Below are 144,179 nucleotides of genomic sequence, written 5' to 3' on the forward strand. Positions count from 1 at the left end.
TAGGGAAAGACTATACTATGCAGTATAGAAAAAGGTACCCCAGGGAATCTTATAATGAATAATGATAATAAATAAATACCGGTAAATCAATGACAATGCAGGCAGATAAACATGATATAACTCACAATGTAGCATCTGAAATTAATATCGCATAGATTATTCAGTGATTAGTTGTGAAAAGCATACAGATTTTTGAAGTGTCACTTGTGTTGTGGATTAGTTGAGAACAGGAAAAATTTGCTGAATTTGTCAGGCACTCTCAACACAACTAATAATTCAGTCACCTCCAGCTGTAAGATGTCCTAGAAGCTGTAATAGAAATCAAAAGCTTCAGTTTTATTTAAGGAGTCACAAAATGGAGTGTTTGGGAAAGCAACTGTGAGTTTGCAAAGGATCAGGCAGTGCCAGTTTATAGATCCATCATTTGGGATGAATATATGTAATATGGCTGTTAAGTATCCTTGTCTCATTGAGAGGTTTGGTCAGAAGTGATTCCACACTGCAGAGGCTGAAGTTCAGATTAACACCAATTTCAAGCAATATTAAACATATATACCCCAAGACATGGTAAGGGAAAAGGGTAAGAGAAAGCTTTATGTGGTATAATGGGAATACACAGCCATGCTTAACACACTTTGCTTATAATGTTGACAGCCTTGGTGAAAGTGAGGAATCTTAATAAATGGGGATTTGCATAGACCTTAAGGGCCAAATTCTGCAGCCATTTAGGTTATTTCATATTCATCAAATTCAATGCAGGGTTTTTAGGGTAATTGAAAGAAGACTTGGCCGTAGGTATTTAAACTGTGATACAAAGGATATTAAGTGAGAACTATGGATAATTTTTTCTCCTTAATTCCCAAAGCAATGAAGTTTTGTATTATAAAAAGCCAGCCTCAGTTCTCGGGATGTGCTACTGAACAGTAACATATTGGATAGTATATGTTAAATATTTCAAGTATTTTAAAATCCATGTATTTTATAGAATCATAGAATCATAGAATGGTTTGGGTTGGAAGGGACCCTAAAGGCCATCTAGTTCCAACACCCCTGCCATGGGCAGGGACGCCACCCACTAGATCAGGTTGCCCAGGGCCTTGTCCAACCTGGTCTTGAGCACCTCCAGGGATGGGGCATCCACAGCCTGTTTCTAATCTTGTCCAACCAAAACCAGAGAACACTTAAATACAAAAGAACTTAAATATGAAACTTTTTTTCTCCATAAGGTCCTGAAATAAGTGACTAAATTGTTTTACAAGGATTTTTTTTTTTTTTAATTTTTGATGGGGTGGGGGTGGGGGTTCAGAGAACCACTGTCCTTTCCTTTGGGAACCATATCGTAGATACATGACAAACTCAAATCATATCTGATCTGTTTTGTGAAAAATGGCTTTTGGAGTTATGGGAGGAGGGATAAATAGTGGCATAAACTTGAAAATGGCATGTCTTCATAAATACTTCGAAATATTAATTGGGTTTGTATGATTAGTTTTTTTACAGCTCATTTGAGCAGGGTATCTGTTGAAGTGCGCATCAGCAATAAAATCTTCAATACTATATGAACGTCCTGCCACCTGATACAAAATCATTACAAATTAATAAAGGAGTTGGATACAAACTCTGAAGGGAATAAAATCAGTTATATTATTTTGCAGTTCTACAAATTTATGTAAGGAGCTTGAAGGACTTACCAACAATAACTAGCTTTCACTGTATTGTTAGTACACCTATGTCCTGGGTCTGTCCCCTCCCAGCTCCTGCTGCACCCCCAGCCTGCTCGCTGGCAGGACAGAGCAAGAAGCCGAAAGGTCCTTGGCCTGGTGTAAACACTGCTCTGCAACAATTAAAACATCAGCATGTTATCAGCGCTCTTCTCATCCTAATCCAAAACATAGCACCCTACCAGCTACTATGAGCTACTTAACTCTGTCCTAACTGGAACCAGGACAACCTACTAGTCCTATTTACAGGTGTAAACACAGACAAAGGGAATAAATAACCAGTTCTTCTCTTTTTCTATCATTTTCATAGGCTGGGAAGAAAGCAAAGAAGGCAATTTGGTTTCCAGCACTCATTGGTTTGATTTTTATCTGGGCCAAAGACAAAGATGAACCAATTCCCCTAAGGGCAGCACCATCCAGCTCTGCAGCTGAAGATGGCACGGCCAAACTGAACATATACAGTTATGGTCTGTTTTACAATTTCAGTCCTCCTCTTAACGGCACCATTCCCTCTGATGTTATGCTGTACACTTGTTATGATTCCCTAATATAGCTTATACACACAGCAGCCCTTAACAATTTGCCTGAGGTCAGTCAACAAGTCAATTGAAGAGGTGGAAAAATCAGTGGTTTGATTTCCTCTCCCCTTCTTCCACCAACTATCAAACTATCATAAAACAGACTGTTTCAGGCATTTTGCGGGGGAAGGGGAACATGACAGCTTCCTTTTCAGACATCAGAAAATACTTTAAAGAATTGGTTTCTCTAGCAACAGGAACAGGAGAAAAAAGCAGCTCATAAGTTTTTTCCCACCTACTCATTTTTTTTTAATGTGGTAAAGCAGATGGCTTGGATAAAGCAGGTACTACAGATTCTGATTTATTGACTGTAGACAGAAATATAAATACAGAAGTGTGTGCACTCTGCTATGCTCTGTGTCATAGTAAGACTTAATGACTTCAGAGTTCATACTTCTTTTAAGTTCTATGCATCTATATCGACAAACACCATTATTTATTGCTGGGAAACAGTGATGGCAGAGCTTGTGTGGGGAAACCAAAATCTGGGCAGCAAATACTTCTCATATCCTCTGCTTTTTCTGATGGCAATGCTGGCTCTGGGAAGCCCCAATTTACAACTTTGACCGTCATGCAGTTTATTGACCTGGCCAAATACTTTCTATTAAGGTGTTGTAAATTGGTCAGTACTGCAGATATATAATGTCAGAGGAAGCAACCTTTGCCTTTGCCATCAAAATTAAAAATGTCTGAGTGATCTCTACTCAGGGATGATAGGTAGGAGATTATTCTTTTTATGACTGTACTTGGCCCATGGCTAAAACAGGGAAGTAATCCCTATATTTCTTTCTGTCACAACTTTGAATGTCACATGAACAGAAAACAAAAAGGTTCTCTTTAATAAAATGCTGAGGACAAAAAGACCCTTTTCTGCTGAGGTTACTGATAGTGGTACAGAATAGAGAATAGTCTTGTTTGTGCTACAGTAACTCAGCTAGTGCTTCCAGGTTGCAAGAATAACTGTAGCCTTATATGCTTTAATTTGATTCCTTTTTTGCGGCTCGAGTCACTTGGTATGTTGGAGAGCACATACAGAAAATCAATTGGGAGAAGTGTTGATATTGGGATCTGTTGGTTTTCAAGATTCAGTTTCCATCACTTATGGTTTGTATATTGCAAGCCAAATAATGCCAACACCTTTATCAGGCAATTTTTGATAACAGCAGTGTCACCAGCCTCTTTGCAGCAGACCTACTGGGAGAACAGTAAGGGTGAGGAGGAGGACATACAGGAATATAAAGTTATTTTTCTGGCTCAGTTTCAGTTGGTGCAGTACCACTTTCGGGTTTTCCAGACTTCAACTTGCTTGTTATGAGACGACTATGCTGCAGATGCTGGACATGGTCATGGCTGGTGAACTTCAGATCGACAACAGACACTTTCTCAGGAAGCTACATAAAACTCCAGCAGATCTACTGGGTCAGCATTTCAGCCTATCCCACACCAGTCACAAGTGTGTGGGCACTTGCCAGTGTCCAAATCACAAGAACAAAAGTGATCACTTAGCAACTACTTCAGCGTGAATAGACGGGTTATTTGGCCTGTTGAGGTAGACGCAAATTTTCAACATTTTGCTGTGTTCAAAAGGCTATTGAGGAGTCAGCATGCATGGAGTTTTTGCTCTTGCCCTTGGCCAGACAGTGCAGCCCATGCCCACAGGCCCTTTCCAGAAAAAACATTTTTCTGGAAGAAAAGACATAAAACTATTAGAGAGTGTCCAAAGGAAGACTATGAAGGTGGTGAAGGGTCTAGAGGACAAGACATATGAGCAGCAGCTGAGGTCCCTTGGTTTGCTCAGCCCAGAGCAGAGCAGGCTGAGGGGAGGCCTCATGGCGGCCTGCAGCTCCCTCACGAGGGGAGCGGAGGGGCAGGCGCTGAGCTCTGCTCTCTGGGGACAGCGACAGGACCCGAGGGAACGGCATGGGGCTGGGACAGGGGAGGGTCAGGCTGGGGGTTAGGGAAAGGTTCTGCACCCAGAGGGTGGTCGGGCACTGGGACAGGCTCCCTGAGGAAGTGGGCATGGCACCGAGCCTGACAGAGTTCAAGGAGAGTTTGGACAGTGCTCTCAGACACATGGTCTCATTTTTGGGTGGTCCTGTCTGGAGCAGGGAATTGGACTCAATGATCCTTGTGGACTCCTTCCAACTCAGGATATTCTATGATTCTATGATCAAAGATAATTTAATGAAATATTTTCATGCAATCATTTAAGCATATGATCCGTCTATTCATGGAGCATATTTTACTTTTCAGTCTCAATACAATTTCCCTGATGAATTTTAAGGGCAGAGGCAATATCTCACATGGTATTATTTCTTATTGAAAAATACTGAAGCTTAAGAAACATGGAAGACTTTTTTTGAAGTTCTGAAGTCCCGAAGTCTTTCACCATGTCAGGCTTGTCTTGGAAAACTTCTGTAAATTATATTCCCACTGGGTAAAGCCATACCTTTTGTAGAAGTTCAAGCTCACTGAAGACAGGAGCAGCAAATATGAGTTAGAAGTAAAACTAAGGCTAAAGGAAAGCTGAGACAACAATGAAATAATCTAAAATGATAATTTCAAGCTCTTGTGCTATTTTTCATGCCCTGTAGAGTATTTTATTAAAAATGCATATAATGTTCTCACTTAAAACTTTCAATTATATATTTTTTAAAAATTAAGTCTAATTATCTTTTAGAAAGCTTGAAATCTGTAATATCAGGACAGCAACTTAGTTGGAGCAAGAATGTGTGAAGAGGGGGTCTCAGAAACCATTTCTGATTTCTGGTGGAAGGAGCTGTGCCTGAGACACTGGAGACAGACTGGCACAAGTGAAGTTGTTTCTCCAAACTAGTGAGGATGGGACTAGTGCTGTCCCAGAAGGGACAGAGATTTTGACGGTGTTTGTGTTTCAGAAATTATCTTTTCTAAAACCTTTTATACTCATGATTCCCCCAGATGTTTATCTTTCTGCTCTCTCTCCAGTAATTGTTGGTATCCACCAAGCTTGATATCTGGACAAAAAAAAAATAAAAGAAAAAAACAAGGGGGCTACGCTGCTAAAAAGCAAAAACCAAAAAAAGAGGATGCTGGATCAAGCCCTGTCCCCCACTGGGGACAGAACACCCCTGTGCCAGACTAGTTCCTTTAACACACATTTGCATTGCAAAGAGCACCAAGTGGTCTCCAAACCTGAACTCAAGAGAAAGCTGAATGGTTCAGGAAGTTTTTACACACAGCCTCCTCAGCCTTCCTACTACCCTTTTCCATCTTTATTTTTTGTTCCCTTCTTCCCTGTCCCCTGCTCTCTCCACTGCAATTTCCAGCTGCTATTCTTAAATGTACGGAGAACCCATAAAGATGATAAATATATATATATTTTTATGTTGCTTCATGTGCATCCTGACACAATGATCCACTGTCCCTTGATGAACTGCAACAGTGCATTGCCAAGGGTTGTTGCTTTAAGTGGTGCAACAATTTTCTGGAAGGCATGCCAGGCTAGTGCTACCCTGGCTCTTCATAGCTGGAAGAACAGGGAGAGTGGGTGGCATGGTGCCTCTGTGAAATGCTAGGACACCCATGGGGCACTTGTACGCCAAATCCCATTTTCTTTTATCCCTGTAGACATGCACAAAGTTCACAACTTTAAAGTCTGAGAGTATCTTGTACTTCTGATTCACTGGTATGATGTAACCTATTTATTTATTTCCTAATGGCACTCAGCCAACTTTTGTGTCCACAGAAGTGAATTGAAATAGCACGGCATGGCTGAAATCCTGTGCTTAGTACTTGCAAAAACACAACTGCAAAATATGCCATACATGTTAAGGTGGAATGCTTTGAAAGGCAGTTAGTAAAATGACACGAAAGCTGTAGTGTCCAAAGAAGGTAAAGCTATGAGGTAGATAGTAACCATTCAAGCTGTATCTGGCATTCATCTTATTCCACATTCTTCCCTGTGGCCCAACACTTACACTTCAGTATGACTGATATGAAACCTTCCGTATGAAGGTTTTCTAGTGTGAATGTCTGTGCAAAGACCTGGATTCAAAGGGAATGCTTGCACGGTGGGCTGGGAGGCTGCGACGGTCCCTGGCTGGGGCTGGAGGACTTCAGACTCATGCATGGGCACTGTGATGGGGGCACAGCCCTGTACCACAGTCAACGTTTTCACTATGGGGCATGAAGCTCAGAAATGGCAGCTCCTTAGATACGATGATTTCTAGTGTGCACTAAAAAAATAAATAAAACTGGATAAATTTACAATTTATGGATAAACTTACAAAAATGGATAAACTTACAATTTTTTTAAGCAAACGGTGAAACTCCAACGTTCACACAAACAGCTCACCATTTCATACGCTCCTCTGCAAACTTCTCGGGTGAAGTTGAACAGAATGAGCAGAACCAGGTGTCCACTCTGCTCAGGCTGTTTCTGGCCTTCCTGTCTGCTCTGCATCTGCCTGGGTTTTTGTGATCCTTTCAGGTTCTTCGCCTCTCTTGATAGCAGACCTGATTTCCTGGATTCCCACCAACCTTGGGGGCTGAAGTGGTGTCTGGTTCTTCTTACTGCTGTGGGACTAAATTCTGGTCAATGCCTTGTAACACTGACATATGGTATAACCATTTCTTGTTATTCTGGGCTTTATTCTCATAAAAAGGACATCTGAGCCTTTTTTTTTTTTTTTTTTCCTGCCTTGGTGTTATAAGCTGCATTTGTTGTTTCAATGTGAAGCAGCTATTCCAGTGTGATGACTTTCAAAAATGCCTTTGAGATAACAGTAAATCCCCAGGAATCCCCAAACCTTAATTTCTTCTCCCTGCACAAAAAGATCGTTACTCTGCAGAAGGGATTCAGAACACAACTGCACAATTCCAACACATGCATCACGAAGAAATTATGCCTTCCCACCTTTCATGGGGGAATTTTATAAAGCCACACTAGAAATGGTGCAAACATGACATCCTGAGACTCAGGAAAACATTTGTTTAGCCTCTGAGTTTCACCGCTTGTGCGCACAGCTTATCTCAGGACAAGAAATAATCAGATTGTGATTTTTAATACGTAAAAAAAATAATAAAATGTTGGGGAGTATGCATATATATGCAGTCATTATGATACATACTGAATGCAACAATAATTTATTTTCTGAGAGGGAAATTCAAATAGACTTAATCTTTCAAAAGTAAAACCAGAAATCAAGTATATGCTAAATGATTAAAAAAAGGACAAAAGCCATCTACTGCAGTTCTACAGCGTATTATTTTCCCACTAGTCATTTCTCCTGCAAAGAAATCTATTGAAATGTATGTGAAAATGTTATGTCAGACACTCAAGAAAACAAACATAGAAGTCCTTGAATATAAATCATTTCCCAAGAGAGACAAATCAACTTATCTTGCAAGTAACATGTGGAAATCCAATACATCTGTATGAATTAAAAGGGTTTGTTAAGATGTTGGTAGTTTACAGTTACAAGAATAATGCTGGCTAATTGTGTTTTGAAGAGCTTTTTAAAAGTCAGAAAAAGAAGGAAACCACTTTAAAACATCCTCTACTTGAAAACTAATTGTTTTTATAAAATGTAACTTACATTAGCTGCAGCTACATCTGTTGTTGGCATTTTTGTGGTTTTATTAACTTTTGAAAAGTATATATTTAATCTTTTCTTATTCGTGCTGCAGCATCAAATACCCACAAACATAGCTGGGGGAACTGACTGACTAATTACTTAGTGAAAACAATAAAACAGTGTACAGATAGAATACAATCAAATGAACAGAGTGAGCAGCTTTAAAAATGGGACTGTTTTTATTTAAGTTATATTGCATTTGGCTTTCTTTATGAAGTGCACCAAGTACAGTATGTTCAGACAATGTCATTCTAAAGCAGACAATGGCTTTTTAATAATTCATGCTCTAGAAGAACTCAGGATCAAATCTGACCCTATTTTTCAGATTAGAGATATAGTTCATGGACTCTACATACCTGCTAGCCAATCACCCTTTTCTGCTTTCTGAAAAGGAGGCTTTATAGAAAAAGGATGGTAGGAGAGTACTTAACAGGAAATATTAGAAATACATTGTGTACTTCACTTGAAATGTGTTTTTAACTTGATCTCTCAATGAAATAATGCACATACAATTGTACTTGTAACTTTGATACTCATCAGACAACTTCAGTTGCAGATGAAGTAGGAACAGGTGGTTCCTGTCAATTTATATATTAAAAAAATCTGCAGTCGTGTCATGGAAAAGGGATTAATTACCTACATCAGTGAGGAAAGGCATCAGTTTGCATTCAAGAACAGTTCTTTCCTTTTGGTTTGCCAGCTACCTAACAACATGCTGGTCGTGGCTGGCTGGCCAGTGCATATGTGCCATGGTCCAAGATGTGATGCAGTGTGCTTTCTGTTCAAATAGGGAAAAAGAGACAGAGAAGAGGATGGGTGGAGAAGTTAAGAGGGCACTTAGAGGAACACTTGGGTGCACAGAACAGCACACACCTGTATTAGAGCTGCTACTTATAATACAGCTTGCTTTTGCTGCAAATTATGCTTTCAGATGGTGTCATATTTCCAGTGGTATTTCTTCTGTTGTGAGCGTATAAGGAGAGATTCACTGCACCGCCCATCTAAGGTTTAGTCTTCTAACCTAATCAAGTTATCTGGATCCTTCTGTTTCAATGAAGATGGATAAGGATTGTACTTCTGTGAGGTCATTCTTGATGGTTATCCAAGGGTGAAATGAATTATGTTCTGAAGAAACCACTCTCCACCCTAATGATAGAGGACATCTATATGATTGTTTTAGATTTGAGACTTCTGTACAGCTGAATTTAGCTGGCATAATTGTGATATCAAATATTCTAGCTACTGATGAGCGTCTTCTGTTCTCACTCAATATGGTTGGAAACAGAAGCTCCCCACACTTGCAAGAAGGCAACCAAAGGACCTTCACCTTTTGCCGTCTTTCCTTAAAAAAAGCAAAATGCCTCCTAGACATCTAGTGAATATTTACAAGGAAACATAATGATGACAGATCATCATATTTTATTTCTATGCTGCTTACACTGCCAGAAATGACAATGTGGGAGAGATTTAGTAGTTAAATTAGGAGCTCATACGGTTGGCTGAAAATTAAACAGCCAGTCTTGTAAATGGAGAGAGGATTCTCGTGGGGTCCTGCTCCACATATTTTTCTATTTTCCATAAAAGAGGCTGAGCACTGAGATGATAAAGTTTGCTGATAATAGAAAAGAATTAGCAGTCATAAAATACTAGGACAGTGAAATACAAAGGTTATTCAGAGAGTAACGAAAGTATAATACCATGCAATGAAGAGCATGTATAGCATAAAGATCAATGAAGGGACAGATGAAATTAAAAGTCTATAAGTCTGAAAGAAAAGTGTGTAGATAATCATTGAACAAACTCAGAAATGGGCCCAGTCTGTACTTGTATGGGGACAGTCCTAGAAGGACTTTTAGGCTTGGGAAAAGGCAACTGCAAGGGGAATATGACAGGGCAGGAAGAGGGTAAGTAAGCAATAGCAATTCACTTTGTCTTATAGAAGAAAAATTATGATGTCTCTGGAGACAGAGCTGAAGAAAATGCCTATTTTGCTGAGCAAGTCTAATGAAGCTGTGCAAGTCTCCCACAGGGTCCATGGAGGCCAAAGTCACAAATTGGTTACAGCAGCTATTGAACATAACATGCCCAACACAGGCTTAGCTCCCAAAGTCACTCAGACATTGACTGCTGAAAGCTGAAGGGCTACATCCTGAACATCCTGGCCTTCTTGTTTGATGCACACTAATTACTCACTGCTGTTTGCCACCAGAGACAAGCCACCAGATGAGGCAAGGCTTTGGTCTGATCTGCTCAGCCATCCTTATGCTCTGCACATTAATATAGTTGGAAGCATCATGCAGCAAAGACATCAGCTACCAAGAACCGTTTGCAACAACTGTACTGTGACTCACCAGAAACATGCCACCACCCTTCAACATTTATTATTATAACCTCTGTCAGTTTTCCCAGATTGAGTACCCAAGTTACTGAAGGCGAAGGCAGTACCGCCTGGGGAAGCAAACAAACAAACCTGAACATCTGAAAATCCACAGGATAAATAGATTCAGGAATGCTTTAGCTTTCACCTCTGCAAGCTAAGTAACAGATTTTTATGGATAATAAACTTAGTAGCAGAGTGGGTGTTTATGTAAGCCCCAGGAACCTCTGTGAATGGGAACATATCCTTGCAAACGTTAGAAATGACAAATAATGTAAAAATCTATTCTGCCTTTTAAATTTTCAGCTATTTAATCAATAGCTATTTTCCTCTTTCTGCATTTGGCACTGAATTGCTAGATTCACTTTCCAGTACAAAATTATAATGGAAAGCCTTGTGATCGATACCATATTGTCTAAATTGTGAGATTGTTTTGCTACACCTAGTGATCACATCATGTGCCTATGTTCCTGTTATTAGACACCATACTGCTATAGCTGCATCTTAAGTTTTCTAAGTTTGAATTTCTTTCCAATTTTATATATTTCAGGTGGAATGGAATAACATGAAAAGGATGAAAAGATTGATCAAGCACATAAATGTGATTGGCAGTGTGCTACAGTCTTTCACCTCCATGGATTTTTCAAAAAAGTACATAATTCCCTCGAAGTCTAAGTACTCGCTGTTTTTAGTAGCCCTGGGGTAGATAAGAGTAATGAGGCAGTCAGAGGTCTGAAGATACCTAGAGTGCATGCCGGAGATTCTGGAGAATTCCTAGTAAGAAATAGGGGTAAATGCTCCTTTTTATCTATCTATCTATCTATCTATCTATCTATCTATCTATCTATCTATCTATCTATCTATCTATCTATCTATCTAATCTATGTATGAATCATTTATTTATTTTTAAGAATAAGAATGATGACACCTTGCAGAAGGCCCTGTTGTTTCTTTCCTTACTAGGTATTGTATAGTTAGTTAACCTGTGTGTGGCATGTCTGATGGGGCTCCTAACAGCTGGGGCCGGTCTGATTCATACACTTTCAAAAGTTCTTTACATTCTTGCAGTGGGGTGTTTTTGTAGGTATATTAAATTGCAGGAAGGAGGATATAAATATGACTTGATGCGTTGCATATGTATTCACAGTGACAAGATGATATGCATTTGCAGAGTGGCTGTAAAATTTCAAGTTCAGTTCTGATAATTATACCTGCACCTATGAAGAAGTTCTAATAACAGGGTAGAATTTTCCATCCTGTTTTCAAAGAAAAATAGAGAGCAGGATGACATGTAGCTTGTAAAGTCCTGGAAAATATTTTTAAAAAGATTGTCCAAGCAACAGTGACAGTGTAGCAGTAACCATACTCCTGCAGTGTAATCTGAATTTCTGTCTGGGATCACTGTATGCATTTTCACAAATGGCACATAATAAGCTGTTTGGCTTGGTATTGCTGAAACATGTAAGTTGTTTTACTGAAGACAGTATTACTTGACTCATTTCTACTCATGAGGTTTAAAATATGTCTGTATTGTTTAGTTCTTTACATCTCCATTAGCAGCATCTGTAAGACAATGTAGCAATCTTTCATCTCTGTTGTGTGCACTAATATATCTTTTCCTAATTGACATGCTCAAAATTCAATAATTGAAGCATCTCTGCCTTTTGTTATGAAATTTTAAAATGTGCTGAGTAAGGCAACTTTAATTGGGACTATGAGCACATAATATATCTAAAACTCCTTAGGCTCTGGAAGGTGAGCTGTCCACATTCAGATGCCAGCCTCTATCTTTCCTGCGTGACTGCGTGGGTCAGATGGCTGAGGAGGAGACAGAAAATTGAGTCCTGCTCTGTATTCTGCTATGGACCTGCTTTGCCCCCAGGACTGCTCACTTTCTTCCTACCCACTATGCCATTTACATCAAATACAAATCCCACTACCTGCTTCTGTTTTTTTTCTTTTTTTTTTTTTTTCTTTCTCATCCATGAAAGGATGAGCTATATAATCTGGAAAAATTTAAAGTTAAATTCAAATAATTTTCACACAAGTTAGAAGATCAAATCAAATGCTAGACTTCATTACTTCATTATTTTTTCTGAATTGGCAGCTTATGAAAATAAATGCACTGTCATCATAAGAGTTTTCTTTTTTTTTTTTTTTTTTTTTTTAGGAGGAGGAGGAGGAGGAGACAGTCTGCTACCTTTGGGAGAACCATTTTCTCCTAGGCATTTGGACAATGTCTGAGATGTTGAGGCTATATTCTCAGATGGAGTTTCTTAGCAATAATGCAGATATTGGCAGATAAACGTTGTGAAAGATGGCACAGCATAGCTGGATTCTGTTCCCAGCCTTTTACCTCTTCTCCTGTCACTTAGCATCAAGACAACTGCATAGGGGGGATCAGCGTTTTCTCACCAGATACTTAAATCAGGCTGCTAAAGCTGTATTTCAGCCTGGAAGCCTACGTTGTGTTTCTAAGACACTTAGCTGTTTTTGAAAATTCTCAGTGCCTACTCTGTGATGAGCTGTAACTTGACCAACGTATCTCATAAAAGTGTAATATTATTCTTTAATGATACTCACAAACTTCAATGCTTCTCTTCCTAGCACTTTAAATTCCTACCATTTTTATTTGATTTCAAAGTTTCTAATAAAAAAGCCCATTACTAATAATGGTCCCTTGAAGCATTCAGCTTCAGATTTCACCCAGCTACAGTCTGGCATTGTTAGGGATTTGGAGTGCTGCTGAGTAACAGTGCAAAGTGCATTTCTCAGCATCAAATGTCTGAGAGCATCTGATAGGGCTCACAAAAGAGGGAATGGGAACAAGTGAGATTGTTTTAATTCAATTACTCTTAAGGGCAGAATCAATGCAAGCATCCTTTTTGCCGAGACGAGAGAGAGTGACCCCCCCCCCCCCCGCTCCAAATCTTTGCTGCAATTTAGACTCTTTCATTTTTTCTGTTTGTGCAGCCGTAAGAATGAGATGTGTCACTTCTTGACCGGGAGCATTAAGCCATGAAAGTGTCTGACTTGAGAAAAGAGGCACCCAAGCTCCTGCAGGCTAAGAATAGAGATCTGGCTAGCCTGATTTCAAAGTTTGCAACCCAGTCTAAAATACCTGTAGGGACTTGCAAAGTTTGGAAATTTACTGCTGGCAAGAAAGAGAAAAAGGATGAAAAACAAGCTAACTTTGATCGCACAGACTGTGGAGCAAATCTTCCCTCATCAAGCCAGTGGGAGTCCTGCCCTGACTCCCGTGGGGTCAGGCTCTCAGCCTGTCGCGCTGCTCATGGGAGGCATGCTCAGGGCAGGGCACTGGGGCTTTTCCCAGGCAGCTCGAAACAACCATGAATGCTCTGTTGAAGGAAACTACTTAATATTTTTATACATAAACTCAGAATGCTGTGAACGTTTTCTTATTTTTTTTCCCCTGCATTTTTATAAATGAAAGGAAAATGCTCTCAGACTCCCCTCTCAAAGGATGCAAATCTTCAGATCAACTGTCGCCGCTCAGCTGTATGTGCCATGTCACGCTTCTGACAAGAGTCACATCAACATTGCAAGATATTGGTGTGACACATGGTAGAGCAATGTGTCAACAGGGGAGCCTCAGCAAATGTCTGTGGAAATATTTCAGAGTTCAAAGAGGCAAAAAAATGAGGAGGTAAAGTTAGCTTATTTATGTCCACATAGCGCGGTGTTTAAATGAAGGGCTTCATCTAGGCAGGTGAATTCAGGTTAGGTGAGTATTTATGCCTTTGAGGTAAGAAGTAAGCCACCTGGTTAGAATAAAAGCCCATTTGGATTGGGACTCAATGGATGAGCCAGGCACTGGGGAGGCAGTGTGCAGGGTCCTCCTACCCCATCACTGACATTTAATTAAAACCCTAAAGGCAGGGCTGCAATTAGTGCTGGAATGGGGAATGGGGCAGCCCGAGCTCTCATGGCTGATCTAACCCTGTCCATTTGTGAATCAATCATGTGAACCCACAGCATTTTTAGTTCAACAGAGCAGCTCCAAATCTGACCCCTCATATTGATCTTGGTTTACTTATTCGAATATCATTACTAACAATATATCTAACTTTGGGTGGATGTGGCTAGGAGGAGACAAATTATTTAGATTCATAGACAAATGAAATGGACGGATGCTCATTCAGGTCTGCATTGCTTGATAGTAGTCCCCGCCACTCCTTGTTTTTTTCTGATTTTCACTCAAATTGTATGACATTAATTTTGCAATTTAAACCACTTCTCTCTAGCATCCACTGTATCTAAGGCAGGCCATCCATCGTGGGATATATTGTTTTTTGGTTTGTTGTGTTTCTTTCACTATTTTTCCTTCCTTCCCTCCCTCCCTCCCTCCCTCCCTTCCTTCTTTCCTTCCTTTCCTTCCTTCCTTCCTTCCTTCTTTCTTTCTTTCTTTCTCTTTCTTTCTTTCTTTCTTTCTTTCTTTCTTTCTTTCTTTCTTTCTTTCTTTCTTTCTTTCTTTCTTTCTTTCTTTTTTTGTTTCTTTCTGTTTTGTTAAGGGTTTGGTGTTAATTCTATTTTAATCACATCACAGTTTCAGTGTACTTTTCATGTTTGTAGTAATTGTCTTTTTAGCTCCCTGCTCGGATTGCTTTCCATGCATCAGTGTCAAACTCGCTTAAAGAGCAGTACATGCAGCATGACAGCAGATTACTGATTGCAGTGTCCTTTGTGAAAGCAGCAAATCCTCGTGACCTCAGTGACCTCCCTCTGCAACCCCGTGATTTAGTCTTTGACCTTTCTGTATTTCCCTCCCTGCCCCCCAAAAGCAAAACTAACACTGATATTGCTGGTGGTGTGTGATATAGCTGTCTTCACTTAGTATTTCTCACAGGGTTAACTTGTAATTGCTAGGTATTATAAACTATCCCTTATTTATGTTTATAAAGTCAATGGGTAGATTTATAATCTGGATGATACTGAAATAAAACGTACAGCATTACTGACCGCAGAACTTGTGCTCTCTACCCAAAAATCTCTTTAAATATTGTCTATATAGAGGGGGAAAAGATACCGGTTCTTTGGAAAATTGAATATCTGCATTGATGCTACCACTTCTGTCAATATTCTCATTCTTGTAGGTAAAAGCACCAGGGGTATATCCAACACAAATGGACGTAGCTCTTGAGTCTAAGGGAGAGGCACAGATCTACAGGCAGGGTAGTATCAGAGTCAAAACGTTTGAAGTCATAATTCACCCAATGGATATATTTAAATGTATTTTTGAAAAGATTACACAAGATCTTAAAGAATTTTGTAAAATTATCCCCTTTGGTAACAGCATTGCTAAAAAAAAAATAAAAAAGAGAGTGATTTTCTAAGATTTGGCCTTAAAAGTGGTGATAGCAGCATTACAGCTATACAAGAGACATTTTCTATAGCACAAAAAGCTAATTTAGACTTCAAAATTAATATCTGATGAAATTTTAAGGACTGCAGCCTGAACTTCCAGGCTTCTTTATCAAGGACCATAACAGTATGAGAATGATTAAAAATTGAAAAGATAGAAAGTTAGAAAGTTTGCTGAGGAGTTGTGTATTGCCTGGCAGAACTAGAAGGATAGAACTAAAGATGTTGAAGAATATAATAGGAAAATATATATTGACTTCCTGCTAATATCTATTCTAAGAACAGTGATGGATAAATTAAATTAAATGAACTCATGTTGATGTGTCAGGTTATGTGACAACATGAGATGAAATAAAATCTAATTCTGTGATGTGCTTTGTGGTCTGCTGTCAGTGTTGAAGATAATGATAATCTAAAAGTCTCTGACGGGTCTGTGCCGGAATGGGAAGAATTGCTTGAGACATTAAAATTGAGTGCAAAAGGACTGACAGAACTGTGGAAGGAGACCTCACTGGAGTTTGCAAGCTGAAAGGCCATTTATTCTCTAAAATTTGAAGAGGTATTTGTAAGATAGATTCTTCATCAGAAGACACTTTGGTTTTGAAATATCACCTTTTTCATGATTATCTGTCATGGACTTACAAACTCAATAAAACACCATATGCACTTATCTGGATTCTGATTTGTTTGTTGAGGAGCACTGAAAATACCCAATCTTGATGTAAGAAAAGCTTTCCTTTATTGTCTCTAGGAGATAGACTGCAGTGCATTTACATTTCTTCTAAATCAGTTAAAAATACATATTTTTCACCCAAATAATTAGATGAAAAATTATTGCAAACACAAATGTTATTTTATTCTCAAATTCATTTCTTAAATTTATGTTGAGATTTTTTTATTTCATAAATTGGCATGAAAGGCTTTCGAAACAGAACACAGAGTACTCACAGTCATATTCGTATGAACCTGGCTCTGCTCCTAAACTAGTAAATTATGCCTGGATTTTGCCCTTTGGATGCTCGAAACTTCTTTATTTATTTCTTTTTAAAAGATGAAACCTACACATGGTTTTGTTTTATCTCCATTAGCCAGTTCCAGGAGGTAAATATTCAGGATGGCACAGATGGATTTAGATTATTGATTCCTTTTAGTTGAATTGTGAGGTTAAATTCCCTGGACAGTAAACTGAAAATTTAACTGGAGTGAAACACCTAATACCGATGGCATCTTTCAAACAATTCATAAACACAACCAAAGCCAGTTACTAAGTACTTTCTTGTTTTCTGTTGTTTTAGCAGTCCTTGCTCAAAAACAGAGATGGTGATCTGTAACATTTAGCCAAGTTTTGTGCTTCAGACTGCAGAATTTTAAAGCACAATGTTTCACATAATCATAGAATCATAGAATATCCTGAGTTGGAAGGGACCCACAAGGAACGTCAAGTCCAACTCCTGGCACCGCATAGGTCTACCCAAAATTTCAGACCATATGACTAAAAGCACAGTCCAAATGCTCCTTAAACTCTGACAGGCTTGGTGCCATGACTACGCCCCTGGGGACCCTGTTCCAGTGCGCGACAACCCTCTCGGTGAAGAACGTCTTCCTGATGTCCAGACTGAACCTCCCCTTGTTGCAGCTTGACACCATTCCCGTGGGTCCTCTCATTGGTCACTAAAGAGAATAGGTTGGCACCTGCCCCTCCACTCCCCCTCGTGAGGAAGCTGTAGACTGCGATGAGGTCTCCCCTCAGCCTCCTCTCTTCCAGGCTGAACAGGCCCAGTGACCTCAGCTGCTCCTCATACATCTTCCCCTCTAGGCCCTTCACCTTCTTAGTAGCCCTTTTCTGGACACTCTCCAATAGTTTCACACCCTTTTTGTCCTGTGGTGCCCAAAACTGCACTCAGTACTGGAGATGAGGCTGCTGTCTCTGACAGAAAGGAAAAAAAACACCTAGAAAAGAGGTGATATTTCAAAAAAACCTTTTTTTTTTAAGTTGATGTATAGAAACTATTAAGGCAAGTTTTTATTATGAAATATGTAAGATAAAACTTAATCATAGTGGGTGGCAGTACAGTTTGCATACCCAATATCTCCAATACCCCCCATAGCCATCCATTATTCTTGCTGACCGACAAACCAGACAGTTACTATCAGCTAATATTAGAAACATGTTTGTCTATTAATAAGTTTTTCTCAATTGTATTTAACAGCAGAACAGACTACGCAGGATGACAGTGTGCAAACTCACAGGGCTTATAGTAAAACAAACAGCATTAAAAAGCAACAATTAATGTAGAAAGTTGGTTTCAAGCACATGCCTGTCTTTATTTCTTTAAGGAGTTTGAAAAAAATAGTGAGCTCTGTGTTACTAGTTATAAATAGTTTATATATGCCACAGTTAATGCTAAACAAAAATTTCAGCTGAACTAGTGATCACACCCAGGAATCCTGTAAACTTCAAGGTAAAGACGGCCCCTGTTGCATGGGCTAGATCTGTGCTTCTCAAGCTATCTGTAACACACCTCCTCTCCCAAAGCGTGTGGGAGTCTGCACCCCTTCTCCGTGTACTTGTCTTCCCAGTGAAGGAGAATGTGGGGATGGGGTGTGGAATGCGTGGAGGAGGTGGGTGCAAAGGCCTGCCTCGAGCGACCGATGTCATCTACTGACTGACCAATGTCATCTACTTGGAATTTTGTAAGGATTTTGACATGGTCCCACACAACATCCTCATCTCTAAATTGGAAAGAGTTGGATTTGAAGGGTAGACCACCTTGTGGATAAGGAATTGGCTTGGTGGCCGCACCCAGAGAGTAGTGATCAATGGTTCTATGTCCAGGTAGAGGCCAGTGATGAGCGGTGTCCCGCAAGGGTCTGTCTTGGGACCAGAGCTTTTCAATATCTCCATCAATGACATAGATGATAGGATTGAGTGCACCCTCAATAAATTTGCAGATGACACGAAGCTGAGTGGTGCAGTTGATACCAAAGGAGGAAGAGATGCCATTCAAAGGGACCTGGACAGGCTGGAGAAGTGGGCCCATGTGAACCTAATGAGGTTCAACAAGTCCAAATGCAAGGTGCTGCACCTGGGTTGGGGCAATCCCAGACAGGAGTACAGACTGGGAGAGGAACTCATTGAGAGCAGCCCTGCAGAGAGAGACTTGGGGATTGTGGTGGACGAAAGGCTCAACATGAGCCAGCAGTGCGTGCTTGCAGCCCAGAAGGCTGATTGTCCCCCTCTGCTCTGCCCTTGTGAGGCCCCACCTGGAGTGCTGCATCCAGGTCTGGGGCCCCCAGCACAAGAACAATGTGGAGCTGTTAGAGTCCAGAGGAGGGCCACAAAAATGGTCAAAGGGCTGGAGCACCTCTGCTATGTAGAAAGGCTGAGAGAGCTGGGGATGTTCAGTCTGAAGAAGAGAAGGTTCCAGGGAAACCTCATTGCAGCCTTTCAATACATAAAGGGGTCTTATAAAAAGGATGGAGAAAGACTCTTTACTCAGGTAGATAATGATAGGACTAGGGGGAATGGTCTTAAACTAAAAGAGGGGAGATTTAGAATAGACATTCTAAAGAAATTCTTCAATTTAAGTGTAGAGAGGCACTGACGTAGGTTGCCCAGAGAAGCTGCGGATGCTCCATCCCTGGAGGTGTTCAAGGCCAGGCTGGATGGGGCCTTGGCCAACCTGATCTAGTGGGTGGCATACCTGCCTATGGCAGGGGGGTTGGAACTAGATGATCTTTAAGGTCCCTTTCAACCCAGGCCGTTTTATGATTCTGTGATTTTATGATTCTATGACTCTATGAAAGGCAGTGAGGGTGGAAGTGGTTGGACAGGGAAGGGGATGGGGGCAGTGTACAGAACTAGCACAGAAGGAATCTGCTGGGTCCTGGGAGCCTTCCAGAGGTCTCTGGGCCCTTTTGCACTGGAGTGGTCAGTGTTCTTGGGCAACCTGCTAGGAGATAGCTGTAGGACTGGTGGGAAGTCTTAGAAGCACCGGGACAAAGTGCTATATTTGCTCATGGCACATTTACATGGGAATTGGCTTTCTACCAATCCTAGTGAAAATTTTATCATCCCCTAGACAATAAAAATGTAAATGTAAGAGGAATTTGTATATGCAGAATATAATTACTCTGTCTGAGAGCAAAATCCTGGCCTCATGGAAGACAGTGGCAACTTTACCATCAATCTCAGTGGAGAAAGGACTGTACATGCAGTTTTGTCAAGAATCTATCATTAATGTTATTGTTTTTAAGATGACATTGGGTATTTAATTACAGCAAGTATGAAAGCTTTTATCTTATAATTAAAAACAGAGAAAAATGTCATTAGGCTTAGAGTTCTGTTAAGGCCAAATAGTTATATTCCACATGTGGCCAAGAGGTAAATCCTTCAGGAGAGTGATATTTAATAATGTTTAGAAGATATTATCTTTTGGAAAATCTAGCTGCTACAGAATCCTCCAGCAAATCCTTTCAGCACTGTATCCACAGTATCCTTGTTTTTTCTCAGCCTGAAAGCCTTAGATGTAAAGAGCCAAGTCAAAAATGAATATCTCAAATGCATTGACATAAGCTCATATTTAAGGTCTGATCTGGCAAATCACTTAAGCACATTTTCAACCTCAGGCATGTTAATTGTCTTAGCAACTTCATGCCTGGCTGAATGGAAGATTTAGGCAGTTTAAAAAGCCTGATTTGCAAAAATAATGGCCTCTTAGCATGCCATGTTTCATTAGAATGAAAGATATAAAGAAAAGAAATGGAAGTGGGAAAAGAAAATTGGAGGACTTCTGCTCATAAAGCAAAAATGTAATAAAAGCATTTGAACTATACTGTTCAAAGGATGAAACACAATTAAAAAGTGACATTTAAACAAAGATATACATTTGCCCACTGTAAATATTTATACATGTTTTATAACCAAAACCACAAGAGGAAATACAATTAGTGAGGACCATCTGGATGGTATGTCAGGAACACCAAATAATTCTTTTTTTTCCAGCTTCTGCCAGATAAAGTTCCAGTCACCTGCTTCAGACCAGTAGATCCAGCTCATATCACTTCATCCTTCGAGGCTTTGGTCCTGTTCTTCTATTAAGAAAACAGGGAAGTTTTGCTCCGGAGCCTGACAGTACAATTCTTTATGTGGCCTTAACGCTTGGTGTTCAATCATGTACAAAATCTCCCTCCTGACAGAGGACTTTGAGGACTTGCCAGCTTTGGGAGGAAGCCACAAGGATTAGGCATCAAACCCAGATCTCAAAATCTGTCATTTTATCTTTCCTTCTTTTATAGGAAAATGTGCACTTTATACAAGTTATTGTCCATCATAATACAGCTAGATACAGAAAAGAATTGCCTTCAGTGGAGGTATTCAGGAGCAGCCTTTTGGAAATCCTGTACAAAGAATTTGGATTTCTCTGCAGTTGGTGATGAGGAGGATAAGGCACAATATACATTTTCTTTCTGCAAAAATCTTTAAATGTCATTATTAGCTATCACCTTTTTGAACCCCTCTTATTTCTACATGTCAAGGTATTCTTTCTGACAGCATGTTTAACTCTAAGAAGCTGTGCATGCAATCTCTTTATGTTGCATTGAAAGTAATTACTGGGCATATAATGAATTCTCTATGTCTCTAAGCAGATGGGTTCCCATTATCAGGGTTTCAGAAAAAACTGATTGTGTTAAGGTGTTGTGTCATATCTAATTCCAAGAGTCAGGGGGGAAAATAACCTCATTTATTAATGATCAGCCAAAGTAAGAGAAATTCATTATCTCATGCTTATGTTTTGTACCTGCTTTTTACCCCCCCTAGAATGAGGGTGAGATGACACTGCTCTGAAAGCTGGTAGGGAGAGGACATGCAATTTAAAATGGATTTATGTTTGGTTTTCACTCTTCTTTGGAGCTCATAGAAGCAGCAGTTCAGGAACAGAAAGAAATTCAAATATTTGAAAGTTGTCACTGATATGTTACCTAAATCCCAACTATAACATCATATGTTGACAATTATTTATGTCTGCTATGGTCCAAATTTATGCCTGGTAAAATTTAACTGATCTCAGCAGAATTACAACAGTAATGTGTATAGCTCAATGGCTTTTCTTCTGGGAATGTTCAGGAAATTCTAGCACAGTTTTATGAGAATCAGTTGATAAGTAGCTATACCAATACCTACATATTTATCAACTGAGTGGGGTAGTACTCTGAAGAGCTGACAGGCAGGAGAAAGGTAAGTAGCTTTGGCAGCCCTCTGCTCCAAACACACTCCTCGGCTCCCCTAGAAATGGCACAACTTTAGACAAAGCAATTTAAAGATCAATCTGGTTGAACTGATGCAATCTGCTAATGCATGTACATTTAAATTAGCTAAATTGACACAGGCAACATTACAATCGATTTGAGTGCGTCTACATTAGGCTTAGCCTTAGTTCAAGATAGATCTCAGTTAAAATAAGATCAATTCTACCTAAAATGTTGCAGCTTTCCAGTATGGACAAAGCCTGCCCGAGCCTTGTAGTTGGCAGGACTGTAACGAACTTGAGGAAGATTTTTTAGCTTATTTTACATTTTTCTCCTCACTGAGTTTATGTAGTCTATTAGAGCACAATATTGGGGACACTTGTGTAATCTAAGAGATCCTTTAAAAAATAGAAGCCTAAAGATATGGTTCAAAAATCTGCATTCAGACCTTTAAATTAATGGTCTGATTTTCGAAAGTGGTGATTGCTCCCTGGGTGACCTCAAGGTCATTGTTGGTGCTCAGCACTTATGAAAGACTCAAATAAGCTCTCAAACCAGATCACTTCTTTAGGGGCTTAGCTGTGCATTTAAGAGACTATTCTTTGTTCTGTTTTTAGAAGTTTTGGATGCAGGTTTTGTTCCCTTTTCTGTTTTCTGCATTGTAATTCCTTTACATATGACCACTATTCCATTTTAAAGCAATAATTTTAACAGTTCTTAAAAAAAGAATTCTAAATATATTCTCCAAATTTTATTTCTTTTGGCATTTCATACACATGGAAGCTAAACAATACACAGTTTTGCAAGCTGTATATTTTTGTACACCCATTCTCAGCTGCAGTCATCACTTTGCTGACAACCATCTGTGTCAACCTGCTTTTTCCTTCCCGTTTTGCTCAGCTGAAATGAAAATAAATTGACAGAAACAACTTCTGTAGAGAAAGTGCAAAAAAAGTTAATAGAGTCTCGGCATCTGCAGGCACTTCTTTTTTTTTTTTTAACTTTTATTTGTATACAAAATTAAAAAGCTATTTATTTTCAAATCAAAGAGGGAAAAGCAATCACAACTTGTTTACTTACAAATCAAAAAGCTATTGCCAGCCCACACGGTCCAGCAGAATACAATGCCTTGACTGTTGAGCGGCACAAGGTGAGGACTGTTGAGAGGAGAGGATGATGCCTTGGCCTTTCTCTGAGGGCTGGCACTAGGAAGGGGATTGGCGAACCAGACCAGCTTAAGAAATACCTCATTTCCTTTATGCACAACCCTCCTCCTCAGACCATGCTCTTCTCTGTTCTCCCCAGGCTTCTTTTTGCCAATTCACTTTCTTCTTGGAGTTCCCTTGTAAAATTATTTGTCTGTGAAGTCAGGAATTGGAGAAAAAGGACACAAAAGAGGAGGTAGAAAGGTAGTCTTGAGGCTTGAAATGAAGCCAGGCTTGTTGGCACATGGGCTTGGTTTCAGAGGTGTTTTCTGAATAACCCTGAAAAATGTTTTTGTGACCTGAGAGTCATAAGTTATCCAGCAATCCTAATAATTAGTTTTTAAGCTCACTAACGGTTCCTATTAAAAGTATTTTTCAAACTTAGTTCTTATTATTATTGGTAGTACTGGTGAGTCCTTCAGACTGAATCAGCCAGGCAAAGGAACTCAGTGGTAGTGATACCATAGAAATAATCTTGTGCATCAGTGTTAGTGAAGAATGCATCAGAGTTGTTTACATAAAAGTATGAAAATAAGGTTGTATGGAATAATTTCTTTTGATTTATTTTCCTGAATTCTGTAGATCAGATTGTTAAATTAATACAAATTTTCAACAAGCATACACATAATAATATCTAGGATGATGTTCTGGCCCTATTTAATTCAGTGGGAATTTTGCCAGTGATTTCAGAGAACCAGAATTTGACATATTCCCATGCCTGTTTTCCTTTAACACCCATCCTGCAAGACTACACCCCTGCATTGTCTGTCTGAAATAATCTTTGCAGTCTAACAGAGCCTTGTCAAACCTCTGAGCAGTGTATAGCGACTGTTTCACAGTCCGCAGAATTGATTTTTCTCTTTCCGTTACAGGCAAGCATTACACACAGGAATTACATTAGTCCACATCAGAGATGTTCAGTACCAATTCAGAAATATGTTTAGGATCTATTATTGTCATTTAACTACAACTGCAGTTAGAAATCTGTACATTAAAAATCCTTAAGATTTTGACAAGAGATTTGTAAAACGGGCTAGTTTTTCTTTCTGCCACAGAGAGTTTCATCCTCTTGAAGGTACAAAGTACTGTGATCTGAGAAGTAGGACACTACTACAGTCCTACTTGTCTGTCTCAGAGTGGCTTAGCCAATTTTGTTTGAACTTCAGACTTGGTGCTAAGAGGAACTCAGAAGTTTCAAGAGGTTCTGAGTCATGAACAATCAAAGAAAGCTGTGCATTAGAGTGTGACTTTCTCTAACTCAGCTACCATTACGCTAATAAGACATGGCATACCTTAATCCAGCTATAATTCACATAGGTCAAATGGCAGATGTGTGTGAGATCAAGGCTAACTCCAGCATTTGGTCAAAAGATAGAATAACCATCTAAGTCTGTGGCAGGCTTTACGAAGCAAGGCTTAGGATCAGTATAAACATAATTAAAAAGCAAAAGCAACAAAACAAAACAACAGAAAAAACAAAAACAATCAAAAGAACACCACAGAAACCTCTAAGCAGAATCTCTCTGCAAAGAGCTATACAATATTGCTTATAATTTATACCTTGAGGAGTCTGATGCACTGAGTCAAGCTAGAACTTTTGCTTGTTAGCCTGTACAAATTTTTAACCTTTTTGTCCTCTTTGTGTCCACAGCACTCATACCATTTATATATTAATAAAAAAATAAATAAATCTGTAGGATAAAAATGAGAAATTTTTTTTTACAAATGAAGAGTGCCTGGGAAGATGTAGTTAGAAGCGTAGATGCCACCATCACTGCCTCACCTTGTAATACACTGGGTCAAATCACGGGAGATATTCCACATAGCATAACTTTAGTAGAAAATGCAGTAACTTAGCAGCTGCCACTGATATTGTTACAGGTTTTATGGCTAGACGTGTTTAACGGAGGACAAGAAATAGGGGCAGTTCATTTGCCTTTAGTGTTAGTTGGAATGGAAGGAGTCAGTGCTATTCTCACTTTTGAATGGGAAATGATGCTATGTAGGAATGAATCCAACACATAAACAAATTGTCACAAGCAACAGACCCTCTGACTGAAAGGCTTGGTTGTGCTTTCACCAGGAGGTCTAAAATAAAGGTCTTGACAATCAAACATAGAACCTGCATTTAGTCACTTGGCACAATTTCAAGAGTTAACTGGCTAATGAATGTCAATACACAAATATATAGGAAGCCAACAGTCTGCAGCTCAACTTTTTTCATAGAACTTTTTGACATACTCACATTACAGAGGAATGCAGAAAATGAGCTATCTATAAATATTAAAAAGCACATAGTACTAGCGAAAAAATTTAAAATATCAAGGCAATTCTGGTTTGAGTTTTCTTTTATCATTGAAGTGTTTGCTTGTGGACCATTTTTTTTTTTACCACCCCCCCCCAGCACGGTAAATATGCATGTTGAATATATACCTAGTATACTTCAAACTCTATTACCTATGTTATATTCCTGTTACTAAAAATAGCCCTGCTACTTCGTGGTGAGCCTCCGAGAACTTCCATATCATGATTGCTGTGAGGGAAATCCCTGCTGTGGTATTTTGTGCTCAGCACATCTGGTTCACATTTTTCTGGCATTCTGAAAAGATAACATCATAAGGAGGCTGAAAATGCTCATGGCAGAGAAAATGCATTAAGATGACATTTACATAATTATTTCAAGAACATTCTAGGAAGCAAAACTGCAGGAAGGAAAGCAGGTCAAATGTTTAAAATATTGAAAGGGTAAAAAGGACAGCACAGTTCTATGCAGGTGGACTACAGTCCAGCAAAACATTTAAAACACGTGCTGGAGAGGAAGCCACTTGCTGCTGAAAGCTTCAAAGAGTAGCTCCAAAGCACATCACTTCACCAGACTCCTATACTAGCCATAAAATAATCAAGAAAAAATCTCTGAGGTAAATATTTCATGTTTTTCTTCTACTTTTCTTTTCTTTTCTTTCTTATTTTTTTTCCACGTATTTTTCTTGTAAAATGATATTACAGTCTATCAACATAAATTACTTTGGAGGAAGATGGATATTTTTCACTGAAAAGATAGGTCTGAAAAAAAACCAAGTTTATGCATCAAAACCTGCTTATTACCTTTCTTGGTAATAATTACCTTTCTTCACTGAAACTTGGTTTCATAAATGTTTGCTGCTTACTAATTTTTTATTTAGGTAGCTAGGGTACTGGAAGAACTGCACAGGGAACCCTGTCAATCATTAATGTTCATTTTAAAATACCTTACGAAAAAAACAACAGTTAATGTTATACCTGAATTTCAGTGAATAAATGCAATGCGGAGGCAATTGTAAGCCTGTTAGTTATCTCAGACAATAGTGGAGGGGCCAGTATAAATGTCCCTTAATAAATAATAAAAGAGTGCAATTTGGTAATGCCAGTCAGCTTAGCATTAACAAATTTGTTATGTTTTTGAGCATGCTACTTGTTTGTCTCGCTAATATCAGAGTAATATATTGATCCCCCCAAAACATTTCACGAGATAACACTTAAATGAAGGAATCAGGGTGGAGCAGAATCGGTAGTCACAATAACTACTTTAAAAATGCTCATTTGTTCAGCCTCAGAATACGATTATAAGTGGGCACTGCTTGACCAGTTGTATTTTGCAAACTGGGAGGGATGGACTCTTGACCTGTTATGTAAATTTTTTTTTTTTTTTAAAGTAGATGTCATGGATTCAAACTAAATCTTGGGTAAAACTTGCTGTTCAGGGAAAACAAGCAATTAAGCTGATCCATGGTTGCATGGGGAATTACATTTTGTTACTAAGGCCCTCAACAGTGTATAATAAAATACAGGTGCTGACTGTGGGAAGTGGACAAATTCATGTGTAAATAGGGGATGTGAGCCCCTGTAGGCAGCTGGATGTTGGCCCTGCGATGCTGTTGCAAACCTGTAGGAGAGAGGGGGCCTTCAAGGCTGGATCTTGTGCTAGCCCACGCCAGTCAAGCTGGGATTTTCCAAGGATAACTAAAGGGTTGCCCCAGAGCCGTCCCAAAGGCTATCAGTGAGACAAATAAGGATGGGTAGCTTTCATTTGAGCCTCAGAGGTACTTTTACAAAGAAGAATCATCAGCTGAAGGTTTTTATCTTGGAAGCCTTAGCAGCCTTAGAAGCTGTTTATCTATATTGTGAATGTGTTTTTATAGAGATGAAAGCTGTGGATACAGAAGATCTAAATTTGTAATATTACAAACCACACAATAAGGAAAATGTTTTTTGTTTCTTGGAGGCAGTGGTTCTAAATCTATAACTTAAGTAAGATGTGTTAAGTTCAGCAAAGCTGACATGGTTTAAAAATGCACTCAGTAAAGCAATTGGAAGAATTTTTACAACTTCATTTTATTTCAGAATCAGTAAAAACAGCAAAATCCAATATTAATGCAAACATATTTTCTCTCTACATACTGGCTGATGCAATTGTTATCCGTCTATTCAAATCATTTCAGGAACTTCTTTCAAATACTCTTCCACTAATTAATTTTGTTCCTTTTTCTTTTAGATGGAAATGGAAATACACAATCCTGTGCTAGCTATATAACAGCATTATTTGTTTGCTTATTTAGCGATCTCTAGTAACTGCTGCTTCAGTATTCAGTACGGTGGATAATGCACACTGATTTCCCTGGGTTTCCACTTAGAAGCTGCTATTGCATGCAGTGGTGACTCACCAAATGAATACAGTAGATATATGTGCTGGTGCAAGAATCCAGGGCATTTCTCTAGCTTTTACAGAATTGTTCTTTAGTTAAATCTTATTATTGGCTTTTAAACTACACTATAGATGCTACGTAATTCCAAACATATTTCATGCATGCCATCCCTCCTAGACATTACGTAATATAAATAGTTCTGTTTTGGAATACTAAGTTTACAATCTACTTTCTTTTCCTTTTTCTCTCTTTTTCTTTTTCTTTTCCAAAAGGTTACCATACATTTAAACTTCTATTTTAATTAATCCAAGGAGCTAATTAGGAGCATTATCTGCCATATTTTTGCACTTTCTTTGTTGCACAAAAAGCTATTTACAAATGTTTTATGCTGCAGTCACTTATTTTTTATCTGATTCAGCAATCCCTTTTTGACTGTCATTTCTCCAGCAAGGTGCACAAATAATCAAAACGTGACAATAAACATTGTACGGGTCATTTGGAGGTCGTTATCTGCTGCTCCATAACAGATAGATTTTCAGGTATTTTAACTGTATTTGAAAAGGGAAATAGTGAAGGATCTCTAACAAGGAAACACCTCCTATCAGTGGGTGGTAGAAATGCAAGGAACGCTATGCAAGTAAACTGTGCATACAAGGCAATGTTTGAAAGGCAGAGTAAAGGGGTAAGAAAGAGTTGATGTGGTACATCATGATGTACATGAGGAGACGTGAAGGATTATGGCAGGCAGAGGGTGGCTGAGGATGGGGCTGGTGGGAGCTTCTGGCAGGCTCTGGGCTGCTGCACTGACAGCATGACTGGCTGGCATTCACCTTTCAGACACCTCTCCAGGCAGCTTTCTGAAAATATCGAGAACAAAATCTGAATGCTTTCTGGGAAAATGTTATTAGGCCTTGCTTAATAATAGGAGTTCTGAATTATGTCAAAGTATAATTCTAAATCTGCGGTAATGAGACTGGTCTCTAGGCTCACATCCCCAGGAACTTCCATACAATTATTTTTGGTACGTGCATCTCTTTATTGTTCATGGTACATTGCCCAACTCAGAGGTGCAGCAAAAACAAGGCATCTGATTCAGCATAAATGCTTAATATCTAACAGCATCCCGTATACTTCAAAGGTCTAGACTGAACATGAAGTCAATACCATTTAGTTTAATGTACCATGCAAATCCACTTAGGAGAAAAATACTAGAGAACGATGGAAGAAGTTCCATCTTTTTTCACCTCCTTTTTTCCTCAAGAAAAAAGATGTGCTCTTTAAGGAATCTGTGTTCTTTAAGGAACTTCTGAATCTTGGATTTTTGCAAACAAAATCATCGCAGAAATGTTTTTTATAGAGACCATAGAATTATTAATAAACCATTTCAGGAAATTTTTGAGCACAAGAATATATTTAGCTGCAGTAATTAAGACCTGTCAGATTAGCAAGTGACTGAGAAACATAAGGAGAAGAATTATGCAAATAAATATAGGTGTTGTTACCAGTGACATGGATCATAATTCTTAGCTTCCAGTGTCAGACTTGAGTGGGTCCTAAACGTTTGGTTTGTACCTTATGGTGCGACTGCAAATCCCTGAAGTCACTGGGGCCTTTTACAGCATCAGGTAACTCTGAAAGAGGAGGGGTATTTGGTCACAATACCTTCAGCTGTGTGTGCAGGACGGTCCTGCTCACATCCACGGTCATGACTTCTTCAGTAGTTGCTCTGAAGCACCCTTTACCTGCAAGAGTGAGACACATGACAGTTGAACTATTTTGCTCAGGATAAAGAAGGAATGAGATACTGACACTATCAATAGCAGATAGTATAAAAAGATTACTCACAGTACTTCCTGTCGACTTGCCCTTTATTTATTTACAATGCTCCCTACCAAAGACTGTACCTCTTTGGAGATATTAAGATAGCCAGGCTTATGACAGCAGGTTGCTAAGGTAACACTTTGCTACTTCATTGAACAGCTGTCTTCCCAGTCTCATCTCAGTATTCAGATCAGTATCTGTATGATAACTTTCTGCAGATTTTTTTTTTTATGTAAAAGGGTATGAAATTAGTACATACGAAAAGACAAAGAAGAGGAGTATTATTATTCTAGACACCTTCAGAACACGTACAGACATTTTGGGGAAACCACTGGACCCAGAAACAGAATAAAGGGACCATTTAATATAATATCATCTCTATAATTCTTTAGATTGTCAGCACGATATATTTTTTCAAATGGAAATGGAAAAGGTACGCACGCCTACTTCTTACATGCTGAAATGAAAACAATGTTCTTAGCAATTCACCTATAATCAACAATTGCTGTACTTCTAACGTGAATGGGAGCAACTTGTACTGGATTTGTTGTTGTTGTTTGTTTTGTTTTATTTACTGCAATTTATTTCAGATCCTAGCAAAGTAGAAAAATATTCCCTTCCTTCCACCTCTAACCAGCTTTCAGAATAATTTGCACTAGCAAATTCGGATGGTGGACCATCTTGCTTATTACAAAGGTCTGAAATATGTACTTGAAAGAAAAATAATCCTGATAGAAATATTGTTCCCCAGTGCCTTCAGCATAATCCTTGCCCCACACTGTAAGGATCATTTTCAGCACCCTCAGAAATGATTGCTGTTTGAAGTATATTTCCACTGAGCTGTTTCGAGGATCTGTAGGAAATGGGAAGAGGAGGTTCAGAAGTCAAAGAGATCTGATTACATCCAGTCCCAAGGAAGATGGCATGAGAGAAAGTCTGTGTTCTTCTTAAAAACATCAGAATTGTAATTAGTTTAATTTCCCCAGCTCAGCAGCTAGCATTTGATCTCTGATAAAACATCTAGTTATTATTTACTACGCTGGGCTAAAGCAAATTGCTTGGATTTAATTCTATATGATCTTGGTATCTTCCTATAATTGAGTGAAAAGTCTATAAGGGAATATAATCTGTAAACAGCACCAAATTAACAACAAAAGTTCCTGTCAAGATAATCACCAGGGGGTTATCAAACCGTTATGATACTCTTAAGAAATACAAATAAATTAGAGAAAATGGCAACAACAAACAAAAGCAACTATATTGTGCTTTGTCAATATAATTTGGGCTCCAAACATAATCGTGTTTACTTTCAAAAGAAAGACTGGGGAGAAAACCAAAACCAAACAGAAGCATGATAAAAGGCACTCTGAGTATGTTACAGCAAGTCATTGCTCTGTTTAGTCTAACATCTTGACCCCAACAGAAGAGATAGTGGAAATGCCTATATGAATAATTTAAGGAATCTATTATTCATGACAGAGATTTTCTGGAACTAAATTTCTATGAAACACTGCCCTGCTGAAGACAGGAATGGTAAATTTAGAGATACAGCTGGGGAAGTTTGGGTGAAAACTTGTTACGATGGTAGAGAGGAAGTTACGCACTGGAATTGGGATTTTCCGGTCTCCCTGATGAATTCAGGGTGCCTGATGGGGATACAATGCATCGATGAGTATGACTGGTCAAAACCAATGGAGAGGTTGACTACAGAAGAAAAAATAAACCTGAGGAACAGTCTGCTTCCTGAGGAAGCAAGGAGGAAGAAAGGGGTGATGAGGGAGAACCAAAGGAAGGCTGCTCCCATCCATGGCAGGTGCCGATGGAGGGGGTCAGGAGGGGGAGTCCCGCGAGGGTGGTGAGGCGGAGCTGGAGACAGATGCTTGTACTCATGCATGTACACATGCTCTACTGACAGCAACAGGTTCATATCCTTCCTGATTATTTAGCCGGAAACATCCTACAAAATGATGTCTGTCAGCCTAGGGTTACGAAATAGAAGGGAAAGTCATTCCCTGGCAGCAGGGACAGAAGAAACAAGCGTGGCACTTCTCACAGTCACGGCTGACTGCAGCCAGAGCGGCTGCCCACAGAAATGCCTCACTTTCCCTGCACAAACTCCTCTTGGTCTGAAACATGCACCCACAGTGCCAAAGGAGCCAGCATCCCTCCTCCCCTCTTAGAAGGGGGTGCCAGATAAGGATAAGAAAAATCTGGGCACTTTCTTGCCCTTGAGGATATTTACGCTCCTCCCTTCATCAGCATGGTCAGGGAATTACCTCAGTATCTTGGGAGCAGGGATGGCTCGTGCACGCTGGGAGGGCTGGCAGCAGACAGTGGTGCTGACCCAGGCCTCCAAAGAGATGGTGAAATCTGGGGAAAAGCTAGGGAAAAAAACAGATGTGCGGTCAGACTTTGAAGGCTGGAGTGATTGATGGCATTATTCAGGCTGGCTATATATCAGGATGTTTCCTTCTCATTACTCTTGTTGCATGAAGAGCAAAAAGCACAAAAGGGATAGAAAGGTAAGAAGAGGGGTATTTTGCAAAGCAAAAACAGTTTATGAAAGATGGTTCAAGCCTCTACTTATCACATACAGCAAAAAATCCCCCATTACTAGCTCTTCCCTCAAGTCCTAATAACACGGCAACAAAACAAGAAACAAATGCTTCATTATTTGCTCTCAACAGAGTGGTAACTGGGCTGTAAAACATCGCTGTGATGTATTCAATATTAAAAGTACTGTGAAGTACACACGCTATTATTTTTAACCAGGAAAACAGTCAAGCGGACACATAAAGGAAGAGCTGCAGTTCTTAATACACTCCTTACATCCATTGCAATGCATCCTGCTCTAGGGTGTGGGCAAGGTGCAGCACAACCATGGCATTTCCTAAGAACTGTCATGCGAAGTCTTAATTATTTGCATCAGCTGAAAGGCTCTTTTGAGGCTTCATTTAAAACTGTCTCTCCTGTCTACTCTGAGCAGCTGAAGCTATTTTCCTAATCAGTATGGGTTTCATCAAAACCAAGCTTCTATTCTTGCCTTTGTGCAGATGAGCATACACGGCTGGTAGCTGTAAACACTTTTCTGACATCCTTAATATCTCACTTTGTACTTTACTGCCTCTCCAGCCTGACAGGTGGCAGCTCTACCAATATGATCGGCAGTAGGAGCACAGGATTTGCGTGAGCTAATAAAAAGTTTTTTTTTTTTTCCCTTCAGTTATACTATTCCCTCTTTTTTATTCCTTTTGTTTTTCTTTTCATTCTTGTTTTCTTCCTTTTTTTTTTTTTTTTTCCTTTTAGCTTTTAGAGATAGTCATTATTTAGGAGAAACTGACATCCATTAGATCCGTGCTTCCTTTTTAACTATATCTTTAGAAAGAAAACAAAATTATGGTGCCTGATCTATATGGACACAAAACATCATCAAGGTCACTGCACTGAAGAGCTCGTAATCCACATCTAAGACGCCAGACAGTGGCAACGGCAGTCTTTCTGTCTGTAGCAATCAGCTTGCAATCCAGCCTTAAGTGCCTTATGTCACCGTAAAAATGCTAAAGGGCATTTGAGAAATATCTTAAGCACACTTAAAACATAATCCTCCTTCAAAAGAGGTTAATATACAGAAACATGTTATTTATGTTTTTCCTTCTTTATTTATTGACATACATCAAAAAGAAATGACCTCATTAGTGGCATAGCTTTTCCCCCCCCATAGGGTGTTTTTTTTTTTTTTTTAACAGTCTACAGTTAGCTGGATGTGCTGCAGTAATGGGAAACATGTAGCAGGTATTAGGGCTAGCTATTCCTACCGGCTCATGTCTCTTTATATGAGACTCTCATGTCCTAATAAGGCAAGAAACTTCTTTTAGTATGATTCAGCCTCTCCCTCTGGTGTAATAGGAAAAGATGTGAGATACCTTGGGTACAATCCTTGGCATGTTATAGAGGAAAAATTCTAGTGAGATTACTGAACTATTCAAAAAAAAAAAAAAGGCAATAACATTGGGATTAAAAAGTAAAAATCCTGCCCAACAACAAGAACCAAACTACTTTATTTTTTTTCTCCCTTACATCTTTGTATTATAGCTTACGTTGGGGATTTTTTATTTTTTGTCTCTATTGTTTTATTTTAATATCCTTCTTCTTTTCTTCCTTTTATAGGCTAAAAAATAATTTTCTAAGTAGAAAAGTATAAAGAAATTCTTTTTCTGGTTTAAGGCACTGGGCTTATCAGAAATGAAGTGGTAACAGAGAAGATGCTCATTAGCATGTACACAGTCTCTGCAAATTCCTAATTGCAATGGGACATCCCTGGGTTAGATTATCTCTCTCTGGCTTCCCTTGGGCCCTTTCTGTGCCTAATTATTTCTCATAAAGAACCTATATTGTAACAGAAAGTTCTCTTCATATATACCCACAGGAAAAACAAAGCAAAACACTTTGCAGCTCTCCAGCAATATGTTCGTACGCAACGTAGCTCATGCATCTTGTCGCCCTGCAAGGAGACCTCCCTCCAGTGGCACTGCCCTGCCTTTGGAGCCCATTCTCCCACCCGGCACCAAGTGCTGCTTTCCTGACAGAGCTGGCAAAAAATCTGAAGATAGAAAAGTTGTCTTTTCTATATCATAACTTGTCCTGGAGTTACTTTCTCTCATCTTCTAGCCTACTGAAAGTATATAAATTTTTCACATGTAATGCTTCTTTGACACTATTTCCAGTAGTTCGACCTGTCCCGCTGCTGGTGAATCCTGCTGCTCTGTCGGGGACAGCAGCACCGTTCAGCTCACGGTCGCATTAGCAATCTGCTTTCCAGTACAAACGTCCACCTGCATGGTGGCTGATACCCAGCCCAGGGACTGCAGCTTCAGGAAATCCTACCGCGTGCCTTGCTGTACTGTTCCTCACAGGAGGTACGAATTTCTGGCGGCAGGCTGGCCGACAGTTGGGTGCTCACTCACTGCTTTCCACATCACTGTTTTAGTTCAGATGCTCTGTGCACTTTTGAGCCATTTGCCAGGCTTTTGTTCAAACTGCAGACTGGTTCAGGGTTGTATGAACTGGACTTCTTTCAGATGAAACTGAGCTGGAAGTTGTCCTCCAGAAAATGGCATCCAAAAAATGCTCCAGCTTACAGTGTTCATTACCATGGGGTTACTGGAGCAAGACAAGAGCTACTCGCAACTCTCTCCCCCTGCTAGGGCTGGGATGGAGCTAACAGCAGCCCATATGGTGCTGTGTTTTGGATTTGTGCCTAAAATACTTTTGATAATACACTGATATTTTGGCTATTGCTCAATAGTTGCTGAACACCACGTCACAGCTTTATTTTTCCACTCTGTTCCCTCAGCTCGTAGGCTGTGGGTGGGCATGATAGGGAGAGAACACAGCTGGGACAACTGACCCAGACTGGCCCAAGGGATATTCAGTACCACGTAACATCATACTCCAGTGCAATAAACTGGGCTAGGGGAAGAAGGAGGGGACAGATTGGCTACCGAGGTGGCCTTTTCTCAGAGACTAGGTGAGCTTGAGTCTGCCTGTGGGAGGTGGTGAGTGACTGCTTTTGCATCACTTTTTTTTTTTCTTTCCCCTACCTCTTTTAGATTGTTTTTGTCTTTACCTACAAGTTTAATTGCTTTTGGTCTTCCTGTTCTCTCTGCTGTCTCGCTGGGTGAGCTCCTGACAGTTGTTACTTAAGATTTTTAAGGCACTGTTTGAGGGGACTTAAGGAATAATGTGATGACCATGCCACAAGAAAGCGTGTAAGAGAATAAGGTACATAAAGAATGCAAAATTCATGCAAAAGAATTTTTCTTGTCCTCAAGTGAGACACAATCAGAGCACACTTTAAATGCAAAAAAAAGCAAACAAATAAAAAAAACCAACACAACCAAACAACCAAACAACAAACAGAAAACTCCCAAACAAAACAACCCCAAAGCACCTACATAAGCTAAGAATACTATAGAAAAATATGTTTTTATATCCATAAAATATGTTTTTATATCCTGACTGTGCTCAGGCTCACCCAATAATTTCATGCAGCAAAGGATTTTCATGTCTGAAAGCAAAGCCAGGATAAAACCACCCACTCCTGTAAAGAGCTTCTACAGATTCAGTTTTTAATTTCAGATCTGATATGCTATTTTCTGTCACAGTGGATTCTGCTGTTTGTGTTTCTTCTGATGCAGTCACCCTAGAGGCCCAGCTGATACTCAGTAATGCAACATTCAGTCTGCGGCCTAAGGGTCAGCGCAGATTCCACGTCTTCTCCAGCTCTCATCCTTGTGTCACAGTGTATCATGTGCACTAAGAGGGTAAAATTGCCCCCCATTCCTCCTTATTTGGTAAATCAAGCAAGACTCAAATTCTAGGCGAGAACACAGGCACTCGATGGCTGGGAGGGAGGCAGCAAGAGGGAGAGAAGGATACAGGGTAGAAATTAAGTTCTCCGATTTTTTGGCCATGATATAAACATTGCTGCTCCTATAGGAATGGTGCCTTCTATCTGAGTGATTCAATTAATTTGATAACATCAACGAAGAATTTTTTGGTACCTTTTTCAGTTAAAATATCTCAGGCAAAAGTAGTCAGTGTATGATGTGAGAATGTGCCTTAATACATATTTCCCAGCTCTGCACTCTAAAGTGTTGGAGGTGGAAGCTGATACTCCATACTATTTTCTTATTCTTTCAGGGTCAAATTGAACTGTTAATATTTAACTATTAACACTGAAAATATATGAATGAGTTATTAGATTTGATGAAGCATACTGAAATAATTTAATACAGTGAATTATTAGAGTAATAATGTAAGTGCATACCTCTGTTGTTACCCAGTCGTCCATTCCTCTTTGGCCTGCTTATTCCACCCTGCACATCACCTAAATCTTGGGTGGTGAGCTCTCAGGAAAGGACCTGCTTTTCTGCTGTCTGTAGAGCATCTAGTGATTGAAAAGGGAATTAATACTTGCTTGATATCCATAAGTACTACCACAGCTGAAGTAAAAGTCTTTTCTTACGACAGAAAGATGTACACTGTATTATATAGTTAAAAACTTCAGTACTAAAAGAATTATAATGTACAAAATAAAGCTGGATGAAGACACAAAAAAAGATGGTAACTGACAATTTAAAAAATCTAGATATTTAGTGAAAGAATAAAAATTTCCATGAGGTATAATCTTAATTTTTATTACTCTCCTACAGCAGTGCAAAGCCTAACTATTATACCATTGTTATGACATAATCAGAATGTATAAATATTTCTTATAAAGATATTGCCAAGTATTTTATCATGTGATCCCATTTGCTATTTTTGAAAAATTCCATTGTATCAAAGTCCTTAGAGAGAAAGACTTGTAACTAGTGAGACTTCTTTTCTATATTTAGAAATATTGGGATAGGAGCAGTTCCTTAAGATGGTTATGGGCTGATATTTTCTGGGAAGTTGCTGTGAAAAGCTGCTGAGAGCATGAACTATTAATTTCCCACAAGTAAGAACTATTATACTTTACTTCTTTTTACCGTAATAAATGAATTTTAACAAGGCAGTAGAAGGCCACACCAAATCTTAAAAGTTGGAGTATGTCAGGTCTACTCGGCTCTGGTGAGGCCACACCTCGAGTACTGTGTTCAGTTTTGGGCCCCTTGACACAAGAAGGACATGGAGGTGCTCGAGAGAGTCCAGAGAAGGGCGACGAAGCTGGTGAGGGGTCTGGAGAACAAGTCTTACGAGGAGCGGCTGAGGGAACTGGGGTTGTTTAGCCTGGAGAAGAGGAGGCTCAGGGGAGACCTCATCGCTCTCTACAGGTACCTTAAAGGAGGCTGTAGCGAGGTGGGGGTTGGTCTATTCTCCCACGTGCCTGGTGACAGGACGAGGGGGAATGGGCTAAAGTTGTGCCAGGGGAGGTTTAGGTTGGATGTTAGGAAGAACTTCTTTACTGAAAGGGTTGTTAGGCATTGGAATAGGCTGCCCAGGGAAGTGGTTCAGTCACCATCCCTGGAGGTCTTTAAGAGATGTTTAGATGTAGAGCTTAGTGATATGGTTTAGTGGAGGACTTGTTAGTGTTAGGTCAGAGGTTGGACTCGGTGATCTTGGAGGTCTCTTCCAACCTAGATGATTCTGTGATTCTGTCTTCTGTAATGCAGTTCCTATCCATTGGTATTGCAGAAAACCATTGTAGAGTCCAGCCACGAAAACACACTCAATCTTCTCACAGTGCTTTACCTGGCTGCCACTGTGCCTGGAGTCTGAGAGCTCTGTGTGTTAAATGAAAACAAACTTAATGAATATACGTGCACATACTGTTCTTGCACTCATGTTGTCCTTTAACTTAAATCAGCATCCCCTTTGCGGTACTACAATTTTTTTTTTCCCTTTTAGGCTATGTCCACATTGTACTGACTGTAGCACAATGCAGAGACATTGGAACTAAATTAGGTTTCAGAAATAACCTAGCCATGGTAGCTTAAATCTGTGCTGCATCCTAATTTATCAGTAGTAGTCTGTGAAACAATCAGTCTGTTTCTAGGGCAGACTGTTCGTTCTCCTGATCAGCCTAGTAGTTCCTCCCTACATTTGTTTCTGTCTTAGTTAATCTTTCCTCAGCAATGGTAACCAGAATGTCACATGGTTTCCTAGATGACATTTCACTGTGACCTATACAGTACTATCCATCATTCCCTGTCTGTGCTGGAAATGCTCTCCTTCTGTACCTGAGGACTCCATTTATCCTCTTCATTGCCACATCCCACTAATGGTCATACCCATCCTGTGATCAACAGACGTATACAGTTCTTTTTCCTTCACCATTGCTCTTAATTGACGAATACGTTATTCATGATAGTTAATCCTGAGGTTCAAATCCTATATTTTTATTATTCGTTATTTTATTATTGAGCCATTCTAACTCCAAATATTCTAGTCCACCTCTCCCCTAATTGCATCACAATCATCTTCTGTATCAACAACAAAACATTTTCCAATTGCATGTTATCCACTCTTTTCACTAGATTTTTTTGCTAATGTCATTAAGGAAGAAGCTGAGTCTTTTCCAGGATACGTCCTTGAGGAACTCCACTAATAAACTTGCTCTAGCTCAACAGTTCCCCTGTTAGCATGACATATTGTTGCCTCCATAGTAAGTTCCAGGGCTGTTTCAGACTTGTTGAAATAAACTCCCTCTTTTCCAGTAAAATTTACAATATCCTTTTGGTTATCATATCAAATATTTCACCTAAGACCAATTATAGAATAGCCTAAAACAGTGTTTATTTTATTAAACGTTAATCTGGCATAAATGAATGTTGTGAAATCCATCATGCGTTCTTTTTCATTTTCCATTCACATTACAGATTCAATGTTTCTTCCAAATCCTTGCTCACTGTTGAGATAAGACTCATGGACTGTAGTTTTAAGGATGGTTTTGTTACAGAGCCATAGGTATAATTTTTGTGATTTTCTATTCATTTGACTCTGCCTGCTTTGGTTTTATTTGCGACTTTTGCTCATGAATCGTCATTCCATATTCTGGAAATTATTTCAGAGTTCTGGAAGGGAGATCAGCTAATCTAAGTGGATGCACATTGAGTACTGGCCATTATTTCCATTATTTATCCATTTTCCTGTGATATGTTCTTGGCTGTCTCCTCACTGAAGCACTTAATGTGTGTGAGTGTGCTTTTGGCACTCTCTGCTATGTTAGGGAACAGATTTTATTTTAAATGGCCAGAATGATACTGAAGCTGGACTTAGCCAATGTATGAGGATGTGCAACACTACAGTGTTGTAAAACTCTTCTCAATTCACTATTCATGCTTTGAGCATGTTATCTGGATGTCATGTATATCTCCCAACATCCAGGAGTAGGCTTCAGCTCTGATCAAGGTGAAAAATGAATCAAGGTGATCTTTCTCTACCTCTAATACCAAAGTTACCTTTCACCTGTGCCTCATTCTGAATAGCTACTCACTTTCTTCTAACTTTATCCTATTTCTGATTGCCTGTCTAAAATCCTCATTGCTTAATTTTGTTTGCAAGAACTAATTCAGATGGATTTTTTGGCAATTACTCACTTTCTCCTTACACTTGCTGGCTTTTAAGATAGAGCTTTCATTGTTGACTTGTCATTTTAGAACCAGAACTCCCTCATTAAACACTGCACAAGCTGAAAGGCCTCTATAGTACTCATGTAACAGCATGAAAACAAGTGGGAGAACCCTCATAATGAGAAATAGAGGTCTCTATGGAAATGAGGTCATGGAAACAGGATGAAAAATAATTCACTGGAGTCCGTAGACTGCTAATGCTCCTCAGATGTATCTCATGACAAATGACAAATGCTAGAAATGTTGTGAGAGCGGAGCTGCATGATTAGATCATCTGTGGGAATACCCTCTTTTCAAAAAACAAACAAAACAAAGAGGCAGCCTCTTGCCAAGACAGTCTAGAGTTATGTGAATCACCTTCACAGCTGATTTCACAGCAAGAACCAGAAGAAGACATAAACTGTTATGCAGAGAATACCAATAAATTGAATCTAGATAACTATAACTCATTTACTTTACAACACCATTCATATGAGGAAGTGTTTTTTTTTTCTTTCTTTCTAGAAAAGATACTGATAACAAATGCTTACAGAATTCATTAAATTCCACATTTTTTATCAGCTTAAATGAACTACGCCATTATAAACATGGCAATTAGTTGTGAACCACATGCAAGTTTAAGGACATGACTGCTGTCTAAATTCCAGGGCAGATATTGTATATTTAAATATTAGTCTAGGCTATGCTGCCTTGATCTCATGAGTCTCTGGGGTTATTGCAAATTCTGCTAAACAGGAAGTATACTGGAATGGAGCTGAAGCTAGCAAAGAATTGTGTGTAGCCACAGCAAACTGCACTGGGTTATTCACCAAGGACTACTTCAAAAGGGATTCAGGATACTATGTATTACATAGGTCTTTTGGGAGACTGTTCAGATTTTAGAAGTTTGGTTCTTTATGGCATTTATCACCACAGGGGAAAAAAAAAAAAAGTAATAATGAGAAAGAAAGAATATGGCAGAACTGGAAAGTTAGAGCTGTATCCAAATTTGGGGATCCTCCAAGAATAACGTACCACATTTTAGCATATTATCCTGCTATTGAGTATTCAGCCCTTTGAAGTGCAGCTAATTCAATTGTAGATGAACACATACTAAGTGGATGAACATTTCTTACGAACACTCTGTTCTGTGGTATACATACGAATGAACGTGTTTTAAGGAGAAGCCAGAAAAATGCTCCTTATGACAGCACTGCAAATGAGGCTTTGTCTGTGTGTCTGCAGTTAAATAGTGGGAAAGGCTGTACCTTGACAGTTTTACGGAATTTGAAAATATCTGGCTGATACATATACGAGTAAAATTCTCCTTAAGTTTGTCTCTGCTTCTGCTGAGAGTGCATTTAGAGTGCAAGGGCTGTGGTAGTTTCACATTGTTGGGCAGCTAAGCTCCACCACAACCACCCTCTCACATCCTCTCCTCAAAGGAATAAAGGGAGAAAATATGATGAAAAAAAAAAGCTTGTGGGTTGAGATAAGGACAGGGAGACCACTCACCAGTTACTATCACAGGCAAAGCAGACTCAGCACAGGGAAGATTAATTTAATTTATTGCCAACCACTAACAGACTAGAGCAGTGAGAACTAAATGCAAACTAAAACCATCCTCTCCCCATCCACCCTCTTACCACCTCCTCCCCCTGAGCAGTGCAGGGGAATGGGGAATGGGGGCTGCGGTCAGTCCCTAACGCTGCCTCCGCCGCTCCCTCACGGTCCCTCCCTGCCCCTGCTCCCCGTGGGGTCCCTCCCACGGGATGCCGTCCTGCCCGAACTGAGCCTGCGGGGGCTGCCCACAGGCAGCAGCTCTTCAGGAACTGCTCCCACACGGCTCCGTACCACGGGGTCCATCCATCCCCCAGGAGCAAGCTGCTCCAGCACGGGTCCCCCACGGGCGGCAGCTCCCCCCAGACCCCCTGCTCCTGCGTGGGCTCCTCTCCACGGGCTGCAGCTCCGGCCCGGGGCCTGCTCCTGCGGGGGCTCTCCATGGGCCGCAGCCTCCTCCAGGCCACATCCACCTGCTCCACCGGGGGCTCCTCCACGGGCTGCAGCGTGGAGATCTGCTCCGTGTGGGACCCATGGGCTGCAGGGGGACAGCCTGCTCCACCAGGGGCCTCTCCACAGCCCGCAGGGGAACTGCTGCTGCCTGCCTGGAGCACCTCCTGCTCTCCTTCTGCACTGACCTGGGGGGCTGCAGGGCTGCTTCTCACTCCTCACTCTCCCAGCTGCTGTTGCACAGCAGGTTTTTTTCCTTTCTTCTATCTGCTCTCCCAGAGGCCCACACAACGTCACTCCCTGGCTCGGCTCTGGCCAGCGGCGGGTCCCTTTTGGAGCCGGCTGGAGCTGGCTCTGGTCTGACATGGGGCAGCTGCTGGGCTCTGCTCACAGAGGCCGCCCCTGCAGCACCCCCTCTACCAAGCCCTTGCCATGGAAGCCTAATAGAATAGCTTAAATTACATTCTGGCAATGATCCTTTCAGTTAGGTATGATGGGTCACCCTTCACTAACAAGAAGCTGGTAAATGCACTCTTGAGGAATTCCTTTTTACTGGCTTGAATCTGCTTGCTTACAGCTCTCGAACTGGTATTTAGTCCACACATTTTCACTCTCAGCCTTTTGGGATTGTGTTTGTAACTTGTTTTCGCTATGTCCCCACTTCTGCTTGCTGAGCTCTCCCTCCTACTTCTATTGTACCAATAATTTCCACTAGGCAATGCCTTACAATGGATTTGATATGTCAGACTCTGGCATTCATGATCTAGCATCTGTTCAGTGTTGCCTTACTAAACAGACTGACATTTAACTGCTTCCTTGAGTAACTGGAGTTGTTATCAGTGCAATTGCTAGGCCCACCGACTGCAGTGGGGTTTGCCCCCAGTGATAGCTGGAGGGATCACTGAGAGCAAAGAACGGCATAAAACCAGTCAATTTTGCATGGTAAGGCATGGTGCCAGACCTAGGAAACTCCCTTTAGTCCTGGACTACACAATACCATTTTTGCCAGCTTTGCAAATGACAGCTGTTAAGAAGGAGGGATGAGACCTGATCAGCCGTGCATTTTCTTCTTAACTCTTCCAGTTCTGGCTCTTCTGCTTCCCAAGCCCATGAGATATAAAGCACAGGCTGAGCTACAGTCGAAAGAACAAATCATCCAAAGCCACAACCTGTGCTTTCTTGGAGAAGGAAGTTTTTCAGGTCAGTGTTGAAAAAACACACTCCTCTAGAACAGCTAGGGTCTATGTGCTTGAAATATTAATATGGGTACAAGTTTCCTTTTTGCTGGGTTTATGGATTTAAATAGTTTTCATGAATTCAGAAAACGGATTCCTATTTACTATAACCTTCATTTTCTTCTACAGAAATGCAGGGAAAATGGCTCTCTGCCACATCTTGCCTGAAGACCATACATATATCACTGGAGATCAGAGGAAGAGATGACACACGCTGGCATCAGGCAGGATTTATGGAAAGCTGCTCCTGTGACAGTCGTCTCCTACATGACCTCTTGCAGTTCCTTCTAAGACTTCTTTCTTTTACTCCTTGTAAATATTCCTGGTGCAGAGGCATTGAAATATTACAAAAAAATATTTGTATACTCATAAGGCAGATGGATGTGCTAATTTCTCCATGAGGAGGTAATTAAAAGTGCTATCTCCTCTCCCAAAGCTGATGGCATGAAGCAAAATCTATTGTTTTTTATCTAAAATCATATTTTTATAACAACCTATTTTTATTTCAATAAAATACATATTTCCTTTAAGTATGCTGTATACAGTCTTCAAAATAACTTTGCATTAAATACATAGACATAAATGAAGTATTGCTAATACTTTGTTTTTAGAAGGTACCTATGTTCATTTTACAGGCAGGGCCAGTAATGCTAGGCTCTGTGGGTTACAAAATACTGCTGGTTGGGCTCTTTTACCTCTGGCTCTGCCCGTGCATTAACCACATGTGTAATGGCTTCCCCTCCAGCTGAAAAGCTGCCCTCATATCAGACAGAGAGGAAAATCACTGCCGTGGGAGGGAGATGCTCCCTGGTACATGTGTCAATTTGCCCATGAAAATGTGTCAGAGCCAGCTTGGTCTTTGAGAGACCAAGACAAGGGGGAGTTTAAGCCAGCGATGCCTGCCGAGGAGGAGTGGGAACCTCAGTGTCCTGGTTTCTGCCAGGAGGGGTTTCTCCTGGAGATCCATGTGACTAATCTCTGCAGGGCTTTTCCTGCAGCAAAGACCTCTCTTTTTGTGCTGTAAAAATAGCTGCGATAAATCTCCCTGAGGAGCCATACGACAAAACTGCCCACTGTATCTGCCACTACAACTGTCATGAAACATCTCTGCTGCCACTGTTCAAGGAAGCTCCGCTGGGGTGCGGGTCAGAGGGATCAGTAGGTGCTGTAATACTTTAATCTAACACTTTTCCAGAGCTGTCCAGGGCTGTAATTGTGCAGATTTGTGTGATTTAACAGAAAATGAATGGCCAAATTACTTCATGATTCTGAGCACATCTGAGCTACAGGGATCTCCAGCTTGTTTTTATAGTGGATTTATTAAAATCAATTAGATACCTATCCATGGGCTAACAATGAGTGTATTTTCTAATGGCCATTAATGTCCTCACCATCCACAATCAATGTTTTCTACTGAGCAATTGCTGAAGAGTATCACTCTTATTACATATGGAAGATAAATGGCCATGTTATAACCCTTTGGGGTCTGCTTCACAAAGCAGATGCGTGAAGAAGTGGGCAGAAAGCTACCTTCACCTACAGGGCTAAATGGCCCATGTATTGTGTTTTCTCTCAGGTGATGTTAAGCTATTGGAACGGCAAAGGAATAAAGGAAAAAAAACAACCAACCAAAACAAACAAACAAAAAACAAACAAACAACAACAACAACAAAAAAAAAGCATGCAGCTAGAGCAGAGATGCTCTCCTGATGCTGCTTATTGGGTGGTACTCCAAGCAGGAAGATTTATTCCAACCCTCATGCTGCTCTGTCTGAATTGGGCAGGTGTCTGGGTTATCTGGGTTTAGTCTTTGACCTAGCAGGTCTCATCATCAGGAGAAGCAGATGTGTCTTCCTCCCAAAATCCTTATTTTACCACTCAGGCCTTCCTCACTTCTTCCTGCTTGGGTGCTAAGACCTCAGACAGGGTACCAGAGGGACACAACAGGCTACGAATGAGGACACAGAGCCAAGCTCTGCTAGCAGTGACTGCAGCCCTTTTCACCTTGGATCCATGCCAGCTTCTCGGATAAGTCCTATTTTGTGTGAATTCCTTAGACCACCATGGGTCACATATTTTTGATAGGAACAGATAGGAGCTAGGAGCTGTTTGAAGCCACTTTTGCAAACTTTCTGTTCCCTGTAAGAACCCCTGGACTGCTACAAAAATCTGCCTGCAGTAGGCTGAAAACATGCCAGTTGATTCTGCACATCCAGCATCTAATAAATAGTTTATACAAATTCATTTTTAAGCCTGACTGAATATGCTGATTTAAAAAATGAGGTTAGATTTAAATTAGTCTTCTGCACAATAAACTGTTTTAAAATGCTTTAAATTATGAATATTTATATTGCTATTAATTTGAGGTGCTACTAGTATTTTTCTTTAATGGTTAATTATCACAACTAATGTGTTTGAATTATTCTAGAAATCTTTCCATTATTTTTTCTGTAAATATTCATTCCCACACTTACACCTTCTTATTTGATGCTGAGATTGAAGTGAAAAATGATCAGAGCCTTTTAAGGAAAAAAAATCTCCAAACTGCCATTCTACCCGAATAAGCACTAGACCATTTTATTTTAACCAGCTTAACTCCAAATGGTACTCAGGTTTTTCACCCCATAAGCAGATTTTGGTATGGGTCATGCATTAAAAGATTTGCTGGCAGATAGCAAAAAGAGCCAGACTGTGTGCTAGAAAGTTCCATAAGGCATAAAAAAAGAAGCAATGTTTTCCACAAGCTGTGTTGTAGCAGCTCTTCCAGCTTCAAGGGCATTGCTGCATAGCTACCAGTATTACCACTAAGGATTTGCTTGTGGTTCATTTAGTTAAAGATAGGGCATGAGTTTAAAATACAACTATTCCTGAAAACAAACAAACAAACAAATCAAAAACCTCTCATGGGAACACTCATATTCCAATACAAATGTTTTCAATCTTCTCTTTCTGATAACATTAAATCTCATTGAAAGTTATGTCTGCAACCACTGTAAGTATGTATAAGAAATTATTGCTTTCTCTTCCCAGGAACTGAACTACCATCTTCAATTTTAGATAACCATTTTAGGTCAAAAGGAGCAAAATACTCAAAAAAAAAACAAAAACAAAAAACACAAACAGCAAGAAAAAAAACCCAAACCGATACAAAGATAACGTCATTGTACTCTAGTCATATCTGAGGTGGTAGAATGTCATAAGAACTGGTTCCAAATTATGTGCAAGAGAATGAACAGAAATGAACAGACGGGTGAGATGGTGGGAAAAAACCCTTCTCTCAAAAACAGAGTCCCCTGGGATGGTTAGCATTGGAAAACACAGACCAGATTTGGTATTTCAAAGATACAAATCTGTCTCATGCTGGAACCATGCGAAACCTCGGTATATAGTGATAACTATTAGTTTCTGAACAGCAAATTTGGGATAATGCCAGCAGTTTATACAGTGTTGAATATTAAAACAATTCAGAAAAAAAAAAAAAAAAAAGAGGAGATGTTATTTATGACCCTTGTATGTTGCTTGTTTCCCTTAGTCTAGATACTCTCTTACCTGCATTTCTGTTTTTACTACTGAGGTCCAGTTGCAGACTGGTATCCCAATACAGGCTGTCACTTTGCTTGTACATTGCTTGCTTGTTGGCAAAGGACCAGAGAGTTTTCCTGTGTGAGAATCAACAAGTAAGCAAGGTTTGCCACTTCTATTTGCCTCTCCTATTGCCAGCTAACTAAACTAAGCTTAATCCTGTGGTATCATATATATTAGTGTGACATGTCCAGAAAACATGACCCATGAGAAAAAAGGCAAGGGAAGGTAAGGCAAAGCAAGGGAAGGGCAAGGGCAAGAGCAAGGGCAAGGGAAAGGCAAGGGCAAGGGCACGGGCAAGGGAAAGGGAAGGAAAGGCAAGGAAAGGCAAGGAGGGATTGTGAGAATTTATTTGGAAAAGACAACCATGCTACTGTGTACAGGAAGGAATAAAGCATTTTGGGACTGGAAAGGAAAGTAAGGGGTTTAAGCTGTGGCAAGGGAGATCCTAATTAGACATTAAGAAAACTTTCCAGTTGTAAAAATAGAGAGGAGCACTAGAACTGGCTGCCTGAGGAAGTCATTATAAAATAATTGATCTTGCTTTTTAGCAGAAGGTTGGGTTAGCTGCCTCATGAGGTGTGTTTAAAATACAGACTTGGGAACGCAGCCCTGGCTGAGGCTGTGGCGATGCTGCCTGAGCCCTGGTGCTACCGTAAGGCTGTGGGGGCAAGGGCAGAGGAGCAGAAGGCTCTGTCAGCATCCCTGCTCCAGACAGGCAGGCGACCAGGACTGTGCACACCAACATTTAAATACCAGTCAAGATCCTTTATTTTCAGTATTGCTTTCTGTAAACCTATACCACAAAAAGGCAAAACCACAAAGAGATGTAATTTGCAAGGCTTTGAGAGGAGAATTGACGAGAAGGAAAGCAATAAAAAATTCATCATTCAAATCAACAATAGTGTGGGATCACTTCTAACAAACCTAATGATCCTTAGCTAAATATTCATCAGAATATTTAAACTTAATTTCAAAGTGGCCTGAAACATATCTGAGTCTTGATCTCCAATTCAGAATTCAGTGTGATCTTAATATCCTGAGGGGAAAATGAAACACTTGCATATAGAACTGGGTGGAAAGGCTTTTCCCCGCTCCAATAAAGTTGTCAAGATTAAAAAAAAAAATCCTATCCCACGCTGGGATGAATGTCTAAAAGCTTTTCGTAAGAAGAGGAAAAAAAAAAAAAAAAAGACAAAGGCAGTAAGAGAGAGACTGATTCTTCTATCATCTCAGAACAGTCAGCTGAGACCAAAGCTCACCGCAGGGTCTCGCACATCACAGAGGAGTGCATTGGCATAAGGGTTTGACTGATTTGGCCTGACCTTCCCAGGCTCTCCTTTGCACAGAGGAAGGCTGACTGAGTACAGCCAACTAACATGGGAAATCCAAGTTCAAACCTATTTGAACCAAAAGACCAAAGACTTGAACCTTGGTCTGCCATACCTCAGATAAGTGTCTCTGCCATTAAGCTCTTGTGGATTCTAGGTTAAGTTTGATGCCCACCCTCACACTCACCATTTTTCTGCTCTTCTCATCTTCCCTACACGTGCCTACCTTTTATCTACCTTTTCCTCCTGAAACTGGTGCCTCCATGCTGTAGCGGGTTGTATTTGTAGCAAGTTTGCTTTGCTTATGGAAAAAAAAATACTTACTTCACAAAATCCCAGTTAACTGTATTTGTATCCTAGTAAGGCAAAAACTTTAGCTGTTCAGATATGTTTAAATAGTTGGACAGACAGCTGTAGCTGTGCAGTGCGTGATACACACTCGCACTCCATAAGCCTTCTGCTGTTACCACACAGTGACCGCTGCTGGGTACATCTAATTTGGAGTCATCTCATCAATCACCTTAAAAGCCATGAAAACTAATTTCCAAACTAAAGCATTTTCAATTCATCTTTCATGTGTCATAAAGATACTTTGAGCTTAAATTTCTTATTATCTGTCTCTTGCCTCCCACCTCTGCAATCACAGCAGTCGTCACTCAGAGGGAGAAAGCTGCAGAAGGCTACATTTTCATAAAGCTATTTGGGATTTTTTTCGTATAGTTCCCATTAAGAAGTCAGTGGAAGAGACACAGATGAAACCACGGCACAGCAGCTTGAAAATTCAGTCCTGCGTGTGAATTTTACTTTGTAAATAAAGAGACTAAGGTGATAAAGGTTGGAAAAGCAATAGGATGGAGACAAGGTTAAAAAATCATGTCTTGTTTTCAGTTGTGTATTTCCATACTTTCTTAATAAAAAGCATATGTCTTAAGTAGATCTCTAACTGACCTCTATTTAGGGACTTCAGGACCTACCAGGATCTTCACATTGCAATGCAGAAGACATCTTTTTTCTTTTATATGGCTTCAGAATATTTGAAATTTTTGCAAAAGACGTATAATATAATGCTGAAAGCAGAATTAAGTAAAACTACTTAAAACAATGCATTCTGTTTATTTTCCTTAGCTAATGAAATACAAAATCGAGAGTCTGGTTGCTGGTAGTCCAGGTCCATAAAAAAGACACATTGAAGTTTTTAGCCTCTGGAAGATTAAATCTGAGACAAAGCTTAGAGTTCTACAAAGTGCCTATATTTTTTTAGAGAATACTTATCTTTTCGGCTAATTCCTGGGTTTTATGTGAAATGTAAAGAAGGCCAATACTGTAAAGAAGATTTTTTTTTTTTTGGTCCATATTATCAGGTATTTTTTGGGGGAAGTTCTTTGATACCTTACAGTTTTGCTCTCCTTCCTACTTGCACTAAATTTTTGTTTTCAGTTCTCTCATGGTATGGTACATCAAAGCACTTCAACTTCTTGCTAATTCAGACTGAATAGTATCTATTTCATATCTAATGCTTGATAACATCTCAGTTTAAAACCAAACGAAAGCCACTGCCAGGATAACGCTGGCTACAGGAAAGTCTAAAGTCCAGAATTTTAAAGCAGACATACCACTAAGACCTGTTAATAAACAAAGCATTTCAAATATGCTTAAAAATTACAAACAGGAAAGGCTAAAATGACACGCTGGTTTCACTTTGCATTTTATATGCTACCCTCTAGTAGGCTGAATGTACTTATCCTCTCTTCTAAGGTATATACCTTTAATTTAGAGATTCCCATGTTCTTCACAGATAAACCCAATCCCCTGCAGGTGCAATTATTTCAACTAATAGCTCAACTGAGCAGCCAGTGCTGATTCCCAGCATTGACCTGTCCTTTGTCTGGTAGAGAATCTTGCTTCTTTCTTCACAGACAGAGCTAAAGCAATTTTTCACATGGATCAATATTTAATTTTTAGTTTCAGGTTTATTTTGCCCTCCCTCCCCCCCTTTTTTTTTCTCTATAAGTTGAACTGAGCAGCAAGAAGTGAGGAAAAATCATGAACAGATGATGTATAAGGTTTTAGTTGAACATGGGCTATATACCACAGCTTTAGAACTTTTCCTTTCACTTTTCTGGCAAATATTTACTTTTGTAGTTGGAAAAAATATGGAGCTGAACATCACCCTAAAGAATTCTTTGGCAAAATGCATGTGCTGTGAGTATATGTTATTAGAAGCATATTGTTTGGCAGTGATGCTGTTAAAATTTGTTAAGCGTTCAGATACTGCCCTATAAATTAAATTGTCTGTCAAGAAAGAATGATTTTTGAAAATAGCTTTGCTAAATAAGGAAAACCTAACCCTCAACATAAACTAGAAAATCCTGTATTCTGAAGTGGAAACTCAAAGGGTAATATTAATTTTTTCTTTACAGGGGAAGTATAAAATTAAATAAATATATAATTTAATAATTATGGCATTCACACTTAAAACTGTAAAAAATCCAAAAAAGGTCATATGAAGGCACTTATTTTCTAAAGATATTTCCAAACTTTCCGACATTAGCTTTACGTTTATCTTCCCTATCAACTTGATATTAAAATTATATCCAGTCATTTCATTTTGGATTAAATTTTAGAAGGCTTATTTTATTTTATTTTATTTTATTTTATTTTATTTTATTTTATTTTATTTTATTTTATTTTATTTCATTTCATTTCATTTCATTTCATTTCATTATTTTGTGCACTCTTGCACAATGCCCAGGCAGGAAGCTGGAAAAAAAAATATATATATATATTCATATGTGCTTTGGGTTTGTTAAACAATACAACTCATACAGTGGATAGCTGACATTGGAAAAAAATCTTACAAGACATCTGATATAACCCAATGTGATACGAGTCCTTTTGTAAAGCTGAAAATATGCTGCTGAAAGCAACAATAATTGCTCATCCGTTAATTAGAGTGTATGTTTTATTCTGAGATAGGTATCAATGCACCTTGCTGCTTGTAAGATTGCCCAGCTCGCGGGGAACAAAAGGTAATCCAGGACCTTCCCATAGCATCCAGCAGAAATCACTGAGCCACAAGTGTTCCTGCTGCCATCTCGGGAGCCCCTGCTGCCTGGGGACACAAGGAGCTGCAGGCTGTGCTGAAGCTCACCGGTGCCAGGCGAGCAATGGCCAGGCTGTGCAGCGTGACAGCTGATGCCGTGGGAGGCTGGCAGTGAATAAACCGAACTTCCCAATGCTCCCACGGCTCTGGAGCAAAGGCATAAAGTGTTTTGCCATTTGGCCTGAGCCTTCCCTGCATCCTGGTCCTTTGGGAAGGAAAGTTCAGTGATATTATTTTAAATCGGGTCGACTCAGTGCAGTTCAGGGCTCAGCCGTGTGAGGGGTTGTGCCACCCCAAAGAAGGGCTGCTGCAGAGCCCAGCCCAGAGCTGGTGCAGTGTGGAAAGGAACGGAGCCATGGAGATGTGAAGGAAATATTCTTTCAGACAATATTCTTCTGGATATTTGTTCTCCTCGGACAGTGGGCCCATGGCCTAAGCAAAACTGGATCCATCTGATCCTAAGCATTTTTGCTGAATTAGACTGCACAGGCAGTGAGTGTGGGGACTGACTGGCATCAGGCGGTGTAGGCCTTGTTTCTAAGACGGTCTGGGAAGCTACAAGAAACGAATTTACTTTTTACTTCTGCTTTTTTTCTACTTGGTCTGAGAAAACAAAACTTACAAACAGCTTTCAGACAAGCGGAATGGTCCCAAATGTGGTGGTTTCCTCCAGTATGTGCCCGTCTGTCCCCCAGCAGCACCTGAGGGCTCCTGGCCCAGCAGAAAGCCCAGTCAACCCTTCCCAACCCAGGGGCAGCTCTTTATCAGCTGGCCATTCAGCCTCTTTCCAAACACATTTCTTCCAGAGATGAGATGTGTGTAACGCTGCCCAGCAGCACAGTTTATCTTTTCTTTTCACCCTGGCTATTTTTACTCAGAGCAGTGTTGTGACTGACAAACATAATGCTTTTAACAGGGCACACAGCAGGGTCTAACCACTCAACCTGAGCTATGCACCTCTCCTTTATGGGAGTGCAGTCAGGTCCATATACAGTATACCATGCATTTGCTGTTGGCTATCATCTTCCTTCATGCACATTTTAACTTGCTAATTACCCTATCCATATGTTACACATGCTCCTAAGCTTCAATTAGTAGCAGCACCTGTTCAATTCCTGCCATATACTTTTTAATATTATGTTCGGACATTCTTTGATAGGGGGATTCAATTCCAGACTAAGACACATTTGGGGTCTACTTGTGTCCAGGTTCTTGTTATATTAGAAACAAATAGGTCTTGTTTTATTTGCTTTTCAGTCACAGTCTCAAAGCTCACCTGCACCTCTCCTGTATTTGGACTAGGTGGCTTAGACCTTCGTAACATTGCTTCGGACTGTGGGAGTAACTTATTTACAACCTCCTTTGTTTAGTAGAAGCTCCTAACCTCAGGGTGTCCTGAATAAGGACTGAAAGTTCAGAAGAAAGACAAAAGGGTTTGCTTGTTTCATCCTCTATTTTAGCAACCTAGCCTGTGGGTTTTGGTTTTATTTTGTTTTTAAACTGTAGTTTCTGGTGAAGTTATCTTTATAGTTTATATGGCAAAACTTCTCATGCTTATCACATTCTTTAGAGGTTGGTGATATTCACTGAGCTGGCAGAGCAGAATGCAAGACCTAAATTTCAGTTAAACTTTTGACAAGACGATCCTACATCTGTTCCTCCCAAGAAACGAAAAAAAAGTATATATAGGAAAATAGCCCCCTCCCCCCCCCCCCCCCCCCCAGGTTTTCATATGAGCTATTGACTAAGAGGCAGGTTTTGAATGGTATCCTTCATATGGTAAAACCATATTTGTAGTGTGTATAATTATATGTTTTCAACTTATTTTCTCTAACTCTCCAAAAGCAAGTGTATTATTGTGTGTTGTTACATAATACCCAGCCATGTGGAAAAGTAACAGACACACCTTTGGCAAGTGACTGCATGTCTCCAAGGTTTTCACCCATGTTTTCACAGATGTCCTCTTAGAACCCATCTAATCCCCCCCATCAAGGTTTTATAGAATATTTGCACTCATTGGGACTGGTGCAGTATGAAGCCAAGTATGCAAAGACTGCCAGCTGGCCAGAATATTTGATAAATGTGAGAACAAAAAAAATCCCACTCATAGCAGTGAAGTGATCTATTCCTGGAACACCAGCTGGATTGCTGTAATAAGCTATTAAACCAGTGTAGTAAAATGAAACCCAGATATACTATGCAGATTATATAGCAGATCTATTTCCTTGTACAGCACAGTTTCATTGTTTTAATTTTAGCTTATTGGTCACTTGCAATGATTAAAAGATATGCAAAATCTTGGCCTTTATATTCATTAGTTTTGAACTAGAAAGCCCCAAATTAAAACTGTACAGGACTGTGCCCCTAGCACCCTTAAAGATCTGATTCCATTTCAAATGACTCAGTGAGGCAGACTCTCTGGCAGACTAATTTTACTAAGAAACTACATCCCAGACCTGGAACTGAGATAAGACTTTATAAAAGACCTCACAAAAACAAAATCACAAATGTGCTCTAATGTAACACAGTATTTCTTCTTACAATAAAGAATCATTTAAATGTCTAAAAAGACATGAAGATTGATATTCAGGGCCATGTGTAACAGCACCATCTTGTGATTCCTGCCAAAAAAATTAAAAAGAAATATTTCAGTTGGAAGCGGTACTTTCTGATAACTCAGACAGTCTTTTGTGACTGACTAGATTGGGTGTGATGCATGACAATAAACTAAAAATTCAACCATAAACAGGATCCTAATGGAACTTAGTTGAACACTGCATTAAAGAATGGGCAAGGTTGAGATGTGCGATTGTTCTGATTTCAGCTGGGATAGAGTTAATTTTCCTCCTAGTAGCTGGTATGATGTTGTGTTTTGGATTTAGGATGAGAATAATGCTGATAACACAGCAATGTTTCAGTTGTTGGAGAGCAGCGCTTACAAAGAGACAAGGACATTTCAGCTTCTCATGCTGCCCTGCCAGCAAGGAGGCTGGGGGTGCACAAGGAGTTAGGAGGGGGGGGACACAGCCAGGACAGCTGGCCCACAGTGGCCAAAGGGATGTCCCATACCATGTGGTGGCATGCTGAACAATAAAACTGGGGGGAGGGGGGGTTGCTGCTTGAGGGGCTGGGCATCAGTCGGTGGATGAACAATTGCATTGTGCAATTGTATTGTGGTGAGCAATTGCATTGTGCATCACTTGCTTTGTATATTTTTTTCTTTTCTTTTTTTTTCCCTTCCTTTTCTGTCTTATTAAACTGTCTTTATCTCAACCCATTAGTTTTTTACTTTTTAACCTTTTGTTTGTTTGTTTGTTTGTTTGTTTTTTCCATCCTCTGCCCCATCCCATTATGGGGGCTGGGGGAGTGAGGGAACAGTCATGTGATGCTTAGCTGCCTGCTGGGCTAAACCACAGCCGTGGTTTTTCTATTCTTTATCTGTCTTTTTGGTGACAAAAGGAGAAGAAAAACACCAAGGACTATCCTAGTCCTACCATCATGCAAGAAGAAACAAGACAAGTGGCTTTTCTAGTTAGACATACCATTTTTTTTCTAGTTAGACATACGATTTTTTTTCTTATAAAATAATATTGCAAAGGTTGTCTCTGGAATCACAACATACCAGTATCATCATCAGTAAATCCTGATCAAATGGCCCACTAGCTCTTGCTTTCAGTTATTCACAATGAAGACTTTGGGATGTTGATGTTTTGGTACTGTGGGGACTGAAACAATAGGCCTGGTGGACTGAAGAACAGCATCCAGACTGGTGTCTATTACTTCTATCTGAACTCCAGATGAAACAGGGGGAAACAGACATCTGATAGTAATAACAGAAAACAAAAAACACATCAGGCTGACAAAGCACACATTTCCGAATGAGAAATGAATAACGCAAGAAGGAGGGGTTGATATGTCTGTTCCAAGCTATTTAGAAATACATGCTCACATGTCTCAGATGACACAACCCGCAGTAAATTTAAGTTACATTTACAGGCAATTGGTGTCACCAACAGGAAAAGCAAGCAGGATGCAGATGATTTCCTTACTACACCTGATTACTTTCCTGAGCATGTGAGATGGAAACAGGCCAGCAGAATTTTCCTTTAAGGCTGGATATAGGCAGGGGTTATCGGTCTGGTGCATTTGCTTTGTAAAGCTGTCTGCCTTTAAGGGTGTCGTAGGCAGTACTTTATATGTGAGCTTTAACGAGGCAATGGAGGCAATTGAATTCAGTGGATTTGAGAATGCTCAATATTTGACAAAAAACATCAGATAAAAGCTGCAGGAACATCACCTCAGCATTCATCTCTGATGCAAGATTTTGGTGGGACTAATTAGGGATAAGGAAAGCTGGACTTTCAGTCTAATTTCTCTGCTCAACATTTCAGACATAGCAGATATTCAAACAAATACCATAAGGGTTCTATTTATTGTGTTGTTTCCCCCAACAAGTGATAGGTGACACCTTTACTAACAGGCACAGAAACTGATCATCATTGCATAGAAACCGACCATCATTTCAGTGGGGCCAACTACAGATCCTCTGGGTTATGGATCAGCTACAGAGCTCATGTAAGCCTTACTAAGCCTTTACAACTGCAGAGAAGGAATTTAGTTTTTGTTAAAAAAATGCTGATTTCCTAGCTTGGTAAATTAAAGCCATTCATCTGTTACAGCTGCCTATAACATAAATCAAAAGCATTATTTATATGTATTAACCTGGGGACCTGACCAGCCAGTGGAGAGCACGTTGTAGAGATGGCATTTATCCCTGTAGAAGCCTTCCATCCAGCTGAAACAGGCTATGTTTAGCACAGGTTAATAAGATTTCAGTTTTGCCTGATGCAAAGAGATTTGGTGAGGGATGAGGGGAGGTTTGCTGAAGCTGCTTCATTATGAATTTCTAAAGAAAGGTAAATCTTGCCTTTGAGAAATACAAGGTACCCTATACGTTTCTTTGTGTTGTAAGACTTCAATTATATGGACAGGCAGTATTTTTTTTTTCCCATTGTTGTTGTTGAGGCATTTCTGCAATTGCAGCCACTGAATATATCTTCCAGCTTTGGCCTTCAGAGTAGACAGCCTCTGTTTTGTTAGTGCTTACAAATAATCGAATGACGGTTTACAACACATTTGAAAATAAGGTTTTGTAACTAACAAACAATGAATAAAGCAGGCTGTTACATCACTAGGGTTAATGTATGTATTAATAAAGTCTACGTTCACATATGTAAGATGAGTGTTAACATACAGGAATTTTCTATCATTCATACAGATGGTTTATGTTAAGTCCTGAAGTTATTAAATTAGGTTCTAGTATAGATATCTGTGCATATCTATAGGTACATAAAACATGAAAAAAGAAATAAATTTCTGTTGCACTTGGTTATAATTATCAGTATAGTTAAGGTGGTATGGGTCCCATTCAGTTGCCTGGCATGGTGTTTTTCATGACAGTCAGTAGAAGTTACAGAGATGAACAAAGCTACTGAAAAAGTAAATCATGCTCGAACTTACATTTATAATTTATTGACAGCTGCTGGGGCTCATTGGTGCTTGGCATGTTTTTTTTTATTTGGCATGGCCTGAACTAGTTCACATCCTGAAGCACTGCTGCCACATTTGCATGAATCTGGGTCTATGCTAACAAGCTCTGCTTCCTGGAGACCTGTGCTGTTTCCTGAGCAGAGGACAGTGCGTTGTGGAAATAAAAGCTTAGACTGATGCTAATCTGAGGATTTCTGCACTTTTGCCTGGATAAACTGTAGGTTGAAAATTTGTGAAAACTTTGGGAGACAAAGAAATAGATTTAAAAGTCAGTAGCAACTTTTAGGAGCAGTCAGGCTGAGACTCACAAGTAACAACATTCACAAAACTCAATTAATAATTTGATATTTGTCTTAAAGAACGAGAGAAGGAAGCTCTTACACATAGGCCAAAGGTTCTGATTCCCTCTAGCAACTTGTGAAGGTTCAGTTCAGATAACTGACTTAACCTAAATGTTACCAATATGGAGATTAAATTTTGCTTTTGTCATTTTTCAATTTTTTTTTTGTCATTTTTCAAGGTTTAGGATTTTAAAAAACAACCTGTCCAAAATTAGTTGCCATGTTTTACGCTCCTTTTCTGATTTAAGCGTAGCCAAATGCTGCCTTCCTTTCCTGGATTTGTCACCTTCAGGGAAATCTTTTATTTTTCTATTTTTGTTTGTTTGTTTGTTTGTTTGAAACAGAGGTCCAAAGAAAGTCTGTCTGAAGAGTTGGTGAATATGTTTCAGTGCACAAATACCGCAAAGTAGTCATGTGTACTCAAAAGACTGGCATCAATACCTGGCAGTGGCTTATGGCACATATGGCAGTTCATTTTACAGCTTCTGGATTCCCACTGTGGGCAAACTTAAGGTGAATTAATTTTATGAACATATAAAACAACCACATTATTTCAGAATTTTGTTTGAAGATGTAGAGTAAGAAAAGGTCAACCACCTTCATAAAGGATCTTATAAACTGTCACTTTTTATTTTTACAGCCATCCCTATACTTCAAGGCAATAAGAAAAGAAAATCCTGCAATCTGATCATTATTTCTATTAGCAATGCAAGGTCGTTGCCCATAGGAAGCTATAATAAACCTGCGCTTGAATTCTGGACAGAAACACACAGAAAAGAAAACAAGCCAACAAGAAAATGCTGTGCAACCCTTTTGACAGGAATTGGTTGAAAGACATCTGGGAATAAACATTTAAAATTTTACTTGATCTGACCTATTTACTATTGCACTTCTGCTATTATTTCAGTTGATTACTGCAATTATTCAGTGAAAAACAGATTCATTAACTATGTTCCATAAATAAAATCATGCTAAGCTTATTTTCTAATCACTGATCATTGTTTTTAGACTTGCAGGGTGGAGATGAATACATTAAATATCAGTGCTCTGTGTTTATCAGGCTATACTTATCACTTATCATTTAAGCCTGGTATCACATTATAAAATTAAATCACCCTCTATCACAAGCCTAGAAAAGAACTAAAAATTAGAAATATGCAAAACAGTTCAGCAGGATGGTGACAACTGAATATTTTCTGGCTAGGGGTGGATAGCTGTTAGAATACTTAAGTCACAGGGCTGCATTCAGAGACTTTAATAGCCGGTTAGGAAAAGCTGAAGTTGGGCTGTCCGTGAGCAGATCTACCCCCCGCTCAACAGTAGAAAACAGTGGATCCGTGTCTTCCGTAACATTTTTACTGGCAGTAGCCCAATATAAAAACTTGGGGTAGCTGATGACTTACATCTGTTAATGTAAGCACTCATATGGAGCAAAGTTAATGCAAGTCTATGTTTTCTTACTACATAGTTTTTGGTTAGTTGCTAGAACTGGCAGTGAGCAAAGCTAACATCATTCACTGAGGAAAGCTGTATATACATAGTTTCTATAGGAAGTGAATTACCCGTCCTGACTACGAAAGAATCAAGAACACAGATGTCCTAGGAACTCTTGATCTTTTGGAGAATATATACTATACTTATTTCTCCAAGCACTGAAATAAAGTGCTGAAAAATCAGGCAACACTACATAAGGGACAGCTGAGATGCCTTTACGTTGTCAGATTCTTAGAAATCAGTTAGTCCAAATTTGGGATCATGCAGGCTTCCTCAGAGCAAACTGGCATTGGAGTGACATATTTCTGACAGTCTTCTGCTCAATTCAGAAGTTCTGCCATTTCACAGGAAAAAAAGTCAAACTACCAGCAACAGTTCCAGATGTAAATATCTTGTAGCTGACATCATGAGCTAAAAACTGACTTTCTGGGCTCCTCACATGATGTCATAGTTGTGTTGGGTTGAATTTTCTCTTCAGGCATGTTTTCTCTGTATTTTCAATCATTGTTTCTAAGATCCCAGCCAAAGAAAACCTCTGCCTGGCGAGTATTTAAATTGCTGAGCAATGTTATACTCACATTTAGGGAAGTGGAGAGGAGGGAAAAGGAGAAGAAATATGTATTTAGCATCCTTAGAAAATTATCCTAAATGACAGACAGCAGTTAAGTTCAGTCTCAGAGAGTCTCAATGTGAGCCAGATGAGCTGTGTATTTCCATAGAGCATGAGATGGAAGGAGCTGCTCCACACGAGCCTTGGTTCAACTCTTCTTTCTTTTAGGAAACAAATGAGTTCAGATGGTACCAATGAATGCTGCTTCTCAGAATATTTTTCCCTGCATTATCATCTTCACTGTTCTGTAATTGACTGGCAATTCTGTCAAAGCAAATTTACAAGATGTGAGAGCAGGCATGATGCCAAAGCAGGTCTGCCTAGAGCCTGTTTGTGCTATGCTCTTGCTTTATGAGGTTTCAATCCCAAATTACCCTTATAGAAGCCATGCTGTTTCCCATACTCAGTTCATTGTTCAAGGCTACATTGAGAAACAGAAGCCACATTTTTGTGACAGCACAGGTGAAAAGGACATTGCTGTATTGATTGAAAGTCCATCTAACAAAGTACCATAAACAGTGATGGGCATTTAATCAATTGTTGTGTTCCAAGGAATATATTTTGCTTACCAAAAAGAGTGGGAAAAGCCTCTTACCATAGCTTTTTCTTATTCCAAGGTGAAATTACTCTTGTGAGTAAAAGAATCTGTTATTAAATTCTCTACAGTTCACAGAATTAAAGTGAAGAGATGGTCTACTGAAGAAGGACTAAGTTCAGAGAACTTTTTATACAGATAGATTGCATATGATGGAGGAATACCCTAGTTTACGAAGGAACATTTTTATACTTACTAAGAAGTTAAGCTATTTTCACTTGCAACTTGCTGCCTGTATGTGTGTACATAGTGTCATATTGTAGGCATTCTAGATTAGTGTAATCTTCATAAATGCATGCAGAAATGCTAAAAGGTCTGGTCAGGCTCCGTGTGTCTGAATCATGACAACCATACGTAAATGTTTTCTTCGTCCCACCAGTGTCCAGAGCAAGTGGCTGGAGGAATGTGATTGATGTCTCATTGTGGCAGGGCTTTCTCAGACATTTTAATGACTACATGCTTTATCTCAAGGGATACATTTTCACTTCATAAACCAAACAGTACTCACTCAGACCTCCCATGGCTGCAGTTTAGAGAAAAATCCACTAGGCAGAGATTGTAAATGTGACCATTGCAATCGCTGAATCTATAACACACATGACAGATTTTGAATTAGTTCATATTCAAAATAAGAAAATTAAAAATTCAGTCTAGAGATAAGAAATACTGCTGCTGCTGTTGAGTTTTCCAAAGTTGGGAATCACTTTCATTTTCATTGCTAAAAATAAAAGGCAGATGAATGAAGTTCTGTTCCCAAAGTAGGTATTTGCCTGCTGTCACACTTAATATTAAAAAAATTATTATTATATATATATTTCCTTTAAGGTGTGTTTCCTGTTGTGTTCCTATGAAGCCCCTTCACTGTTTTAGCATCTTTTCTGAGCAGTGGATATCATGACTGGGTACAACAATTCAGTAGCACTACTAGTGACAACTGGTACGTATTACATGGAAAGTAGACTGGGTGATTGTGGTGGAAACAATACAGAATTTAAATGTCTGTAGGATTTCTAGGATGCATGCTTGAGATACATGGAATATAAATTAGAAAAGATTTACTTGTTTCACTATTTTTTCACTTGTAATATCCAACAAAACTCCTGCTGAGGAGGGTTGTGAGGGTTGTGAGGAGGTTGTGAGGGTTGTGCTGCATATATGATCTTTTCCTTTTCTATTTTCCCATACAATAGACACAGAAACAGAAATTGCAGTGCACACACAAGCATAGCCAATAGTGGGAGAATGTCCTTACTAATGTCATCTTGGTACTGGGATGATTACAGAAACCTGAACTTGAGAATCACATAAATGTTGCAAACTTTGTTTGTGGGAAAGGATATTTGAAAAGTTCATGCAATCTTACACTAACTATAATTTAATTTGAATGCTGAATTGCTTGACTGGATTCTAACAAAGCCCTTATAAAATGTCAAATGCAGTTGATTTTCTGGGAGTACAAAGCAACACATTTACGTTTAACACACACTGAGAGCATTTAAATAACTTATGAAGTGTACCTGTTAGTCATATTTTAAATTTATGTAAATCCTTTCAATTCTTTCCAGGTTTCTTTTTTTAAATCAGTGACAGAATAAAATTTGGCATTTGAAACAAACTGTTATAATGAACAAGGCAGAAAATGCAACTATTCAAATCTAACGGTATATTTATTCTTACTTTTTTCTTTTGTAATTTCATGGAAACATAAAATTTCATAATAAGTGACCGTACTGATGTAGTTTCTTTTATTGGAGGGTAGATAAAGTTCATAGATAATTTGCAAAGTACTTACTGACCTCTTGGGTTGCCTGTCAAAAGAGAGAAACTCTTTTATTTCTTCTGCAATTCTTTAGGATTTATTATTCTATATTAACTTCACATGGGCAAAAAAAAGCATACAGGGCAATCCACAAAGATACCACTAGGAGATATTTACTTTGCTAGCTTAAATGGGCTGCCAGTTTTCCACCCTATTACTTTAGTAAATACCTGTACAATAATCTACTCCTACCCAGAGAAAAATGGGAGGAACATAGAGTGAGAGCTAACAGCAGTAGATAACAGTGGAAGCTTATTTCAGTAGATATGACTCAGAAATTTTAGTTAAGTGTGCGTCATTTTTTTTTCCCCCAGAGAAATTAGAACAGAAAGCTTAAAAACAGTTTTCTGATATTTACTGCTATTCGCCCTACAGGTACTTTGCAAGAATGAGTCAGACTGTACTTATGCACTGAACAGAGTTATTTCCTGAAGGTGCATTGATTGGCCCTACACCTGCAAGACTTTATAAAGAAAAGCTTGTGCAGTGGACATGATTGAGAGGTAACAGTAAGATGCAGAAAGAAATAATCTAATTTACTATCAGAATGCTGATTTATCAGGATACTTCAACAAAGTTGTATGTTGATATTTTCATAAATCAAAGTTGCAAAGACAGAAACAAACATGAAATGTATTATTTTATTGTGCTACCTTTTTTTCCACAGGACTGAATTTTACAATAGTCATATGAAGTATAAACCAAGCAGGATGACACTTCCAGAAATAAATTCAGGTGAACCAAATCCAATGTAGAAATTATTGGAAAGCTATGAACCCAGCAAGACTCTGCTCAGTAAATTAATAATCTGATGGATAGTGCAAAGTTCTAGAAAGCAAGAAACATTCTCTAATATACTCTGGTCATGTCACAAGAGGATTTATTTCAGGCTAAAACACTAAATATGACTGCATTAGCTAAACTCTGAACTCCAGTATCACTTCATCAGCTACACTCCATCCACTAGGTATAGATGAACTTCAGAAATACGTATATATATATTTTGAATGTGATCATCATTATTCAAATATATATATTCAAAATAAATACATATACAAAATAAATACAGTATACTTTCAAAATAAACTGTAAACCAATGAAAGGAGACCTGCCTCAGAGCCTGGTTGCTTTGGTACTAACATCACCATATACAGAATATAATTCTCCCTTTCAAGAATGGAGCCTTACTTATGGCAAGGCTTCCTTCTCAGAATATAGTAAGCTGGAACAACATTTCATCTGTGGGATATTTTAATACAATCCACATATCTCGTTTATCTTTTTTTTTTTTTTTTCCTGCTTCTGGACATCTTCATATGGACATATCTTCATTTATCCATTTTTAATTTTTACCTCCTTTCTCTCTATTATTATTTTTATAATCTCTCTGACCCACTTTGTTTCCTCATATTAATAATTCATTTAGCCTTATATAACTGCACAAATTAACCACAGAGACCCAAGATGATTGATTTCTAAAATTGACTTCATCATGGTATAACAATTTTGAATTAATTGCCAATTTATGTACCATTCTTCCCAAGTCATGTTTTGTGACACATATTGCGACATATCCAACATGTTTTTCAGATAAAACTGTGTTTATTTTTTTTCACTGATCCAATTTGTTCCTCTTCCCTTCCTTATCACGAATATCAGTAATTCATATTTAGTTACACATACGGTGAATTTTGCTGGCCTGAAGGTTTGTACGTGGGTCAAAAGCATTTGTTACTTATAAAATGGAGGAATGCAGAATAACCAGGCTTTTCAGATCAAGCTTCTGCTTTAACTATATGCCTTAGCTATTCTTCAGTAAGCTTTACAAGTGCTTATGCATTAGGATACAAGGCAACAAAGAGAGAATAGAAATTGAATGGGAAAATAATTTTCCTGAAAAAAAATCCTGTTGAAAAATACATTTGGTTTGGATGTTAGAATCATCAGCATTGAAGAGAATGCAACAGGACACAGACAGTACTGTGAATAATGGGGGTTATCATGAATGGAAGAGAGACAAATCAGTAAATGCGATCATTCTGTGCACTTAGCAGACAGCGGATGTGCTGTTATGTGTAAACTTCACATGCTAGGTGCAACTGTTTTCTAAATTTCTAGTCAGAGATCAAGAACTAATACAGACAACTTAAAAAATAGTGACAAGCATTGGTAAGTCACATACCTTGATCTAGGAGAAATGTGGCTTGGATGATCTTAAGAAATTTAATCATGGTAGGAAATGAGAACAGCAGGTTTAACTAACACATTTAATCCTTATATGAAATAGGACAGTATGAGATATAGTGCTCAACATATTTCCCAACCTCCTGTCCTGGCTAATTCTGTGAAAAAAATCACTAAATCAACAAAATGATGTATGGACCATAAGTGTTCTCAGTGACTATTAGGAAAGCATTAACATAAGACCTTCTGTATGAACTATACAAACTGGATTGTACATTTTCCCATCTATTATTAAAGACTTTAGGTATTTCTAGATATAGGATAAAAGCAAGTAAAGTTCTTTCCCTTCCAACCCACACATTTCTGTTCTCAGAAAACCAAAATATTTTACAAATTCTCCACATATGCTTGCTTTCTTCCAACTTCCCAAAATACTGTTCCTGCATTTCTGTAAGATAAGAGCTTGTAGAGGTTGCTGAGGTGTTGTACTTGCTTTTAAGCATTCAGGGATGCTTTTAAACATGTTGTCCTAGGGGACAACTTGAACATTGGATGACAAGCGGAATAATCAGCTGCTAAAGCCAACCCATCTATTGTGCTACTTTCTGTGGCAGTATTTTGCTTGTGTCCAAGGTGTTCTTCATTCTTCCAGGATCATCCCAAAGGAAGCTTAATGCAAAACTGGGAGCATCTTTTCTTCATGTAAATAAGCATGACTTATTGTCTTATTTCATCTGGTTTGACCCAAATCATGAGAATTCAGTTTGATGACTCTTCTGAATGAGTTTCATGGTAATCTGACAAAGTATTTCAAAGTACATGAGAACAGAAAAATAGAAATTTGATGTTGACACAAGAAATGAATTACTTAGAACAAGGTCCTTATAACATCTAGAGAAGATTGAATATGAACTTGATTTTTAAACCTGAATCTACAACAGCTCAGGAGTCTACAAAATTTAGTACCTCAAGTGCTGAAGTTTTAGAAGCTGCAAAGGAGTTGGTGACAGGGATGGAACATTTTTCCAGTGCAAACAACTTTTTTTTTCTATCTTCCTGCAGTTAGAGTCTCTGCCACAAACTTTGTTAATAACATTTTGTATTAGCCATATGGGAACAATGTAACTGAACTGAGAATATAAGTACTAATTATGTGCTTTTCATTCTTTAAAATGATGCAGAAAGCCCATTATAACCTGTTCTTTGTCACTAACATAGTAAATTCATAGGTGAATTACACTGTTCTTCTTCGATCTCTGAAGTCTGTAAATGTGGAACAGCTCAGAATTTTATACAAATTCTCATTTTCTTAAAATGTAGTATCATGAAATCACAGAATGGCCGAGCGTGGAAGGGACCTCTGAAGATCACCTAGTCTAACCCCCCTGCCGAGCAGGATCACCCAGATCACGCTGCACAGGATGGCATTGAGGTGGGTTTTGAATACCTCCAGAGAAGGAGACTCCACAACTCCTCTGGGCAACCTGTGCCAGTGCTCTGTCACCCTCACATGTAGTAGCACTTTGGAGAGAAAGTAAGGCACATAATACAGATATTTCACACCTACCTTCCATTTGCCAGTCTAGACAGTCTTTTAATGGAACATGGCAGTATTTAATAAGAGAACTTCTTCCTAGGATGACTTCATTCTTCATATTAAATATGAGGATGTTTAATAACCACGGACACTTAGAGTTCTCTTAGATACGTATAAAGAGAACATTTTGGTCAAGACTTTCTGAATGTACATGTTTCAATAGAAAAACTGTCCCACAGTTTTTGTTTGATTGTTTGTTTTGATTTAATTTAATTTAACTTAGTTCTAAGCAGATTTACTTAAAAAGTTCTAGAAAGCCAATGTGTGATTCCCTCTATCTATAATTAAGTTCATTTATTATCTACTGATGCAAACAGAATTACAAACTTGCTTACGTGAGAGAGAAGGCAATTTTGTCCTTATGGCAAGATTCTGTGTAAAGAGGGAAAAAAAAACAAAGTCAGTCACTTTCTTGTGCTCCATTTTAGGTACTTAATAGCTCTATTTACCTTATGTTTAAAGACAGCTTATATCACTTGTTTATGACCAAAGTTTAAATCATACATGACATGCTAGTTCTTTGAGACAGAGATAATACATAAAAGCTCATGATACAGCCTTGTTATTTTGTTCTTTCCTTTTTAACTGTTACTTTTTTGTCTCTATTGGCTGTTGTAGTAATCCATAAATATATGTACCGCTGTTTTAATAATGTAGAAGATTTACTTTCTAGCTAAGCCATTAATATGCATCATCAACTGTTTTTCAAGAACATGACTAATACATCAACAATAGTGGGTTTTATAACCTTGTCATTCACAGGGAGGTAATATTCAAAGTAACTTGATTTTCCAGAGACTCACCTTTAAAGGAATGATTAAGGGCTTTCAAAACCCTGAATGGCTGTCAGTATATAAAAGTTACTTCTACAGAAGATCAGAGGAAAAAAAATATTGAGGCATGCTTTTTTTTTTTTTTTTTTTTAAACAACTGGATATCTCCATGATCAAATGTAATGTCACATTGTCGAGGTATGGGTAAATACACATGCTCCAAGGTATAACTTAGTGAGTGCAGAACCATAAAGGAATTTCTTACTCATGGTCTGCATTAGCTACTCAGCTGGTATCTTACCAAAATGGTGTATGTCCAAATGAGCACACATAGAGAATCCCAAGGCTCGTGTTACAGAACATGGAGCATTGGGTTTATGCAGCAAGGTTTAGACATTGCGGGGGCTGAAGGGGTGGCCTCTGTGAGGCCAGCAGCTGCCCCATGTCAGACCAGAGCCAGCTCCAGCCAGCTCCAAAAGGGACCTGCTGCTGGCCAGAGCTGAGCCAGGGAGTGACGTTGTGTGGGCCTCTGGGAGAGCAGATTGAAGATGGGAAAAAAACCTGCTGTGCAACAGCAGCTGGGAGAGTGAGGAATGAGAAGCAGCCCTGCAGCCCCCCAGGTCAGTGCAGCAGGAGGGCAGGAGGTGCTCCAGGCAGGCAGCAGCAGTTCCCCTGCGGGCTGTGGAGAGGCCCCTGGTGGAGCAGGCTGTCCCCCTGCAGCCCATGGGTCCCACACGGAGCAGATCTCCACGCTGCAGCCCGTGGAGGAGCCCCCGGTGGAGCAGGTGGATGTGGCCTGGAGGAGGCTGCGGCCCATGGAGAGCCCCCGCAGGAGCAGGCCCCGGGCCGGAGCTGCAGCCCGTGGAGAGGAGCCCACGCAGGAGCAGGGGGTCTGGGGGGAGCTGCCGCCCGTGGGGGACCCGTGCTGGAGCAGTTTGCTCCTGGGGGATGGATGGACCCCGTGGTACGGAGCCGTGTGGGAGCAGTTCTGGAAGAGCTGCTGCCTGTGGGCAGCCCCCGCAGGCTTAGTTCGGGCAGGACGGCATCCCGTGGGAGGGACCCCACGGGGAGCAGGGGCAGGGAGGGACCGTGAGGGAGCAGCAGAGATGGAGCGTTAGGGACTGACCGCAGCCCCCATTCCCCATCCCCCTGCGACACTCAGGAGGAGGAGGTAGAAGAGCGTGGATGAGGAGAGGAGGTGATTTTAGTTTGCATTTAGTTCTCACTGCTCTAGTCTGTTAGTAGCTGGCAATAAATTAATCTTCCCTGTGCTGAGTCTGTTTTGCCTGTGATAGTAACTGGTGAGTGGTCTCCCTGTCCTTATCTCAATCCATGAGGTTTTTTTATCATGTTTTCTCCCCTGTCCTGTTGAGGAGAGGGAGTGAGCTAGGAACTGTGTGGTGCTTGTCTACCTACTTGTGTAGGTGCGTGTCTGACATGCATGTCACAATGCATGTCAGAGGAGTATGATGCAGTAGCTCTCATTCTTACAGAAACACTTAATTTTCTGTTTTGTTCTTGGTGTTTGTTTTCTCCCCAGACATTTTATACTAGTATTTGCCCTCTGCTAACTTTATGACGGTGCTTTGAGATGATCTGCACAATAAGGAATGTTGGAGCTGACGCAGGACCACAGTATTGTTATTTCCCATAGAATCTAGGAACAGCGAGCAAAGAATAGATCCTACTGTATTCCCATCCATTTGGGAATCTAGAGAGCAACCATGCGTTAGATGTGTCAGTGACAGTAAGTGTGATATAACAGAGAGATATAAAATAATATAGGTGGGTGTGACTATACTTTTATAAATACAATCTAGAAAAGACAACTAACACGTGAAAAACGTGAGCTTTTGCAAAACATTATTTATCATTTCCATATGATGTTTTATGTGTTATCAGAAACAGAAATGGTTAGAGTATTTTGATTCTGTAACTAAACAAATAAATTTGATAGGCAGGGGATGCAGAAAGTTTTTTTAAGTTTTGATTCAATAGAAAAGATTTTAAAAAAAATCAACAAGTGTTATCAAGTTAGATCCTTCTCTCCCTTCCTCATTTAAATTAAGGTCCAATTTCAGTGGAAAAATGTTGCTTTCAAAAGGGAAATTGAAAGAAAATATTTAAGAGTTCATGTGTGTTATAAAGACAACTACCCAAGCAGAATTCCATGCAACATTTTAAAACAAACATTATTAGCAGATGACTGGTATGTTGCATTTCCTTCCCAGGTACAGATAGCATTTTTCTCATCACATTGCAAGAAATGATAAAATTTCTTTTTTTATGTTTCTACAAATCGAAATTCAGTACTGGAAATAGAACTAAATACAAGTCCACAAAATTTGTGATGTTTTGGCCTTTGACTTGATTATCCTGACAAGATGCCATTGTGCTTGACATAGTATCTCATTAGGCACAAAGACAGATTTTCATGTAGGAAATACAGAATTTTGTTCATTTTGGGGAAAGGCATTATTTAAAGGCACAGAAAGCAAAAGGACTTTTCCACATTGCAGGAGGTCAGGTGAGGAAAAAGGTGATGTAAGTTTTCTGCAGAAGCAGTTTGAATGATAAAGAGCCAATGCGTTGATAACAAGACTGACTATGGAGACATTTAGGAAACCTACCACTATAACCCATGGCTTTGGAAGCATAAACACAATCCTCCTGCCAGTACTCCCCAGAAATTGAATGCAGTGGGAAATCTCAGCAACTGCTGTGAGATAAGTATCGTCTAGAGAACTGGAAGATATAGGAGAAAAGTGATGAAGCTACATAAAATTTAAAATGTAGGCATTTTGCTATAAATGTGTTTTCTAAAGATCATAGAGAAGATAATCTTATTCAAGGAGGCAACTTTCTCTGAGCTGAGAGCTTAAAAAGAGCAGTTTTGTTTTTCTGCTTTATCATGCACCATCTCACCGCTTTAAGCAATAATATGCCTCAGATGGGCTTATATGTTAAAAAGAAAAAGGGAGAATGAAAAATTTCCCTAGCAACAGAGGCATAACATATAAAAACTGTCACACCTGAAAATACTGTGACAAAGACATAGGACGGTGAATCTGAAATTATTACATAAAACTTTGCTCTATCTGCAGATGTAAGCGGTTCACAAGCAGAAGGCAGCTGCTGAGCTATCTACTCTACATCTTTGTTTCACCACCCCACTGCTGCAATGTGATAGCTGTTCATATTTGAAAATTCCCACAGTAGAGTACCAAGCATGTGTGTCATTGTAACCAAGACAACACTATGGTTACTAGGGGAATTAAAACAAAACAAAGAACTAAACACCCAGGACAAAGCAAAAATCAACAAAGCAAAAAAAATGCAGTCAACCAGCCTCAGTGTTCAACGTTTCATAAGTCTTAGAATTATGTGTATCACATAATTCAACATCCCAGCTCTTTTTCAAATAGCATTGTTCTTTGCTAAACCTCCTAAATTCACAACAGATTTTTGATCAGTCTTACACCGAATAAAATGAATTGCTCTGAGAGATCAAGCTCTCCCATGAGTGCACGCCCATTAGTGTTCTAAGTCAGATCGGATGGATCTTTGGAAGCATCCTAGTTGCTTCCACTGGCTGTGCTTCCGTTCACATTATGGAGTGGTCTCTGAATGCATGGACCAGAGTTATTTCACTTGACCTTGGATGGGAGGATGCAACCCAATAAAATACTTAACGCTGTTCAGACACCAATGGAACAGGCTGCCCAGGGTGGTTGTGGAGTCTCCTTCTCTGTAGACTTTCAAAACCCACCTGGAGGCATTCTTGTGTGACATGATTTAGGTGTTCCTGCTCCGGCAGGGGGATTGGACTAGATGATCTTTCAAGATCCGTTCCAATCCCTAACATTGTGTGATTCTGCGTGTGATTCTGTGACTTCAGCCCATGGGCCCAAATGAAAGCAGATGTGAAATAAAGCTCCTGCAATGTAGTTGGTATGACCTCAGCCACAACTGCTTTTCTCTGCAGATCTCTCTTCTTGGTGTTGCTCTCTTTCTCTGTGGATAAACTCTATTAAGCTTTGAAATGAGAAGTACTTCAGATAGCATGCTCTTTAATGTTACTTGTGTTATGTGGCTGCTATTTAGCCACAGATGACATCTTGTAAGCAGCTAATAGAAAATATTTTTCCAGAAGTAACCTTATTAAACCAAGAGCTATCAGCCAGCTGTAAAATGTACTGTAGTAAAATTCAGGATCAACCGGCTTATAAAATAAGCAGTTACTGAAATCCACATCTCTCACCGTTCTACTCTGTGGCTTGTAAGAAGTGAGTTGATGGCTGACCCCACCCAAATTACTAGAGATAGGGTACACTGCTGAAGGTGCCAACACAGTTTATATTCTGAAAACAAAACAACCAAACAACCATAAAACAGTGTCAGACAGTTCTTATTTAGAAGTAAAGCTAAGTCACAGTAACTACCTACACTTCAGTAGTAAAAATATTACAAAGATGTAGCATTAATTGAGCTTTAGTGTGATAGAGAAACCCAAATGAAAAAGCTCTTGAGTTTTTAAAATCAGCCAAAAGAGAATGAAGATATAAACACACAGACAATAAAGCACACAGATAAATATGTGTTCTTTACTGCTTCTTGTAGAAATGCTATGGAATAGAATTATGATATTTTGCCATTTGTGATATCACTTGAAATTATATAATTAACATTTGACCCTACATTATCGTAAAATGTCCTTTATTTTTATTTCCACGAATGGTCCCATGACACAAAACCAAAGAGAATTTTGATCATTTTCTTTGAGAAACTGAAAGTTCAAAATGAAAATGGCTGTTTCCTTTGTGGGTTTCTGTTTCAATAGAAAGTCTTTTCTATTAGGTTTGACTTTTTTCTTTTTTTTTTGGCTCCTGTTGTAATGTGGATTTTTCATTAAAACTTAAGTTATTTTTTCAGAGGGGAATGGTAATCTGGCTGCTGTCCAGTTATGGAGAAATAATATTCAGGTAATCAAATACCACAGAGATGTGTCTGGTCTATGAATAAAACAGAAAGGCTGGGAAAAGAAAAAGTATCTGTCTCCTCAAGACAGGCACCTAAATGAGGAAGTCCTATTCTACTCAGATGTGCGTGACAGAGGTTATCACCACAGCCAGGCAGATTTCTTACACAGCAATGCAGTTCCAAACTGGATTTTAACAGCGATTTCTTAGCATGTACATGTGGGTATGTGTACTTAAAAAAAGAAATCTCAGTATCAAGGACTAATAACCATTTTAGTTTTCTAGTTGGCTAATTGGAGCAGTTCAGGACATTTGGAAAGGAAATTCAAATAAAATTGTTGTCTCTGTTAATGGTATGGGTCATGGTAATGACTAATATGTCATCTGCAATGAGTTTGAAAAGCTCTCAACTTCATTAAGACTTTGCTCAGCAGCTATCTAGGAATAACATATTTTTCTGGCTTTGTTCTTGGACATGCATCTTTAGAGGGAAGACATGCCTGTCAAAATACTTTTTCTTCAAAATCGTATTCAGACTTTCACATCTTTTATGATGAGATGCTCACCAGGATCTTCAGTGCAGCGTGCTGCAAACATGGATCTAGAGTGTCCTGCATCTGTAGGGTCAGTGAAATAATTTTTGGCTCTACTCATGACTGGCCAACAAGAATAGACAACAAACAAAGTGACTGTGTCCATTTCCTTCTCGTGGGTTCAAGAATGTCTTTTGCTTGTGTATGAGATGGAGTCTGTTTCCCTTTAATATAAGGCAAGTTAACTTAATTCATTTATGCAAAAACTGTCTGTGGATCTCATCTCGTTGTGGAAGAGTACAGCCACAGAGAGCCAGTGCTGCTGCCTTGCATAATAATTCATGGAATGAACGCCCATTTATGGATTTAGGGCATCCTAAATAAATAAAGGGGATACTTTATGGGTAAGATGTCAAAGGTGATTTTACAGTTCTTTCCTCTAAATGGAAGCCACACACAAGAATGTCTGTGTGTAAAAAGTCTAAACCAGAGTTAATACTCTCCAATCTTCCCTGGTCCAGCCCTTTCCCCTTGGGATGCCAGTAGCCAGTGGAGTTGCTCCATTTGAGAACATCACAGGATTTTATTGTTCAGTTGAATTCAGGAATCATGTCTCTGCTCACTCTGACTTGAGGACGGTCACATAAAACACGAACCATTCTATTTTTATTTTAAAAATACCTTACATACTCAAGCAATGGAGTGGAGTTCTTTTTTTTATTGGTCAAGAGTAATGAGTTGTCAGCTTCCTCCCCACTATTCCCTTTACATACATCATCTTTCATAAGAAGCAGCGTTGCTGTGACATTTAGAAAATGTTGTTGTAGTGCATGTGTATATATTTTTAAAGGGACTAACATTCATGGAGTAAGATTGCTTAAGCAATATGAACAAAGCTCATTTATTTATGTACACTTTATATAGCAACTGTGACATATGTAAAAGTTATGCTTCATTTCATTATATATGGTAGAACACAGAAAGAATACTTTCTTTTCACCACTGTCACTTGACTGGAATTACTATACCCAGTCACACAGAGAACTGTAACTCAGTGCTGAAAGGTCATCTTTAAAATCTTGGCCATGGCATGGACAGCAGACTCGTATCACGGTGAGTGTGCTGTGGAAGTGTTTGGAAACTCCAAGAAGAGGGCTGTGAACTTCTCCCATACTGTGGGGCAAAGTCAGAATGACTTGTTGCATGCTAGTATGCAAGGAAGGGGGATAATGAGGGACCCACCAGGGACAACTGGGAAGAGTACTAGCCAGAGGAGCAGTATCTTTGATAGAGCAGCACTGCGAGGAGCAGATGACTAAGAAAGAATTAATTTTGCTCTGTCTCAGGGCTCATGAAGAAATTCCTCTGCACTTACCGGGCAGATGTACTGTAGGCTTGAATTTTGAACCAAATCTCTGTGCAGCAAGTTACATTGCATTTTAGGCAGTTGCCTCGAATCATGTGCTTAAATTCCTCTCTGCTAAATTCGGAACTGAAAGATAGGGCTGGAAATTGCTCTCCTCCCATACAGGGTCCAGAGTAGTACCTCACATTCAATTTTATTGTCCTTGTACCTGCAGAAAAAAATTACTTAAAAAAGTAAAATGACACCTCCCTGCACATTCTATACACATTTCTCCCCCATCACCCAAATGATGCAAATAAACCTATTTGTTTACATTGCACATATAGCTGAAATGGTAGGGCAATAGGGAATTAATTGAAGAACTTTGCAGACAATGCAGACCCTTATGAAAAGCAACTCATCCATTAAATTACTTGCAAAGAAAATGGTAATGGTGATTGGAGTCCTACTGGAAATAAAGGCCAAATGAGATAGAATGAATAATTCACAGGATGTATGTACAGCATCGTATTTTCCAGATTCTCTTGTATAACTAAACCAACATAAGAGGAAAAAAAATACAAAATTACTAAAGGAAAAAGTGTTAAAAGGAAAAGAAAATGAAAAAAAGATTCAAACATCTCTGAGAAAGATAAAAGCAGCAATGACAGCAGCAAACCAAACAGCATTTCTCATGGCTACTGCTACTTTAACACCTGACAGATCAGATATATCATAGCTTATCTCTGAACCTAAACTTTTTCTTCTCTTTCTACAAACACACAAATTTCACTATATCTGCCATTTTAGGAGGAAGAAATTGAGGCACAAGAACGACAAATTGTTCAGTGGTGCCAGCTTCTTTGGGTATGAGCCCATAGGAAGGTACAGGCATCTTGACTGTCTGGCAAGCATCTCATTGCTCAGATCGTATTTCCCTGCTTCACGAGTGGAGAGGGGCAAGTAAGGAAGGAGTGAAATCCTACTGCACTGATGTACTCTTGTGCAGGAAAGGCTATGGGACTGATGTGGTTGTGGGGTGCAGGGATGGGTCATGGACAGTCTGTGCATTATCTGGACTGCTGCTTTGTACAATACCACAATCTGCAGAGGCCCCTGGCTTGTAGGAGGGATGGCTGCTTGTAAATGCAGTTGGAAAAGCCAAACATTTCGGGAGGCAAAAGTCTTCATGAAGCCAGAAAAGAAAAGGTTTGCAGATTGTATCTCTTCCCTGCCTTTTCTCAGTACTTGCAGTACAGAACCCTGGATACAGAGAAAGACATGTAAAAGAACTTCATCCAGTCTGAATCTGACAATAAAAAAAAGATGACTGAGGAGAAAGACAAAAGAAAACCATTTTTTTTGTCCCTCAATTTTTGAACATTACAAAAATGTCGTAAATAAGGTAAGGTATTCCATGTTCAGAAAGTCAGGGTTTGCCTGGGGCTTTCATTATAACATTGCTTGAGGGAAGGATGAACAAGATGAATAATTAACACGTTGGCATGTTACTTTGGCTTGAGAGTAATGCTGTACATAATAGGTGTTAGACAGCATGAATTCAGTCAGATATTCAGAATGCAAGTATTGCCACTTGGCTGAGATAGGCTTATTTACTGGGGGTCGTTTAACATACTGGGAGTATTTGTTTGCAGATGGATTATCTAGAAGAATGTGCAAAGGACTCAGGTGGTACTCTATGTGCTGGTCATCACCTATGACTACACACACACACATACATAACTTTCTGAATAATGCTATAGGAAGAGATGTCAGAAAACCAACACCTTGCACAGAGACAATGAGCAACTTTTAATCATGTTTATGCTGACATTTCTTCTGTGCCAGACCTTTCTGACTGATACACATGAAATACTGCCTGATATTTCTTGATCCAGTGCCTCTCATGGGACATGGAAGTTTCTTGAGCACCCACTTGTCTGAGTGCTGAAAACTTGAGACACTGGTGAGAAATGAGATCAAAGAGAAGCGTCTAAATTGCCATTCACTAAATAAGTGTAAGGAAATAAAAGCTGTCATGCTGAACTAAAGTAACCATTTCCCTGAAGGTGTCCACTCATTTAATTCTATATTGGGAATGATAGGCATAAGCTGTCCAGCGGGTGATAGTGTAGAGACTTCAGACAAAGATTATACCTCATGCTCAGTAGAGCCTTGGTGACCCTATCTGTTGTTAATTCGCCCAGTCCCTTTCCAGAAGCCACTTTTTTATTATCTTTTCAAATATCCTGTGGCAAAGATTTCCACAGAGTTCTCTACACATTGTGAATATGCAGTTCTTTTCTTTTTCTGTAACCTTGTTGCCTAGTGAGTCATCAGCTCTCCATTGGTTCTTGTTTTATGAATTCTATAATTTTCTGATTTTATAGACCTCAGTCACTGTAAATTTAATTTCCAATCATCTATTTTCCGTGCTGAAGAGCTAATCTTGCTATTGTTTCGGAGTCCCCAAAACTCATTTGTCTTTTGATCGCTGACCTGATGTCAGTGATCTGGGGGCTCCCCCAGCCCTGCCTGTCCCTACTCAGGCCCACAGGGATCCCTCAACCTGCCCGTGGTGCAGGACCCCACACCAGCACCCGTGGCTGTCAGCCCCCACCTCAGCAAGGCCACAATAGGGCCAGGCTCCAGCTCAGTCTGCCTTTGCCCTTGTCTGCCCCTGGCCCCAGCTCATAGCTTCTTAAGGACCCCATCAGCAGGACCCAGGCTGTTGATGACCCTGTCACCAGCACCCGTCACTGCCTGCCCTATGCAGGCCCCGGGGCACTGCTCCTCAGAGAGGGCACGGCCTGTGCTGGGATCACCCTGGGCCTCTGTCTCCCTGGCCCCAAGGGGCAGCTGCTCCTTGCTGTGGTTGGCAGCTTACTTATTTGGGCAAAACCCAGTCCAAGAGCTCTCTCCTACAGTGGTAGTAGCTAACTTAGTGCCCATGGTTGCATTTAAGGTTTTTCCCCTACCCTCTGTGCATTAGTCTACATGAATCTTAAATAATTTGCCAGAACTCACATTTTTTTTTTTCTCAAGTCTTTTTGGTGAAATCATAAACATTTAGTTTTGTTTTAGAGACCCAAGTCATTCACCAATTCTCTTGAAGCTCCTCAGTCAGTTATAAATATAAACTGAATAATTTTGTACCAGCCACCATCTCTGTCACCTTGTTGGTTTTTCCCTTTACCTGAGTCTTGTTTTCTCCACAGGGGGTCCCCCTGTTTTCTTCCCACCGCTGAAGAAAGAGTAGAAAAACAAACCTTTTGTACCTTATTTCTTCTGCCCTCTGTCACCCATGGAGTTTCAGCACTGGGAACTGAGATTGAAATATCACATGCCAGCAAAGAAAAAGGTAACATTTTTGTGCTCAGAAGAACAGGAATCGCTGTAATAGACTGCTTTGCTTTTTAGCAGTATTTTTACTCTCTCTACACAATTTGACTTAAACACATCAGCTAAAATATACAGTTGATCAGTGCCCATAATCTTAATTTAGATGTGCATTACGCTATTTAAGAAGCTGACAGATTTTGACAATGCCTACAAAATTTCCTTCAAGAAATAAATTAGGTTTCAGCACTTATGTCATCAGTAGTAATGTGAAAAACATTAATTGTGTCTGATATTTTTGTGGATATGGCCTTTTCCAAGTTTCCTTGCAGCTGTGTGAAGATTATGGCAATTCACATTCTCTGGTCTTTGACATGTTTTCCAATACTTCCAAGGTGATTTTAGCAAAATTTCATTTCAGGTATTTCCTATATTGTGTATAGTCCTTTCTGGAAGAAAGGTGATAAACAAGTATGTCAGCTGCCTTGTGGCACATGAAAATATTGTTAATATTAAGAAAAAAGTATTAAAATTAAATGTGAGGCACTTCATTTTGTGACTGTGATGTACTTAACTAAATCTCAATGTCAGAGCAACTCTAACTCAAACTTTTTTAAAGAAACCTCCCTTCACCGATTGAAGTAATAACCTGAAGTTACTCCTGATCTTTGTGTACACGGGACTTGTAGAAACAAAATCACTCCGGCTATGTATGAATGGACAATAATACCACATACAAAGTCCATTGGAAATTAAAAACATTTACAGCATGCAAGACAGGAAATTGGGCCTATGCATTCAAGAAAGAGATAATATCCTATGATTGCTTCTGTAGAAAAAAAAATCGTTCTACATAATCCACCATTTTCTATTTAAAGAAACTAAATTATATTCAAGAAGAATCGTTACTCATTTTCTATATATACATGTGTATAAATATATGTAGGTACAAAAAGCAGCTTGAAAAGTTTTTTCCCAAAGGGTTTAAAGAGTGAGTTTGTGTCATTGCACCACCACTCCACCACCAAAGCATAGAATGAAGCATAGAGACGCTGAATGTAGAAGTGACTAAAGAACCCAAACATACAAACCATAGAAAAAAAATAAATTCATGTCATACGAGCAGATGTTTTACGGTGGAAGATCTGGGAAAGCCTGAAGATGAAAGGAAGGTCTCCTTTTTGGTTTAGCTCCAAGAGAAAAGATTAGAGTAGATGAAAAACATAAGGACCTTGCTTAACAAGTATGGAACCTGTCAATTTCATCAGACCATTACTTGAAATATCATGCAGGAAAAAGGAAACAACAAAAGTAAAGACACTAGAATAAGGAAAAAGGCCAACTATGTTGACAGGCAAACAAAGAAGCAGATGTAAAAGCCTGAGTGAAAGTACTATTGAAATGGAAAATGAAAAAAAGAACACTTTTTGGGTGGAAATTTAATTTATATTTTATTGGCAGTAGTGCTAGGCTGGATCTTTGAGTCATGCATTCCCTTGTGTACAGGCTTAGTGATCTGCCTAACAGTGCAATATAAAATTAAGTGGGGAAAGGGAGAGTACAGGTCCTCCTTTTGTTACTTGCCTTCCCTCAGCAATATTTTTTGGAGGTATAGCAAAAGGAAGAGTTTACTTGGTTCCCCATAGAATCACAGAATCACAGAATCACTTAGATTGGAAAAGACCTCTGAGAGCATCTGGTCCAACCTTTAACCTAGCATAGCCAAGACCACCATTAAACCATGTCCCTAAGCTACATCTACACATTTTTTGAAGACCTCCCGGGATGGTGACTCAACTACTCCCCTAGGCATCCTGTTTTAATACTTCACAACCCTTTCAGTGAAGAAATTTGTCCTAATATCCAATCTAAGCCTCCCCTGGTACAACTTAAGGCCATTTCCTCTTGTATTGTCACTTGCTGCTTGGGAGAAGAGACCGATCCCCACCTTGCTACAGCCTCCTTTACGGTAATTATAGAGCGTGATAAGGTCTCCCCTGAGACTTCTTTTCTCCAGGCTGAACAACCCCACTTCCCTCAGCCACTCCTCACACGACTTGTGTTCCAGACCCTTCACCAGCTTCGTTGCCCTTCTCTGGACTCACTCGAGCACCTCGATGTCCTTCTTGTAGCGAGGGCCCCAAAACTGAACACAGTACTCGAGGTGTGGCCTCACCAGAGCTGAGTACTTGGTGTCACTCTCTTCCCTGGTCCTGCTGGCCACGCTATTTCTGATACAAGCAGGATGCCATTGGCCTTCTTGGACACCTGGGCTCACTGCTGGCTCATGTTTATCCAGCTATGGACCAATACTCCCAGGTCCCTTTCTGCCAGGCAGCTTTCCAGCTAATGGAGTGTGTAGTCCAGTAAGGACATCTCTGGCACTTTGATAGCCTTTCACATGCAACCTGATAACTATCTTCAAATCCTGTCAACTGTCTAAAAAAAGTGTGTAGAACTAACTGAAAATCCATGTCAGATGGATTAAAGAGAAGTGTCTGAAGCAGACTTGAAGAACAGTTTTGCCCATCTTGTCTTTCACTGCTTACATATAGACTCTGCTGATTCACTTCCTAATATAATACAACATCATCTCTAATGTAGAGAAGATGCAAAAGCCAATGAAGATGAGAAAGGAATGAAAGGTTAACAGACATAAATACCATAGCTTTCTTTTAGACTTTTGCTTCTCAAGACACATCAATGTTTTAAACCTGGATTTTGCTTAAGCAAACAAAAAACACACACCAAAACCTCAACCACTGTAGTCTGAAAGGTTCTCTAGAATCAATGAAATACGTGAAGCCTGATTGCATATATATTTGTGTGCTCAGATTCTGTTGTGTGCCTTGTGCTTCTTTTTGGGTTGGATGCTTCTGAGAGAGATGAAGAGCGGGCAGCTGGTGCTTGAGGAAAGGCAAGATTTCAGATCTGTGTCCTCCACTTGGTTGGGGATATTCATAGTACAGGTAGGAATGCAACATCTTTTGTTTAATTTGGTTATAACTGGCAGTGATTTAACTGTCACTGGTTAGAAGAGGCAGACTGACAGGCAGCCGAAATGGCTAAAATATAGATTTTTTGGGCCACTCTGCTTTGGCAAATTGTATAGCCCTTGAGCGTCTGGGTGCATTAGCATTAGCATTTTAGTTCAAACCAGTTGAAGCAACCCCCCTCTCTATCCCCTGTTCTGGATGTTGATTTATACCATGACATCATCTTGGAGCGTGCAGAGCAGTGGTTTCTTTTTGGATGAAACAAAAAGGGAAGGAGGGAACCTAATGCACCACTAGCTAAGGAGAAGTGTATTCTGATCACAGGGGAGTGTAGAGCTTGCGCCAAATCAAAGTCATCAAACCTGTACAGTGTTGACTTCAGGTCCTTGGCACCAAAGCATTGTCTGGCTTTCCTGATGTATTTCTACCATCCCACACTACTTCCTAATGAAAACACAGCTACAGCAGTGCAAACCACCCAGGGACTAAGGTCTGTCCAGGTGCCAGTCCAGTTAGCCTAGCATATGGAAAAAAAAAAAAGCTAAAAGGCAACACTTTCCTTCTTACTTGTGCCTTTAGGCAACAGAGGAGAATTAAAGGAAAACCTGAAAACAGATGTTCTCCACGCCCTCACTCATACCATTTATAGAGTCCTGTTTACTCCTAATAGCCCCACTCATACATGTCAGCTTACTGTGTGCAATTAAATCATAATACATATTTCAAACTAAATTGAGTCATGATAATCATTCCTTTTGGTAACCAATGCTAATTACCTTTTAGAGAGTTTACCCTACCAATGGATGGAAAATATATATGCAATTGATAACACTTTTGTTGACTAAGTCATTTAACTGATGGCAGTGAAATCTAAGATTGGAAGCAAACCATGCCAGCCAAAATAATTATTGCCTGCTCTAAGTTTTCCCCCCAAAGGCCACCTGCATAATTTATGTGATATATTAAACTGTGCATATTTTAAAAGAGTTTAGTTACATTTTCAGAGTGACCTATTCAAATCAAAACAGTATTTTTCTAACTCTGTATTATAAATGTCATATAAAATGTGTTTTTATAATTTAAAAATAAAATTATAAATGGCAGTCACCTAAAGTGAAAGAACAAAAACAGAGATACACTGGAACTTAAACAGCTTTGTTCTGACTTGTCTAAACTACTGCTGTGTTTGACTTGGATCGTCTGTTTGGTTTAAGGGGTATACTTCAGCATTTATTTTTTTTTAACATTAACTTTCCCTGATGGCCTTTTAGGCAATACAGTTTTGCCACACAATTTTATAGACTCTCATGTGAGAAGTGCTACTCTGCATTGATATACACTCCTGCTCACTTATCCCAAGTTTAATTTTACAGTAATGCAGAGTTATTCAATATAAGGTACTCTGCAGAGGCTTCCTCTGCAAGGGCAATTGCTAAGTGGACAATAATAAAAAGTGAAACTGAATATTCAAATCCTTCCATGAGCTTTCACTGGCACTCATTACAATATTTAAAATGTCTTTCTTCTCTTCTCCTTAGAGCATATTCTTACTGTTGCTTCAAATTTGGCGTCTGCTTTTGATCTAAGACAGATTGCTCTTTCTATTTCTTTGTACTAATGATATCTCAGATGTTACTCCCATAGAAACTTCACTAATAAAAAAATTGTGTATGCAGCAGGAGTAATACAAAATTTTAGTTGCAACAGATATAAAAACTGAATATTAAAGAGACCTGATGATCTGATGATGGTACTTATATGGTTGCTATACATAACCATTAAATTTGGGTCTGCCATCTTGAAGCATTTTCAGAAAGAACTATTCTCTGTCTGATTATTTTCTATCACAGTGGCTTTAATGCAACCTGGAGGTGCTCAGCACTTTTGGAACAAAAGCCCATAGCTGAATACAGAGTTAAGAATCTGCTGTAAGCATCCAGGACTTTCTATGCTCTAATCAGTTTTTATATGTTATATGGTTGAAAACAAGTATGGCCAATTACAATTTATTGAATATCACAGCCAAGCCTAATCTGTCAATATATGTAAAAAAATGTTTCCATTTTCATGTTTTAGATCATCATTTATTTGTCACTGGAAAGTTGATATGAAGAAGCAAGCAGAACCTTGCCCAGTTAAAAATATATGGATCAGGAAAATCAAAGAAAAAGAAAAGGTCTTCTTAATTTCTGTAATTAAAGAGAAATTTTATTTCTTAAAGTGCATGAATTTCTGAAATAGAACATGAGTTCCAACATAAAAAATCCAAAATCCAAATTTACCAATACATTTGGTAAATCCAAATGAATTTATTTCAAAACTGAAATAAGTTACTTTGGCACATTGCTTTCCTACCACTGTAATCCTGGAACTGTCTCATATGTATTTGTGAGCTGAACATGCTGAGGATTATGGTCCCCTGCGTGGCTGAGGAAGCAACCTAATGGAGAGAGCTGTGAATGACAATGCAGAACCACAGTGCCCATGAGGCATCACTTTAAAACTAAGATGTAAAAGTGTATGTATACTTTAACATATATAAATATATATATATTACCAATGACATTTGCTCTTTACTGCTGAAATTCAAGGGTTTTCAGAATCTTTCACCTTGTCACATCCAGGCTCACTTTCGGTGGAGAACTGTAAATCTTTCTGTACAGGTTATGATGCCTCTTTGTGAATAAGCATGTAACTAAAATTCAAATGATTGGTCAGCTTTGGACTTCTTCATGGTAAAAATCAAAACACGATAAAACTGTCCAGGGAGATTTTATATTTTATTTTTCATGTTCAGCCAATTTTATGAATCAATGAGGTATTTATGCTACAGCTTAGCCATACAGCACTCTACCTCATCATCTTTCTAATGAGAATTGGCTGTTAATATCTTCTTTTCATTTCCTTACTCTTTGGCTAGCTTCTATTTCAAAACAGAAATCATCTGTGACCTGATGCTCATCAAATTTCTTTAATAATGTTTGAAGAACTGAAAAAAAAGCTGAACAGATTCAAAAGATTACAAAAGGATTAGTCTGTCCTCATACACTGGTTAAACTTTACAAAGAATTCTGAGGAAAGCTGGAGAACAGCAGTCATTTTGGCATAATTTGTGCTGTTTGATGACATAGCTTTCTCTCAACTTTCTTGTCTTGAGTTTAGACCTTTTAACATGACTACCTGTTTTAGTTTTTATTTTCTGGTGTTCAGAAAATTGAGAGAAAGAGCAATAACTGACATTTATACCTTTGGAAAAAATTAGGTTTGTCCTTGACCCACGAGTGGTTCGATGCATTGTAAGAAACAGACAGTTATCATCTTTTCCAGTCCTTCCTTAGCACTAGATAAGTATTTTTAGACACTCAGATTCATTCATAGTGTGAATGAATTTGGAACACTGAGGCTGTTTCTGGAGACTTGAAAAACAGCATTACTGTAATCTTCGTTTTCAATAAAACTAGTCAGACAAGAGGATGATTACCATTTGAAAGCAGTAATGAAGCAGTGAATTAATTTTATGAAAATATGATGGACTAAACTTTGACAATGATCATTGTCAGCAATACATGTAGCTGGTTTTAGTCTCTGTTTTGAATATATTTTTATTTAACGAGGATAAAAGAGCTGCCTAAAATTAATTTTGACATAGAACATGACAAGATAGCAATCTTTGCAAAACTCATAATTCTCAGGGAAATTGTTAGCAAATTATAAACATAACGCAAAATATCAATGGCTATGATGTATTTTAAACACAATTATGTTAATAAAGTATAATCAAATATATTCAAGCAGTAGCAATTACTAGTACATATCATTAAATCATCTACTAATTAATCCAAAGCAATAATATGGTTTATTTAATAAGTTCCAGCATTTCTCTTTGAAGATGTGTACAGAAAAATAAATGTCTTATGTCTGATGAAGCAGGAAATGATTCGATGAGACTAGAGATTCACAGGAGTAACTTAGAACCTCTAAGATATTTTTATTTAATTGTCACTGCTGTAATAATTTTAAATATCACCAAGCTGCTGGGAGCAAAACTTGCAATGCAAGGACAGGAATGTAGAAGCTGCCTTTGAGTAGAAAGCAGTTCATAACAGCCAATAAATCACAAAAGAGAAGAGGTCTTCTCCAAAGCCTGAAATTATAGAAAAAAATCCTATTGATTTTGGGGAGCTGCATATGGGATGAGAACACTCAGTACCAACAGATCTGAACTTGTTTAGCTTTACTACATAATTCAGTAGAATTACGTAACTGCTCCATCTGGCTAAATACCTTGTAGATAGTGTCTGGTATTTTAAGAATCTATCAAACATTTTTCTCTGTCATCCTTAAGTTTTCTGCTACACATACAGAATACGTGTTGCTCTTATCCTTTCATGTGAATATCTCTTATCAGTTTCCTTATTTCCTGTGTGAAAAAGCCCATTCCATCGAGGTGCAATGATCCTACTGTAATGAAATAAAATATTTTTAGTATATTAAACTATAAGTGTAGCATTCCCTAAAGACTTAGAAAACATCCTTCAAACAGCACATTAGTACAGTCAGTGCCAAGTCTTTTGACACAGCTTCATTTTCCTCTTAAAGAAGGAAATACATTACATTTCATTGCTTTATGAATTTTGTAGTGTTTGAACTGCCGCTTCTATAAATGTTATATTAGCAATATTTGTTTCAAAAAGGGACAGCTTGTGCAAACCTTAGGGAGAAGGAGGATTAAGTGATATTTCCACAAACCAAGACAGCAGCGTTTTTCCAGAGAAGGAATGGAAAGTGGGGGGAAGACAAGAGCCAACTTCCATTTCTCTTGAAGGAAATACTGGAAGGATTTGCCATCTGGCACGTCAAATGCAGAAAATATCAGTTGATAAAAGGTTGTAGTCAGACTGGCCAAATTCACTGGAGCTCTACAGAAAAGACAATAATTTCAGATTTAAACCGCTGTAAGGCTAGAAGCATTTCATATGGAATTTATTTGACCCTAAGATCAAATCAGCTAAGGTAGAAATAAGGAAAGGAGAACTTGAGTTTCCTTGGACCTTTATTTTTCAAATAAAGGAAAAACGTGGCCTTGCGTGTCTTCTTCATTTGACCAAGACAGCCAGAACAGTCAGGGTTTCAGGCTGAGTTTAAAGGAAAGAGAGCATCTTGCAGCAGGAAGGGAGCTGATGTCGAATTCCTCACAGTGATGAAAACTTCTGCTCCCTAAAAGGGCAGGTTGTACAGTGTGCGGTTTGCTACCTGCCATGGGCAGCTTTTCTGAAGCGTATCATTGTTACCCACCACATGAGACAAGCTGTTGTTTTTAATTCTGATGTACCCACTTGATTTCATCAGAGGTATAAGGCAACCCTGATGGCGGTAGGGCTGCTGCGCTCCCACCGGAGCAGCCCGGTCTGTGGTGCCTGTGAAGCAGAGCTAGGCTGAGCCACTGACCAGTTTGCAGACCTTGCACAAGATTGGTAAGACTCTTGCATTCATCTTCTGATTTTCCTCAGCAACCTGGCTGCCATGGGAAGCTCCTTTCAACAGTTGCTCAGGTACTGAGGCCAACATACAAGTCTCCTCTGCATGCAAGAACCTGATCAGGCTGAGGGAGACAATGACCAAACTATTGCCTCTGGTACGGGGAATAACTGCAGTAGTGTGCCCAGGGTAGGACAACAATCTCTTGATAAATTTCTGTTTTTTCTCCTCTTTGTGAGTGAATAGTGTTAGCGTGCTTTAATTCTCTCGTGTCACATGAGATGATGCAGCACAACTGCAGGGAGAACATGCACGGTTCATGCACATGACTTGCACATAAATATCATTATGTGTATTTATTCTTATTACTCAAATAACAGCTTCTGTCTGATCTTGAAACCTTCATAGTTATGTGAAGTAATCTTTAACCTAAAAAGAAGAGGTAACATATTTGGCTTAGAGATGTCAGATGAGCTCACCACAGAACAAAGTAAGCTAGCAATTACAGCAGGAAGAGAAAAGAAAAAGAATGCTTTATACAAATATAAGGCATTTATTTCTGTGAGTAACACGTCTAGGAATAATAATAAAAAAACTCAATCATTTGATGTCTCAGTAAAAATAAACGACACCATTAAAATAATGTGACTTTACTGCTGTCTGGGAGTTAAAGACCCCAGCACCCACAGTTCTTAGGGAATTCAAACAGGACGGGTTACTAAATTAAAAGCAAATGTTGCTACTGCCACTTTATGCAAATGAAAAAACAAATAGTACTTTCAGTAAATAAAGCTAAAACAGGCACATTCTTAAGTGCAATTAAAATATGATCATGTTTTTTATCTTTATGGCAGAAAATCTACAGACTTGCATAAATTAATCTATACACAGACACTTGGGCAAGAATTTTGTGCAAAGGAAGGATTTTTTGAGGGGGTGAATGGAGGAAAATCTTTTGTGTCATGCATTAATGTTCCTGAAACTTGAAAGCATACAGGTTTGACAGTTCCTGAAGCCCAGAATATTATGCCTGTCGAATGCTTCCGCTCATCTCCTAGGCCACTCACTGTTTTCTGTACCTCCATCTATAATAGCTACCTTAGGCAAGTCAGATACAATATGTTGTCAGACAGCCTCCAAAACAAATATATAGATAAATAAGTGCTTGGGTTTCTCGATTCCCTAATGGATGTAGGCACATGTAAGAGTCCAATGTTTTATCTTGATTTTCAGAAACAAATTCAAAGGAATTCTGGCAACCACCAAATACATTTTTGGGAGCTGTTACTTTGCTGTAGAGATGAGCCAAAGTGCAAATCTGGATTTAGAGGCTCAGGCATTTAGGGCACTGTGCTTGTGAGCAGGTTTCACACATTCCAAGGAAAGAAGTGAACCAGAGAATCTGGGTTTAATTTTGGGCTTTGGTTCCAAGCTCTGCTCAGCAGCTGAAGGGAATGGGCTCTCTGCTTAGATTATTACAATGACAGCATCATTATGAAAGAAGCTTTCATGCCTCCCTTCAGCTTTCCTCTGACCTCCTTTCTTCATTCTTTTCCACTTTTAAAACCTAACAGTGGACAAATATATTTTTTCTTCTCCAAATTCTCCATAGAGCCCAACGTGCAAGCATACACATTTATATGCAAATCAGTTATATTAAAAATGCTGTGTGCTTTCTCCAGGACCCTACCAGAAACAGAGCATTTATGCCTCAGCAAGTAATCCTCAGTTAAATATTCTTGTGATTTTTGTATTGTGACTGAAGTGAATTACAGAGAATTGTTGAGGGTGAGAAATGACCTTTAAGCCCATAAAGAACATTAGAGGCTGATTGTTGCACAGCCTTCCAGGATAGTAACTAATTGCTTCCAAAGCAATCCTAGCGCTTCTGCATTTTTTTTTAATTAATCTTGTCATTTTATGAGTTCCTTATTCTTTGATTAAAACTTTTGTTCCCCGTCTCAATTAACTTTCTTTTTTTTTAATATTCCATGTTTCTGTTTTAATTCCATCATCCATGCTATGACTAAAGATGATGCATTATCAACATTAACTTATCATACATCGTTTAACACTCAAGACAGTTTCCTTCTCTCTTTTATGAATACTTCCCCCCCCCCGCCCTTTTTTTCCTTTTTGTTAAATATTATGAATAAATAAGTTTTCAGTTTGGCCTTATTTCTCTAAAAAAAAAAATAATAAAAATTGTTTTTTTTTTTTTCCTTTGAAGACCTCATTATCACCACTGGCAATGAAAAGATAGGGACAGAAATCAGCTTTAAGAGGATTTTATGCATGGTTGGAAAAAAAATCAACATGCATTATGTGACAGACATGTTACTTCTTTGTGAATTTAATGGCTCATTTCCTCATTCTTTTTTTTTCCCCACAAATTTTTAACTCCACAAAAAGTTAAAGAAATTCAGCTCTCTCAGGCTCAGTCAGACATACCTGCTCAGAAACATTTTGTAACCCTCTGTTAACCCTGGAAGGAGAAGATACTCTGGATTTCAAGTAAACTGGAGGAGAAAGGGAAAAAGTAAGCTGTGGTAAAAGTATTTGTGAGGCTGTCATGAAGCACCTCTCAGGACCCACTAGGGGAAGGGGAAATCCAAGCTCATTCATCAGGGCTGGTGGAAATAATGTGCTGGCACCAGCCTGGTCCACCAATATTCATGAGGAAGGAACAAGCTTCCTCTCCTCTCTTGCATGCTGGAACCTGACTAGCAAGAGAATCCCTCTCCCATGTTAAGCATCGACATATCCTGCCTGTATCCATGAAAAAACTGTGGGTGCTCTTTGAGCAGAAAAGCACTGCTGAGCATAAATGAATTTATAATTCCTCCTTGCCTGTACTTGGTGAAACATGACATGAGACAGCTCTGAAACAGCTTGTAAAAGCTAATTCAGAAAGATTCACCAGTAGAGAACACTGTTAACCAAATTTCAGATATGAAAACAATTGAAAAACAGAGCAACAAATATCTAAAGATGTCAAAATGAAGAGGAAGTACACTCTCTGGGCTTTTATAAAGTGCAAATGTCTGCAATCTGCCCTGCAGAGAAAAAAGAATCTTGAAAATCCCTTGTCATTAGAGCTGCAGGTTCCTCAATCCTCTGAAAATACTGTAAAGTTTATCCAGATTACTAAGTATAAATTTTGATGCTGTTTTACCGGGCACCACTTTATCTGATTTTAGACCTCGAGGTCAGATCCTTCATTTAGGAATACTAATATGTGCTCAAGAGAACTTGATGTGATGATCAGTCACTGTGTTTGCACCACGGAAGACTATAAAACACCAATTAAAAAACATCACTTCTGACCAAGGGAATATTTAAACGAAGTATTTGATGTTGAATCTGAAGAAATTCATGCCTTCCCTGCTCTCATACATGCTCCTGGGCCATAGCCATTTAAATCAGGATTCTGAATTAGGTAGGTTCTCACTCTGTCCTGTGAAACACTCCTGACATTATGGTCTAACTTTCTGAATTCAGTCCAGTCTAATTTCAGTTTTTAATTTTGTGTCAGTTCAAACAAAAGGTTTACCAGGGCCAGAGTCTAACAACTACTAAGCTTTGTTATAGGGTTTTATTTATTTATTTTTAAAAGAGTAGTTAACAAAAAAGCTTAGTGTCCTGGAGAATGCTGTAGCTTGGGCACCATGTGTTACAAGAAGTTAGATTTTGTGAAATACCTTTAGTTAACTTTTACTGTTGGGAAAATGAAACATCATGTTCAGCTTTGTTACCAGCTATTTTATACGAGGATACATAATTCCTCAAAAACAAGGAAGTCCTGCCGTTTTTCAGGGTGTCTAGCTGCCATCACCTTCCGCCCAAAACAACATGTTATCATGAAAATTAGGTTAAAATATCCTACCAAATCAACTTTCAATCATTCAAAAAGAGCATCTAATTTCCTCTCTGGTCTGAGAGTGGATGTAACCATCTTCTACCATCTACTCTTTTTCATTTCTATGCCCTCATCACCCAAAAAGCATTTAAAATATATTTTTTCAAAATATATGTTTGGACTTAGTAGGTGTGTGCACTTAAAATGCAGGGTTCATCTAAAAATAATATTCCTTGTGGGACATTCAAGAATGACATTAGGCTGGTATGATAATGAAAATAATCAGCTGAAGAAATGTTGTAGAGAAGTGTTGAGGGAAATATTTACTACCATGCAGAGAACTTCAGCAAGACCAAAATAAGTTAGAAATAGCTCAGAGACCCTCACGTGAATTCTGTTTTTCTTAAAAGCCTCTTCCCAAGGTACAACACTGAAGCACTGAAGGCATATTTCACTCTCTCTGTGCCTATCTTTTCTTTTTGCGAGTATTAAATTCCACATGACAGTCTTATTTTTGAATCCTCATTAAATTCTTTTGTAATCTATTCATGTCCTCCCAAGTATTGACTTTAGAAATCCTCCCGCTTTTGTCATCTGTAAATTTCGATGCACTCCATATCAAATCAATTTTTAAATCACTAATATAAATGTTAAATAGAAAATAGCTCCCAGCAACCTCATCTGTCATATTCTGCCAGGAGGATCCTTTATCATTTATTATGATCCTTCAGGGGCCTGCTTACTACCCATTATTAATCCATTTTCCCTGTCCAGTCTTCATATCTCCCCCGTGACTTTTCTTACTACTTTCTTATGATATATGTTTGGAAAAGTGCTGCTAATATATATGCAAATCCACTTCACACTGTTAACCTGTAAAGCGTATCAGATAAAGATCACATTAGTCTCCATGATATGTTTCCAGTTTCATGCTGACACCAGCTAACAATTCTTTGCTTTCAAATACCTTACTGTATTCTTTAAGTATAAAAAAACTACCCCAGCTCAAACAATGTTAAATGATGGCAACATCTGCTTTCGCAGCCTTTGCCAAAAAGTCAACGTTAGTCCTCCAGTTTTAGGTTTCTCATTACTCAAAATGGAATATCAGAGATTTCTCCCAGGTAGCTCAAATAGTTTTAGAGAAGAAATTAAGTGATTTCACCTTCCTTGTTTCTCAGCTGCATCATACTTTCTAACCTGCTACAGGTGCTGCTTATACCGTCATGTTCCAGGAAACAATAAGGATCAGCTAGCTGTTCTCCCTCTCTCTCAGCAACTGCAGAGATCAGGCATGTGAAGTAGGCGTTTAATTATCCTGCCATTATCCCATCACCACAAAATGATTGCTTTATCATTTAGTGGGAAATTGTAGTCCTCACCTCTTACAAATACTCATTACTTTTACATCTCCTGCAAGTTATGTTAGCTTTCAACATCTACAAAAGCATCATATGGAGGGTATAGAGAATATTCTTATCAACTGCTTTGGGTTGTTTGGGAATTCAAATTCCAGTTCTAAATTAAGGTAGAATACAATTTCACTCATGATGGAAGCAAAGGACAACACTTTCGTTGTGGTTTAGCCCCAACAGGCAGCTAAGTACCACACAGCTGCTCTCTGACTCTTCCCAGGTGGAACAGGGGAGAGAATTGGAAAGGTAATAGTGTGAGAACTCCTGGGCTGAGATAAGGACAGCTTTCTAGGTAAAGCAAAAGCTGTGCATGCAAGCAAGGCAAAACAAGGAATTCATTCGCTACTTCCCATTGGCAGGCAGGTGCTCAGCCACTCCCAGAAAAGCAGGGCTCAGCACGTGTAATGGTTTCCTGGGAAGACAAACGCCATCACTCCCATAATCCCCCCCCTTCCTCCTCCTTTACCACAGCTTTTGTTGCTGAGCATGTTGCCATATGGTATGGGATATCCCTCTGGCCAGTTTGGGTCAGCTGTCCTGGTTCTAGAAGCTTCTTGTGCACCCCCAGCCTCCTCGCTGGCAGGGCAGCACGAGAAGCTGAAAGGTCCTTGGCTCCGTGTAAGCGCTGCTCTGCAACAACTGAAACATCGGTGTGTTACCACCACTGTTTTCATCAAAACTCCAAAACACAAGCTTCTATGAAAAAAAATTAACAGCATCCCCAGCCAAAACCGTGACAACTCCATATATAAGTCATATATGACCAGAGGTCTTCGGTCAGTTTGGGGTTTTACCCCAAACTGACCAAGTTTCTTCACCAAGTGAGAAGAGGGAAGTGGGCAGTAGCTGGAACAGGCTGGTCCTACAGGACGTGCTAAGGTGGGTTTCCTGCTGAGGGAGGTAAGCAGCAGTCAGCTGCACCACGACAAGCCGTACGCAGCCAGGCAGACCGGGGTGTGAAGCTGCACCCAGCTCTAGGGAGGAAGAAGAGGCTGTATGCAGGTGCAAGAACGGGAGATCTCACAGAAGGAAGAAAAGGTCGATTTCTTCCTGCGAGCCCCCGGGAGGTGGTGTTCAGCTTAAGGCAGCTCAAGACTCAAGGGTCAGCTGAGCGGTAGACCGACTCTCAGGGGTGAAGTGGCTCCTGGAACAGGGAAAGGAATGGCTGAACAAATGATGCATCTCTGTCCAAAAAAGATAAGTAAAGAATTTTCTACAGAAAGTGAATATACATATGGTCTTCCTTAACTTCCTCCCTCCTTATATAGTTATAGTATCTCTTTCTGGTACATAGGCTTATTTTATGCTGTTATTTTAAGAAGTAAAACTGTTTAACTGGGTAATTAAACAGAATATTGTTTCTACCCTTTATAGAAGCTTTTATTTTATTTTTTAATAACTGAGGAAAGGAAGGCAAGTCACAATACATGTCATCTTCAGCCAAAGGGGTATGTACTTACTCTCTAGTAAGAAATGTTGGTTGATTTTTCAAGAACTTACTGAAATCCCAGAAGTTAACCATCTTGTTCAGGAAGGCTGGAAATTTTGGCAGGAGTTATGCTTGGCTAAGCAGGCAGCTTGTTACTGAATTAAAACACAAAAGGAAACATAAAAGATGTAGAAAAAAGTACAGGTAAAAAAAAAAATGAGAGAGAGAAAGAGATAAAGAGAGAAAAAAAAAGATTAAAGCAAAAGCATTGCTTGAGTACTTCCAGATAGCCAGAGCCTGACTGGAGCTAAGATAGGTGAAGGACTTTTAGCACAGCAATAAGAAAATTTACAGTTATGTTATTTGCAAAAGATGTCTCAGGAAAAAATATGGATTCATCGATGGATAGAGCTTAACCACGAACCATATGGAAAATGCAGACGTAATCATCGCCTATGTGTATTGTTCTCTGCAAGCAAAGCCTCCTCCCAGACCTCTGTGCTTACTAGCATAGTTTGGGAAGGGATAGTTTCAGCGAACAGTGGGGGAACAACAAGTCAGAGACTTCCTGGAGAAGCTGAAAACATTGTGATCCATGAAGCTGATGGGTTTCATGCAAGAATGCTGACAGGGCTTTTGGGTGTAATGGTGATATTATAATCTGTTAAAAATATGGCAAACAGTATAGGTCTCTGATAAGTGGTAAAAAGCTAACACTATGCTTGTTTTTGAAATAGGAAAGATGGAGGACCCAGGGAGCTGTAGGCCAGTCAGCCTTGCTTCAGTCCCTGGAAAAATCATGGAGCATGTTCTCTCAAAACTAATTTCCAAGGCAAGAAAGTAATTAAGATCAGTCAACACAAATTTACTAAGGGCAAATCTTATTTATCAACCTGATGGCCTTCTGTAGAAGAATAATTGGTGATGTGGTGAATGATGTGGAGAGTGGTGATTTCAGTAAACATTGATTTTAGTGAGGCTTTTGACACTGTGTCTCACAGCATTCTCATCTGGAAACTCAGGAGGCATGGGCAGGAGAAATAGTCTGCTAGAAGACTGGATAGAATAGCAGGCACAGAGAATAGTGATCAGTAACTTGATGTCCATCTGGTGGAAGGTAATGAGAAGAGCACTCTTGTACATGGACACCAGAGGTACATGTTATTCATTGTCGTTCTTAGTGACCTGGATGGTGACACAAAAGCATCCTCAGTAAATTTATAGGTTATGGGGAGTGCTTGATACAGTATACGAGAGTTTCAATCCAGAGACACCTTGGGAAATTTGAGAACTGTGCAAACAGAAACCTGATGAAGTTCACCAAAGAGAAGTACAAAATTCTGCATCCAGGATGAGTATTCCCGTGTGTTAGTACAGCCAAGACATAACAGACTGACCAGCAGCCCTGCTGAAAAGACCTCACTAAAAAGTTCATTACAGTGGACACTTGGATGAATATGAAGCAGCATCATGTTCACATCACAAATAAATCAAACTATGTAATGAGTTTTGCTAGGGGGATTATATCCAGCAGACTGAAGAAAATAAATATCTGCCTCTACTTGGTCCTGTCAACCTCTGCAATACTAGGTTCAGTTTTGGTTCTCCCATTTCAAAAGCAATGGCAGGAAAATTGGAGAGTGTTGAGCAGTGGATTACCAACATAGAGAACTGTGATATGTGACCTACAGATACTGTGTGAGAGGACTGGGCTTATTTAGCCTACTGAAGAAGAGTCTAAAGGGCAGTTTAATTGCAACCTACAAAACTTGAAGGGTAATTACAAAACTGGTGGACCCAGCATATTCTTTGTAATGAAAGACAGCACAGTGAGGACCTGTGGTCACAGAACATGTCTTGGTAGTTTCAGCCTGGACATTAGGAAAACCTTCTTCATCAGGAAACCAGTGCAACAGTAATAATGGGGCCTGGAGAGGCATCTCCCTTGGAGGTTTTCAAGAAGTGACTGGACAAAAGGGTTTGCTGATGTTGGGAGTAGTCCCTGCTTTGAATGAGAGGTCAGACTAGGTGACCTCAAGACATACCTCTCAGTGAAAAGTTCTATGATAACAATCACTTATGACTATGACTTTTATGTATGCATACAACAGGTAACTGAAATATAATGACAATAAAGATCTCTAGATTTGGCAGATATACAAAAGCCATTCACTCTCCTCATATTGCACAGTAATCTTGGGGGCTTGAAAATCTGAGGAAATCAAGGTAAACAGGTCCTGGGTGTAGAACAGTTGTATCTTAAAAGCAGTGGGCTTGCCCTCAAGCAAATTTCAAAACTCCCTTTAAAAAATATGTTTATACAAACATTAAAAAAAAGGAGGAACTGAAAGATAACAAGATGTGGTAAGGCAGGCTCCCTAATAGTACATATAAAAAGGTAGCTTCAAATATCGTCTGCATTTTGCAGGAGCTGAAAGAAAAACGTAGAGCATCTGCCCCTTGTAACTCTCCCAGGAAGTTCTCAGCCACCTGTATAGCATGTGAATGGAAAATATTGACACTAACAAGCAGTAGACAGAAACTCTCTCCTGGCAGACAATGATTTATCTTGAGATTTTCACTCTTAGATTGTTACTGATGACGACAATAACTCTCTGTGGGTACAAAGCCGTTGGTGTTCAGGGAACTATAGCCACTGCAGGACATGGTAGCACCTTTCCATAATGACTATGGTTTGCTTTTGTACTTATGTAGATGCATTACTAGGTCCTGAACCAGGCATTATTTATAGGGAGACTGACTCTCCTTGTCTCAGCAAATACATCTGCTTTCTTTGTCTGTGCAATGGTCAGGAGGCAGACCAGAAGAAAATCAGAAGTCACACCTCCAGGCTTCTGGTCTGCTTCCAGTCATTCCCTAGAACAACTTCCAAAATTGTTACCAGACCAAGAAGGATACTCAGGATATGTGGGCTTTAAATTATTTTAAGACCACAAGTTGCACACTGGTAAAACAGTTGGCCAAGAATCCATGTTCTATATTATGATTACCCCCCTTCATGTTTTTTTTGTACCCAGCAAAAAATGGAGCTGGGATGCCTCCCACAGGCTTTGTTCATATCTGTTAGTCTTATCTGCTGTGTCTCAGGAAAGTTGCACCTAAGATCTTTGAAACATTAGCGTTGAAGTAGTGCTGATAAAGACTGCCTCAAATAAGGTCTCTGATATGGAGTAGAAGCTATTTAAATTTAAAAGAAACTGAAAGAGATGAAAGCAGTAAGTGATTCAGAAATACATGTTCAACAGGAGCCATGCATGCATTTTATCTTACAATTCTGCTTACTGAATGGATAAGGATGCTTTTTGACAGGTTATTTCATTTGATGTTATAGCAAAACAGAATATGCTTCTTACAGGGATATTACTACAACACCCAAAAAGGTCCTTTGATTCAAATGTTGATCTGATTCAAAACCAACAAAGCACAATCACAAGAATAATTCATTTTTTCTGGTGCTACCTCTTTTCCACAGGCTGTAAATTGTACCAGACATAATTTTAAATTGCTCTTGGGAAGAAGAGCCTGATAACTCATTATGTTTGTAGCAAGAATTTATGCCTCAGTACTACTGCATATATCTAGCCGTCTCATGCAATCTAGAGAATATACAATAAATCAACATACTCAAAATATTTAACAGAATATATCTCTTCCTATTTAGGAGAAATTCTGTGTTAGCTTGATTGTTAAAATTATAGTTTTTAATAAAAAGATTGATCTAATAATTGCAACAACAAAGTTCATCTGTTACATACTAAATATTAGTGGAGCTCCCTCTTTGGCCCATTTGGTGTTAGACAGGATCATCCCTGAACGGGAACCATGCAAGGTTTTGGAGTTTTTCCATAGTCCAGGTGTGATCACTGAGTTGGGATTGCAAGGCTTGGACCGTGTATTCTCAACCTAGCAACAGTCCACCAACTGTTTTCTAATTTAAATACGCTGTTTTCAACAGCACCGCTTTTGGGATGTGTGCTCCTCTCTTTGCAAATTATCTTCTCAAAGGTAATTTTCACTCAGATGCACTTAACAAAGATCAGCATTTACCTTTGAACTATTTGTCCATGAGGAAAACACAAGAAACCCATTGTGGACAACACTTGATTTGCATTTAGATAAATGTGCATCATGAAATAGCAACTATATAGCATCCATATACATACATTTAAGTAGGAATGGGGAGCTTTCAGATCATTGCAGCCTTAAAAAGCAGAATTACAATGCAATAATTTTTGTGGTAATTCAAAGAAAATACACCACCAGTAGGACTAGATGGAAAGACTGATGACCCACTGCAAGCAGCTTTCACAGCAGCTGTCACACAGGACCAGAACAAAAGAACCTGCATCTTGAAATACCCACAAAAAAGTAAACAGAAACCATTAAGGGAAATCACAGCACAGAGGTACAAGGAATCATAACACTCCTTTTCTGGTCCAATAAAATGAAAGAAAAAACATCTAATTCATAATCTAGCTTCTTGAACTCATTAATATGTCAGTGGACACAAATAAACAGAGTATATCAAAATTCACAAATTCTAGACAGAAACTGAACAAGTTTCCAACCCAGAAAGAAAAAGGACAAATCCCGAAGCCAAAAGTGTACAAAATACCTATAATGTTTGGAACTGAACTTTATCTGAAGTTCATCTCAGGCTCTGATGCCAAACTTTGTAAAGAGCTGTCTTTTCTCTAGAACTAATATTTCTTCAGAAACATGATACTTGACAGATTGAAAAGTCTAGGCAAACAAAGGTGAAGTGACTCTTAGGGTAGCTTTAGCTATTCTGTCCACAACAAAAAGGATAATTTTCTTATAGAATAGTTCTGCTCATAGTTGCACTTAGAGTGCACCTATGTTGTCTGAGGACATCAGTATCAGATACTACCACAGATGGAAATGACTTCACAGAGGTGTGGAAAGCCACATCATTTATTTGGGAAAATGAACAAAAATACTTTAAAATGCATGTGTGATACAGAATGCACATAGAAGTTTTTTAACCAACTCACGAAGTTATTCCTCAATTTTCAGCCATGATTTTTTCAGTGTAACTGATTGCATCATTCTTAGCAATGTTCATATTTGGCCGTCAGGTCAACTCAGTTGATAAGGTATTCTGAACAAGTTACTTGAAATTAACTTTTTACAGCACCTGTTAAAATTGATTTTAATAGCAGATTCTGGGCACTCTGTCAACAAAAATAACTTATACCACTATTAAACACAGCCCAGAAAATTACTCCAGTTTCTTCTGGGTTGAGTTTAGTTTTACATAGAGCAAACATTATACTGAGAATTGGCAAAATTTCTGGCTACCTTCTGTCTGGAATGGATTTTATTAAGAAGTGTATTATATTACACTACTCAGATTGTGTCAATAACCATACAGAATGAGCACTGTCTTTTACATGTTTTCTATATATTATATTGAACCATTTAGTGTAGTTCTCATACTACTGGCATAATTAAGATTTTCAAGTTTTTAATGACTTTGTTTCTCATTTTTTGACAAAAACCATATAACTATATTTTATAAAAAAAAGTCACGGAAAAATATTACTGATATATTTGAGGAGCCATGATTTTGGAAACAAATCTTTAATCCCTAGGAGGTTATTTAATACAAATATCTGTTTTGTTTTGTTTTCCTGATATCTACTTGGTATTTACACATTATATATATAGAAATGTCCTTACAGTAACAACTGCCAAAGCTCCATCTAAAGTAATAAAAAAACTTGATAAAGTTCACTGCTAGTTAATGATGTTTTTTCTTTCTCTAATTTTATTCTAAATGCCAGATGTTAATAGTGTAATCAAGCATACCCCTACCTTCCACGAATATCCATGTTCTTCCCTCTAGAATGCCACAAGAATTACACCAGTTGTGAGTCTGACATGGTAACTTTTAGATGTAGATTTTACTGTTCAATGTAAAGTAAGCCTGATCACCAAAGACTTATCTACTGCCTTAACTTTTGTTCACTCCAGCTAATGCTATTGAAGTCGATGGAACTTAAGTGCTCACAAGTCTTTGGATGGTTAAATGTAATACTTGCTGAACATAATGATCAGTAACTGATGTTCAGAAAAGTGAAACTGGGCAAGTAGAACTGGTTTACTGCAAAAGTTAAATTGCCCTTTATTCGAGCACACCTGGTAAATATCAAAATACCACAGGCCTAATGCACTACTGTGTTACACCAGGTTTATGTCAGGGAAACCCTATATGCCTAAGTAGGGCGCTTTATAGGCCCAAGGGGCTAAAGGTCAAATTCCAATCCTACAGAACTCCTCTCCTCTTAAACCCAATATTTAGACATATTTAGAGATTTATTTCCTATTTGACTGTCCATCCACCTTTGAATTCATCCAAAACACTGAAAAGGAATTGAAGCCTCATTTACTCAAAAGGGAAATTAATCTTCAGCTTCCAATTTCTAGCACTCTGATAATTATTAGTAGGTTCTGGGAAGCTGGAGTAGAGAGAGAAAGAGTGGTTCCTCCTACCTGAAGAGCAGAAGTCCTTCCCCAATCTTAAAAACAACGGTATAGACAGCTATCTTGAGAAGGTAGGTTTTGGCTTGTTGACCCTACGTGAACAGAAAGGTTTTGTATTTGCAGCATCAGAAAAAGTGGGACTTGAAAGACAAGCCTTTACTTCATTTTTTCCTACTGATGCCTGTGTATTGTCTTAAAGGTGCTCTTCTATCACTCTCCCCACTGCCATGTACCCTATTCCTGCAGCACCCACCCCTCTGGATGTAATATGGTAGTGTGTGAAATGTATCTAACTGTAGATATGCAATGGTATCAAACTTATTAAACACATAGAATCACAGAATGGTTTGGGTTGGAAGGGACTTTAAAGATCATCTAATTCCGACCCTCCTGCCATGGACAGGGACACCTCCCACCAATCAGGTTGCCCAAAGCTCCGTCCGACCTGGCCTTGAACACCTCCAGGGATGGGGCATCCACAGTTTCTCTGGGCAGCCTGTGCCAGTGCCTCACCATCCTCATAGTAAAAATTTCTTCTCAATATCTAATCTGAATCCACCTTTTTTTTTTTTTTTTTTTTTAAGTTTGGAAACATTACTCCTTGTCCTATTAAATACATTTTAAATGGTCTCATATTAGTGAATTCCTAAATGCTATACAGATATTCTCAGTTTTAGAAATAGGGATTGTTCCCCAGAATTGTTAATCTTTATAACACCTAACAATCTTCTCAAGGCAGGTCTACCCTCTGTATTTTCTAGGAAGGGAAGAAGTCAACTTATTTTGTAGCATTTATTGCATCAGTGACTTTGAGCTTATTTCCTTCTTCATTTTGATTACCTGATATTCCTCATTCTCCCTTTGGGCAACTCCTATCACAAACAAAATTCTATAGTGATGTTGCCACAGTCTTCTGAGGTGTAGCTAAATGTCATTGACTGGAGTTGCTGTTATGTGGAGCCTTTCCCAATGCTACATATCTGGCAGTCGTAACTAATTCAGTCATTGCTCCACTGCAATTAACAGAGGTAAAATTTGCTGGTCTGAGCTCACAATCTTATGCATTTTATAGCCCTGTAAGCAGCATTTCTAGGCTTTCCTTGAGTATATACCTCCAAAGCATGTATGCCCTTTTAGGGAATATTTTTTCTCACATGTACCTTACCCTAGGTTTTGTGTAGTCCCATAATGAAAGAGAACGTGAAAAGAGTTTGGGATTGAGTTAGCCTAGCTAACATACAAAAGTAATTTGGCAGTTGAGGCTACGAAGGATGTAGGTTGGAAAAAACACTGTCTGTTTGATAACGAATGTTTTTGAAATCCTCGTGAGCCTGGGTACATACTGACAAGCCCAGCAACCAATGTTTCTTATTATGAAAATGTTTCCTTTTTTTTTTTTTTTCCTCCCGTACCTGTTTTTAAACATCCATGGACAATATTACAAATAATCAGTGGCAGTTAGTCTTATCAGGTCACAACAGAGTAAGTTATATTTTATAATATAAATTATTATTTAAATGTTGTTAAGTAGCATTAGCTCTATGGTAACAAGCAATGGCACATTCTGTACAAACAGATAAGCCTGTTCTTCCTACGCCTGTATCTGGGGTGCTGTGCTGAGCTGGTTCTCAGAGGGAGAAGGATATGATTACTGAGATAAAACAAAATCACACATTACAGTCATTATGGGAAAGAGGGAGAGAGAACGTTAAATGTATTTAAACTGCAGGAGGTTAAAACAGTGTGTGCCAAAAATCTCTGAACATGTCAGGATTAATAACAGCTGGAAGCATGAGCAGAGCCCTCTCTATTCCTAATGCACAGTTCGGCACTTAAGGTGCCAGGATACTGAGGTTTTCTCTTTCTACCCCAACACCTCTCCCACATAACGGGTATCACTGAAGATAGAGAGTATACAAATGCTAGATGATAAATACATTTCTTACCTCTGGCACATGCAAGAAACAATGGTTCAATACACCAGATTATGCCTCCAAACTCTTGAGGAATAACTAAGGGGTAGCAATTAAGGAGAAATCAATTAAGAAAGTCTCAGTCCAGGGGCACACTCTTAATGAACTAAAAATCCAAAATCAGTCTCAGTAATATGAGAGAACAGAAAACTCAGAACAAGCACGTGGCTTTCAAATAAAAACCTAATACTTTTGAATGAAACCTATTGCATAAGATCAGAAAGCAAGTCTTTTAGATCTACAAGGTGTAAAATCTGAGGCAAATGGCATGTGAGCGACACTGACTGATTGCATTTCAAGCTGCATTTGAAGCCAGGACCTTCAACGCTAAAATGTATGCATATTCTACTTGAAATAGTCAAATTCTGCTAATGAGCATGATGTTATGTTTTCATCTTTCGACAGCCAGAAGGGCCCCTTCTTTGATGGTGTTTATACACCTCTTATGTGGATAAGGCAGCCTGTTCTAAGCATTTAAAAACTCCAGTGTTATGATAATGAGCAAAGTTTTATTTAAAATGCTTGCTTGGGTTATGAATTCTAAAAGCATGTAGTAAAAGGAATACCATCCATAGGTAATATGCATTAAGATCTTTTAATGGACGTATGCTAGAAGAAGCCCAAACCTTTCATTTTCTGGCAAGCTTCTTTCTATCGATTGCAGTATCTGTGCAAGTTAGTGCCACAGTTCTTTGCACTGTCACTGTCCAGAGGTAGGAAACAAAGAGATTCACTTCTGATAATGTAAGAGCTACTCCTCTAACTATTTTTTACATAAAAATCCCAGTTATTTTGATGTTATATCTATCCTACTGCAGAAATACCGAGTCACTGCTTTCATAGTCCCAAGACAAAATGTTTTCCCAAGATTAGGTGGCAGGGCTGCAGCAGAGGCAGGAAAGTACCCTATCATCTGATCCAGTCCATGGTCCCTGTATGGACTTAAACTGACACTCTGCTCTAGTCAGACTAACTAGACCCTAGGCCTATAATGAGTTAGGGTAATGAATAGAGAGTAAATTTAAAAACAGAAAAATCTCCAAATTCTACCCCATCACATGCATGAATAGGTGCCATAAAAATAGCAAAGATGGCACATGTAATAATGGGGTTTGCAACCAAAATGTTGTTTGATTTTACAAGGAATGACACAGAGTTAATCTGCTAATTGTACATGGGCCAAACAGTCATAAGTGTTTAATTTGTATGACGTAGTAGCGTAAGACTTTCTATCTTTTCTGCATCCAACCATTTAAGTTAGATGTAAGAAGAGCTATATATGGTTACCCTAACAAGAATAAATCCTGTGAATTATTCTGGAATAAAGACAGTAACAGAATGATGCGTTTTTTTCCCACAAAACAAGCCAGATACTTAAGAGTTTTCCTTTAAGCCAAATCACATTCTGTAATGAAGCACAACCCAAAGCCAGAGCCAGCACAAAATCAGCCCTAAATCTGGGACCAAAACTGTGACTAATTAACAGCTGGAGTGCAGCTGATCGTATAGGTTTGCCATCAGGGTGCCACCGTCTCAGTGGAAACTGGGTGGCATAGGAAGGCTGAGTTTCAGACTGACAGAGCGCTACTAGACTTTTGTCAGTTTGAAACAAAACCAGCCTACTGAAATGTTTGTTTTAAGGCTTGGCTTTCACTTCAAAATCAGAGGGGAGGTCTCTCGTTGGCGGTGGGTCTAGGCTGCTCTGCGAGGAAAGACTTAACAAGGAGTTGCTGCAGATCAGGACGCTGGCTCGTGCACTGGAAGTGGTCTGGAAGCTGGGAGTAAGGAATCTGGAAGAGCTCCTGACTGGTGAAAAGTTCAGATCAGTCTGAATTTCTGGCACATCAGTTTCTGGTACAGGGGGGATTTGCCAGGGATGAGGCAATGGTAATCCAAACGCAGCCTGCAACAAGCACAGAGGTGTCCATTAAAAGTTGGTTCCTCTCTTGCACAGGACATGCAGAGGCTGGGTTTGTTAGAGGCTCCAGTGGAACTACTCACGTGAATCAGTGGGTGCGCATGTGCACGCTCGGGATGCTGCAAGAACTACTCTGACACCTAAGTGTGACTTCCTACAGGGGTCTCTGACATTTTCCCTTCAAGATCCAAGAACCTTCCTGAATTTACATATTAAAAACTTAAAAGAAGTTAGCTGTGTTATTTTAGAGGGCGTTTTGGGAGGTTGGCATTTCCTCAGTCAGATCTATCCCACATTGTCCCAATATGACATAACTGAGAAAAGGAAAAAATAAAAAAATAAAACTGCAAGCTATACTCAGGAGGAAAAAGAGGGAAGAGAGGAAAGATATAATAGCATGTGCTGTCACTGTATCATTTCTAGCCAGGTCAAGACAAAAAAAAAATATCTTGCTCCCTACCTTGATAAACCATTAGTAATAGGTCAGGAGTCAGCTGCTTCCCTTATCGACACCAGGAGCTTAAATGTCAATGATTAAATGTTTCCATGGAGATCCCCAGAGCTTCGCTAATGTGGGCACATTATTTACACCCACACTCTGTCAGAGAAATGATAATGACAGTGCATTTTGTTGTGCCCCAGCGTATCTGAAGCAAGCAGTGCAGCTGGACTACGAAATGGCATCTCGGAGCACAGAGCCAGATCTAGGGGATGTGAAGAACACCTGTTCATCTGATTTTTTCGGAAAAGGCTCTTGCTGGAAAGAAGCAGCCAGCTTTGTTACATTACACTCTGGACAGATGACTCCAGTGCAGGGGGACTGTCACAGCTGCTAAGTATTAACAAATGAATTCTTTCAGGAGGCTGAAGTAGGTAGTACATCAACTGTGTGACCTACATAGACTCTGCATGGTTTAGTTGTTAATTTATTTCAGCTGGGGAAAGAGCGGATAAACTCATGATCAGAGGAGTGGGGGAATATCTTGTTGTTCCAAATTGGTTCAGCCTGGCCCAAGCTGATTACCTCATAGGGGAGTCGCTCCAGAGTGACTTTCTCATTAAAGTTAATTATTGAAGTGTGAAAATTGTTGGTGTTGCTTTGATGGATGCTTCTGCTGTTCAAACAGAACTCATTTGCGCTTCTTTCCACAAACATGCAAATTGCCAAGTTGTGATGATACTGTTGTGAGTTTTGATGTCACGTATGCAACATATGTATAATTTGTCCCTGCATCTTTACTTTCCATACATGGTGATATAGAAAGGAAATGTTGTTAAGCAAAATAGAAAGAGGTAGCATGGGGCTTGTTACAGCACATTCTGCAGCTTGAGCAACTGTACACAGGCAGCTACCAAAATAATCTGTTAGGTCATCCAATCAAAGATTTTGATGTATGATGACCTGACCAAATACACCGCTGTATGTTTTTAAACAGTACAGGGATGTTTACTGTTAACTATTACTAAATTTTACACTTTTTCATTAGAGAAAACTTCATAGTAAAATTTCCCTTAATCACTGATTGTTGCATAATCAGTGTGGATGAGGTAGGTTCTTCCATGGGCTATTTCCTCTTGAGATGCAAAACACACTAAAGGATAAAATTAGCATATGACAGAAATGTCTGAAGTTTATATCAAGTCAAACTAGATTTGCCATGAGAAACTTGGAGTCCCATCTCCTCCACTGGCACTGGATTTCATATAAAGTGGCTCAGTCCCAGAGCACACAGCCTTTTCCCACCCCTTGGGAACATATTTCTGGCTTTGCTGCAGTCACAAAGGGGGCATAGATAAAAGCTTTTCCTTTCCTTCCCATACATCTTCCCCAAGCCCCAGAAGCAGAGGTTTGATTTTCTGGGGTGACAGGATAAGGATTTCTTGGTAGGGCTGGAGAATGGAACAGGACCAGCTGGAGCACTGGAAACTGGCAAAACTCTGTGCCCTAGGTGCCGGATGTTCAGCAAGACTCCTCTGTGCTGAGAGTTTTCGCTTGATTAGAGAAGAGGCTGAATCTAGACCTGCCACTTTACTGAACAGATGAGTTGTAGTCATGTTTTTGCAATAGCATTCCCGGAAGTACCCCTCTGCAAGATGACATTTCTAGGAAGGTAGCACTCTCCTATTAACTCTGATTTAGTGTACAGCTTAAATTAAATCCTTCCTGGAAGTGTGGCTGATCCACAGGGAGATGGAAAAATCTCCCTTGTATCAAATCTGTTAAAGCTATTTGTTTATCATTTTGCAAAAGAGAAACACTGTGAGTCAGAATGGTCATTCGAATGTAGTAGAGACTATGGTCAAATTCATTTAAAAACAGTCTTGGCTTGCTTGTTACTGATCTTGCTTAAAACACACCATGCCTATTCCATAAGGCTTTGAACGAATGCAAGACAGAAAAAAAAAATTAATTAGGTTCACAGTGAATTTAAGAAGAGGATTCTTCTGTTGTTAGCGAGGCTAATGAACTGACCAGATCTAAAGTGTATTTGTGATGTAGGCATGCTTTTCAATGCAGAACAGGAAAAAGATCTGGCCTATTAAACATTGAAAAAAAAATAACAACAAGAATCTCTGAATATTTAAGATAGAATGCTGAGCTGGTTTCTTCTTGGTCACTAACTTTATTCTGGTCCAGGTAAGGAAGAAGAGGAAGACACTCCCGCTTCATGGCTGTACGTGGAGGTAGCTCTCTCAGCCTAAAAGTTAATGGGTGATTGTCCACATGTTTAAAGGGGACATTGACAGTTCATATCACTTATCATACAGAGCAATATAGAAGTAACTCGCTGAATGGATGAGAACCCAGTAAACCTATGAGATACCAGCTTAGGCCATAGAAATCTTGTTCAGCACATTGGGGAAATACGTAGTGTTGTTTCCTGAGTTACTCTTGTTCAGAGGGCGTTGACCCTTTTCACCTCAGCTGAATCTGATCCAGCTAACCAGGCAATTCACATGCACTTTGTAATGGGATATGCAGAAACCTGCAGATGAAACAAGGAAACACTTAAGCTAACTGCATTCAACTCACTTTTATCTGTCCTGGTTGGAGGTCAGTAATGACATATAAGCAAAGACCACACACTGGCTCTATTCAGAATTAGTTCAGGTTCAGCCAGGTAATTAGTTTGTGGCTTATAAGAAATGCTGTTTAATGTACTCTGATGTACCTAATATATTGTTGTGGTTTAACCCGGCTGGCAGCTAAACACCACACAGCCGTTCGCTCACCCTCCCCCCTCCCTCTCTGGGATGGGGGGAGAGAAACGGGAAAGTGAAGCCTGTGAGTTGAGATAAAGACAGTTTATTAAGACAGGAAAATAATAATAACAATAATAATAATAATAGTGATAATGACAATAGTATTAATAATAATAATGTGTAAGAAACAAGTGATGCACAATGCAATTGCTCACCACCCGCTGACCGATGCCCAGCCTATTCCCGAGCAGCCGGCCCCCCCACCCCGGCCAGCCACCCCTATATATTGTTTAGCATGACGTCAGATGGTATGGAATACCCCTTTGGCCAGTTTGGGTCAGCTGTCCTGGGTCTGTCCCCTCCCAGCTCCTGCTGCACCCCCAGCCTGCTCGCTGGCAGGACAGAGCGAGAAGCCGAAAAGTCCTTGGCCTGGTGTAAACACTGCTCTGCAACAATTAAAACATCAGCATGTTATCAGCGCTCTTCTCATCCTAATCCAAAACATAGCACCCTACCAGCTACTATGAGGGAACATTAACTCTGTCCTAACTGGAACCAGGACAGATATATATAACAGCTCCAGAGTGAGGAGTACTCAAAGTGAAGAAGAATGTCAAGGAAATGTCTTTCCATAGGTTTCTTCAAAGGACTTATACTATAACTGTGAAGCAAGGTATCCTCAAAGTTTTAAAAATAACTCCCTTTATTTTCCAGTCAGATAGCAATATATATATATTTGTAATTAAGATTGGTCTCTGGGTTTTGAGGATTCTTGGGTCCCTTCTTGTCACCTCTACCCCTTCACTCATACCTACAGCTTTACATTTCAGTCATGGCCACCAGTGGTGTGAAGGGCATGTAAATATCTTATCTGACCTTTATAAACATTAAAGACAAAGACAAGTTAAGTCCAGCAGGAAACAAAAAGAAAGAGATATGACTAAGACAGGTGAGGCTTAGAGACCAAATTCCAAGGTCCTGAACATGTCCCTGAGGCACAAGACCCTGCCCTTGAACCCTTGAAACTGCCCGTGAATTGCACAAAGTATAGGTGGTTGTGCTGATCCTCCCCGCCCCCTCCCTCCCCAAAAAAAACCCCACACAAAAACACAAAAAACAAAAATAAAAACACAAACATTAAAACTCTCCCAGGGAGACCTTTGGATCTCTCATTTGCATGGAGAACGAGTCCACTTCACTCATCTCTCAGATGGATGGTCTAACTACCAAGCAGCATGAGATTAAGCACATTACAAATCCTAATGATCTAGAGGTACGTTAGCTTTTTGATAGGGATAATTGGGCCACTCAATATCACTCTTTTTTTTTTTTTTCTCAAAGTAAAGGAATTTTACTTTATTTGGTTCACTGCCTGGCTGGAGACTGCTCTTTGGGGAAGCATGAGAATCACGTTCAAATCCTGTAAATCAGAGAAGCAGTCTGGATGAAGGTCTTTCTCCTCTCCAAATAATCTTGGCTTAATGCTAGGTGAAAATACACCCATGTGCCTAATCCAGTGTGCATGGACAGCTGATCCCAGTAAGTCTTCACCACCAAATACACTATTTTGATTTCTTGATCTTCAATTTGGAATGAGTATTCTGCCCATGTGTTTGAAGCAAAGCTTAGTCTTTTGTCTGTTGGTAGAATATTTTTCTAAGCTTAGATCAATTAAAAAAAAAAAAAAGAAAACATTGTTATTTACTGTTCAGAGGACTAGAGGACTTATGGATAATTTTACTTCTCAGGAGACCAAATGCAATGATCTCAGAGTGGTTGGTTACCTGGCTGCCACATCAAAAAGCAAGATTTCTTGGAGCCAATATGTCATTTTTCACTAAGATCCAAGATTTATGCCATTATTTTGTCTTCCTCCCCACCTTAAAATGATAAATTTATGTAAAAAGGAGTTAGAGAAGTGTGACTGATATCCATTTTAGGTCGAGATATCCAACAAAGGAAAAAGCTGTTATAGCCACATATGTCTTGCAAAAGAACACTTCATTGTTTTTAAATACACAGAAGAATATAGTGTAGACATCTGTATTTTTTGCTTCTATAGAAGAAAAAGTAAAGCTAATAGAAAAGATATTACACTGTGACTTGAGCTTTAACATCTTTTTCATTTATTCACATTTTTTTTTACACTATTGCTTGCTTTTTCTGTGTTAGAACCATGTACCCTTTTAGAGACCCACAGGAATTGTTCCAAATCTTCAGTGTAATATTTTATATCATATTTTGCTTTACATTGTACTTCTGTCAGTATGGCGGGTTTTATTACTGTGCCACATTGCATCCTGAGCTGTGAAGCACAGCCTATTTGCTTTGGATCTTTAATGTGGAAGGACGGATTGTAACTATTGATCCTTGTCAGAAGGTACATGAAAATCTAACACTTCAAATAAACCCACCACTTTTACAAAATGAACACTGAATTTCAACAAGTTTTGAGACAGAGTAAATCACTAGTATACCTAGTTCAATAATCTGACTGCAGCAGTAGGTAATATCTGATAGCACAGAGAAATAAAATATTCTTTCACACCATCTTCTCTTAACAGCATCCTTTCTTCCTTACACTAGACAAACATGATTTAGTTTAAACTCTGTAATATCTTGTTTTGATCTGTGAGGCAGCAGGTTTTATCTGGGCCTGGGAAGAAAGTAGGATGATAGCATGTTTAGAAATTTACTGGGCTTAACACAGTAATTACAGAATTATTATAGACATACATGCACTCACAGAGAAAAGCTTTTAAACTCTTTGCTACTGTTACCTTATACATTAATGAGTTTTTAGTCTGTGTGAACACAAAAACAAAATATATTAACTCTGTGATTACAAGTAAGCATTCCCTTTGATCTGAAACAGTGTTGGCACTTCGTTGATGCATTAAAATAAAATCTATCATGACTTCTTGCCAGACATGAAATAAAATGAGGTATTATATTTTGGTTGCAGAATGCTTTTCAGAGTAGCTGGAATAACACACAACACAAGGCCATTGGTAATTGCGCAACTTATGTTCTTCAGAACTTCCCAATTCAAGTGGGACGATCTTTCACTCTTAAAGAAAAGGGAAATAGACAGGTGATGCTTGAGGTTTCCATCCAGTAAAATACATAGTTTGGTAGTACTTCCCCTTTCCTCATGCCCGTAAGTTACTTGTGCTTGCTCTTACACTGAGCACAGTGCTGTATTTTACAGCACTCTTGTGTAGGAGAGCTATGTTCAGACTACTGTGAGCTAGGATGCACAGATCCTCAGAGCTAGTCTGTATCTTCTGAATGGCTCAGGAACACATGAGAGATGGTAAGAGCCTGAAGTAGCTTGTCCATAATGCTCTTTTGAAAGAAATTAATGTGTAGTGAAAATTTCCCTGGGTTTATTACTAATGCTATTGTATAGGAGGAGGTAAAGAAGAAATTAGTTTGAATTCTGTGGCACATGTATAGTCATTGTCCCTTTGGAATGTGTCCATAGAGATATGTGTAGGTAGGCCCAAATTCCTCTCTGGAAGTGAAACTTCCTGAATAAACTGGAATTTAAATGAATTAAATGGAGCTAGAACCTTGTAAAGGATGCTTGGACCTGTCTGCATACCTATCACTGTAAATGTACCCTTTGCTCACCCTGAATTTATTCTATTATTCTAGTAGGATCATGGTCACCAAAGTATTCTGTAGAAACCCTTCTGCTCATCCTAGTAAGTTACCATGTCTTTTTTTCTGAGTATCATGAGCAGAATGTGACTGATATTTGCTGTCAGAAGAAACATATGCTGCAACCTGTCAATCCTGCAATGCTTCTCAGTGCCCGAGGTGAAAGCTGAGAAGTTCATAGGAGGAAACTCCCCTTCCCTCTCTTCCACAAATCCCTGCTCATCCAGACATGCAAGAGTTGATTCACCTTGCACATCAGAAAATGTTCTCCAAGCAAACTTCATAGCCTCTTCCTATTGCTCTGTTTACAAATAGTTTGTCTGATGTTAGATAACATACAGATCACATTGTCCTAAAGCTTACTTTGAAACATTTTATTGCTGTGATGCAAAACAGATCTTGTACAGTTTGCAGCAGGTCTACTTTAACATGAATGATATCATCATGAGTTTTATAAACTGCTTATGTATTTAGTTTATACCCAGAAGTTGTACCACTTTAAAAATAAACCTGCAGAAACCATTTTTTCCCCTCTCTCTCTCTTCAGCAGCAATTAACTCATGACTAGATCATAAATTCTTCTGTTTTTTTCTCAAGGTTCTTCTCTGCACAAACTTATTCAGGCATAATTCTCAATCTGGCATTCTGGAGGGATTAAAAACCTCTTGGGTTTTGGGTGATGCTGTGCTGGAGAGTCTCTGCTGTTTGCTGGGGATGGGCTAGTGTTGCTGTGCAGCTGGCATCTGAGGCTCAGAGAAATGCATAATTCTTCCCTGTCTATATTTCTTATATGTCTTATTTCTTATATGTCTCCCATCTGTATTTCTGTATTCTGTAGGTAATGGAATGATATATCCATGTTTTTATAAAATATATATCCATCCTCTGCCATGATATATGAATGACTATGTAACTGTTATCTCTTTAATGTACCACTTCCTTCCAAATACATTACTTTTCTTAAAAACAAAACAAAACAAACTGGAACCTGGAACTGGAAACCAAAACAAACTGGAACTGTTGGCAGATTTTACATATACTAGTTAGAGTAGGCTTTGACTTTTGAGCATCCATTTTTGTTACACCTAGCTGTAATGAGGTAATGTCTGATAACACTAAGGTAGATTCACAATTTGACATCCACCATTATACAGAAGTGTTGTTAAGACCCTCACTGAGAGTGCTGTATCATCAGAGATGTATTTTCTTTTATTTATTTTATTTTGGTTTAATATGTTCAGCTGTTGGTGAGTTTGGCCATTAGACTGTCTCTCATGTACTGTGATGTGGCTGGAGTTCCTTTCTTAGGCAAGCTGCACAGACCCCAGTTAAAACCTGCAAATAAAAACTATGCAGTTTGGCACTATATGCCTAGAATGTGTCATTGCTGGGTCTAAAACGATCACAGACACTAGTCTGGGAGCTTGCCTGGTTCCCAGAAATCTAAACAGCATTCTGTAATAAAGAGGTTGTTTCTGCTGTATACAACAATTATTTATCAGCTTTTTGGATTCATGTACATGAGCTTGTTAGAGTCATTTCAGTGGGAATGCATTTGATAGCAATTTTCCACTGAAATTATGGAAATTTATAAACATGTAGATTTCTTCAGACTTTTTTCTAGTGAAAAGAAATTGAAAAAAAAATGTTTACTATCAGAATGGAGGATATATGTAGAGAGAGAGAGAAAGATACTTTATTTCAAGTTTTTATTTGAAATGATCCCATTAAAATCTTTAATTAAATTAGGTAGTCCCACCACAATGCAAAGTGAAATTTCTGAAATGAGATTTTTTCCTACAAAAGTTTTATGTTTTTGCATTTGTGATTTTTTTTTTCTAAAGGAGCTCGGATGTGAAATGGGGAATCTGGTGTGAAAACAGTGTTTGTCCTCCATACCTCTCTAGTCATGGTGTACCTGCTGTAGATGTTACTAGTTTTCTGGAAAAAGGTCTCAATTTTGGAATTCAGGGTATTCTTGGGGAAGTTTCTGTTCTTAGTACTCTGATATTATGAACGGGCTGTTTTATATACACTCCTATCAAACAGCAGAAATAAAGTGAGCCTTCTCCCTCGTTGTCCAGCTCCTCTGAGAGAATAGCAGCTAGTACCTTAAGCTAGCTGTTTTTTTTTGTTGTTGTTGTTTGTTTTTTTGTTATTATTACTTTTTGTTTTTGTGGTTGTTGTTGTTTTATGTCCTCATTTTGGAACTTGTACAGTGTTATTTAGATATTTTTTCCCCATAGTTCTCTATTCTAATCTGCTTGAGAATCTATCTATTCAAAAACTCGGTTTTTCTACTGTAGCGCTGCTTCACAAAGGAAATCAGTGACCTTACTCACTGCATCCTTCTTTCAATAACATGTTTTAAAGATGCTTGAGAGTATACTTTAAAATGCCTTCTGACATTTTTTTCTTGTTTTCTGTTCCTTATCCTTGAATGCATGTGTGAATTTCATACACACAAACACAGTTGCCTGATGTTCTTTTCCATTTGTATGTACTTCTGTTCAGCTTGCCGTAGGGACCTTGAAATGAAAGCTACCAGCTGTTCCTTTCATTAAAACAAAGCCACAAGCATTGACTCATTGGCATTACACTGGAAATTTGCCTATTTATTCACATCACAGCATAGGACAGGAGAGCTGGTGACCAGCAGCTAGATTTACAGAATCTGGCTCAAAAGCAAGGTAGCTACAGCTCTTATTTGTGTGGTACATGCCTCAAAGCATTTGCATGCATCTAAAAAGAAGTATTATCACTGAATCTATTTCACAGTTTAAGGCACACGTATCTATTGTCTTGTGTTCACTGTTATTTTTACATTTAAATTACAGCAGAAGGTTAATAAGTGTCCCAAATGTGATACTGCAATTAAATGCATTTCCGTCTTATATATATTTTATTTTAGATTTACTTCTCTGATTCTTTCTAAAAGATCACTGAGGTTGTAGTCCTTATCTGCCATGTTTTGTCTTTGCCTTAATACTTCCTAAAGCCAGCAGCACACTCACTGATTAGTAATATAAATACTAATTTATTTGTTGGTCTTACTGATCGATAGTTTTCTCTCACATTTCCCCACCCCACCCTGCCCCCCGCCCCGAGCATCAGTATTTACTCTGTATTGTTCAACATGTAGTAAGATAATTGGATTTCTCATACCATATAACATGTCAGTCTTTCTGCACTGAAGTGCTGGAGTTCATTCTTCCTTCCATTTCTTGGAATTTAGTAGTATTAATCACTACCTCATTTAAACAATTTAGACCTACGTTTCTGTGTAGTTACTGTGTCATTTACCCAACTTCTGGTTTCTCTGACTTTAGGAATGTCTTTTGACTTCTCTGATTCCTTTCTTTCCTTTTCTTTCTTAGTTCATACATAACATTATTAAGAACCAGGTGCCTGAAGGACCAAGAGGAGGCTCCTGTGATTGTAAGAAACCAGGCAGCCAACCTGACAGAGCTCCCAGTCTGCCAAAACCCACTGGACACCTCCTGCTCTCTGAGGCAAGGACTGCAGCCCTCAGAGTGCTCTGTCTGGTATAACACATCTGAAAATATCCCAGCCCTTCAATATATTTTGTCTTTTTTAGCAAGTTCATTATAAGAATTTGTGACATGCTGTCAAAGTCTTGCTGTGAGCACTTGGCTTTTTTTTTTTCCCCCTCCTCTCTCTCTTAATTTAGGTCTTGCAGCTATCTGTAGAAATTTTCTTGTCCCATATCCAGTGTCACTAAGTTCATGTATTCAGTGGTAGTTTAGCTAAGGCAATATCACTTCTGAATTGTAAGCATAGATAGTTTCCCTTGATCGTCTACTTTCAACTGTCCTAATGATGTTTTGTCTATATAATTTTAATTTGTCTGGTTTTCAGTTTTGTTTCCTTCTTTTCCACAGTGCTGGGGATGTCTCTGTAGTCTGTTGCATTCACTGATGTCCCGCTGTCTATTTGGCATGCCATTTACTATTTGTGTGCTGCTTTGTCTTTGCATCTGGTGCTTCCCTGAGCTTTCCAAAACATTTTTTTTCCATTTTGCACTGCATTAATATCATCCATTAACAGCCACATTCTCTGAGCTGCTACTTGTTTCCTTGATATATTCCAAAATTATTACTTTGATTTAAGTTTTGGCATAATGATATCTCTTGTTGCACTTATGGTTAGTAAGTTGGTATATAGAATACTCTATTTCAAGGCCAGATTTGCCACAAGCGGTGTAGAAGATAGTAATAAATTTCTAGCACTACTGATAGGGCATGGAGAAGGAGATGAAGTTGTATCTAACCTTGTTCCCTTGTCAGGATTTTACCACAATATCCCCACGTCTTCCCTTCCGATGTCTTTGCTCCTTTGCCTTCTGATTTGGAATATTAACTCCTTGCCTCACTTTGTGTGTGTGCGCGCGCGTTATTTGTCTGCTGTGACTCACATTCTGGACTGAACTTGACATATTCTCTAACTTCCCACTTGACCAAAACATTCACTAGCACGAAAACAAAAAATATTCACAGCTGTGCTCCTGTATCTTTGATCCCCGTTGCTAATCACAAATTACTGCATCTTTTAAGAACTATTAGTTGCATGGGTTAGCTTTTTTTTTTTTTTTCTTTCCAGTATCCCAACTGATTGCTTATTCAACAATGTTTGTTGAAAAAGTACATTTTCTTTATCACTCTTGGGAAATAAAATGTTTCTAGAGTAGTTCTTGTACTGCACTTGAGTCCTTCTGTTTGGATGCTGACATATCTAGCTTATATGAGAACATGCAGCAACCTCTATTCATAGTATGAATCATAGTATATTCATAGTTCATTGTTACTTTTTTTTATTTTATCTACACCTTTTGTTTTTAATTAACTTTAACATTATTAATGTCTATTTGCAATGATTATTACTTCGTGTTTTTTCTTGTGAGCAATATTGCTATGCCTTCAGGAACTGACTCACTTTGGACATCATATTCGGGGCAAAGCACCAAAATAGAGGGAACCAAGACATCATAGTACTCAGGCATTCTTCTTCCTCCATAGGAACCGTACTCTCACCTCAAACACTCTAAATAAATCTCAAAGTTAACATGTTTCTCCTCTCTCTGTGTCACTTCCAATCTTTTGCTAATTATTTTTGAAGACTTCCGTTCAGTGTCAGCAGGGGTTGCACTAGATGACAGCTCTCAATTAGCTCTCTGGTAGACATGAGCCAAACCAGAGTGGGAAAAAAGGGAGATAGAAGAAAATGAATGCCTGATCCCTCCCACTTTCACAGAACAGATGGGATCTGAGCTACACAATCATAAGGTATATATGTGGGACTTTTCTAAGGATAGAAAATTCTGTGTTTCAAGAGATCCCTGAGCAGGGGCTGTGAATCTACACCATTTTAAAAGAAAAGCAGTGTAGAAGATAGTGAATGTGAGATATGTTTTGGAAAGAATGAAAGATTATTTTTGGTCAATTACAAATATAATTTAGAAACAAAATCATCTGCTGGTTGTATTCATGACTCTCATTGGTATGAGACCACGAAAAGCTTAGCATCGTGACAAACAGAAAGCATAAGTAGCCTGTAATTTAAGAATACAGGCCAGGAAAAAGAGACAATTAAAGGCCTTTTTTTCAGCTTCTTTAAATTAACATTTACCACTCTCTGTAATTATTATTTACTTGTGATGAGTCAGTAAGCCATTGGAACTAAACAGGAGGCTTATTTCTGCTATGTACACTCATGAAATGGCGTTCAATAGAACTGCTTCTGTTTTTACAGTTATACAAGCACAAAATCAATGATCAATGATTCTTTAACCTCTCAATACAGCTTTATTTTCCAAATTACTCTTTCAGTGCAATCTTCCTATTCATTTTCTAACATGAATAATGATTTCTTAAAATATCATTAGTTGTACATCAGTGTAAACGTAGAAATATGACTACAATCTGCCAGAGATAAGCATGAATTTTCCATTCAAACTGTTTTTGAAGTTTTCTTAGTTCATGAGTCTTAACTTTACTCAACCCAAAAAGTTGAATTACGCAAAATTTCAAGCAGCTTTGGGAAAGCATCAATAACGGATGAAAAATCCATTGCAGTTGGAGAGTTCGTGGTGAAAAGTCATGTGGCCCAGTGAAATCACAGTTCTGTCCAGATGCCTCAAACTATTGAGATCCATGACTGATAAGATATACAAAATTCTTGAGCTTCTGTCTCTAGTTGTATTTACAGAGGACAAGCTGTTTCAACTGGAAAATTACATTCTTATTTCTCTGAAAAATATCTTTCAACTGTGGTTATAGACTTTACAGTCAGCTATGACCCTTGTGATGAACTCACGTGGCCACCTGCTTAGTGTTTAATTTCAAATATAACATTTTAAGAGAACTCAGTGAGGAGGTAGGCTCATGAAAACAGCATTTTGCTTTTGGCTTTCAGCTTCTGTGAGGTACAGTGAGTCCTCAGATTACACAAAGACTCTAACTCTTCTTTCAAGCTAACAAATAGCTAGCATTTAGGTATAGCTACTGCTGGGATATGTTGGATATCCCCAGGACATATAGTTTGTAGCATCATTCAGCTTAGGGCATACTGAAATGCATAGTGCCTTCTGTCCAGTTTGCACACCTGGGTTTCCATTCTATATAGCCCTACTTTGAAGACGGGAAGCAGCCATTGCAGATACCCATAAGCAATCTAAATTTAGCTGTATCAAATCCTGAGTCTTCAAGTCTTGCAAGAGTCCTTACAGTAATGTCAAGTTTACAGAGGCTCTTAGGAGATCTGCTTCAGATACTACAGTCAAAAATATATTTGCCAGTAAAAGACTGAAAGCTAGACAATGTGCCTTGAGAGGAAAGTTGGAAAAGCTAAGAACTTACTGCCCAAGGTCCCTGAAATAGCATTTTTAGAGGGAAGAGTTCTGAAAGACAAACTCCCAAGCTGTCCCTTAGAAAGTGAGAAATGACTACACTGCTGAAGAGGAGAAAATTCTCTACATATAAGAAAATAAAAATAATAATTGTGAAAGAGAAAACCCTAGAAATGTGACCTAGGAAAAACAATTCTCTCCTCCTATGGGTAGATAAGGTAATAAACTTAAATGACAGCATGAGTGGGATAACCAAACCAGCCACATGAGTTTGAATGCCCCAAGAAACTGCTGTATTGCCTGTTTATATTTTACTTCTAGATATAGACAACACTTCAAGAAATGATAGCCCCATCCCAAGAAGCCAAATAGAATGACTAATACATCACTGTTGAGGTTTCAAACTCCAGTTTTTATGGAGGTGACAGGCCATCTTCATCTCCTCTTCCTATGGTTATTGTAGGCAAAACCCATTCCTGTCATAACCCCCCCCCTGCATTTGATTACCCCAGCACACTCAGAGCTGCTCTTTAACTACAGACTCCACTCCCCAACCTGGCCCTGTTTTTCCTGCTTCCTTGTCCCATTAGAAATCAAAGTTCTCCACTGTTCTGGGACAGGCACTCCTGCAGATGTTTCTCAGTGTTTCTTGTCCGTGTTCTTCTTTTCCATCCCAGTTCTCTTCCCTCTCACATGGTCAGCCCCTGACCCTCCTGGTTGGCTGTGGTGGTCAGCCAAACAGAAGGGGCCCATGTATTCTGGGTGCCACAGATATTCATAGGAGTTGTTATTGCAACCTGTTATTGCAAACTGTCATTGCAACACAAACCCAAATTATCTTAAGATTGCACACAGGAGAGGAGAGAGATGGATGAAGCCTAAAGTATGGGAAAAACACCTTTATCTGCTACATTCAAGACAAAGTCTTGATATGGTTTCATTCTTACATTTTTACTCCATCCTGTTAATGGTGAATGTGGCAGCTGGATACTAAACCTACTCAGATTGTCCAGGAGCCAGAAGATTTCCTGTGTCTCTCTGGGAAAAGTTGGAGTGAATTCTCCCTTTGATCTTTTCTCCTCCCTCCCCCTTATCTGAGCCATACAGGAGAACTAAGCTTGCAGGATTGGAATGATGATTTTTATCTTAAACTAACAGGTTAAAAAAATCATTTATATTTACTGGTAATTCTAACACAGAGATGTTGTGAACTATAAACTGTCATGTCACGCATAAAAGGACTGTTAATGTTCAACTCAAATTCTAGCTGTGCTCATAAGCTCCGTAAATCACATCTATAAATAGACCTGAGTTAGTGCCATGGGGAAAGCCTCTGAATATTCATAAGCCTCTCATTTAATATTTTGTCACCAGAATAAGCCTTGAAACCATAAGCAGTTTGCATCCAGTGAATTAGTGGCAAGGTAATGGCATTATGATAACAAAAATACATCAGTGTGATAAACAACGGATATCTGCAGATCATCTATATTGTCCTTGTGCGTAAAGTGAAAGACATTTATTTAAATGTCATAAGTAGCTTCTTTGATTAATAACATTAGTTGCCCTTGATGAGATGCTGTTTTCTTGAGGATATCTGGAGGCTAAATATATTATGATATTCAGAAAAGAAGAAGAAACTATCTTTTTTCATATTTTTTATATATTCTGTAATTATTATTCAGCACTTTGATGGCATTATAGAGGCAAATGACGTCTTATAAAATAAAACCTTTGTTTCTGAAGATTTTATAATTTAAAGGATCCCACATTTTTCTTCAGAAACATCTATGCATGTTGGAACACTTTTTTTTCTATATATGGTAAATCCCCTGAAAAAGAATGCTTTAGAACAATCACACTAATCATGTTTATAAAGTGGATTTGGTAATTTTTTAAGCAGAAAGCTGATGGAAAAGATATAAAAATAAATCAGTACTTTATTTCACTATTTCAAAGAATCCTTTTTTGTTGCCATTTAGAGAGGAAAAATCCATTCAAAATATATTTATTTAAAATATATAAAAGCAGAAGAAAATCTTCCAAAAAAAAAAATGGTAAAGTAACACCAATGAAATAAATTTTATCTCAGGTTGAAGGAGCTCCAGAGGAAACTCCAGGTGTGTAACAAAGAACAGATTTTGTCTCTAATTCGTGACACAAACAACACATAAGATAATATGTGAGAAGTTTAAATGAAAGGAACAAATATTGATAAGCAGTTTAGTTATGTGAAAATCAAAAGGAAATCAGATGCCAATTGCCCAGTTATAAACAGCCCTGCTTGCAGGCAAAATATACTTTGGAGGCCACTGCAACAAAGTGATGTGGTTGAATAGCTCAGAACTCCTGAACACTTACATGAATTTTGCAGTAGGAATCAATTCAACCGTATCAAAGCTGAGTTGAAGTGTATTAATGAGTAAGTGTGAGGAAACTTCTAATATCAGTCCTTGGCTTGCAATGCTCTACACCCATATTGAGTATAAAATTCATCAAGGAGGTTATATATATATACTGCTTTGTTTTCCAAAAAAAACCTACTTTGTTTTCTTGCCATTTTTCTTGCTTTATTTTTATTTTATTTTTATTTTTTATTTTTATTTTTTTCCTTTTTTTGGGGGGGTGGATATTGGATAATATAAATTCTACTTGTTTATTTGATGTCTAAGATGCTATTGATACTTATTTCTGTGAATTCTGAAGATCAAATGTGTAATGGATATCAACCTTCAGAGCTGGGGAGGGGAAATGAGGTGTCCTCCCACATCCCACCGTTCACAAACTTGGTCTTGACCCCGGACATGACTTAAAGCCCAGCCAGCCTGTGTGAATTCATGCAGTTTTCTATCAGTGGCACAATCTGAGTTGCTGAGAGCTTATTGCAGGCTGTAAAACCTTTACTGCAAGTAAGAAAATAGAAGAAGGAAGGAATCCAGAATGAACTCAAGACTTTTAACTTAGATGTTTTTGCAGAGGCGGCTGTCAAAGGAAAAATATTTAGTTATTAATTGCTCACATTTACATTAGTATCATTAAAACATAAGACCATGGTTACTATGGTACCAGTACTGTGAGAAACACATTTGACAACATTAATTTTCATTTGAATCATTCATTCTCATTGGGCCTCGAAGAAGGCCCAGATATGAATTCCTGTTTCCAAGCATTCCCAAGGGAAAATCTGAAATTGAGACCAATAAAAATAATTTTATCATATGTACAAGGAATGCTCAATAATATTTAAACACACAGTTTAGTTTTGTAAGGGATGTATTGCATATTGTATCATGCTGTCCAGTGTCTAATACATGAAGTAGAATTTTTATTTTACATTTTCATAACTAATAACTCTCTATCTCATTCTATTAAGGTAAAGCTTCTGAATGCATTATTCTCCTGGTGCCTCTGAAATCAGCATTTCTTTATAATACACAGAGATATTGTATTCATATTTCTCCTAGCTCCAAAAACTCAGTGCTTGCTATTTTTCTTATAAAGGCAGTAATCTCTAATACAGACAATGCATCAAGACAAACATATTTAAATGAAAAAAAAAAGTCGAAAACGATTCTTGGTAACTTGGGCTTTCTAATAAATTAGTGATTGTAGAACTGACTGTGGTATTTGCAACAGAAACAGGCTTTTGTATTAACTGATGGGATCCCTCCTACTGCTTTGGGCCAAGATAAATGAGCATCTAATTGTCAGAAATTTGGAGTTCAGTTACCCACCTTAGCACAACTTCTGGCCTGGGCTTAATCCCGTTCTCACTGCAAGTGTATTCCATTGATGAGGCTGTTTTATTTTGTAGATGTGTTGTGTTGGCTGACATTTGTGAAATGTTCATGCTCCTCAGCAATAAGGAGCATGAATAGTTTCATGAGAGGAGAGGCAATGCTGTTCTTAAATCCTGATGCAAACCAGCAAAGCAATTGCACAACATCAGAATACATGCATTAAAAAAAAAAAAAAAAAAAAAAAAAAAAAAAAAGCACAACAGCTGTCTCAGAATTAGTTAATTAATTAGTTAATTAACTGAATTAACTGGGAACAATAGTCAAAGGCTTTCCCATGGCTGTATGAAAACATCTAAGTGAGCTTTCTATCTTGAAGACCTGCCTGTTTGGAAATAAACAAATGCAAAAGAGGATGCTACACACCCAGTAACCCAGTCTCCCCATGCACAAAGACACCCAGAGCGAGTCACTGTTAAGGTTGGAGAAATTCTTTCAGCAAATTCTGTGCTGCTATTTGACAAAGCATGTTAGAAGACTCTTGGATTTAAAGGGAAAGTAAATCCTCTAGACAAGTGCTCCTAAAGGAAAATAATTGCATAATTCTGGTTTAAGTCTTTTTGAGTAGAGATTACCAGTGATTCTAATTATATTTCACAGTTTCTTGCCACTTGACAGAGATTGTTCTGCTTTTGAAGCTCAACCTGGACTTGAGCTATGACTGTAAGAAAAAATAATTTATCTTAAACTGCTGTCATTAAAAACAGTATTAAATTAGTCCTAAGACAGTCAAGAGGAAAAAGAAAATCATTTTTGAGTACCATAGTCGTAAGCTGAAAGCCTCAGGCATCTAGGGGAATGAGCACTTTCCCACACTTGACCTACACTCTGGTTTCATACTTCTGTCTGGCGTTAGCTAAAGATCAGATAGTAGCATGCACTTTGAATAAAAATGGCTAAATTGACTTAGGTGTAGCAAGGTGTTCATGCGTTCCTCCTTAAACTCAAAGCAGATCTGAAGGTGGGATACGTGATGTGCATGTGTCCCTGCTGCCCTAGAGGTTTGGAAAATTGGATTAATGGTTGGAAATTCCACCAGGCTGTGTTTTTTTTTTTTTCTTTTTCAGCCCAGATAGAAAACTGGAACTATTGATAGATTTTACTTGAAAACATTAACTTGTTCTCTGTTGCTTTTTTTTTTTTTTTTAAATCTGTTTCTGGCATATTAAACATTACATTCAAATTTATAAGACTGCCAGACTCTGAATATTTAGACATGAACCCAAACAAACATAACATCAGTTTATGACATCAGTTCCAACCGGAAAACAGAAATTCTTTGGAACAGTCAATATTTTTAATGGAAAACATGAGAAAAGAAAAAGAGGTCTTTTAATTCCTAAGTCAAAAGAAAGAAACATTAACTTGTTTACCAAATTCCTTGAATAATATGCCCTTATAATTACAAGCACTAATAATACCAAGCCAATTTAACATTTTGTGGTGCGATACATAGTCCTGGTTTCAACTGGGATAGAGTTAATTTTCTTCCTAGTAGCTGGGATGGTGCTGTGTTTTTGATTTAGGATGAGAGTAATGCTAATAACACAGCAATGTTTCAGTTGTTGCAGAACAGTGCTTACACAGAGCCAAGGACTTTTCATCTTCTTGTGCTGCCCTGCCAGCAAGGAGGCTGGGGGTACACAAGGAGCTGGGAGGAGTGGAACCACAGCCAGGACAGCTGGCCCACAGTGGCCAAAGGGATGTCCCATACCATGTGGTGTCATGCTGAACAATAAAACTGGGAGTGTTGGCCAGGGGTTGCTGCTGCAGGGGCCAGGGTCTGGCTGGGAATCAGTTGGCTGGTAGTGAGCAATTGTGTTGTGTATCACTTGCTTTGTTCAATCCTTTTGTTGTTCTATTTTACTTTTTTCTTTCCCTTTTCATTTTTCTTTTGTATTTAACTGTCCTTATCTCAACTCATGAGTTCTTGAACTTTTCTTTTCAATTCTCTTCCACATACCACTGAGAAGGGAGTGAACAAACAGCTGGTTGGTGTTTAGCTACCTGCTGGGTTAAGCCACAACATACATGAACAAAAATGTAGTTTTGACCTAGCCTGTTAAACTTCTCCAAGATTTATCAGTTTGAAGAAATATGTCCACATTGAACATACCAACATCACTATTCACATAAGGAATTCAGGCCAACAAATTAGCAATGTTCCTCTCTTACAGTCTTTACACTGTGGTTTTCCATATTACTCAGTTCACATCTTTACCTGTACTTCAGTAGTCTGTAGTAAAACCATTTCTGACTACATCACTATAGCAAGCAAAACCAAGAAAACCTGCTTCTTGTAGAACTTGAAACTTTAAACTCACACATACTACTTAAAGATCAAGTCAAAAAAGACCTAAAAAGCACCTATGCCCATTGAAACTCAGCAATCTGGCACAATTAGAAACCCCAATGTATTACAATTTCCTTTAGGTCAGCTGCAAGAATTAGAAGACAGTTATAATAGAAAATAGACCTCAAATTTAATTCACACAGATTTTAAACTCATAGCTATAGACCTTAGGTCTCCTTAGGTGTTTTCTCTACATTCTTTGATTTTTCCACATGGCACTACTCTTCATGTCATTACACCAAAATTCATAATAGCAATCCCAAAAGAATGTTAGGGATGATGAGGTCTTGACTCCAGATTTATGAAATTCCATTCACGATGTACAGAAGAACAATATTTTACAGCCAAAGGATTAAAAATGTAAAGAAACTTTGTGATCAGGCAGCCATATATGCGGCTCAATTGCTCCCAGAGGAGTTAAGGAATACTTTGTATATGAAATGAATAGCAGAGTGTAGAATTACAGTTCTGTGCTTTGGGCGACAAGGAGTTCAACATTAAAATGGTTAGGACATGCATGAAGAAACAGGATGTACAAAACCTTTTAAGCAGATAATATCAAATATGAATATCTGTCACAAAGGACATTCCACAGAAGGAAAATTATGATTTTTCCCCTAGTAAATACTCATCTGTCCTGGTTTTGGTTAGGATAGAGTTAATTTTCTTCCTAGTAGCTGGGATGGTGCTGTGTTTTTGATTTAGGATGAGAGTAATGCTAATAACAAAGCAACGTTTCAGTTGTTGCAGAACAGTGCTTACACAGAGCCAAGGTCTTTTCAGCTTCTCGCTCTGTCCTGCCAGTGAGGAGGCTGGGGGTGTACAAGGAGCTGGAAGGGGACAAAACCAGGACAGCTGACCTGAAATGTCCAAAGGGCTATCCCATACCATATGGTGTCATGCTGAACAATTAATATGGAGTGGCTGGATGTGGTTGGGGTGGGGCGCTGCTCAGGGATGGGATGTGCATCAGTCAGCGGGTTTTGAGCAATTGCATTGTGCGTCATTTGTTTTGTACACATCATTATTATTAGTATTTTTATCATTATGATTTTCCTCTCTTTCTTGTCCTAATAAACTGTCTTTATCTCAATGCACAAACTCATTTTTTTCCCAATTCTCTCCCCCATCCCACCGAAGGAGTGAGGGTGAGCAAACGGCCGCGTAGTGCTTAGCTGCTGGCCAGGTTAAATCACAAGAACATCTTATTCAAGGATTATTTCAACACAGGTAATAGATTCATTATGAAATACTACTTTCTGAGCAATTAGAAAATGGTGTTACCTGTAGGGTGGGCTTAACCGTTAGGGTTAGTATTTTATTCCATGTAGGTAATAGATGGTGGGTAGTTAAAAACAAGTCTTTGAGAATGGCAGTAGAATCCCAAAACACATGGTGTTTCAAAATGATGCTGTGGAAAAATGTTGACCGATACTACTTTTGCGAAATGCCTCTTTGTAGAGTAGTATGAATGAAGTATATCGGTAAATCTGAGAGGACAAATTTTGTGTAAAGGGCACTGGATAGGCCCTGATCATGCACAAGTTGAACACACGGAACAAACTTGTGACTTCTGTATATATATAATAGCATATAGGAAAAAAAGTCATTCATTCTAAAGAAGACCAAAAGAAATTTCATAAACTGGCATTTTGACAGTTTTCAGTATTATTGAACAATGTCAAAAGCAGTAAATGTATGCGTGTTGTGGTTTTACATGGCAAGGTTTTGGTAGCGGGGGGCTACAGGAGTGGCCTCTCTGCACAGAGCTCAGCAGCTGCCCCCTGTTAGATAGGGGCCAGTTTCAGCTGGCTCCAAAAGGACCTGCTGCTGCTTAGAGCCCAGACAGTAAGTGATGTTGTTTGCACCTCTCTAAGAGCATATTTAAGAAAGGAAGAAAAACTTCTGCACAACAGAAACTGGGAGAGTGAGGAGTGAGAAGCAGCCCTGCAGCCCCCCAGGTCAGTGCAGCAGGAGGGCAGGAGGTGCTCCAGGCAGGCAGCAGCAGTTCCCCTGCGGCCTGTGGAGAGGCCCCTGGTGGAGCAGGCTGTCCCCCTGCAGCCCATGGGTCCCACACGGAGCAGATCTCCACGCTGCAGCCCGTGGAGGAGCCCCCGGTGGAGCAGGTGGATGTGGCCTGGAGGAGGCTGCGGCCATGGAGAGCCCCCGCAGGAGCAGGCCCCGGGCCGGAGCTGCAGCCCGTGGAGAGGAGCCCACGCAGGAGCAGGGGGTCTGGGGGGAGCTGCCGCCCGTGGGGGACCCGTGCTGGAGCAGTTTGCTCCTGGGGGATGGATGGACCTCGTGGTACGGAGCCGTGTGGGAGCAGTGCTTGAAGAGCTGCTGCCTGTGGGCAGCCCCCGCAGGCTCAGTTCGGGCAGGACGGCATCCCGTGGGAGGGACCCCACGGGGAGCAGGGGCAGGGAGGGACCGTGAGGGAGCGGCGGAGATGGAGCGTTAGGGACTGACCGCAGCCCCCATTCCCTGTTCCCCTGCACTGCCGCTTGGGGCGAGGATGTAGAAGAGGATGAATGGGGGTACGTGTTTTTAGTTTCTTTTCTTTGTTTCTCACTTCTCTAGCTTGCTAGTGATAGGCAACAAACTTTACTAATCTCCAAAGTCTGAGACTGTTTTGCCCATCATGATAATTGTTGAGTGATCTCCCTGCCCTTATCTCAACCCTTGAGCCCTTTGCATTGTCTTTTCTCCCCTTTCCCCTTGAGGAGGGGGAGTGAGGCGGAGGTTGTGGTGGAGCTCAGATGCCCACGTGAGTAAAACCACCATAATGTGTCGTTCCCTACTTCCTCGTTATGGGTTTCTTCAGTTTTGTTGACACCATTGTAGAGTTCGGAGGAAAAATGAAGAAAAGTTTTAAGAGAAGTTTAGGGGAGGGAAAAGGTGAAAAAAGTCTGACATTTTTCTATTTAAGTATATTTTGACCTGCAGTTTTATCAATAAATAGATATGCTGGAATAATATGCAGAAAGAATATAAGAACATGCTCAGATCAGTTCATGCAGCTTGTCTTGGCTCTAGTAATAGTTAATAAAGATTTTTAAGGGAAAGATGACAAGTACAGAGTGATCCTTTCCCTAGCATAATCTACCGTATTCCAATAATTGGTAGTTTAATTGTTTCCTAAGTCAGCATTTAATATTTCAGTGAAGTATTTCATATTCCTGTTAAATGTCTCCTCTGTAATTTTGTCTTTGATATTTTTGGAACTAATTTATATTTTTATATTTTTGTCCTCTGCTGTACTGATGAGTTCTACTACTTACACGCACTGGATGAAAAACAGAACAAAACAATTCTTTTTAATTTCAAGTTGTCATTTCAAGCCAGTTTCTTGTTTTTTAAGAAACAGTGAATGACCATTTACATTCACTTTCTCTATGTCATCCTGATTTTGTAGATTAATTCTGTGTTGCCTTATATCTGTTTTCCAAGCAATCCTTTCCTTTTACTGAAGACGTTTTGTTCCTTTGTTGCTTTTCTCCCTAGTGGAAGGTTTTCAGATTAAATGACCAGAACTGCATATATTAAGTACATGAATGATAATGAAGGTGCTTAAGTTATATAGGCAGTAGCAGAATGACATCTGTTTAATTCTCGAGTTCTTTTCTAATATTTTCTGATATACAATTTTTTTTTCTCTCACTGTTACCACCATTTAGCAGATATCACATAACAACTGTCCAAGAGTTCTTTCCTGAGACATTTTTGCCTTTAAATCATTAAAGCCCATCACTATGGGCTTTATATGTAATACAGATTGGCTGAGTCTGAACATATAACTTTGGAATGGTGTACATAGGTAAAATGAGCCCCATGTGTATCAAAAGCTAGGAAAACTAGGGAATATGTGCACGCCACCTCAGATTAATTATTTAGAATATTTTGATTTAGGTCTTGCTTAAAGCTCTCCTTACCAGGTTGACCATCCTGTATGCGCAGACGCCTTAGTCCACTTCTTTTATATATATATATAAAAGAGAGGTTCAGGCTAAGTAGAGACTGAAGACACTGACTCTCTTACTAGAGTAAGAGACTGTTTCCCCATGAGGACAGTGAGGCAGTGGAGCCAGGTGTTCCCTAGAGGCTGTGCTGTCTACATCCTTGGAGGGTTTTAAGCCCCAGCCAGATCAGGCCCTTAGCAACCTGTTCTGACCCAAGAGCTGGCACTGTTTTGGGCATGTGTTGGGTTGGAGACCTAAGTAGGTCCCTTTCTTCCTGAGTTATCCCATGATTCTGTGGAATGTAAGTGGTACAATCAACAAAATCCTATATCAGAGACTCAATTGACTAGAAAGTCATTAAGTAATTCTATAAAATTATTTAACAAGAATAGAATTCTCCTTGAAGTTACAGCGACCATGTAGAACTGCCCCCAGCGCTAAACAACTGAAAGATTTCAGTTAAGTTTAATTACCCATTTCCCTTATCTGAGGGTTAGAAAACTAGTACGTTACAGTAGGAACCCTGTAGATTCTCTTCTTTTGACTTCTGCTCTGTAAGATGGTAAAATTTTGAAGTAAACGGGAAAAAAAAATCACAGATATTATCACTGTAGCACTGTACTCTCAAGCTAATAATTTTTTAACATTATTTTCCTTGGGCCCATTTTGAACACACAAATATATACACACCTATCTGTATCTCTCTCCATGCATATTCTAGGTGAGAAAAATCTAGGGTTTAAAAAGTGCCATTATTAAATTATTTTACAAGACATACATAGTTTACATAGGTAATATAAATTATTGTTCGAAGAGTTATAATGCATATTTTTCTTGATGACAGCTCTTTTCTGGGCTCTTTTGTGATGTAAGAAACCCGCTAGGAGCTTTTCCTGGACTGGGGGAGGGACAGAGGAAAGGCTGTGGGGAATTATCTCCTATACAGGAAATACTGGAAAGAATGGTCTTTTGTGGAATAAATGTTGCTAACAGCTGTGAGGACTTCCAAAGGTATGCTGTTAAACTTTACCTCTACCATTTTGATTTGCTGCTGTTGTAAGAAAACCTAAATATAATACCTCAATACTTAAATATAAAAGCCTACGTATCCTAAATCAGAGTTTGAGCTACCAGTCTCAAACTTACTGGAAAAGTTTACTTATATAGTAAATAACACTCTGTCTTGGGGAGAACCTTAGCCTGGCTGATGATTGCTAATATTTATCCTTCTCCAAATGGTCATGACCTACAGCTGGAAACATTCTTGGAGATGAACATCCTCAAGTTCAATTCCAAGCTGATTCTGAGGATCACCCCAAAAAAGAACACAGAACTTTCTATTCTATTTATTTTTTTTCCTCCTATAACTGTGTAAGACTTGCTTTGCTGAGGCAAAGCTCCACAAATTCTAGAAGAGCTAGGTCACTTCACACTCATTCAGATTCTGGCGGAAGATTTCATGTTCGGAATATTTTATCGGGGGCACTGTAATAGAAGAACTTAGAGAGTACAGTTCACTTTATGCTCTCAGATAAATTAACAGTTACTTTCAAACATGACCTTCACTAGAAGTCCAACAAAAAATGACAAAGACTTAAAACCTTTTGGGAAAATTCCTTCCTGAGGATCTCTAGTTCCTTCAGAAACTAAGAGAGCTTATGTATATCCTGTGTCTCTTATCTCTTATGAATAAGTCAAGAGCATCTTGAATACTGTTTTTTGTTTTATTAATTTGCATGGATTTGGAAGATAACAGCAAGTCAGAAAAGCCAAAAGCAATGTCTGAACTGTTTCTGATTTTCATCTTGTAGTGCTTAACAATATCATTTATAATATAGGGAGAAGAGAAGAATGTTTAAACCACATTGCTAAGAAATTACCTTATTTCCATGGACAGATTCCTCTCCATGGCCCTACAGGCAGACAGGGCTGACACGTTTTCCTTACTCCACATGGAATTCAGCAGTTCAGGCACTAGCCTTAGTGAATCCACACAAGTTCACTGCATACAGGGATATCTTATATGATTTTTTTTTCAAAACAAAGATTTTGCCAGAAGCAAGGCAGTGGTTGGCTGGCTTAGTGAGAGGTATTTTATCTAATCAGAGTTTTGAGTTTACCCTATGGGCATAATACGTGCCTTAATACTTCTCTATATATGGAATAAGGATCTGTTTTACATCTTGTTAAAAGTGTGAACTTTTCCAGTGTATCTGTACCTGTTAATTTGAATTCCAAGATTGTTTTTTGGAAATTTTCCTTTATCTTATAGTGGAAGCTTAGAAAGCTTATGTCACACAGCTGTCAGAGAAAAACTGGGCTTTTTTTTTTTTACTGCAAGACTGAGCTTTCTTGTCTGGAGAACTTACCTGACATCAACTGCATTATAAAAGCTCATTTTATTATAGCTATCACCTTCCTCTTTTGCTGCTATGAGGGGGAAGCAGATATGGAAATCAGTGAGGGCAGTTATGTCCACTGAAGTCACCACACAAGCTTTGCTGGTGACTTCATGACAGGAAGGTGGTAGTCTAAGTTTTCAGGGACAATTTGGGAAGGAAATGCTCAAGAAAAAGGACAAAGAAGAGTTATTGACAAGAAATATAAAGATCCTACATACAAGAGGGAGAAGAGAGAGAAGTGCCAGAAGAAAGAAAAAAAGAAACAGGAGAAATTAAAAAAGATTTTCAGGTCGTTAGCGTAATGATACAAGTAAGAATATTCTTGGAGAATTTTATATAATACATATATAACAGTTGGATCTATTCGAATGCATATTTTCTAATCATCTCTCCAAGAGTGCTCCAAGCAAAAGTTTGAAAACACTGCGTTAAAGATACAAAAATCAAAAATGTAAATGTAGGGGAACAGCAGCTGTCTCATTAAAACTTTTTGTAAGTAAGATTTCCTATGGAACTGCCTATTACCTAATGAAACAACTGTGTTCCATACTGCAGTTGATGCTTCACATTTAAATTTATTTATTTGATAGCACATGTACGATTTAATTACAGTACTGCCTGGAAAACTGTATCCCATTTTGTTAGGTGGCAAGAATAAGCATAATTCTGGTCCAAAAATGCATATTATTTATCTAGACAACAGAGAGAAATTGTACGACAGAGGAAATAACTGTTTTACTTAGGAAAGACAGATTCAATAGAGAATCGGGGTAGTAGGCATCTCTTTCTATTTACAGGCATGTTTTAAATGCCTAATCTCTCTTCTTTTTGTAGGTCGTGGAGAGAAAGGTGCAGATTATCTGATCTATTTTAGATCATTGTTGCAGTTTAAGTGTCTAATGACAAATACCTAGTGGTGCCCATTTCTGTGTATTCTCTGTAGCTGATATTGAGACAAGTAGCTCAGATATAACTTTTTTTTTTTTTCAAAATTAAAATTAATTTCAGAACACATTAATTTATCTCTATTACAATCCTTATGTAGAGGACGCATATATATATCGGTTTCAACATGGACAGAACATCAGAACATTTCTCTGAAAACACAGAAAATAAAAACATGAATAACATTTAACTTCAGAATTATCAGTCCTTTATTAGAAAGGACACTGACATTGATCATGGGAAAACATGACTTAACCCTGTAGTCTTCCTGCTTCAGATTCTGTGTCAGGGTACTAAATTGGCATTCTGAGAGGTGCTTTCTCTCTCATCTTGGTGCTGCTCCATTTTATATAAAAAAAAAAAAAGTTATAAGCACAAATAAATTATGTCTAACACAATTAGGTCCATACACACATCAAACATTGCAGTACTGGTTAGTCTGTGACCTCCCACTCTTTCATTTTCACTTGTTATTTTTGCAGAACTTGAGAAATGTTAAAAAGAGAAAAAAATCAAAACACTCAAATAGGAGAGCTTCTTTGTGTGCTGTAACTTGCTTGTTGCAAGGCAAGAACAGGGCTGCATCTTCCCAAATACGAAACTGCATTGAGTGAATGGTGACTGCCGGTGTCACCAGCTGAGAGAGACAACCCAGTGCATCTGGAGAGAGATTTTTTCTGGGCCGGAGGGTTCTCACCATAGCCAGACATGATGTATTATGCTTTTTAACTCTTGCAGTTACTGACAGGATAGAAACAAATGCTCGTTCCTTTGTAATCTTGGCTTTGCAGTAGTGACAGAGACAACCTTTTAAGTGCTGTGATGCTTTCACCTACTTTCTTACCTGCCTTCATATAGCCATTCCTTCATATTGACACCTTCCACATACACATCCGTTTTCTTATTTAGCAGTCTTTTTTTTTTTTGGTCTTTTTTTTGGGTCTTTTTTTCTTTCCATCTAACTTTGGAAGTACTACTTCTAAAAGTCCAGGTGGATTTCTCACAGGATAAATCTACCACAATTAGAAACCCACTACAGAGGCTATTTGGATGTGTGTTACAGAAATCATAATGATGATGACTGAGCTGATGGGAGCCTGTGACATTTTGTTGTTTTTGAGGAAATCCTTTGTTTCAGCAAAAAACTTATTTGGTAATTTCCTAAAATGCTAACATTGCTTTCCATTATTGAATACTTCTTTCCAGTTAGGTTTTGTTTGTAGTTTGTTTCTAGTTTAAAAGAATCTGTGTGTGGTGAACACAAGTAGAATAAGCTTCCTGGTCCAGTTGGTATGTTTACATTTTACGTATTGGTAGGATTAATTTAAAAAAATTACTGATTTACTATCATTATTGAGTGATTATTGAGTGTGGTACTGCACAAGGTTCCTGACTATATTTTGCATTTGAGACTTTGAAAACATCCTCCAGAAACAGCTATTGATTTCACAAAGAACTTGCAGAAATATTTTCAGCAGTGGACTCTAATTTAAAACTCTTGCAGAAAAAGGAAGGAAAGGAAGGCAGGTGTGATAGATACTTCAATGAGTCAAGAAATGTTCCCACAGGAGAGTCAATTTTTACATTATTTATGTCTCTTTTCAACTGTGAATGTTTAACAGCGTGGATAAAGCAATGAATTCTCTGGTATGTGCTCCCTTCACTTACAACACAGCAATACCAGAGCTGAATTTTTCTGCAAGATTATTCCTGAGAAACTGCTAATTTTCAGCAGTATACATTTAGCAAGACACAAGGAACAGCTTCAAAGGAACAGCTTCATTTCTGCCCAGCTGATTAGATGCTGTGCATTAGTTTCAGGCCTGAAAATGATGCAGTTGCTCTCCAAAACAAACGAACATAAAATGACAGGGAAAACCATTAGAAATATGGGATCTTGTATGGGGACAAAGATATCCCATGTCTGGGACCTTGACAAGGTCAGGGTAAGGTTTAACTTAAGATCATACTTTGACAGTCCAGTAATCCTCTTTGATGCTAATAATCTGGTTTGTGACATCCCCATGCTGACCCTTGCTCATACGGTTAGGCTCCTCGAGTAGAAAAATTTTCTCCTGTAGAAGCATTACCTTCTTTTTTCTACACTTGCACTCACTAGGGAGATTTCATACAGCCAGGAGAAACTCTGCTGCTGCCAGAACTCTCTGGCACTTCTGAAACAAGTGAAGAAGTTAATGATCCAAAATTATTCTGAGCTATTAAAAGCTAGTGACCTAGCCTAAATGGGAGTGTGAGTCCAGCGAGGCCAGGTACCTGATACTTCTAGAAGACCCCCAAAAGAGTGGAACATCAGGTGGATAATAAAACAGATATACCAGTCCTATGTTTATGGACTGAAAATACTGCTGCAGCTGAGCTGTGTCCATAGGTTAACCTTTAAAGCAAGATTAACCTTGTCCAGCAGAACGAGCAACACCATTTGTACATAGAAGAGAAGCTGATAAGTATGTCTTCCTCTGACTGAAAGGATTTTTTTTTCCTTATTCAAGTCATAAGATAAACAAATGAATCTGGAAGGGTCTGGAAGTAAATCTGGACTCCAAGGTACTAAACTGGAAGAGCCTTGGGAAATGAATACTTAAAGGAGAGAGTTAAATGGATAAGAAAGAGAATAAAGCAGCTGCAGAGGAAATTATATTGGTCTCAGGGAAAGGAGGGAAAATTGGGTTGAAGTGGGGTCCATCCATAGCAGTCTTCCATTGCGCTTCCTTTCAAGCTGCTGGTCCAGAGCTGGGAGGCAGAGAACAAATGTCGCTTGACCTCAGGTCAGTCACTTAGATCTTACAGTGCTGGTGGTGATGGGGAAAACTACATGAGCTGAAGTACCATTCACAGGACCTACAGAAGTATTTTAAGCCAGAGCAAAGATAGTGTCTATGCCCTTCACTCCAAGTTTCCTTGATTTTTTTTTTTTTAAAGTAATTGACAATTGGCTGCCCTAAATTATTTTTATGCCCCACTCTTTGCTTTATGATCTCTCTTCAGGCTTTTTAACTTCCTTGTCCCTTTAGTTAAATGCCTGTGAAAGTAATACTGTAGAATGAACTTGGTGCTTACCATCCTTACAGTGATCTTGCTAGCTAAGGCTTGCATTACTCTCACAGAACTGCAAATGGTTTGTGCACATAATTTATGCTTGTATGCACACAACACTCACACTTTATGGTCTGTAGGTGTTAAAGTATGTTTTCTTCCTGGATGTCATTCTTAGCTCAGTATTAGTACAGCACTAGCACTCCCCCCATACGTAGCTGCAGCTAAAGTCTGTATTCATATATAATATGGCTGTAGCTATATCCACACTGCTTTTGAAAAAGTTGAGATTTTTTATTAAGTAATTCTGAAGGCATGTCACATTTTCATACAAAACAAAGTTAAAAATATTGCAAGCATTGCTCTGCTCTACCTAACAGGACATGCTGTCTGGCCATTAAAACCTGACTGCTCCCCCATAAATTCCAAACTCAGATGGAGAGATTAGTGGAACAAATTAGATTAGAGTTTATTCATTTCTTTTTATTTCTTTTCAGTCCAAGGAACTAGCAACACACATGGCATGGCTACTCATATGAACTCTGTTCTTGGGCCTTCGCTGTTAAAATGCTAAATTCAAATTTATCCACCAGGAGAATTTAGTTGCTTGTCATAATTGTCATTGGGAATGGCAGCTAATGTTGACACAGTGTGTTTGAACGTGTTTTGAAAGCCACAAATTCAAATTTCATTAGTGCAAGCTATGGCTTTGAAACCAGAATAAGTTCATGCACTACTTAAATCGTATGTTACTACGGTGTGTGACTCTTCACGATCAAGTAGTTGTCCCCAGCTTCATTTTCTCATAAAGCAAATCACACCAAACATGCTTCAGGTGAAGCCCCACTAAATTGAGGTCTACAGTAGACTAACAACTATGTGAAGTCTGCTTGAACCTGTAGAAATGCATCCTGGATGTGGTGGCTGAGTTTTACAGATATGTGAAGGAAACACAGAGTAACGTCAAGATTCTCAGCAAGGGAATTATACACCTAAACAAGTTCCTCGAATTCTTGGAAACGGCCAGCAGCCATTCCATGGCAGCAAATCCATACAACAGTTTCAGGAATCTCTTAGCTATATGCCTTCGATACTATGGATCCAGGGCATTTTGCCGTCCTCAGGTATTTTAATATATGAGTTTGGCAGAGGCAATATTAAATCCCTTTTTCTCAAGGGAAGAAATACCTGTGCTGTTTGTGAATGACAGTTTACACTGATAGAGCTCCTCTTGTTTTCCGTATAATAGGTTTCAAACTTGCTGCATCAATCCTTATTATCCTGCCACACAGTAGTGGAAATTTTACTTAGACATTGAAGTAAGCAATTTGTGCTATGCTCTGAGTGAAGGTAGCTTACACTGCAAGACTGATTTTTTCTCATAAATTCACCCATGTGCATACTTTGTATGCTAGTACAAATCAGATACAGCTGATCAGCCTGGGCTGATGTTTTCGTTAGAGGTAGCACTGATTTTGGTAGCCAAACATGTTCTTTATAGCAAATTATTCTATCCCTTCATGATACTGTATGGTGCCACAAAAACAGACTGTTTCTTCACAGGAAAAGGCAACCAAATAGTTGTTTGTGGTCCTCGGGTCCCACTGTTTCTGAGAAATGATAAGGCTCTGACGAATCAGGTGAGACATCAATTTGCATATCATAAAACAACATCAGTCATCTTTAATTTGTGTTAGCATGCAAAGCATGCCCAGAGGTGAATTAACTGCATAAAAATGCATAATCTACAAGATATTAATACACAAATATTATGGTATATATACACCTAAGTTTTTATATAGGACACTTTTAAACTAACAAAGAATATGGTATGCACGGGTTGGTTAACAAAATAATCATTCACATGCATATTTGCTATGTGGAATATATATGTGCAGAATATAGTGGAATATCAGTTGTTGCTTTGTTTTGCTAAAACTCTGTATTGTTGTGTTGTGCCACAGTGTAGTGTGCAGTGGCACACCTCCTAAGAGTATCTCACGTGCATATCAAATAATGCCTATTCTTGAGGTGGTAAGTGGATAAAGAGGTAATTACCAGAGTCAGAGAGATAAGGCTATGAAGCATGGAATAAGAAAGACTATTTAAATGCAGAGCAGAGAGTTATAACTTTTATTCCATCTACCCTTCAGATATTTCTGTGCTTTTGTCTTAAGCAGCATGAACTTGAGCCTGCTTTTACTGGGTCAAGTAATTTTAAAGGTGACCCTTTCCAACCCTGATGATTTGCTAGCATATTAATTTGTGCTTTCTTGTGGTAATGGCAAGAGGTGTCTTCACTGCAGAGAAGCAGGATTTCTAACTTATAACAAATTACTTTTCAAAATTTGATTTAATTCTAAATCATCTGATCAAGTTAAACTGTTCGAGATTTCCTGTGAACTGCAAATTTGTTGGTGGCTTCATTTCTGATCAGCAGCAAATGTTATGTTGCTGACCACATGTCCCCAGACCACTGATTTTTTTTAAACGTAGATAAAATTCATTAAACAGCTGAATGCATCCCAAGGGTCTGTGGCTGTTTTGGCCATGGCTCCGTGGAAGAAGTTGACTCATTAGGCTGCCCGGCACCCTGCCCTGCCTCCCCTCGGAGTTGCGTCCGCTCAGGGTCCCTTGGTTATTTTGCTGATTTTTGTAGGATCCCTGAGCTTCAGTGATGGAAGATCACCCAATGCACTGAACAAAGAATGTTGAGCTGAGTTCTGCAAATGTTAGTGAAAAAATGTCAGCTGTCTCTATTTTTACTTTTGATGAACAAGTAGAGCTTATTGTGCTTTCCCCATTCCTGGGAGAATAATTTACCTATTTGCTTCCCGTGAACCTATTTAACCTCACCAGCTTGACAGTGGGCTATACTGGTCCCATTGTGACAATCAGCTTTTACATCTTATGTTCCCTAATTTAAGAGAGACAGGAAATCAGTTTGGACCAAAGATGAGTTTGCAAAAATAGCAGTTAGAATGAGCAAACAGCTTGGAAAGTAACCATATTTGATACTGGAGCAATTGAAAGACAGTAAACATGAAACCTACGGATATCAGTTTCACAGGGTCACTTATCAGAGGGAAACTGTGTGATAAACAGTGTTTAGAATGAGAGCTTTTTCTTGATTTGAATTATTCATTTTTACTCTTGACCATTATTCTTATGTTAGTTGATTATAAAGCATATCAAGTAATAATATGGTATCATAGCAACATAAAGGAAATCAGTCTTACAGATTCTGGAGATGCTGATATCATTGCATTTAGTTAATGTAAAACAATTATTGAGCTGACATCTTCATATAAGTTTATTTTCCAGTTAAAAAAGCGGTGCTACTATCTGATATGACATTGTGCATCTATATTGCTTCAGGCTTCTTTTAAAAAGTCTCTAAAAGTCAATTCTCATTTGTAATCACTGTACTGTTAAAAAACTTTGTCACAGCCTTGGCTCTTGAACGGGTTGTGCTGGAAAACATTTTTCTTTCATTTTAATGTCAGCCACCAACCCAAAGCTGTCATTGCAAAAACACTGAAAAAGCTGCGTACCAACTAATATCCTCTGCTGTGTGATTTTATTTATTTATTTATTCTTTTAGGTGTGGTGGGGAGAACAGTTATTTCAAAAAACATCTCCTAAATAGTGCAAGATTAACTGGTTTCATAAGAACTGAAACTCAAGCAGTATTTTTGATATTTGCAAGTGTTTCAAAGCTCATCTTCCTGACCTGAAACATTACAGTGCCAGAGATGGGGTGGGAAGGGAAGAGGGAGTGAAATTCTAGATATAATCTTTACTTCTTCCTAGAAGCAACAAAATTACCAGAAGTTGAAGCAGAGTAATTAATGTTTTCTGCAGAATACCTGCAAGCATGTTCACATTCTCAATGTTTAGTGAACTGACAGCTATGAAAATAAAATTCTGCATTGTTTTCAGAAAGCAGCCCTCCTCCCTAACACAGTCATCTCAAAACAACAATGAGGTAGAGAGGACACAAAATTCATGGACTGGAAATGAGACATGCTTTTTACAGTACATCACTGAGAACTCCAGAACATTTGCAAGCATTTTTTGCCACTGTCATTTTAGGTTTTCTTCAGAAATCTGTGTTATTTTTACATTACATCAAAAGCTGCTTGTCTCTGATAATATACATCACAGTGCCATCTAGCGCAGGAAGAAAAGAACAAGAAGAAAATGGATGGTGTGAGCTTTAGCTTGTGTGAAAGCAAAATCAATGCCATACACAGCCCTAGCTGAACAGGATTATGCCTTCCTTTAACAACTATGTCTCTGATTTCGGTAGCTCACAACTAGAACATGTGCTAGCACCAAAGACTATACTTCTCCATGCACAGACTTAGGATTGTGTTAGTGGGGACATTATACTATATGAAACGGAATTCTTTATCTAGTGTTTGATTATCTGAAGCTGCCTGCCCTGAACTCTGGCTGCACAAAATGGGATGAAAACCACAAAGAGAAACGTGAGAGAGACATTGCTTTAATAATTGATTATTTTTCAGTGAAAATTTCTCATAAAAAAGACTGTATGTATCCACAGTTCTTTCTGCGAGGCAGCTGAACTGCCTAGATGAGACAATGCATTGCAACACTATGATCAGAAGAAACTTGAAGAGTTAATTTAAATATTGATACATGGAATTTTTCACCAAATCTCATCATGGCAACAGAGATCGGACACCACAGGTACAAAGGTCTCTCTTCATCACCAGTTACTGGGAACAATGTCCTACATGAGAGCTAGAATGGCCTTTAAAGTTCTCCTTGACTTGACATTGTAATATGTTTGAGACCTGCTTCATGCCTGAGATATACACCCCTGAAAATATTTCCTCTTGCATGGATTAGCATTTTCCTGGAATCCTTTCACCAGAGCTCCTGCTACCACTGTCACAGTCTGCTGGCTAACACAGAAGGGTTTTGCCTGGAGGGCTCGGGCCAGTCAGGTTGGGCTCCTGACTGCAGGAAGCCCTTGTGGTGGCCCATTGTCCTCTGGCCCACAATTAGTGTGGGGGTAAGTTCCCACTTTCCCCACATTCCCACATTCCCCACAAAGTCCCCACATTCCCACTCATCACTTCAACTCTCAGGAAGAAGGAATTTTAAAGGACCTCCTAGGCTTTATTACATGTTGCCACAAAAAGAATAAGCGCTGCATAGATTTGAAACTGGGCATACACCTGAACGAGACAAGTAAGGAAAACGTGAGCTCCATGGGTTGGTAGCTATGGCTGCAAGCATGCTGATGTTGGCTTCTGTGAAAACAACTTTTCAGAAAAGAGAGTGCAATATATAGGAATAAGAAGGTCATGCTTGTTTTTATTTTTTTCCCCTTTTTCAAAGGGCTGGTTAATTAAACATTAATGAGGATACTGCATGTTAGTTATAAACGTAATTCCTCTTTCTCTGTTTTCATGGGACTAGGTTGTAATAGGAAACACAGTACCTTCCCTGAACCTATTGCAAACCAAGGTGCCTTTAGAACATTCTTTATAACTTGCAGTCAAACCATTTCTTAGATGTATGATGTAATCCTGTATGTATATCTGGATTCTTGTCAGAAAACAAATTCCTGCTCTTCTGACTTCAGTGGAGATAGCATTGCACTCAGACATTTACATTTCCAAGCATGATGAATGAGTATAAATGCACTAACATGAAAGTCTGACATTTTTACACATCTTCATCTTTATTATTTTCTTAAAGAAAGCAGCAAGTGGTTTTTTGACTGTCCCCTCCTCTCTACAGATATTCTCTCTAAATGGGAGGTTGACAGACTATACAAAACCAGCTCCTGTGCTTAAACAGCATTATTACTCTAAATGTTTTGATTGCAATGCTTGTGGCAGAATAAGAACTTTAAAAACTAGGCATGATAAAAACAGAGATATGCATTGAAGGGACAAGGTACTAGCAAATCCAAATGCTAGGCAAGCGTCTGCAAATTTAAGGAAACAATTTATATCAAATTGTTTACTTAAGTAATGGCTCAATGGAAAGCCAGGTATTCTTATGCTTTTTGCTTTCCACTGTCAGCTTAATTGCAACAGCAAAATCACTTGGTGATTTTTATTTTTTTTTCCAATCCAGATGCTGTAAAGGATTGTAGAGGAACCATATGAAAAAAAGAGCAAAAGTCTTCTCTTTGTTTAAAGAGAAGGAGATCAAATTTCTTTACCAGGGGCGGTCAAAGTATAATCATGTTTAGAATTTAAGATTAATTCTATATTTAATATTGATAAATCTAATTTATAGGATTTCTGCTGCTTTTTAACCTAGAGACAGTGTTAAGATTCATGAGATTATTTTCATTTATGTGCAAGCAATTCCATAAGTCAAAATGACTCAACCTATATTTGCATGGAATGTTTACCCTTTCTGTAACATCTTTAATTTTGTCAACACTGAAAGCAGGTCATGATTTTATTTTTAAGGCTAGTAAAAAATATTCAAACTGTTCTGAAGTGCAGCAGAGTGCTATCTTTGTCCTTTTCCCCCAGGATAAAAACCTACAACCAAACACATCAATAAATGTTATTCTGTCCTGGCAGCCAAATTTCTGGCATTTAGTAACTTTTGAAACTGCAGCACTACCTGATTTATTTCAATGGTAATAATGGTAAGTAAAGAGGATACAAAAGACTTTGTTACTTAATGCAAGAGCTCTTGGACAAAATTAAGGACCTATCAAAGTTTTTTATTCAATTTTTTAGCTCACTGTACAACACTGTACTAAAACATAATTTGGTTAAAAAGATCTAGACCATTTTTGATGTGTAAATACTAGGTGAATGGTTTGCTATGTTCCATCTTCCATCTCTGCTAGCTGGGGGTAGCTCAGCAAATGGTGATTCAGCCTTCGGTCTGAAGCTCATTGTATTGAGCCTGCTCCAGATGTCATAAATACATCTTGTTGGGATATTTTATTCCTCTCATTCTCTCACTTCCCTGCAGGCAGTCCAGACTGGAGTGGATTTATGTATTTTTATTTTGGGATTGTTTTTGCTGGAAGGCCTTTTTAAAAAAAAAGGTGGCATTTTGAGGGAGCTGAAGTTGCACACCATGTACATCTTAATTTAGTTATTGAGTTGATTTATGCTTAGAATATCTAAAGTAGTCTCCCCTCAGTACCCTTCATATCCTGAGATATTTTCTTTCTTTTTCTTGTCTAGCTCCAGATGAGAACAGTTTGGCTCAGTGTCAGCTGTAGATTTTGTTATTAAATTTTGATTGTCTTTTTGTATGGACTGTTCTACCGAGGCTGCTCGGAGACTATGCTGAGACCCTTTACTGTAGCTAAAGGTATTGATTCTGTGTAATACAATTATCTCTGTAAATGTCTGCATATCCATTGCAAAAACAGTTCTGTTTTACTTACTGCAAGGATTCTTTTAATAGAATACAGTCGTCATTAAAATATTTCCATCACATCTCCTGGGAGGTGTCTGTAGCCTCCAGCTGAGTACAGTGTGAAAAGATCTCTTTTGAAGCTGACATACTCAGATAGACCAATCAAACAAAGCAGCATCATGTAGAGTCCTTGCTGGGCCTCAGAAAGCAATATGGTTGCATAACCATAGTGCTGTTTCTACAGTAATTAGTCACAGCATAGAACAGGGTTTACAGACCTTTGCTTAGTGCTGTAGGGGGGCTGGGGCTGCTGTTTGTGCTGGTGTTAGCTGTGCACTGCCGCTGTTTTGGCAGTATCCTTGCTTTGCTCCTTTGTGTTGGAGGAACCTGTCCTGGCAGTGCAGGCTTGCTCTGGGTGCTTGGTGACTCATAAAAGCGGGTGCAAAATTCAGGGGCTAACCCTGCTCTGGGACTCTGCTGCTCATTTTTCCACTTGGATGGGTGGGGCAGAGATGTCTGCTCTGCCGTACATCAGCTTTGATTTGCTGGCACATTCAGCAGTATAAACCAATTCCAATATGCTGCACTGAAAAGGGAGGAAATTAGGGAGTGACTACACCTGAGGATAGCTTTATTAATGCAACATTTCCAGCTTCAGATGTCAAAATTATCTGCAAGCTGAGAGCTCTCAGTTTATATTTTACAGTGAAATTATTTTCTCTCTTTTTATAAAGACATGTCCAAGTTTATTATTTTATCCTGCAGTACCCATTGATGTTATCAAAGGAAAGTGCTGCCTTAGTACATAGAATCACAGAAGAGTTTGGTTTGGAAGGGATCTTAAAGATCATCTAATTCCAGCCCCCCTGCCATGGGCAGGGACACCTCCCACCAGACCAGGCTGCCCAAAGCCCCATCCAGCCTGGCCTTGAACACCTCTGGGAATGGGGCATCCACAGCTTCCCTGGGCAGCCTGTGCCAGGGCCTCACCGCCCTCTGAGTAAAGAATTTCTTCCTTATATCTAATCTAAATCTACCCTCTTTTAGTTTAAAGCATTCTCCCTTGTCCACTCCCTGACAAAGAGTCCCTCCCCTGCTGTAGGCTCCCTTTAGGTACTGGAAGGCCGCTGTAAGGTCTCCCCAGAGCCTTCTCTTCCCTAGACTGAACAACCCCAACTCCCTCAACCTGTCTTCATAGGAGAGGTGCTCCAGCCCTTTGATCATCCTCATGGCCCCCCTGTGGACTCATTCTAATAGGTCCATTTTCTTCTTGTATTGGGGGCCCCAGAGCTGAATGCAGTGCTCCAGGTGGGGTCTCACGAGAGCAGAGCAGAGGGGGAGAATCACTTCCCTCACCCTGCTGCCCATGCTTCTTTTGATGCAGCTCAGGATACAGTTGGCTTTGTGAGCTGCAAGCACACATTGCCAGCTCACGTTGAGTTTCTTATCCACCAAAACCCCAAGTCCTTCTCTGTGTGGCTGCTATCAATCTGTTCTGTGCCCAGCCTATATTTGTGCTTGGGATTGCCCTGACCGAGGTGCAGGACTTTGGCCTCATTGCACTTCCTGAAGCTTACACAGGCTGACCTCTCTAGCCTGTCCAGGTCCCTCTGGATGGCATCCGTTCCCTCCAGAGTGTCAGTGGCATCACACTGCTTGGTGTCTTTGGCAAAGTTGTTGAGCACGCATTCAATCCCATTGTTCTTATTGCTGACAAAGGTGTTAATTAGTGCCAGTCCCAATACTGACACCTGTGTAACACCACTCTTTACTGGTCTCCACATGGACATTGAGCAGTTGACCACTACTCTTTGAGTGTGACCACCCAGCCAATTCCTTATTATGGCCCATCTGACAAATCCACACCTCTCCAATTTAGAGACAACTCTGGCATGTGGGACAGTGTCAAATGCTTTGCATAAGTCCAGGTTGATAACATCAATTGCTCTTCCCTTATCCACCAATGCTGTAGTCCCATTGTAAGTGGCCGGCAGATTTGCCAGGCATGGTTTACACTTAGTGAAGCCAATTGGCCATCACCAATCACCTCCTTTTTTTTTTTTTTTTTCCATGTGCCTTAACACAGTTTCTGGGAGGATCTGCTCCATGATCTTGCTGGGCACAGCGGTGAGACAGACTGGCCTGGTCTGTAGTTTCCCAGATCTTCCTTTTATTCCTTTTTAAAAATGGATTTTATCTTTCCCATCTTCTGGTCGCTGCAAACTGGATTTCTCAAATATGCTGGATAGAGGCTTAGCAACTTCATCCACCAGCTTCCTCAGGACTTGCAGATGCCTCTCATCAGGTCCCATGGATATGTGCACTTTCAGGTTCCTTAGATGGTCCTGAACTTGATCTTCTCCTATAGTGGGCAGTTCTTAATTCCCCAGTCGTTGCCTTTGCCTTCTGCAGCTTGGGCAGTGTGGCTAGAGTATGATCCTCTCCTTTTATAACAAGTTAAATTAAGTAGGGACATACATCTCCACAACACTGCTTCAAATTTTGTTCAGTGAAAGTAAGCATCTGTCTTGATTCTTATTAAAATGTTAGAAAGTGAAAGTAAGTACTATTACAGAGAAGAAGAAATTTAAACAAAATCAGATTCTTCAGAACAAGTTGATCAAATCAAAAATACCTGTGTGATGTTCGTACAAGTGTAGAAGTGTGTAAGAGAGAAATGGTATACAGTTAGGTCTTATCTTGGCAAATATCATGATGACAATTCATATACAAGCATTCTTCTATTTCTTATTTTTTACACTGTGACAGCATACAGGCAGCACAGCCTGACATGTATATTAAGCAAAGGCAGAGAGAAGTCCATTCTCTTAGAAGAAATGTAACAGCTTACCTCTCTCTCACAGGAAAGCAACTTGAACACCTGCAAATTGTTCTTTGAACTGCAGCAAGAAAAGGAAAGAGAGGTAACGTTTTGACCCTGAGACATGGGTGGAAGTACACAGCAAACTTGAGATTGTCAGCTAATAATTTGGATACATGATCTCATAACTTATGTTGGGATGAGTGCTGTCAGAAGTTATAGCATGCTCCAGTATGGCTTTATTACAGTCCTGTGCAGCTTTCTCAACAAACACTATCAACATGTCATTTGTTCCATCTGTGTTTATATATAATGCTGCTAATGTCCTAATGTCTTGTATCTAGAAAGTCAGAGTTTTTTGTTTGTTTGTTTTTGTTTTTATATATATATATTTTTTTAAACTAGAAAACTACTGAGAATTAAAATTAAATGCTAATCTTATAAAGTTGGGTGTTTCTTTTTAAGGTTATCTTAAAAACTATTTCTTCATATAGCTGCTTAACCTATTAGGGCAACAGGAACTGATGTTTGTGATAATTAATGCAAACATTGTATTTACATGACATAATGAGAATCCAGTGGCAACTTTTCCTATACTGACAGCATTGTGCCAGCTTCTCTAAAGAAACTGTTTCATAATAAATATAAAGATACCAAGTACAAATAACGTAAGTGGCTCAGGATTCATCAGAGCAATATCTGTTACTTGATGTGCCATAGCTTATAATATGTTATATTCTAGAAGATCAAAAAAAAAATTAACCAAAAAAAGGTATTAAGGAGACATTTCAGCGTAGGGCAATATTTCAGCTGATCTTAAGACAGAGCTTCATAAGCACAGGGGTAGATGTTATACATGTGGCTGTGGGAGTGGATGGCCCAGAAGAACTCCAGGGCACAACACGGTACAAGCTGGCTGCATCCTGATCATCCAAAACCTGCTTCATTCTCAGTTGTGTGAATAGGAGGTTAAGATCTAGATTTTTGGGTGCATACACACTCATCAGAAAAGTACGTTTCTATGAAGGTTTCTATTCTACATAATGCATGTACCATGTGTTTGTGGCTAAGTGGTTTTAGGGCTGATGCAGCCTTAGGACTAGAAGAAATAGAGTTTATTAGCAAAGACATATATTTCCAGGTAAGCTTTGAAATTAATATATCTTACCTAGTTCCTTAATTTGAGGAACTGCTAACATATGTCTCATATGTCTTCTCTGAAATAACTTGTTTGTAAATTGCGTTTTTAACCTTCCTCTCCCTAAGTTATAGAAGTGGCATGTGCTTATTGCTTTTTTTTTCTTTTCTTTTTTTCTCTACAGATTCTGTGTAATTCTAAAGAATTAAATCAATTCCTTTTTATTATTATTATTTTTAATTCCATGGTAACTATTATAAAGGAAATGTAAAATTTTCATCATGCAAATTATTCCGGCTTTGTCTTCTGGAAAATAGATATAAATTTTCTAACTATTTTCTCTTTTCTCCTGTTATTGTCAGCTTCCAAGAAACCCTATCACTGTGAATTTAGAATGTTATACCTAATCTTTAATCATGCATTTTCCCTATTTTTTATTATATTTTTTACTTCACACTAGCAGCTGTATTAAACCAGATTATCTTGGAACTGCTGAAAGTTTTTACCAGTTAACCAGATGATGACAGTATACACTTTTAATTCACAGACAGCATTAAAATGGAAGGAACTATTGGCAGCTCAAGAGACAGAAGTAATGTTCAGAGTAACCTTGACAAATGGATAAATGAAAAAAGTTGCTATTTAATAAACATAAAATTACACACTTAGGCAGCAGTAACCATCTGCACTGCAAGACTAAGAAATAACTCACTAAGGAAGAAGTGTGTGCAGAAGGCTCTAGGTGTCATAGTGGATCACAAGATGATGAGACAAATCAGCTGAGTGACAGCTTTCTTCTGCAACATGTATGATGCATAAAGAAAACATGTAGGTTGTAAAAATATTTTCATTCTT

At 39.0% G+C, this 144,179-nt stretch overlaps 2 long non-coding RNA genes across 4 annotated transcripts; one reads left to right on the forward strand and one right to left on the reverse strand.

Annotated features, from left to right (window-relative positions):
• Positions 1-27,391: 27,391 nt before the first annotated feature.
• LOC106042559 (uncharacterized) lies at positions 27,392-102,338 on the reverse strand. 3 transcript variants are annotated; one of them, XR_010826423.1, is made up of 6 exons: positions 102,204-102,338; positions 65,514-65,550; positions 36,463-36,582; positions 31,910-32,014; positions 29,475-29,554; positions 27,392-28,669 (listed from the first exon to the last, which is right to left on the reverse strand). It is a non-coding gene; the product is annotated as an uncharacterized lncRNA (long non-coding RNA). The 3 variants fall into 3 exon arrangements; XR_010826425.1 differs by lacking the exon at positions 102,204-102,338 and adding an exon at positions 72,839-73,478; XR_010826422.1 differs by lacking the exons at positions 65,514-65,550; positions 102,204-102,338 and adding an exon at positions 41,926-42,234.
• Positions 76,043-83,360, forward strand: LOC106042545 (uncharacterized). Its single transcript, XR_001211186.3, has 3 exons — positions 76,043-76,169; positions 78,982-79,116; positions 81,220-83,360. It is a non-coding gene; the product is annotated as an uncharacterized lncRNA (long non-coding RNA).
• Positions 102,339-144,179: the final 41,841 nt, after the last annotated feature.

Source organism: Anser cygnoides, chromosome 1, assembly GCF_040182565.1.
Source record: "Anser cygnoides isolate HZ-2024a breed goose chromosome 1, Taihu_goose_T2T_genome, whole genome shotgun sequence".
In the NCBI taxonomy this organism is placed as follows: domain Eukaryota; kingdom Metazoa; phylum Chordata; class Aves; order Anseriformes; family Anatidae; genus Anser; species Anser cygnoides.